This window comes from Sphaeramia orbicularis, chromosome 21 (assembly GCF_902148855.1).
Source record: "Sphaeramia orbicularis chromosome 21, fSphaOr1.1, whole genome shotgun sequence".
Lineage (NCBI taxonomy): Eukaryota > Metazoa > Chordata > Actinopteri > Kurtiformes > Apogonidae > Sphaeramia > Sphaeramia orbicularis.
In genome coordinates this window covers 7,644,417-7,788,595 of record NC_043977.1, presented here as the reverse complement: position 1 = coordinate 7,788,595, position 144,179 = coordinate 7,644,417, and the positions used below count along the sequence as shown (strand labels likewise).

General features: G+C 36.4%; 4 protein-coding genes and 2 long non-coding RNA genes across 7 annotated transcripts; 4 read left to right on the top strand and 2 right to left on the bottom strand.

The window, feature by feature from the left end:
* Window positions 1-316: 316 nt before the first annotated feature.
* Window positions 317-35,388, bottom strand: nek5 (NIMA related kinase 5). The gene is made up of 23 exons (XM_030124088.1): window positions 35,293-35,388; window positions 33,618-33,745; window positions 32,013-32,109; window positions 31,833-31,930; window positions 31,666-31,749; window positions 27,043-27,113; window positions 24,271-24,357; window positions 20,403-20,457; window positions 19,307-19,420; window positions 16,931-17,017; window positions 15,576-15,666; window positions 13,774-13,880; window positions 11,147-11,217; window positions 9,735-9,905; window positions 9,106-9,184; window positions 7,760-7,873; window positions 7,201-7,281; window positions 6,922-7,023; window positions 5,645-5,713; window positions 3,377-3,707; window positions 2,048-2,167; window positions 1,820-1,964; window positions 317-736 (listed from the first exon to the last, which is right to left on the bottom strand). Exons 2-23 carry the CDS (start codon window positions 33,738-33,740, stop codon window positions 439-441), a joined length of 2,595 nt encoding a protein of 864 aa, XP_029979948.1. The 5' UTR covers window positions 33,741-33,745; window positions 35,293-35,388; the 3' UTR covers window positions 317-438.
* Window positions 35,389-38,520: 3,132 nt separating this feature from the next.
* Window positions 38,521-77,751, top strand: LOC115412458 (integral membrane protein 2B). 2 transcript variants are annotated; one of them, XM_030124986.1, is made up of 7 exons: window positions 38,521-38,742; window positions 68,912-69,070; window positions 69,682-69,759; window positions 71,048-71,197; window positions 72,388-72,498; window positions 75,257-75,407; window positions 76,934-77,751. In XM_030124986.1, the coding sequence occupies exons 1-7, from the start codon at window positions 38,659-38,661 to the stop codon at window positions 77,020-77,022; spliced, it is 822 nt and encodes a 273-aa protein (XP_029980846.1). In that variant the 5' UTR covers window positions 38,521-38,658; the 3' UTR covers window positions 77,023-77,751. The 2 variants fall into 2 exon arrangements, with proteins under 2 accessions (XP_029980846.1, XP_029980847.1); XM_030124987.1 differs by having other exon boundaries at window positions 38,522-38,742; window positions 68,912-69,046.
* Window positions 48,741-66,207, bottom strand: LOC115412459 (uncharacterized). The gene is made up of 4 exons (XR_003934343.1): window positions 66,195-66,207; window positions 57,309-57,413; window positions 55,139-55,148; window positions 48,741-48,754 (listed from the first exon to the last, which is right to left on the bottom strand). It is a non-coding gene; the product is annotated as an uncharacterized LOC115412459 (long non-coding RNA).
* Window positions 77,752-81,552: 3,801 nt separating the features above from the next.
* Window positions 81,553-87,763, top strand: med4 (mediator complex subunit 4). Its single transcript, XM_030125844.1, has 7 exons — window positions 81,553-81,635; window positions 81,841-81,907; window positions 83,328-83,498; window positions 84,678-84,735; window positions 85,673-85,759; window positions 85,844-85,975; window positions 87,250-87,763. Exons 1-7 carry the CDS (start codon window positions 81,562-81,564, stop codon window positions 87,420-87,422), a joined length of 762 nt encoding a protein of 253 aa, XP_029981704.1. The 5' UTR covers window positions 81,553-81,561; the 3' UTR covers window positions 87,423-87,763.
* A 689-nt stretch (window positions 87,764-88,452) lies between these two features.
* Window positions 88,453-89,648, top strand: LOC115411795 (uncharacterized). The gene is made up of 2 exons (XR_003934266.1): window positions 88,453-89,266; window positions 89,489-89,648. It is a non-coding gene; the product is annotated as an uncharacterized LOC115411795 (long non-coding RNA).
* Window positions 89,649-90,405: 757 nt separating this feature from the next.
* Window positions 90,406-125,066, top strand: sucla2 (succinate-CoA ligase ADP-forming subunit beta). Its single transcript, XM_030125599.1, has 11 exons — window positions 90,406-90,522; window positions 94,112-94,307; window positions 96,524-96,623; window positions 98,099-98,261; window positions 104,989-105,117; window positions 110,506-110,644; window positions 118,064-118,225; window positions 119,316-119,458; window positions 119,570-119,690; window positions 122,794-122,882; window positions 124,418-125,066. Exons 1-11 carry the CDS (start codon window positions 90,406-90,408, stop codon window positions 124,490-124,492), a joined length of 1,434 nt encoding a protein of 477 aa, XP_029981459.1. The 3' UTR covers window positions 124,493-125,066.
* Window positions 125,067-144,179: the final 19,113 nt, after the last annotated feature.

Genomic DNA, 144,179 nt, shown 5'->3' with positions numbered 1-144,179 from the left:
TGTGTAAAAACAATTACAATCGTAGTGAACGGAAGTTACGTAGTCAAACATGATCAGAAGATGATAATAGGAAGTTTGGTTCTACATCCCTAAGTTTGCACGAACTCAGAGAAATCCGATAATGGACTGGAGCGTCTAAACCAGGGTGTGTCTGAAGTGTTTCTGACTACGATTGTTCTGATTCTTGATATTTGTATTATGTATGTTTTGCAAGTGCATATATGTTAAATTTCATTGCATGTTTGGAATAAATCACTAAAACATCAAAAAAAAAAGTGCATGTAAAGCATCAGATCTGAACATTCCAATGATCTGATTACTGTCTAATGGTCATGTAAACAGGCTCAGTGTTGGTTTTCTGCTCCTGGACCTGGTCTAATGTTCCTATGTTCCTCAGATCTCCTCCCTGCTGGTGTCTCACCCTTGTCCTTGGTCTTATTAATTATCTAAAGCTGTGTTTTGGTCGTCGGAGGACTTGCCTTCACAGTCTGTTGGACCGCCATGTTCTTCCGTCTCAGAGGAAACAGCTGGTTGTTCGCTGGCGTCTGTAGGCGACGCCTCCTCAGGTTGGGTTTGCTGAACATCTGTAGGATTGACCGCACCTCCCTCCACTTTCTCCTCCTCCTTCCCATCATGCACCTCTGCCTCGTCCGAGCTCCCGTCCTCCATGACAAACAGGTTCTTCATAGAATCCGTCACGGCTTCTCTCAGCTCGTCCTCCGACTCCTCGAAGTTCCTGATGATCAAAACCAAAGCGCAGTGAGTGTTTGTGCGTTCATTTAAAGAACAGGTGAAGGATCTGAAAAGGAAGTTTAGTGACGAAAAGACCCTGGAACCAGATGTATAGTCAGAACTGAAACATCTGACCTGATACTAAATGTGTTTCCAGGGTGTTCACAAAATTAAGAGTCACTTCATCCTCAGTTTTCTTAAATTTACTCTGAGCTTTTATGAGAAAAATGCAGAGAATAATATTATAATAAACGGTGATAAATCACTAGGATAAGTTAAATGTAGAGGAAAAGTCATTTGGAAGTCACTACAGAAATAGTTTGGGGTCTTTTAAGTGTTAAGGAAGAGATTTATTCAGTTAATGAGAAGATCATTAATTCAGACAAACTATTATGTTTTATTTCCACTGGATTATTTAAGGAAGAGGAACAGAGGTTACGGTTCACAGTGATTTTTATCACAGGTTCAAACACTGCTCAGCCAATCACAATCAAGAATCAACGCTTTTATACGTTCCATTATAAGTTTAACCCTCTGAAGTCCCGCCCACAGACGTCCCATCACCCACAGCACATAATCTGCACAGCCCCATAGTCATGTCAAAATGTTTTTCATACAGTTTGTTTTTAATTTTTTTAACATTTTTTTGTATATCATCAACTTGAGCTGTAAATGAAAATATCAATCAATAACTGTCATATTTTTAACCCTTTAATGCCATGTTTGTAGTTTGTGGAAACAAACTATTTTTGATGCAAAAAAAACAAAACTTTTTTTTTTGCAGTATTCTACATAAAAATTGGATTGGATTTTTCTTTCATCCTGGCATATGTCAGTGATTAACAATAAATGTGGTAAATGTGCATTATTATTTTTTGGTCAAATGTTCTAAAATGTGTCAGGGTGCATTTTGTACTCACTTGGTAGAAGAGTGTTAGTGTAAGAATTTAACGTGTTGATTTTAGTGGCTGGGTCAGAATTTAAAAAATCATGCAAACTTTTGACCTAAAACAAATTGTAAAAATAATACGACCTTTTTATAACATGAAGCGTAAGACCAACTCCTACAACAGAAACGTTGACTTACGTGTCGTCGTCGTCTGATCTCGGCTCCAGACGCTCTTCATCACTCTCCACGTCTGAATCCTCCTCTTCCTCTTTTACCTGTTGCTCTTTTACCTCCTCCTCCTCCTCTTCATTCTTCTCTTCTGTTTTGTCTTTCTCCTCTAAATCTGAGAGAAAACACAGCAGCTCAGTCTGATGAAACCCTGACGTTGTATTTTGTCTTCATCAGTGTTTCCTGTTGTCGTCAGACCTGCCGTCGCCATCATCGACCCCAGAGTGGACGCCGTCAGCTCAGCCTGGGCCAGGCCGTCCAGCAGCGTCCTGGGCGGTCCGTCAGCCCAGTGCTTACGACCCACTGCCCCCTCCTCACCTGAGTGGGAGTGGGATGGAAGATGTTAACAGAACAGGGGCTCTACAGGACCAACGCTGACCTCTGGAACAGTTCACTTTAAGATCAGAACAAGAGCAAGAAAACCGTCTGAATCACACAGGTAACACGGTTTTAACCACTGTTTAGTCTGGGTGGGTGGGTCTTGTCCAAAGCTCAATGCGACTGATTCACCAGTAAAACCAATGGAGTTTGACAAATGACAGTGGATGGAGACACTTGATATTATGTATATGTATAATAAATGTAGAAAATGAACAAAAATTAGTAAAACACTTACACAATAATCAGTGTGGGAAAAAATAAGCAAAAAACTTGACAAAAATGAAGTAAAATACAATAAAATAAGCAGCAAAATGAACAAAAAACAGCCAATGTGATCAATAAAATGACCAAAAATGAATAATAAATCAAGTTACATGGACAAAATAAGCCACAAACTGAACAAAATGGAAAAAAAATACAAATAAAATAGGCAACAAAATGTAGAAAAATTAACAAAATAACTAATAAAATGAACAAAATGAATTAAAAAAATTACAAAATAAGGGACCCATTTGGATGTTCAGAGGCTCTGTAGTTACCACGGAAACACAGTCACCAGTAAAACCCATGGATGTTTTATGTTCACTTAAGGACATATTTTACTGAAAAAGTCACTTTTTCTTTAGTTTCCTGTTTTAATATAATGACATTTGAATTCACCCTGAGCTTTAATGAACATCTACATGATAATTTAATATTCAGGATATTATTAGAATGAATGAGAAGTCACTTAGGAACGGTGGAGAAAAAGTGGAGAAAAAGGTGAGGCGCCACAAAAATAGTTGTTGGTTTTTAAGGGTTAAACAGTGAAATTATCTGCACTGTGGTTTATTTTCACAATAAATAAGAGCAAAGCATTAGGGGTTTTTTTTGTTTTGTTTTTTTTAGTTCTCCTTTTCATCAGCGTTGATTCATGAAGTCAAACATGTGTTAATACTGTTAAAACATTTTCTGATGAAGTGATGTACCGTGGTAAATATTTGGACAAACATCAAGAAGCAAAACCCGATGAATAATGTCTGATCTGAACGTATCGGCTGCAGATTCGTTTGGATTCTCCAGCTGATTTAAGAACTAAATATATGGAAGGAAAAAGCTGAGACTCTAAACCATCTTCAACCCTCCTGTTGCTGCTCAGATCTGTACCTGTCTCCGTCTGGACCACAGTGTTGGACGCAGACATGACGTCCATGTTGGCGAGGGCGTCCAGCAGAGTCTGAGGCGTCCTGTGGCTCCACCCCTTCCTCGCCTCCGTCCAATCCCTTAGCTTCAGCTCCGCTCCGTCCTGGAAGGTCAGTGTCCGGTTCAGAAGGTCCGTCTCCTGTTGAGTTTGAGAACCAGGGACATAATGAGAGACAGAAAGAAAAACATGTCTACAGTGAAAACAGAGGAGGATCAATACTTTCCTGCTCCTCCTCTTCCTCTTTTCTTCTTTTGTGTCTTCATCATCCAACCTGATCTCAAACATGATCCCCTTCTGTAGAAAAGAAAAAACAAAATGACAGGATTCAGGACAGGGCACATTTTTCACTAGTTCAACACAGGGTTGTACAAAATTCAGAACTGAATTGAGAATGACCCCTAAATTCCACTTCAATTCTGGAATTTGAATTGAGATTACAAACAGGACATGGAATTGCAAATCCAATTCAAATGGCAGGAAGTAGAATTGGAATTCCATGAAATTCAAAGAAATTCATGATACATAATTAAAGTGTATTTAACAATGAAGCTTTTCAGCATATATTACAAATGATTACAACATGAATTTCATACACATATTCAGACCAGAACGATGCCGCCTCAATGACAAAACATTTGAGGAACTGTTGACCATTAGATGCAACAACGTTACCCTGTAAAGGACATGGTAATTGCATTTAATACATTGTTTCAATTGATTACTTTGAAATGAAGATATTGCTAATTATTGATCATTAAGGGCATGTATGCTTAATGTTAGAGTCTGTACTTCCATTTTGGAAGAACAATGTATGTGCAAAGTGTCATATTCTCACTGATATGTGATGAGAATGAATTTCTCTGAATTCAACTCCACTTTCCGTAATTCCAGTTCTAATTTAATTCAACATCCTGTAGGGTGGAGGCAATTCAAATTCATTCATTGAATTGAATTAAATTCTGAAGTTTGTTCAACCCTGGTTCAACAACAACAGTGAAATGTGCAGATGAAAAGATTCCACCTCATAACAGACTGAATTTTACATCTTTGAAGTTATTATTTATACACACCCCCTGTGTAAGAAAGAGCGACTGGGCAGGTCATTCCTCCCACAGCCATCACACTTTAAAACAGTTCCCAGGAAGTCCCCCCCCCCCCCCTCACCCCCCCCCCCCCATATCACATCATGTACATGTGCAGCCATGATGATGTAAATATGTAAGTAATATTTAATTTTTAATCCTATGTATGTATATAAATATTTATATACATAAATATAAACATAAATATTTATATACATACCAAATTTCTTATTTTTCTCTTTATATTTTCATTTTTTCACTCGTTTGTGTTTTGTTTTCTACCTGTCTTTTTATCTGCACTTACTTGTGGTATTTTTGCTGCTGTAACTGAAATTTCACTGGTCTACAAATTTTTTGAAATGATTTGCTTCAGAGATAAAATGTGCTAAATGTTTCGTATTTTAATAAGAATTGGAAAACATGTGACAAAAGTGCCGGTTTGCTGATGTTTTCAAGGTATATGATAAAGTGTTATTACACACATATATTGGTTTATGTACATTTATATAATAGTTTTATAAATCTTCCACTAAATAGAACCTGTAAAGTGAATGTATTCTAATGTGCAGACAGTGTTTTGAAGTAGATCTTGTAGCTCTGAGACAAATATTCCTTTTGAGTCGAACCCATTCTCTCGTTAGTTCTTGAATTTCACATTTTGACCTAAGGCTGTATCTCGGAAAGTTCAGCCAACCAGCATTTTTGACTTGATTTTTCTTTATCAGTGACTCTCATGTGGTAAAATTTCATTACTTTTATTCTGGAAGCATTTTCCTTGTAGACCAGTGTTTCCCCACGGTGGGATAAATAGTCTTATCTTATTTAGATTTTTGTCATTAAATGTTTCTGTATTTAGAGTACATAAATTTAAAAATAATCTGTAAACTGTGGGTTAAATGTGGTCTGAAGTAGGTCAAATACTAACGCTACAGTTATGGATGAATGATGAGTTACAGTAAATGAAACAGTTCAGTGGGTTTGAATGAGGAGGTTTTTGTGCTTGTTGGTGAATTCTGACTTGTTCACTGCAGCAGAAAGGTTCAATAATTCAGATTTAATCCGAAAAGTGGGACTAGTGGCAGATGTTGGACTGGTCTCCATAGCTCTTTATGTTCAGTGTGATGTGTGCAGTCGGTGTGGCGTTGTCACCTTGTCGTGGTGTTTCCTCCTCTGTTCTCTGGTTTCATGTCTGATCTGCCTCAGAGCTGATTCAACGTCCTGCATCAGGAAGAACACAGACCTCATCTCAGGCTGCAGCCGACAGAAGTCTGAACAGACTCAGCTTTGAGAACAACACTTTATCTGTCACTTTTTAATAATTCTGTTTAAGGTTAGGTTTTTTCATAAAGCATATAGATCAAGGACAAAGTATTCGGTATGTATACAACAACAAACACAAACAGTACAGGGAACATTAAGGGGATCTCACATTAGTTTGATTGATTGATTTAAATTTTCCAAAGATAGAAATAATTGGATCTGGTTTCCGCTGTTTTTTCATGGTTTTGGACATTGTTTGAAATTGATTATTCCAATAAGCTTTCATACCAGGACAATTCCAAAACACATGGGCTAGTGAAGCAGAAGAGCACTTTATTTTTTTACTATTTAACAGTATAGTTTCAGATGTAACAGGTTTCAGTCTCTGAAGTCAAATGGAATCAGTGCAAATTGTCCTTTTGTTGCAGTCGATGAACTAAATAGGTCCATCTGTCCCTCACATGTACCTCGTTTGTACTTTTTAATGTTGTGTTTAATCAAGATGAGTTAGAACAAGGGTCTGCAGCCTGTGGCTCTGGGGCCACGTATGGCTCTTTAGCATCTCTCTATGGCTCCTCTGGTCAAAAAACATAAGGAACATTTCGAAATGAACTGAATGAGTCATTACTTGTTAACATTGTTATAGGCTTAAGTCTATTCTAACTTTGTCCATCTGCAAAAATGTGCAGGGCTTACACAGAATAAAATAATTTTTTGACAGCATAAAAACCAAAATGAATTATTTTCTTGCTAAATTCAATACAAGATGCTCAATTTGCATTTGTTCGTAGTTTGTAAGTAAGCCACTATACATGAAAGCTGCACTTTTTCTCCATTACACAACATAATTATGTTTTGGAAATAGTATCCCTCATTAAAAAAAATTGTACAAATCTTGAATTTTCTTTACTGTAGTTGTATAATTTCATAAATGCACCAGACATTGCATTATTGTAATGGAAATACAAAGTTAAGTAACAAACTAATCACAAATAGGCTACAGCAGAGCAGCCACCTCATGGTAAAACGTAGATGGATTTAAATATTTTTCTCATGGCTCCAGTCAGATTTCTTGACTGTTTAGGTTGTAAAGCTTGCCGACCCCTGAGCTAGAAGCTAAACTAAGCTAGAACCCAGCTGTTGTGGGGACTCTAGTCATGTGTTACCTGTTCAGGTGGGGCTTTGCGCTGGTCTTTATGGGCTGTAGAAGGTTCTGGGTCTCTGGGTTTGTCCACCACAAAGGTCACATGTTTGTGCTGTGGCTGAGCCTGAAACAGTAGAAATATCAGAATATTCTGCACAAAAGCTCATGTAAACGCAGCTGTGGATTCATGAAACAGAGCAAATAATGGCAATATTGTTTGAACCTCTTGACCTCCATAAATACAGTAAAAAAAAAAAAAAAAAAAAAAAGGGCAACCTCCACCATCTTTATGTCGCTCTACCTCTGCTTCGACTCGCTGCTTCAGCTCTCTTTTATCCTGATGATACTGTTGTCTGATGAGCTCCAGTTGACGCAGGTACTCCTACAGAAAAACACAAACATTAACATCTGGAAACAGGAAATGATCTGGTCACATGTGGATGGTTCTAATCAGAATACTTTATTAATCCCAGGGGAAATTTGTTTGTTACAGTCACTCCATTCAAGTAAAATAAAAAGTAACAGGAAAGAAATTATCAATAGTACAAAAAAAAAAAAATTATACACACATACATACTAAAACACAATTAAAACAGCAAATTTATGCAATATGTATTAGACAATATATTATCAATATGACCACATCATTTTAATAACATAATTTTTGCACACTTATTATGTTTATATCTTTAATTACACCAGACTATACTATCTAATCTAATTAAATATACGTAAGTGTGCAAAAACTGTGTTGTTCTAAAACTTAATGCCAGATGTGGACAGTCAGGATGCATTTCATTCCGTCTTTGCTGAATGTGTTCATCAGTTGTTGAACCTTGAGCATCCTGTGTGTCTTCTACCTGCTGTCCTTCCTGTCTCTTGTCCTGCGGTGTGTGCTGGTTGGCGTGATGTCCGATTTCGTTCCCATGACAACCGGGCTTCCTGTTACGCTCGGCTGTACAAGGACGCAGACCCTAAGACGCAGAACAGAAATATGAGAACTTAAAGGATAATGTGCAGATGCAAACATTTTTGATAAGGTAATTTTACTTGTTTCCACTCAAAAACTGGGGCCACATACAGTCCAACATGATCTGAAGTGGACCAGATGAGTTATGTTACTATTTTAATAATATAATAACCTATAAATAATGTCAACTCCAAACTTTTCTCTCACAAAAGTAAAATTACATTATGAAAATGTTTACATCTACAAATTATCCTTTAAAAAATGTGAAAATGAACAACCTGAAATTTCTTCAGAAAAATAAGTGCAATTTTACCACTACTATTATTTGTCATTTCCATATGTCCATTACAACATCCAGATCCCAGTGGATCTACAAATACACAAAACATTTAGTAACAGGCAGAATATTGATAAAATTACACTTACTTCTCTTAAGACATCTCAGGTTGATCATATTTGTTCAGGTTTTTCACATTTCTTGTGAAAGGATAGTTTGTAAATGTAAAAATATCCAAATAATGGTATATTTTTTACACTAAAACAAAGAGAAAAATTAGAAGGTGTCATTTCTAGGTTATTATGATAGTGTTTTACTGGTCTGATCCACTTGAGATTGAATTGCCCTGAATATGGAATCTGAACTAAAATGACTGTGTAATTTTTGCATTTCACAAATTCATCCCATTGGCCAGACTGGACCCTTTGGCAGGCAGGTTTTATTATCTTTTTAATCTATTCTTGTATCTTATTCTATTATTTTGCTTTTTTATTCTTCTGTACGGCACTGTTTTTAATTGTACAGCTGTTTTATGTCTTTAATCTATTTTTATATTTTATTCTTTTATTTTGGTTTTTATTTATTCTTCTGTAGAGCACTTTGGTCCACTGAGGTTGGTTTAAAGTGCTTTACAAATAAAGTAGAGAGAGAGACCTTAATTGTTAATCTTCCCCTGTAAGTGGCTTTGGAAAAAAGTGTCTGCCAAATGCGTAAATGTAAATGTGCTTGAGATCATATTGGTTTCTATGTGGAACCTGAACTAAAATGAGTTTGACATCCTTGCCATAGATACTGTATATTCTGTGTATTTTGCTGTGGTTCAATGCTAACTGTATTTTATTGCCTTGTACTTATACATCTGTAACAAAAGTAGAGTCTAATCTGATCTCAGTCTGGTGACCTACTCCATATTAATTAGTTGGTCAGTACATCCTTCATAGTCGGTGCATGAGTCTCACCAGCTGTTTCTCCGCCCTCAGCTTGTACTGGTTGGCTTCCTGTCGTCTCTGCAGGTATTCGTTACGAGCTGCAGCCACACTGACACAAAGAGGAAGACAAATGTTGTTTATATTTGTTCAGTTTATTCACATTTTATTACAGGACAATTTGTAAATGTAAATATTTTCATAAATTAATGTTGTTGTTTTTTTGCACTAAAATAAAGGAAAATAATTGGAGTTGTCATTATTTATAGGCATAAGGTCATATTTATTTCACATTAAACCAAGAAGAAAATTTGGAGTCATTATTAATAGATTATTATGATATTATTTTACTTGAGATCACATAGGTCTGTGTGTGGAACCTGAACTAAAACCAGTTCAACATGCTTGACTCTTAATATCTTCAGTGTAATTTTTGTACTTTACAAATTCATCCTGTGATGAATTTGAATTTTCTATTGAAAAAAAAAACAAAAAACATCTGAATTCAATGTTCCCCAATACTTTTGTCCATATGGTGGACCTGGTGAAGTGGAGAACTTCTACCTTGACCAGAATCTTCTCTGAACTTAAAGGGAACATTCTCAGACCCTGTCCAGAATTCTCAGACTTGGAGTCCCTCTGGTGTTTTTTTTTTTTCTTACAGTTGATATGGTTCCACTGGAGGAGCGTTGGGGTTTTCCACCTGATCCTTGTCTCGGTCCTGAACCAGTGGAGGAGGAGGGATGAGGACGTCCTGTTTGTTCCTGCACTGGAAGGCGTCCAGCTGGGCGTGGTAGTGCTGGTAGTGCCCGACAGGCTGCTGCTCACCCAACCTGCAGAGGTGGGACAGAAGGTTTAGGCTGAAGTAGGAACGAATGGAGAGGATTTTCAGTCATAGGGTGAGAAATGTCCAACACTCAAGTGATGCATGTCAGCAAAAGACAACTTTAAGTCTGAGTTTACAGTAAAACACCATGTGGAAAAGGTCAAGAATAGTCTGTTTATCAAAATACATGATTGATGAATGCACTGAATGAATGGAACTTTGGGGGTTTAACCCTTAAAGCCCCAAAGTTGCAATATTGCAACAGTCAACATAACTGAATGAAACAGACCATAACTCCAGTTACCAAATCTTGTTACCACCTCCCACCAAAAGATGGCGGACGTGTGCCCTTTCAGTACTAACACCATTTAAGAGCATGTTTCTATTCAAAGTGAAGAAGAAAATCCAGTTTAAAGGCGTGGTCCTGAACTGGTTAAGTAAGTAAGTAAAGTTAGTTTGAGTTTGGATAGATAAGGACAGATTTGTCTACTCTGCTGTTTGGATAAAAAGATACTAAAACTTATAATATTTTACTTTCTACTACTGTTTAAGTTCATGTATTTTTAGGACAAGATGGAAAAAAAAAAAAAAAACACAAAGAAAACTTCCACGTAAATATGTTCAAAGTTCAATTTTACTAAAAGTTACACAGTCCAATATGGCCGCCGCCCTGTGACATCACAATATGCAAATTAGCTGAGTAAATTTACTCCCATCATAAACCTTGGGTCATACCCAGTATTGCTGTCATTTAAAGTATGACTTTATATCTAAACACTTCCAAGGTACAGCTTTTTAAAATCTTGATATCAAAATTTAATATTTTTTGAAAAAACTCCTAAAGGGTTAATTAGTGGCTCAAAACTGGCTCTAAACCTGTTTTTAAAGGCTTCGGTTTCATGTTGGACGAGGACACAGGATTTCAGTACCAGCTCTAGGGATACGTCTACATTTCTGGTCCTATGTCCTGGTTTTTTTCTTTAGGTCTTTTAGGTGTAAAACTTTTTGCCAGTCCCTGATTCTTTCCATATCCTGCCTCATTCTGTTCCTCACTATAAACAGGAATGATCTCAGCCCTTAAACCACATCAGTGTCTCATATTTGTAGAACTTGGCCGGCTCAATGCCCTTGTTGTGTATCCAGTCTGATCTTGGTCTTGACTTGGTCTCAATTCCTGAGAGCCTTGGTCTCGGTGCATTCTGGTGTCGGTTTAAGTCAGTCTCCTCTACAAAACTAGATGAAACTCACCGCTGTTCCTGCAGCCATGCAGCCTCTACGTTTGTTGGATCAGCTGCTTGTCCTGCTCTTTGATGAAGAAGCTGAAAATGACAGCAAATAATGAACAAACAAACAAACAAGCAAAAACAAGTGGAAGAACACAGGTTGTATAAATAAACACATACTTTTATGCATAACCTGTTCTCCATAATCATGTCTGCAACAAACTACAAACCAGATTACCTTGAATTCATCCTTTAAGTATCAGTGAAATTTAAAACATTTTTATGTAAAAAAAAAAAAAAAACTACCTGAAATGTTCTATATTTTCAAAATGTTACTGGTAAAATTTCTATCTAAAATTGACATTGCCAAAAAATTCCCAATGTATTAAATGTGATACAAAAATATATCATGAACAAAATTCTATTATTTGGATTATGTTAAAAAGGCTAATAAACATTTCAGTTCCAAAAAGATTAAATTTTGTCTAGTTTTTAATGGATCAGGTTTTACAGGGTTAAAGGAACTTTTCAACTTCATGTTAATGAAAAAATATAAAGACTCAATCAAATCAAATCAAATTTAATCTAATCTACCTCCATCATATGAAAATGTGAAACAATAATACTGTAACATTATCTAAAGCAGCGTATGACTTTCACCACAAACTTTTGTTCAAATGTGTCCAACCCCAGTCAGGTCCTAATATCACTAATCCATTAGTCTGTCTGTGCTTCTGCACCTGAACCACTTCCCTCACAGTGAACACCTTCATAGATGACTCCATCATAAACACAGTCCACTTGTTTACATAACAAACCCAAACGTCACTGGGGCCTTTTTGGAATTTTGTGGGGAAGTGCATTGTGGGAATGGGAATTCCACGCTAGGGGTGGGAATCACCGGAGACCCAACGATAAGATATTATCACGATACATGGGCAGCAATTCAATTTTATTCCGATTTTTGACATATTATGATATGAATATTGCCAAAAATAGGTATTGCGATATATTGCGATTTTTATATCTACAAATGATAGCCACAAAAGAAACTCTTCTTCTGTCTGAAGGTTAATGCCACCCTTTCTACTGTTCTCAAACTTTCTTCCACTGTCTTTCCACTGTGTCACATCCCTGGGATCCAGTGTCTTGAACATGAACTAAAGCCTTTGTTTTCCACTGTGTGGGCACAGGTTTTTACATATGTGGTGTGTGATGGATTGTGTTCTTTTCCTAGCCTGTTCTGAATTGGGAGGTAGCTTTGTCAAGCTAACTGTGTGTAGCCTTGGTTGGTTTTTGGGTTTAGCTGAGTTAGCATTAGCTTTGTCCTCTGCTCACACTGCCTGTGGATAGTGGAGTGTGAGGTGAACCCTCATGTTCATAATATTCCCACTGTATTTTCCTTTCATACCACAGTCATTGCAAACTGGGTCATATCCATTTCCTTTGTCCCTTTCTTGTTGAAAAATCTGAAATAAGACCATACGTTTGATTAGAATGCGGACGGTACATTCCTGACTCATTCTCTGGTGACTCCATCTTTGTTTTACCCACTTTCTCTCATACATTGACAGTGAACTCCGCTGACCTCACTAGGAACAAATCAACAGCACCATCTAGTAGATTTAAAAGGTATCATATTTTAGTTGTCTAGTACACAAAAAGCTCAATAAATATTTGCAATTTCAGAGCCTAATAAAAGATCGATACTTGGGGTCTGCGTATCGATACAATATCGCCAAGTAAAATATTGTGATACTGTGCTGTATCGATGTTTTCCCCCTCCTCTATTCCATGCAGCAGCAGTTTGTTTGTATCTTGGTGAGTGCTGAGCCCAAATATTGTCCTTTACCTCCATCCACCAACTAGACTCATTCTTTAAAACATCCCTGGTGGACTGGAGAAGTTTACAACGTAGCGATCTGGTTCGTTTTCTTGCTGAATCTGTGAGATACTGCTTTCACTTGGTCGCCATCTTTGTTGCTGGTTTACGTACACTGTTGCTCATGAAGATGGAATAAAATATGTTTACCTCTTCTCATAAAATGATCAAGACAATGTGATTTATTCATGATAGATAATATTCTGCCTGTACATTTATGTGAAACTTTTTATTAGTGTTCATTTGTAGTTGTTTGGCGCCCTCTTGTGGTGAAACATAAGCAGTGTTTTAGACTTTTCGCCCATGTGGGTGTGCAGAGCATGTGCTGTGAATACTGTGTGACAGGAATGTGATGGAGAAGTCGGTTGGTGCAGAAGTTATGAATTTTGTCACTTCAGACATTATTTGTCTTTTTACATGTTTTGTATGCGGGGCTGCAATTCAATAAACAAAGTAAATTCATTGGAGCCTACATCACATGTGTTTGTTAGCCGTCTAGCATGTGAAAGAAGAAACCTGATGCAAGGGCAGTAAAAATAAAATGTAACTGGGACTCAGTATGTAATTATAACATCTGGTCAAAGGGGATACTGATGTGCATAAATAGAAATAAAAAAGGAAATGTGACTTAAAACTAAATTATTCCACTTTTATGAGCGACACTGTATGTGTACATTTATGACGATTCCTCTTTTAACACTGTAAGCTTTTAGGAATAGTATAAAGTCCTATTTTGATATTATTGTTATTATTATAATAAGCAGAGGTACTTTATGGTAGGCTGGAGTGTAGACTCTGAGTGGGACCTTCCAGTCTGGTTTTACTGGTAGTTTCTTGATCCAAGGTCTTTCTGCAGCTCTGGATTTCAGTATTTTCTCTGAAGAAAAAAAAAGAGCGGAATCTCAAGTTAAAGTATCATGAGCAGAACTTGCGTCAGTTGCAAGTGAATAATGATGATACTGTGAATTCTGTTTAAGATGTGAAGATGCAGTGTGTTGTCTGTCCACTAGGGGGTGTGTGTTCCACTCTGAATATTCCACCAGGGCTCAAATTTGAAACGAGTAAATTAAAGTCAATAAAATTTCATGTGTACCGTGTTAAAGAGACATTATGAATAATGGATGAGGAGATCAGAAATATGGGGCATAATGAGTAGACGCAGACGTTCCCTTAGTAATGGAGTGTTTTGTTGTTGCCAAAACACTGGTGATGCCAAGGAATACTGCAAAATAGAATGGACCAATGAGGAGCCAGTTTAGCACATATGTTGAAAGAAACATCTGGAGGAGATCCACAAGAAAGAGGACCAGTTCCAAAGGAATGAGATGAGAGAAAAGGACCACTAGGGGGCTCTAGAACCCACCTTTAACACCACCTCACCCTCTGTGATACTTCTGTTACATGTATGTACAGAGGTGGCCACAATTATTACAACACTAAAGTAAAATGAAAAGCCCCAGCCCCTCCTTCCTCCTCCTCCTCCTTAAAATACCCATAAAACAAATGAAATATCTATGAAGTCATCACTATACGGAGCCATCATGAGGAGCTTTAAGTCATTTTCCTACAAACAAACCAAGCGCGGCCTATTTCACTGTCAATGTCACACAGTCATGTATCACCACTTAATACAATCTTCACTATAAATATAAAAATAGTTCATATTTTAAAGTCTTTCACTCCTCCATCACATAATCTTTGAAAGAACAGAATAAAATGATAAATTTATGAGAAAAAAAACGTATAACATGACAGATACATATCTGACACCACCATTGGTGAAAAGGTAAAACTGATGAAAATATTGTCCAACACATGAGTGCACCCTTTAAAATAACAGCATTAAAGTGGGAGACAGTTCAGGCCTAAGTTACTATCAGTGTCAAAATGATTATTTTAAATTATCTGATCAGCTGATTAATCAACTACGCCTTTTCTCATCCATTTAAAATATATTATTTCTTATCATATAATGGACAGAATTGTGTAAAATTATTACCTCAAATAGTTGTTTCATGATGATTAACAGTTCTGCCTGACCTACAGTGGTGGCCAAAATTATTAAAATTATTTTAGTTTTTTAATTGTCAATTTAAATACCCAAAAAATTAATGAAATATCAACAGCAGGGCTGTCAACCCCATTTTAGTTCTGGTTCTACATTCAGCCCAATATGATCTCAGATGGGTCAGACCAGTAAAATAACAACCTATAAATAATAACCCAAATGTTTGTCTTTGTTTAAGTGTGGAGAAAGTACAATTACATTATATAAATGTGAATAACCTGACATTTCTTAAGAAAAATAAGTGCAATTTCAATAATATGTCTTAGGACACAGCTGTGCGATTCTGTTGAATGTACAAGATCAATCCTGCTCATGAAGGAAATGTTAAAGTAAAAGTGGATAAAAACAGTAGGACTCACTTCATCTGATACTTGATGTTGCATATTTCATGAACGTGATGAAATGAAATCATGTTTTGGAGGCAAAACTAGGTGAATATGTTCAGATCTGTGGGTGTTCTGATCATTTTGGCCACTGCTGTACATGTTGTGTGTTCAGTTTTACCTGGTGTGTTCGCTGCACCTGCTTTTGTTTGACAGGCATGTGATGCTGCCGGTCTGTTCTGATGCGTCGTCACCTTGTGGGTTAAATCCTCCTGAATATACAGGAAACCAAACACACATTTAATCATCACATTTCAAGAAAAGTTTTGTTCTTAACTTTGTTGGAAAAAAAACATCATATTGTAACAATACTTTTTGCTTTTCCTTGAATAATTTGTTGTGCAAATTAAAAATCTCTTAGATTTTTGCTTGAATAATACAAATAAACTCAACCAAACTGCTCCCTGAGACAATATTTTCCCAAATAAAAATAGGAAATGTGCAATTATCTTACAACTATGACATTAAAGTTACTTTTTTAGAACAAAAAAATTTGGTACCAAAGATGAACATTTCAACAGTATCAGTGGCTGCAAAGAGCTCGTTTCCATTACACATCTCAGAACATTAAAGTCCAAACTGTCCAAAAACAGAAACATGTCCCATGTATCTTTTCCAGTCCTTGTCCATTGTCCAAACCTAAACTCTGTCTAGTCCAGTGACAGATCACCATGGCAGTAGATTGGTTTGGTGTACGTCCCTAAAATGAGTCCAGGGTGCTCCAACGCTAAAACATTATTTCCACTGGCTACATGTTCTAACCTGAAGAACAAAAAACCAAAAAAAACACCCAGGAGTGATTCCATGACCCCCCCACCGGTAAGCCTTCACGCACACATCCCCTCAGGGGCCCACCCCATAGTTTGAGAAACACTGCCTTAAGACAACTCTTTAAAATGTCATGCATCTAATCTTGGACTGTTCAAATTGACTAGTAATGATTTATTGAACTTCGTCTTTTACTGGACCACTTGTTTTCACATTAAATCAGTGTTACAGCCCATTTTCAAAGCCAGAATATCTCAAAAACTAACGAAGACAGAAGGATGGAATTTAGTATGCTGTTTATTAGGACTAAAGGTTATTTTTTGAATGTATGAAGTGAATTGAGAATGGTCAGTCAGAGGTTTCTGGTCACTTCACATGGACTGACCCCAGATCCAGGGCTCAGATATTTAGTGATCAGATGTTTGTTTGTTTTAACCATGTTTACACAGTTCAGAAGAATTTTAAGACCCACTCTGATATTCTAACACTCATTCTCTATTAGTAATTACCAGATTTATTCCGTTATTTATGTAGGTTTGACTAGATGTTCATTTCAACCAGTATCTGTTTCTAATCAAGTGAAACATTATTAATTTCCAACAGTGTTGAGGTTTTTTTTTAGTTGAGTGTGTCTTTCCAATTCTACATTAAATGCAGTGCGTATTACAGTCTGACAGACACTTAGTGTGTTACAAAATGAAGATTTACCTGCTGGTCCAGATGTTTACTGATGTGCTTTTCTACGAAGGGACGTCTGAGGACTGAGCTCACAGATGGACGGTCTCGGGGGTTGACCTGAGACAGTAACAAATACCAATGAACATGTTTTGAAACGACTGATAAGACACTGAGATTGATTAAAATGCATCATTTGTATGGTCTAAACCGGGGCTGTCAAACTCATTTTAGTTCAGGTTCCACATACAGCCCAACATGGTCACAAACTGGCCGGACCAATAAAATAATAACATAATAACCTATAAATAATGACAACTCCAAACTTTTCTCTGTTTTAGAGAGGAAAAAAGTACAATTACATTATGAAATTGTTTACATCTACAAACTAGTCTTTAAAAATGTGAACATGAACAACCTGAAATTTCTTCAGTAATTTTACCAACATTATGCCTCATATTGTCATTTACACATGTGCATTACAACTAACAGATAACAGTGGGTCTACAAATATACAAAACATTTAGTAACAGGCAGAATATTGGTAAAATTACACTTTTTTTCTCTACAGACATTTCAAGTTGTTCATGTTATTCCCTTTTCTGTGAATTGATAGTTTGTAAATGTAAACATCTCCATGTAATTCTACTTTTTTACCCTAAAACAATGTGAAAAATTTGTAGTTGTCATTATTTGCAGGTTATTATGATTGTATTTTACTGGTCTGATCCACTTAAGATCATATTGGTCTGAATGTAGAATCTGATCTAAAATGATTTTGACGTCATTGATTATTAAAATCTTCAGTGTAATTTTTGCATTTCACAAATTCATCCCATGGACCAGATTGGACACTTTGACAGACCAGTTTTGGCCCATGGGCCGTATGTTTGACATCCCTGTTGTAAACAGTTTGCATGAAAACACAGGGGTCCGTTAGCCTTCATCTACGTTTTTGATTTTGCCGTGGAATAATCAACACTAAACCACAGTATGTGTTTTTTCCAGCGTTGGACAAAGGACGCTTCCTTAGGTGCAGCAGAGGCTGACATCCTGAACAGCTGCAAAAAGAGTTTCCTGACCTTTAAACACTTTTCAAGAACACTACAAATCTAGAATTTGATCAGTGGGAACTTTTCGGCACTAGTTGGGAAACTGCCCAAAAACCTGTCAAAGAACAGAACATGTGAACCTAGTTTTCTGCTTGTACAATAGATTAACCCTTAAAGACCCAAACATCCACCATCGACCAAAACCATCTACTGATCTAAACTGTTTAATACCTGTTGATCCACGAATTCTATCAATACATGTAAATAATTGGTGTAAAATACAGTTTGTCATTTTTTCATGGTCTTCAGATATGACCCATTTGGACGTTCAGAGGCTCTGTAGTTACCGTGGAAACAACGTCATCTTCTACAAAATTGATTCACCAGTGAAACCCATGGAGTTGCATCAATGACAGAGGATGGACATGCTTGGTTTATGTTAAACAATAAATAAAATGAACAAAACCGAATATAAAAATTTACAAAATAATGAATAACACAAAAAACAATGGCAAACTAAACTGACTAAAATAGAAATTATAGACCAAAATGAACAAAAACAGCCAACATGATCAATAAAATTAATAAAAAGTAATAAAAGAGGAAACAAAATGTAGAAAAATAAACAAAAGTAACAAAATCAACAAAAACAAATGGCATGATAAATAAAAATAAACAAATGGAATAAAAAATTTGCAAAATAAGTGACCCATTTGGATGTTCAGAGGCTCTGTAGTTACCATGGAAACACCATCATCTTCTACAACATTGATTCACCAGTAAAACCCATGGAGTTGGATCAATGACAGTGGATGGACACACTGGGTTTGTGTTTAGTTAATCATATATTTTACTGAAAAAGTCACATTTTCTTCAGTTTTCACTGTTTTTGATATAATAACCTTCAACTTTAATCGGAGCTTCTATGAACATCATGTTCATAGAAGATTAAAAACGCAAAATACAGAGGAAAATATGACAATAAATGGTAATAAATCACTTAAGAAAGGTTAAACGGAGAAAAAAATTCATTTGGGAATTGACGCAAAAGCAGCTCTGGGTCTTTATGGGTTAATTTAGCAGCCAGGAAATGAACATCAAGCAAGCATCAAACAGAAAATGATGACATACTTCAGTGACTGTTGTAACACAATAATGAGGGTAATTGCTCCTTAACTCTTGGTATCTGAGTTCCTGGCGTCCAATCAGAATGAGGCTCAAGTTCAAAGTTCATCGCGAGTCATGAGAGTCTGAACAAACCACATATGTAAACGTCTGAATTAGTGCACTTGCTGAATACTTGAAACACAAGCCTAAATACACTTAAAGTAGAAAAATGCTGTGAAGACGGAGTGACCTTGAAGAGCTGTGTGATCAGCTGGCGGAGGTCATAGGAGCAGCGGCTGGGGACCGGGCTGTAGCGCCCCCTGCAGATCTTACTGACCAGCTGCCTCAGGCTACTACCCTCGAACTGGACATGAAGACATGGGTTAGAGTTAGAGTTTGATATTGTTAGCCTCAGAGCATAACACTATATGGACAAAAGTATGTGGACACATTGAATTCAGGTGTTTCTTTTCTAACAGGGGTCTAGGATACAAAACAATAATGACTGATGTCAGAATATAGTTTTATATTGAGATAAATATCATTGTATTGGTTCGTTTGGTTTGACTTATCTTTGCTTCCAAAATGACTCAGAGATGGTTTGGACTTAATTTCTCTCAATATTAATTTTTTTTTTTTTTTTTATCCATGACTATGATTTTAAATGTTCTACCTCTAAATTTCGAAAATATTTTTCATGCTCTGACTGTAAATAATAATGTTCTACCACAACTAACCATCTACTTTCTTCACATCTCACTGAGGAAGAAAAATCTCCCATTTAACTTAAAAAGGAAATACTGATGTTTATAAACTATATGGACACAAATACTGGGACACATCATGTCTACAGCTGTAAGATGTCCTGTTCATGAGGATTTGAGATAAAAACACCAATATTAATAATCGATATATTTATCCCAATATAAAAGTATATTGTGTCTTTCGTCATTATTGTTTTGTATCCCAGACCCCTGTTAGAATAGAAACACCTGAATTCAACATGTCCACATACTTTTGTCTATATAGTGTATGACTGAGGCTAACGATGCATATTAACACTCACAGGGTTCGATTGAGGATTATAGAGGTGGGAGAAAAAAGTCACCACATTTTCACATGAATCAATATTTATAATGATCACAATAAATGTCAAATCATTATTTCTTTCCAGTTTAAAGTCCTTCCAGGTCAGTTTGACATGTGAACAGGATCCTTTCGGTTTCTAGTTGAGTGTTGCTGTAGTGTGTGATGAGCAGCCTGTTCTTTGTACATGAGTGTGAGCGCAGCGTCCATGTGTCCAGCTGTGTGTGAGCTGCAGATGTGCAGGGTGTGGTGAAACTCACTGGATGCCTCAGGGTGCAGAGTTCATACAGGACGCAGCCGAGGGACCAGATATCCCTGCAGAGGACGCACACATGTTTACATTAAACGGACAGTTATTTCAGAATGTGATCAAACACTATCCCCGATTCTGCTGATTTCTATGATCCTGTAAACTCCCACCTCAGATGGTTTGAGACACAGTGAAATCAGGGCGTGTTTCCATGAGGTCACCAGTAAAGACATGTTGTATAACATGACGTGTTTCTGGATTTAACATTATGCCCTGTCCCCCTGAGCTACAGTCATTAACAGCCCAAAAACAGAAATCCAGAGCGGCGAGGCATCCTGTCAGAGTCCAGCTACCGACAGAGACAGCGAGTGAAAAGGAAAAGTTTAACCCATTAAAACCCAGAGCTACTTTTGTGGCAGTTCCCAAATGAAATTTTCTCTTCACCTAACCTTTCTTAAGTTATTCATCACCATTTATTATAAAATGATCCCCTGTATTTTGTATTTTACCAATATAATTCAGGTATTTTCCCATTTAATTTACTCATCATGTCAATGTTCATAAAAACTCAGATTACAGTTGATTTTTATAATTTCAGACAGATAAACTTCAAGAAAGTGACTTTTTCAGCAAAATATATTAACTGAACATAAAAACAAGTGCCTCCGTCCACTGTCATTTATAAAACTCATTTTAATTGTTATTTTATTAATTTTTTGGCCAGGTTGTCATTGTAAATGAGAACAGGTTCTCAACTGGCCTACCTGGTAAAATAAAGGACAAATACATTTAAAAATGTATTTGTGCATTTTGTTACTTTTTAACAATTTTGGTGACTAGTTCATTTTTTCTTTATATTTGTTCAATTTGTGGCTTATTTTGTTAAATTACTTATTATTTTGTTGATTTATTATTTATTTTTGGTCACTTTATTGATCACTTTGACAGTTTTGTTGCTTATTTTATACTTTTTTACTTCACAGTTGTCAATTTTGCTTATTTTTTCCATGTCATTTATTATTTTGCAAATTTTTTTATTAATTTTTGTTCACTTGATTATTATTTAATATAAAACAAGTGTGTCCATCCACTGTCATTGATCCAACTCTATGGGTTTTACTGGTGAATCAATGCTCTAGAAGATGACAGTGTTTCCATGGTAACTATGGAGCCTCTGAACGTCCAAATGGGTCATATCTGATGACCATGAAAAGTTGAAGAACTGTATTTTACACCAATTATTTACATGTATTGATAGGATTAGTGGCTCAACTGGTATTAAACAGTTTAGATCAGTAGATGGTTTTGGTCACCAGTGGCTTTATGGGTCTTTATGGGTTAACGAAAGTTTTGGAATTTGAGTGTGTTTTTTTTTTTTACGTCAGTCTCTGAAACGACTTGGTAATGAGGTCACGTCTGTACATTTTTGTAACTTCCTCGAAAATACTTTGGTTTCAGATTTGTCTGTAACACACAAATCCATGCATGTCTGTTCCCAGAAACAAATCCATTCATGTTCTGCTGTGTTGTAAGTTCCCCAGGAGAACGCTTTGGTGTCTCAGAAGAAAGATGAATGTAATTTACGTTTACAGTGGGGAAAATAAGAAGCAGCTGTTTCCCGAGGTTCAACTCTATCACAGACACAGCTGTTCACCACACAACAGGACACAGAAACAACAAAACACAACAACAACACAACACGCAGGACATTTCATTTAATACTTGTGATGAAAATCAACACAAAAACATGTTTTCTAAATAAATGTCATATATCAGTACTGTGTGCAGATGTGTGTGGAGGCGGCTCTGTTGTTACTGAGTGTGTGATAATGTTGCTGTGTTTCCAAAAGGGTGTCACAACAAAACCCAGATAAATGTGAGGAGCATAAGAATGTTCAACTTGAACTTTTTAAGATGAATGTTTTTAAGAACTGCACATCTTTTTAGCTGTTTCTGGAGTTTTCCCACAATGCAACACATGTAGTTACTATCTCTAGTGTTAAACAGGGCCCAGGATTACAAAGATAAAAACGAGTAAAGTTCCGATCTGTTCTGTCTAAAGTAGGATTCATTTAGTTAGAATTCAGAGTAAAGTAAGAGTTTAACCATTAAAGACCCAGTGCTACTTTTGTGTCAGTTACCAAATGAAATTTTCTCTCTATTTGACCATCCTTAAGTGATTTATTAACATTTATTATAATATCATCCTCTGCATTTTTCAGCATTTTTCAGTGTAAATCATACATTTTCCTATATTTACTTAATTGATCATGTAGACATTCATGCAAATTCAGTGTAAATTCAAAGGTTATTATATCAAAACAGACAAAAGTAAAGAAAAAGTGACTTAAAATGTAAAATATATCATTAACTGAACATAAACCCAGTGTGTCCATCCACTGTCATTGATCCAACTCCATGAGTTTTACTGGTGAATCAATGTCGTAGAAGATGATGGCGTTTCCATGGTAACTACGGAGCCTCTGAACATCCAAATGGGTCATATCTGATGACCATGAAAAGATGAAGAATTGTATTTTATACCAATTGTTTACGTGTATTGTCAGAATTAGCGGATGAACAGGTATTAAACAGTTTAGATCAGTAGATGGTTTTGGTCACTGGTGGCTGTTTGGCTCTTTATGGGTTAAATAAATTTAGTTTAAGTTATGTTTTGTTTTTGTTTTTTTATTTCTTTGAAACTTTATATTTGTATTTCCTCTCATTAACTCTTCTCTTTCTGGTGACTCAGACACTGATACACTGACCCATGGACACTGTTCTTCACTCGGGTGGATGTTATGAAGGGGTTTTTCCTTCACTGAGGAAAGGATCCTCCCATCATCCACCACTGTTGTCTTCTGTGGACTTTCCAGGTCTTTATGAGTTTCATTCTTTCCTCAGAATTTACCAACCTGTAGATTGGGACACTCTTAACCTTTCTCTCCCTTTGATGGATTTTCTTCTTTTTTTCAGCCTCAGGATGATCTGTTTCACTTTCATTGAAAGTTCCACTGACTGAATGTTGTGGTTTCACAGCAACAGTTTCCAAATACAAATGTCAGACCTGGAATCAGCTCCAGACCTTTTAATTCCTTAATTAACAACAGGTTATGGAGGGAAAAGCCTATGCAGCTTCTGAGTCTATTGGACAATTACTATTGGTCCTTTGAAAAAGAGGCGCCTACATGTCTGTATTTTCATGTAATTTTTGCTTTTTTTTTTTTTAACAATAACACTGTCCTCAGGGGGGTTTCTATGTTTTTATGCTTATAGTGTTAGGTAAAATACGCACTTTGTCTTTTAATTCTGCTTTCTTTTTAATCTAACTTATTTTTAGCTATTTACACTCTGTATTTATTTATTTATTGTTGATGTGGTATGACTGTTTCTGTTGAGCAGTGACCATATTTCAAGTTTCCCCTTGGGGATTAATAAAGTAAATCTATCTATCTATCTATCTATCTATCTATAAAACAAAGAGAAACATTTGGCGTTGTCATTATCTATAGATTTTTATGATAGTACTTTACTGGTCTGACCCACTTGAAATCATATTGGTCTGTATGTGGAGCCTGAACTAAAATCATTCTGACACAGTTGATTGTTAATATCTTAGTGTAATTTCTGCATTTCACAAATTTATCCCGTGGGCCAGATTAGAACCCTTGGTAGACCGGTTCTGACCCACAAGCCATTACGTTATCGGCTGTTACAACATAATTGGCTTCTATAATCCCTCACTAGATGTTTCTGTTGGTTCCTTGGTTTTGTTTTTACCACTTGTGATCAGTGAACATAATGGTTTCTACTAAGTCCAGATGTGGTGTTAAAACATATTTGATCGATGTATGTGTGACTTGGTGAGTCATACGTACGTCTTGTTGTTGTACGGTCTGTTTTCACAGATCTCTGGGGAGAGGTAGTATGGCGTCCCCACACAGGTCCGGGCCAGCTCCATGGTGCTGCACAGCGACAACACAAACAACAACACAATCTGTTCACTGTGAACGGAAATAAATATGTAATGCTAGACCTGACACTAGATACCACTTGTGTGTATTTACAGTCTGTGTTTGTGGAGGACTTTCACTGCTGGGATGGCTCTCAACAAAAACTATGCATTTTTGCCTGATTCAACAATGAAGTAAACATACAGTTGTCATTTTTCAAATACTGGAAGAAGTTTAGTCAGGATAGGGTTTATTTTCTCTACTGCAATTTATTTAGCGCAGCTTATGCCTCTTTAATGATATGAAACTGTTCATTTCCTGTCTCTAAGTGGGTGCGGTCTGAACATTATGCAGATGGATGAAAGTATATTAACAAGGTCTAAATAAAATACACTAACATCAACCAGCATCATTTTATCATCATCACATATCACATATCATCCCCCAGATGAGATAAGTGTTTCAAGATCTTGAGAGAATTTGTTGCTGGAACAGAGTCATGCCTCAAAGAAAGTCCATTTTCTTCTCATCTGTGTGTCTTAAAAATGTCATTTAAACGTCATAATGTTCAGAAGATACGTGGCTTGTTGAAAATGGGTCCAATATTTACTTTGGCAACACTGGGACAAAGGAATAGGGACAAATCTGTAAATTATGTTCACTTTTGCTATTGGAATGAATAAGACAGGGCCTGCTGCTTGTCTCTTAAAGGGGCGGGGCTTGGAGACGTGTGTGACACTGAAACAGGAAGTGGCGTTCCAGTAAAGAACAGAATGGAATAGCTTTGATCATGGCGTGGGCTCAGTCGCTTTAGTAATGAATGGGAACTTTTTCACACCTTTTGCAAATTTTGTGACTCTTTTTAAGTTTTTTCTTATTATTAGTTTATTCACAAAACTGTATGAGGGCACGCTTTTTCTACAGATTTCACAGTGATGTTGACATTTATGTATGATTCGTGTGTCTTTTAAAGATGTTGAGTAAATTATGGTATAGTGAAGTACAGGCAATAAGAACTGAGTAAATATTCACAAAATACCCGCACAGAAATGGATCGCTATTTTTACAGTAAAGTGTGCATCTGTACTATCCTAACCAGACTAACACTTTTCACTTTGCAGTTAAGTTTTGTGCATGAGCGTGAAGTGTCGTTATGAAACAGGAAGAGCCTGCTCTCAGCTTGTTGCCACAAAGTCACTGTAGTTTTCAGATTTCCCCTCCGTAAGCAACCTTAACTGAACTATAAAACAGATTTTAAAAAAACAGTAATGTTTGATCTGTTCCTGTCTTCTCACCCAGAAACAGATTACAGGACTCACAGAAATGACACACTGCATCAATGTTTCTTTAAAGTTTAATGAGAGATTTTTCTTCTTCAGTGAGATGTGAACAAATTAGATGGTTAGTTGGGGTAGAAAATTATTATTTACAGACAGAGAACAAAAAATATTTTCGAAATTTAGAGGTAGAACATTAAAAATCATAGTCATGGATAAAAAAAAAAAGCCCAAACAAAAGAAAATCGTTGTTGAGAGAAATTAAGTAAAAAGCATCTCTGAGGCATTTTGGAAGCAAAGAAAATAAGTGGTTCCAGGCACAACAAACCCTGCTCCTCACATGTATTGTAGCTTATTTTGGCATAGATCCAGCTGATATCATCATGTCTATACATGTGCTGATGTCAGCATAGACATAGACAAATTTCGGCCATTATAAGTAAATAGGGAAAAAAAAAAAGACCTTAAAAATTCATAAAAAATTTGAACTTTGACCTACTTTTCCCAAAATGTAATCACATCTATTCTGGGTCACTGGCAATCTATAAACCTAGTTTGGTCTGAATTCAACCAAGAGTTTTGCTGCAAAAGTGTTAACAAACAAAGAAACAAACAGATCCAAAAACAATACCTCTTGCCTCCCCTTTGGGGGACGGGGTAACAATTTAAACTAAACTAACCAATGCAATGATATTTATCCCAATATAAAACTATATTCTGACATTAGTCATTCTTGTTTAGTATCCCAGACCCCTGTTAGAAAAAAAAAACACCTGAATTCAATGTGTCCACATACTTTTGTCCATATAATGAAGCTTCTGCAGTGGTGATTTTGTGTTTATTTTATTGTGATAGTATGGATACGCTTTGCTTTCAACACTTTAGTGTTGTGTATATGTGTGTATTATGTCAGACTAGTGTGTGTTCTTGCGAGTGTGTTAGTGGTGGTGTTGGGGTGGGAGTGAGGGGGTGGGTTGTTCGGCAGGGGCCCCTTCCCTCCTTAAAGATGTTGTGTGACTGGACCGTCCCAATACTTTTGTCCTAATATTGTGTGTATTAGATGCAACAAGGTGAAAACAATGGCAAATACACAATTTATGAAACTGCACTAACCTAAATAAAACTGATTTACAGGCCTTAATAGAAATAACAGAAATAAATGTGTGTTACAGTGTTTTTCTACTGTATATGAAGACAGGTTTGTGCTTATAAGTGTGAAAAATGTTAGCGTTTGCTCTTAACACATCAGAGTAGTACATGTGGACCATCGTCCCCAGTGTGTTTTCGTGTCCTGGTCCTTGGTTTGTGGAATGGTAATGACTTGTTTGGAGCTCGTCCATGTGTTACTGAGTGCTCAGCGTTAAACAGCTGCACGGCGTGTGTGTGTCTGTGTGAGTGTGTGAAGATGACACTGACTTACTTATTCAACATTCTTGCAATTCCGAAGTCCCCCAGCTTCGCTTTCATCCCTCCACTGGTTAGGAAGATATTCTAGAGCGGAGAGGAGAGAGGGAATAAAAGCATGTCTGTGTTCGTCAGTGACCGGACACCGATCATCTGTGGCTGATTTAGATTTTATTACACAAGAATTTAAACATTTAACCACAGAAAATAATCTAACAAATTGTTATATGACTGATGGCTCATAATATAATACATAATATTATAATATAATTGATTAATGGTGTTGCTTTGTTAAATTTGCCGACATCAATTCTCAAAATTTAATTTACTTTTCCTGTGATTTATTCACCTTAGGGTCACAAATAGACGTTTCTCAATATCAGATTTGCAGAGTACAGTCTTGGTAAGAACAGACTCCCTAAAAACACCAGTCTCTGTTATTGAACGGTTGGTACTTCCTACCGTATTTCCGTAATCCACCACAATATGTCACTAATTTGATTTCTATACATTTATACTACCATTTACATGTCATTAATATTTTTTAAACATTTTTATACATTGATTCACCAGTAAAACCCATGGAGTTGGATCAATGACAGTGGATAGAGACACTGGGTTTATGTTCACATAATGATATATTTGCTGAAAAACTCACTTTTTCTGCAGTTTTCTCTGTTTTGATATAATCTTTGAATTTACTCTGTACATCAAAATTAAACATGGGAAATTAAATATAGGAAAGTGCATTTACAGTGAAAAACGCAAACTATAGAGGATAATATTATAGGGTCAAAACACAGTAATGTCCCGTCAGAGAGCAAACTTTAATTGATTGCCATTCCAACATTTATTTGAATGTAAAGTAGCTTCTTGTTTTAGATAATCCCTTATGGTCCCACTAAAGCAAAAATGAATTTAAAAGTAAAAATGTAGGTCATTTAGCAACACTAATCTGTCGAATTGTCTCTAAAATGTCCTGTCAGAGAGATTTCGAATACCATGTTTTGACCCTATAATAAATGGTGATAAATTGCTTAAGAAAGGTTAACTAGAGAAGAAAAATTCATGTGATAACTGACACAAAAGTAGAACTGGGTCTTTATGGGTAAAGTAATATCTTTATAATTCATATTGGGTAAATCCCCTTTGGTTGTAGAGATTGGGACCCTGGAAGAGACGGAGAGCTGAGCCAACATACCCAGGATTTTACAACGCGTGTGCACGGGCGTGTGCGTGCGTGGAAACAGATATGATTGATGACAGATAGTGACGGGCGCGAACAGAGACGCCGTCTGTGGTCAGTTGTGCAGAGTTATTCTGGGAGTTGGCACACAGAGGGGTCTTTGTTGGGGACAAAGCCGGGCTGGGGACAGTTCAGCGCCGCAATCCCTTCAACTCCATTACAATCACAGCGGTTAATTAAAAGTATTAACCCTACAGTCTGTGGATGATGTTGTCGACCATGTCTGCGGGTCAAATCGCTGGTAAAGGACGCACGTGTAGTTTGAAGCTTCCGACATGTTGGAAATAACATCTTTGGGCACCAGGTTTAACCCATAAAGACCCAGTATTACTTTTGTGGCAGTTCCCGAATGAATTTTTCTTTATATTTAACCTTTCTTAAGTGTTTTATCACTGTTTATTGCAATATTATCCTCTTTATTTTGAGTTTTTTCAATGTAAATTATGTATTTTTCTATATTTAATTCACTGATCATGTAGATGTTCATTAAAGCTCTGAGTCAGTTCAAAGGTTATTATATCAGAACAGAGAAAACTGAAGAAAAAGTGACTTTCAGGAAAATATATCATTTTCTGATCATAAAAACAAGTGTCTCCATCCACTGTCATTTATCAAACTCATTTTAATTGTTATTTTAGTCGTTTCTTGGCCACGTCATCATTGTCAATGAGAACTGGTTCTCAACTGACCTACCTGGTAAAATAAAGGTTAAATAAATACATTAAAAAATAATTTGTTCATTTTGCTACTTTTTAAACTTTTGTTGCCTGTTTCATTTTTTCTTCAATTTCATTCAGTTTGTGACTTATTTTGTTCCGTTACTTATTATTTTGTTGATTTATTATTAATTTTTGGTTATTTTATTGATCACTTTGGCAGTTTTAGTTCATTTTGTGCACTGTTCCTTTTAAGCTAAAAGTGCTTATCTGTTTTATCTGCTTGTCTGTTTTTATCTGTTTTATTAATCTGATTTTTTTTGTTGTTTTTTTGTTTGTTTTTCTCATGCCTATACTTTTTATTGCTTCCATGCTGTAATGCTTTTAATGTTTTATGTAAAGCACTTTGAATTGTCTGGTACATGAAATGTGCTATATAAATAAACTTGCCTTGCCTTTTGTTGCTTATTTTATACTTTTTTACTTCATAGTAGTCAATTTTGCTTATTTCTTTCCACAGTATTTATTATTTTTCACTTTTTTTTTTATTCATTTATTGTTCATTTGATTATTTAATATAAAACAAGTGTGTCCATCCACTGTCATTGATGCAACTCCATGGGTTTTACTGGTGAATCACTGTTGTAGAAGATGATGGTGTTTCCATGGTAACTACAGAGCATCTGAACATCCAAATGGGTCATATCTAATGACCCTGAAAAGATGAAAAACTGCATTTTACACCAATTATTTACATGTATTTATAGGATTAGTGGCTCAGCAGGTATTAAACAGTTTACATCAGGAGATGGTCTTGGTTGCCATTGGCTGTTTGGATCTTTATGGGTTCATGTACAATATGTCAAATTAGCATAAAAAACATAAATAAGTAATTAATCCAAGCTGTGGTCGCTAAACCTCCTCTTTACTTGTGTGTAGATTTTCCAGGTATTAGTGCTTTACTTATTAGTATTAGTCTTAACTTTTCGTACAATTTTATACTTTTATGTCCGACATTTTAATCCAAATAGCTGTACTTTCTACCCCGTACACTCTCAAAACACACCTATTACTTTACCTTTAATGCATTTCAGAGGATTTACAGATGATTTATTGTGTTGTTGTGTTCACAGCGTTAAATGTGATCTCATGAATGGTACACAAATGACCGCTGAATGACCCTGTAAGTATGTAACTCATATCCAGCCTCTGAATGACCCTCACTGATCAGACACTGAGAACGCTTTGTTTTTAACTCCAGAATGACTTTGGACATGTCATTCATTCTTCTTTGACTTGAAATACACTCAGGTGTAAACGCTGCATTTGATGACAACAAAAGGAATGAAATAATATCATATAGACTGAATCATCATCATCATCAGTGGTTAATTAAAAGGATTAACAGTTTAATTTGTGGATGATGATGTCAACTGCATCTGCTGATAAAGGACACATGTAGTTTTGAACTTCCAACAGCTGTGAATAACATCCTTTAGCACCAGATTTAATACAAAATGTGTCAAAATGAAGCATCTGTCTGATTGTTTTAGTCCACTGTGACAGTTTAACCACTCCTTTAAATGACTCCTTTCATTTTTTGTTTGGTATTATTATCTTTTAGTTTATTTTATCCACCTTTTAGTTTACTTTTACTGTATTTTATACTGGTTTCACCAACATTTAGTCTGTTTAAACAATCTCTTAATTTTGCTTTATTATACTTTAGTCTAGTTTAACCATCTTTTAGTCTTTTTTAATCATCACATAGTTTGGTTTTACAATCTAATATATTTGTTTTACCAAACTGTAGTCTGTTTTAGCCATCTTTTAGTTTAGTTTTATTGTCTTTAGTTTAGTTTAGATGTGCCTGTCAATCTGGACCTTTTTTCACTGAAACACAGTCCAATCTTTAATTCTCTTTACAGAGTGATGGATGTTTAAGAAATGAGAAGATCCTAGAGAATTAAAGGGTTAAATAACTGAAACATATTAATCACAGCACTAATTATCTAATGGAAGGATTTAAACTTCACTTAATTAAATCCAGGTGTTTTTTTTGCCAGGTTGCGATATGTTTTGTTGCCAGGTTGTGTTTAATTACCGTAATAAATGTTACATCAAGGCTGGCAGTAGGCATGGGCAAGGGTGGGCTCAGCCCACCCAATCAAAAGTTAATGGAAAACATTTATCCAATAGAAAAATAGAACTGACTACACTACTACTGGATCTTATTTGCATTTGGATGGGCAGCCAACAGCCCGCCCTATTCCATCAGTGATTGGTTGTCACTATTATTTTGTATTTTCTGAGCGCTTCATTCACTCATACAGTAGCTCACTGTCTGTCATCCGTTTCCGAGTTGTGGGGAAATAAACGACCCTCCTTGGTCACTGCTGCACCTATCGATTGCCCACCTGTTATTTCAACCGGCCCACCCTAACATGACCAGCTAGAATCGGCCCTGTGTTACATCACATAAACGTCACTGGTAGGATCTCTCTCCTTTCTTACTTTCTTTAATTCGTTTTATTGACACTTATTTTACTATCTTTCTTTACGTATTTAGTGTGTTTTCTATGTGAAACTGTTGCTGCCATTTTAACAATATAAATAATGACGAAACAGCTTAATATTCTTCTTCTTTTTCATCAGGTACGAAAACATTTAAGTCTCTGATCCAACTAATTTCAACCATATTGTCCATGTAAGTGCAGACATGAAGCAGCTCAGGTACCTGAGATTTGATGTCTCGGTGCAGAACCTTCTTGTCGTGAATGTGCTTGAGGCCCAGGCAGATCTGAACGAACCAGTCCATGACCTGGTGAACCCAAAGTCCAGCTTTACTCAGTGTACATGGGTGAGTCAGTTTGGGTTCTCAGAAACATATAGAACAGTGTGTACCTGCTCCTCAGTGAAGGGGACTCCTCTCTGCATGTTGATCTTCTTCAGCAGATCTCCTCCATCACAGTACTCCATCACTATGTACAGGCTGTTTCTCTCTACGGAGAAAAGAATGTGACACATACGACAATGTCTGATCATGTTGACGTTAAACACTTGACTACAGCAGCATAAACGCACCTTGAAACGACCCGATAAAGCCAACGATGTTCTGGTGTTTCATTTTGGACAGCAGTGTCACCTCCTTTTTAGAAGCTTCCTTTTCTTTTGCTGACATCTGAACAAAAAACACACATAAGGACAATCACACAAAATAACCATAGTAGTGATTTAAAGTTCAGTGTAATTCCATGTATTATATTGTTGTCCCCAGTAGTTAAACCGCTTAAATGTATGACTTTTTAAAACTTTCTTTTTTTTAAACCTTCAAAAACACACATAAGATACATCACAAAACAGAAAAAGTAAGAAGAAATCTACCCTCCTCCCCCCAGCTCTAAGCAAATAAAACAAACAGAGGACAACAAAAGCGACAATAACAAAAGAACTATATGCTCTAATGGGATACAAAAGAAAAATATAACAGTACAATCAGCACCGTCTTTGTGTAGATGTATAAAATGATTTTCAGTTCAGTCTAAAAAAAAAATAACAGTAACTATGAGAGTAAATATGCAGTTGCGGAACAAATTATTAGACCATCAAAAGTTATCAAAAACAATGTTTACGGAATCAAGTATTAACTCCTGTGTGTATCATGTGACTAAAACAGACAGAAAAGAAAACATGGAATGTCTAAAGGCACTGTTTTTGTCAGTACAATGTCAGTACAATGCCATAGATATTGATGTAAGAACTTAAGTGATTTTGGTTATTATCATAAAACATAGAAAATGGATAGATATGAGCTCTGAAATTAAACTACTATGAGCTACTTTTGTTGTTATCATTATATTTGTCCAAACAAATGTACCTTTAGTTTTACCAGGCATTAAAATGAACAAAAAAAACTGAAGAAAACAAGGGGTGGTCTAATAATTTTTCACGCGACTGCACAGTACATGGACTTAATACAGTGTGGAAGGCACAAATACGTAGATACATTAGAATGTGTTCAGGGTTGTTTTGACAAATGAGATCGGAATGGTTGCCACATTATTTAACTTTTATTGAAACCAGGGGGAAAAAAAAAAAGAGTCTGAGATTAAAATTATCTTTTGTTGGCCTGGCCAAGACAGCACAGGCAGAAGTTACAGACAATAGAGATTTCATCCATACATCCACACTAAAAACATATTAAACACCAAACCAATAACATATGTATAAAATGTCATCAATGAATCCAAAGGTACTAAAAGTATACAACAATGTTCACAATCTACATCCAGATTGATCATTTTCCCATTCATTTACAATGACTTTAAATGTATTTACAGAGACCAGCTCCTTCAGTTTTATCTCCTTCTGTAGGTTGTTCCATTCAGTCGATCCAGAAAATTTAAAAGCTTTCTGTTCCAGTTCAGTTCTGACTTGTGGAACACGTAGGAATAACAAATCATGGGATCTGAGACTGTAATTACCAACATCATTTCAGCAGATGTAGATCAATGAATGTGATGGAAGCAGACCTATGATACATTTCTAAATAAAAGAATACCAGTTTTTCCAGTGTTACTATAACTTTTTTTTGACCTCTCCACAGATTAACCTAGAGCCCTTCCAGAACTGTTACTGGATCAATAATCAATCACTCAATGAAGACATCCAATCAGTGGACAGATGTACCTTCCTCAGGTTGATCTGTTTGATCACACACTGCTGGTCTGGTCCTCCCCCTCTGTCTCGGACCAGGAAGGCTTTCCCAAACGCCCCTTCTCCAATCTGACGGATCACCTCATAGTTGTTCATAACACCTGAAAGTTCAGACACAAATACACAATCAATACAGCACTGTGGAAAACTCTTTTTACACACCTTTATCTCTATTGTTTTTCAGGGCTGAAATGAGCATACTTATTGATTTCTCATTATCATCTTGAAATGATCTCATCTTGTTCACATTTTATCCCTCTTTATTGATGGTGGTGTCTCATCCCTTATTGATAATATTTTTAATCATTGGCTTTTAATTCTTGTGATGTTGTTACATATTTGATATGGATTTAGGGTTGTGCAATTGTTTTATTTATTTATCTGTTGGTGCTGTATACTGTCCCATGCTTCAGTATGCCATGTCACAGTGTTGTTATTTATTGCTGTTACGTGTCTGCAGTGTTATTTATTGTTATGTGTCTGCATTGAGATGTCTTCTTGTTTGTACTGTGTTTTCTGTATGTTGTTGCAGCCTCCCTGCACTATTGCCCACAACAAGTTTCCCCACAGGGACAATAAAGTATATCTTATCTTAACTTCTTTTCTTCATTAAGTAAATACAGGAAATATGTGCACAACCTTAAAAATGGTCAAAATAGAATAAAGATGGACTGAAACAAAAATGTAATAGACACAATGAGATTAAAATAATGTAAAGGATTCAACAGAATAGAAATGTCATTAATGGAGCCACAGTATAAAAATAGCATAAAGGATATAACTAGAAGAAAACAATGTAAAAGACATGACAGGAAGAAACGTAAAAGTTGCAATGAGAAGAAAGAACAAAAATGCACAACAAAAGATGCAACAAGATGAAACATTAGAAAACATACAAAACAAAAATAATATAAATACAATTTAAAAAAGCAGATTAGATGAAAATGCTATCTGTGATTTACTGCTTTTGTTTTGTTAAAATAAATGGAATTTGATGCCGAATACAAAATAAAACAGAGGGAAACTGCACATAATGATGATTATTGTTTTATTCGCCCAGCTTTAAGTGTTATATTAGGCACACTAAACTTTCAATTATAATAATAAATGTCAAATCACATGGACAACACTGGTAGGATCTATTTACCCCTTTTTTCTTTTGTTTTACTTTCACTCTCTTTTTGACTCTGCTTGTACTGATGTATTGTATTAATTTTAAGTTTTTATTGCATTTAAAGTTTAATAATAAAACAACTTCATATTCTTTTTTCTGTTATATGTCCATTGATAGAGGACAGAGGTTACCATATAAAATAACAATTACTTTGGCTTTAAGTGCCATTTTTAGTGACTACCAGTCCATTCATCATATAAGGACAGTCTGCGGTTAAAGACAGTCCTGAACTTAAAAAAAAATCAGGTTTATTAAGTCTGCCCTGTTGTCACTTTACCTAGAAAAGGTGTTAGTTTTACTTTTGTCTTATGAAGTGACAAGCTAAGTGTTAGCGGAAGGTGCCTGTTGCCATGGAGACGGACACACAGGCTACTAGCTCCAAAGCTAATAGCATGCCAACAAAAGTTTGCACACAGACAGAAATTAGAGGCAGGTTTTCGCTCCTGGTTTTAACGCACTGTGAATTTAACTCACCTTTAAAAAGTTGCTTTGTTGGTGAAGGAGAAGTGAATGAAACAAAGCGGTGTCAAGGACTTAAAATACGTAGCAGGTAAAACTACTGTATACAAGTTACAACGCGAGAGCAGAGCCAGAGGGCATTCTGGGAAATGTAGTTATTAGCAAATACTTTATTGTGGCGTGAAATAGTTGGTATATTTTTACAGTCAGTGGCTGTTTTGTGGCTTAAATTAACATATAAGACGTTCTAAAGCGTTTTGTTAAGTTAAGGATCATTCTATAAAACATAAAACGTTTCTGTTTAAAGCTTTTACACTAAGATAAATCAATAAATTCAAATATATCTGCATAACTAGTGCTTCACATGACTGACTGAATGATCATAAATCAGATTACACCATAATAGAATTAACAAAAAGTTTTTTTTTTTTTTAAATGATATGGTGTAAAAAAGAAAAAAAAAAAATAGCACAGCTTTTACAAAACTAATAAAACATAACACCAGTACAATAAGGTAAAATAAAAAAAATAAATAAATCCAAAATAAATGTAAAAATGATAAAATTATTAGGACTTACTGTGCATGAACTCAATCTAAAAAGAATAGAAAAGTATATATAACACTACACAAACAGTGAATACAGTTGGGAAATAATACCTACAATATATCACAATTGGTCAAAAATACTTCAGATATGCAGTTAATTTCTACTGTAAATGAAGAAACTATGTTATTTGGAACCATTAATTTGGGAATAGTTGTTTATTGATCAACATTTGATGTCCTTTTAGATACATTTATCTAATTATTTCATACAAAAGTTTAAACTTTTGTTAAATTACCACTGGTGTTTTCTTTGTCAAGGTAAAAAAAAAAGGGTAGAAAAACCATTTAAAGTTACTGAAAGGTGTTTTTATGCAGAAACATAATGTGGTGTATCTAAAGCAGACCTGGCATTTATTTTTAAGTGAGCCAAAAATATCGAAAGATAAAAATAAATAAATAAAGTGAAAATGCAGTGTTTTACTGCAGTGATGACAGGACGTGTTCACATATTTGTCACCTGTGTGTAATCAGATCCAGGGTCTGTTTTAAAATCCTCGGCTCTTTATTCAGTCACAGATCACGTTACTGTCGTCAGATTTTAGACATCACACCCTGCGATGATATGCCAGGCAGCCATCATGTCACTGAGGAGGAGGACATAAACGCAACATGAATATGACATATTAATGTCCATCTGTAACAATCTGAAGGAAGAAGGTGTAAAAGGCAGTCATGAAAGAGATTTAATGAACACGACAAACATGATGTGACAGACAGAAACATGAAAAATCCAACAAGACAAAACTGTAGTAAAACAGACAACAGAAACTGAAGATTTTGTTTCATTATATATCATGCCTTCAACTCAGGGGTGTCCAAATCCAGTCCTCGAGGGCTGGCATCCTGTATGTTTTAAATATTTCCCTCTTCCAGCACACCTGGAAGCCATTACATCGTTATCAGGCTTCTGCAGAGTTTGATGATGAGCTGATCATTAATTGAACCATATGCTGGAAGAGGGAAATATCTAAAACATGCAGGATACCGGCCCTTGAGGAGTGGGTTTGGACACCCCTGCTTTAACTGAAAGGGGGAAAAAATCTCCAGAAAAATGTATTTTCCCTGAATAGGTCCTTTGCAAATATAAAAAAAAAGGAGGAATCATTTAACTAGTCTAAATTTAGTGAGGGGAAATCTCTATTTTTGCGTTAATGACTGCAACAAGGTACACATTTTGTTAATACACACAAAGGGCATAATTAGTTGATTTTATTGTACATTTTTATGCACTAAACATTATTATAACAACGAGAACAAAGACATAGGGCTATATAGAGCCTATTGTTCTAGAAATATCCAATCCAATTTGTTTATAACGATTGAGATGAGTCTCCCAGCAGTCTAAGCCTACAGCAGCAGAACTAAGAGCAGCCTGAGCCGCTCAAACTATAGGATTCATCAAAAACGAAAGTTTTTGACCTACTCTTAAACACAGAGAGGGTGTCTGCCTTCTGGACTGAGGCAGGGATGTGGCTCCACGATAGTTAGTAAAGATCAACAATTAATTTACAAGATACATTTTGTAATAGGACACCCCAGAAGTAGTCCTCAGCTTGTAAATGGGGGCCCTTAAACATGTGTAAAGAGACACGATTCACATTATAATCTTTAATAAATTCAAATGTTCTAAATAACAACAAACGTATTTTAAAATATTTGCTTATCTACTTAAGATGATTAATTCCCTTATCCTGAGTCGTATTGTAGTCAGCATATGCCAATATTCTCAGATAATTTAATAGTCAGACATGGGGCTTTATCCATATAAATAAAGAGTTTACATGATTTGTATATCAGAGCATGTGGGGTTTAGGGTTGAAGTAGCTCTGTTTATTTATGTTTACATGTTTTGTTTTGGTTCATTAGGCTTATATTATACTCAGCATAAAGCAGCAACGGTTTTTGTTTAAGAGCTTGACAGCTGAAGGCTCTCTCCTGTCCTACTTTTGGAGATTCTAGGGACCACCAGTAGGCCTGCATGTTGAGAGTGTAGTGTTCTAAATGGATTGTATGAAACTAAATGCTTTTTCAGATAAGTAATGTAACATAATGACACACATAATATTACTGCAAAACTGTATAAACAAACAAACTAACAAATACATACATACATACATACATACATACATACATACATACAAGACATACATACATACAAGACATACACACACACATACGTACATACGTACATACGTACATACACACATACATACACATAATACATATATACATATACATACATACATACACACACACATACACACATACGTACATACATACATACATACATACATACATACATACACACATACACACATACATACAAACATACATACATACATACTTAAATTTTTAAAAACTGTTTTAATCTGTCTTACTTACTTTCTATTTTTATTTTCTGACTTCCCTCTTAATTGTATTTTTTGTACCCTGTCTGTAGCAGTTTGAAGTTTTTAGATAAAAATGTAAAGTGCATTAGAAATAAAATGTATTATTATTACATACATACATACATACATACATACATACATACATACATACATACATACATACATACATACATACATACATAACATTCTAAAACGGAAACGCTTTATTGTGAAATCAGCCGGAAGTGCTTGAGTCTCGTGCCTGTGTGTGACTTGATCCACTCAGACTTCGTCGGGGAGAAGTACCTGACTGCAACCGTGTAAATTCTCTCCGTTTCTTTTTTTTTTTTGCGGCTTTTAAGTAATTTTTTTTTTCATTTGGAGTCTTTCAGCCTTTGTTCCAGGATGGTCAAACTATCTTTCAACTCCGCTTTGGCCCAGAAAGATGTGAAAAAAGACGCCGAAACTCTTATTCCCGAGGAGGACACAGTAAGTAGAAAATGGCTAACGAACAAACTCACTGAGCTTCGGTTCAGATGGAAGACACACAATGTTTTTACGAGTTTCACTCTGTAAAACCACCCACTGTTTATGCTACAAGTGTTTTCCAACCACAAGCCTCTTCTATGGAGACTTTTGCTTGTGTTTTGTTTACGAACTCATTGTATATGTTTACATTTTTCGGTGTTTAATCCCATAGGACACAGTGTATTTGTTTGTATTTGTGCTGCTTTTCTCTATTCTTGTGCTAATTGTGTTTTTGTAAGAGATAACGTATCACATTTAGCATCAGTTCAATTATTGTATATTTATACGATAGGTTTAACGAGGATTCACAAAAAGAAGCGACGTTTACTGTGTTTTTGGCTGAAAAAGCATTAAAAATCAATCAACATGTGAAGAGACGATGCATATAGAAGCTAATGCACCAGTTAGCATAAAGTTAACATTTAGCTGAACACTGAGATAAAAACAATTTTATTTCTTGAGTATCCACTTTTTCTTGGCTCCTAGCCATTGTTAACATTGACTAAAATACAAACATGACAAGAAGCCTATATTTATTATTAGCTTGCTGTTTTATTGGTTGTCCCACTTGCTGTATTTTACTACATTAACTTGAATTGTGGCTTTAACTTATCAAAAACCGGTTAATTGTCAAAAGTGCGTCACTGTTACGGAGGACAGAGTGGGTAAACATGGAGAGCACGTCCCTGGTTCATTTTATCAGCTGTAGCAGCTTATATCTCCACTTCCGGGTGGAGAGGTGAGTTATGAAATTATTTAGCTTTTAGCCACTAGGTTTAATAATGTAGATTGGTCACTATTACTGCTTTTGTCGAGAGGTTGTGACATTGTTTGTTCCATAAATGAAATCATATAAAAGCCATCAGTGGGCTGGTGATAACTGTGATGGTTGCACTAAAATTAGACACGTTAGTTCGTGTTGAGATGAAGTTTTGAAGGCATAGAATAAATGATAAAGGAAAGATGACATTCATTAGAGACAGGATAAGAGTTGAAGTTGAAGTGAACATCTACGTCAAAGTAATGGATGTATAAATGAGCAACAAGTATATAAAGCATATACATATAGCTAGAAGTAAAAATGTGCCCAATTTTAGGTTTTTGAGTTATTATTCTCCTTCAGAGTCTGCTATTCCAGTTGACAAGCCTGACATTAGCTCCCAGCCACTGTCAGAGCTACGTTGTATTGTATAATAATAGTTTGTAAAATATCTATTGGTGCCAATTACAATGTCTATGGCTGCAGGATTTGGTGAAAGAAGCACATTGCGAGTCTGTATGCGTGGGTACTTACCAAGGAAAATGCACAGATTATTCTCTATGAAATCTGTATTTCTTCAACTCAAACATACAACAACATGAATTCCATTAAAATTATTATTATTATAACTTGTTAAATAATTTTGCATGTTTTACACAGCACCTCTGTTTGCTCAGTGCAAAATATTACAAGACGAGATTGTTTTCTTCCATTTCTGCAAACAGATCACCTTAATTACATTTTGTGATAAAATAATTCCACAGGTTGATATTGTGATTATGAATTAGTTAATTTTGCTGCCCTAAATTGCTTTATCTCCAGTAGTTTGTCTGCAGCATTTGTTTATTCGTCTCTTCCAGATGCAGCTTTTAATTTTGCAGACAAAGCAATTGAATAATTAAGCGGTTAAGAGCAGATCTGGGCTTTAAACTGCACACAGCTTGTAAAGATCCTCCTTTTAAGCCTCCACCCTGTTGTGAAAGGAGCTGCTTTGTGTTTCTTTCAGGCCGACGGAGGAAGCTGAGCTGTGTTAGCAGGGTCATAGACAGGGTGAATTCACAGAGGCATAAACTGGGCTGGAGATACCTCAGAACTAGATTTGATTGTATTTTACTGCTTCGCAAACATGAAAACTCAGGCTGTATAAACTTGTGCAAACAGGTTTTATTAAATGCATGAGGTCTCCAGCTCCCCTTGACTGTTGTTTTGTTTCATGTGATGCATATCTCGGTTTGCAAGTCTTCCACTGTGGTTCCTGTGTGGATAGTAAATACAGTGCTGTCTCTTACTTTAGGTTTCGATTTGACTCTGCTCTTTCCCTGATAATCGCAGCTTAATGTTTTCCTGCTGGGGATTGAAGTGGGCACAGAAACAGCTGATTCTGTTATTTATCTTGTTTGGAGGGATTTTCCTGCACTTGGCAGAGCAGTTCCATCTGTAGCACAAATTCAGCAAATATGAGGGCATGGTGCATCAGTTAGCAGTCACAGAAGTTTAAGTCATGCTTAGTCAGAATATTTCACAAGGTGTGAAAGTTTGCATAACCATCGGACACTGTATATTTTATGCAATTTTAGGAATTTGACACTCCTGTTTTCTACCTTGACTCAGCAACCACCATGAACAAGCTGTTGCATCTGTTATTGTGGTTTGTTGTCATCTGATCTGAGTTTTCCTGTGATGAAATATGATAACAGTTGATGTGTACTCACAGTGTTGATTTGAAAACATCAGAAACATATGATCTTTAAATGGAAATTAGCCATGACAGAAATCTTAATTTTATAACCACAACATCGTCTGACTAAATAGTATATGGAAGGGCTGAGCGATCTGGCCCAAGAGGAGGTAGAATCACAGTTTTCTAATCTCTGTATAAAATGCAGGCAAGTTACAACCAAACCATAGCATGTTTCCCTCTTGTTTCTGGAGGTTTATGTTCTGTGACGTGGCTTTTTGTTGTTGCTGCTGTTGTTATCTGGAAACATCATTTTGGACAGACTTTATCGCAATAATTTGGCAATAGCTGCTGACGTAGGCTAAAGACTAGCCCACATTTTCCCAACTTACATTCACACATGGTGCTGCTGTCTTTCACTTTCAATTTGCCCTGCCAGACATTTATGATAAACCAAAAATGTTCTTACACTCAGACATGACCCTAAAGAATCTGTAGCTAAATCCGATTCACCCCACATCAGAGATCAGAACCTGGCCCAGATTTGTCGTAACTTGTCGCTTTATGTCTTTTTTTTTTTCCACAGGGTTCATACGGGTGCTTGAAATCCTTGAAAATGTTTGAATTTCAATGTTGTGTTTTCAAGGTCTGAAAAGTGCTTGAATTTAAGTGTAAGTGCTTGAAAGTGCCTGCAATTCTAACTCTGTGATGTGAGTTATTTATTCATTTTTAATATTAACTCTGCCAGGTTAGATCCCAAGCCAAAGCTACTTACGGAGAGGTGATACATTTTGGAAAAATAAAACTTTATGTCAAAAAAGAAAATTAGCAGGTCTCCAGGTACATTTTTATCTTAATCTTTGTCTTGGTGTGAGTGTGTTTGAAGAACACCAAGTGGCTTCCCTTTTTTTTTTTTTGGATAAAAGTTTGTGTTGTCCGTTAATAATTTCCAAACTTTTTGCTATTAGGAAACATAATTTTAGCTGTTTATAGCATAGTACAATATACATCGTTGTGATAAACAGTGAAAAAAATATTATTTATTTATTTATTCATTCATTCATTCCTGTAGATATGTATTTTACCCCAGTCATAAGATGCTTTGCTGGAAAAATTAGAAAATGACCCTTAAAAGTGCTTGAAAAGTGCTTGTATTTGAAATTGAAAAATGTATATGAACCCTGTTTTTACAGCAGCAAAACAACATGACACAAATTGAGTTAAAATACTCAGTGCAGAAAAATGAAAGAATTGTGTTGTTTAACATGAATGAAAACTGAATTGGAAAGGTTGACCCATCTTAATGATACCCTAAGAAGTAGATCACATGCTACATTAAGGTCGATCACAGTCTAAGATTATAGGATCACCCAGCCCTAATCACTACTCAGATCATCACTGGCTTTTCATTTGGAGATTAATGACTATTTAGTGATTCTTGAACAGTATTTTTTATTTAAACTGTCCATCTCTAGTTGCATTCACATTGTTAAGATTGCAGTTTATTTTCATAATCAAATGACTTTTTTTTTTTTTTTTTTTTACATGGTATTTGATTAGTATTTTAGGGGAGAAGGACATTTTTACCTCCGCCAAGGAGGTTATGCTTTTGCCAGGGTTTGTTTGTTTGTCTGTCCGTTAGTGTGCAACATAACTCAAAAAGTTATGGACAGATTTTGATTAAATTTTCAGGGTTTGTTGGAAATGGGATAAGGAAGAAATGATTAAATTTTGGTGGTGATCGGGGGTGGGGGGGGCCCACGGGGGGGGCCACTGATCAGCCTTGGTGGAGGTCTGCGCTCTCCGAGTGCTTCTAGTGTCTCTTAGTTCCTCATTTATGGTTTTCCATTAAACTTCCTCTTTTTGAAACCGTCTGTAAATGAATGTGAGAAACACTACAAACAGCACTTGAGCAGCCGTTGGTTGTATTTTTACTCCTCCTCAGACAGTTTGTCAGACTTTACCAGGTTAAACCAATGAGCTAAATCCTAAGCCTGTCTGTGAGCCAACACAGCTGCTAAGACATTTATGAAGAGTCAAAATAGACAGTGAAATATTTAGAATAAGCTTCTCTACCTGCTCAGTTTAGCTTTTCCACCAGTAAAGGTTTGGTGAAGCTCATGTATTTTTGTGAATGAAGCACATAGTCCTGTGTAAAAGTTTTAGTCCACCTTTATCTCTGTTGTTTATTCAGGGTTAAAATAATTAGACACATTTACTTCTCATTCTCTTTTTTTCAAGTACAACAAAAAAATACAGGAAATATGTGTACAGCCCTAAAAGACACACAAAAAACTCAACTAAATGTGTTGTAAAGGATAGAGTCACTATTTGTTGTGACCCTTGATCCCATGACAAGAGGCAGCACAAACAAGTAGAAACACCTGACGTGTTGAATGAAACTTGGAATGAAACATCAAAGAATTAATGCAATAAATCTGATATTGTCTGAACAAAAGGGTTAAAGACATGTTAAGTGTAAAGGGAGGTCACACTAAATACAACCACTTTGGTTTATAGAAGCTGTTTACTGAAACCTGAGTAGTTTCTTCATTTTTGTCCAATTCATTGATTATGTTCTTTGTTTTTGTTTATTTTATTGATTAATTTTTTTGATGTGTTGATCATGTTGTTCATTTTAGGGATCCACAGTTTTTCACTTCCGATCCGATCCCAATACCTGAATTTGGATATCTCCCAATACTATTCTGACACCAGAGCTCTGTTTGCTTTTATATTATTGTTATTATCATTATTGTTGATTTTATAGGAGGCTGTATTAAATTCCTCTCTACAGGCAAGTATGATATGTACGAATGTATGCTTGTATGTCCCAAAAGGCAACTTGAGGTAAGTACAAGGCCAGAAAAACGGGAAATCCTGTTAACAGGAAAAATCCCATTCTGAAAACAAATATGCTACTGTAAGGGTTTCAAATTGACTGTCAATATTTATTAAGTTTAAGACAGATACACATAAAGGGTAAACTTGTCTTACACTACCCCCCTCCAAATAAAATACAAAGGGCTAACCCCTAACCATAACCCTAGGTCGCGGCGGAGTTTCCGCTTCTTGGTACAACAGCTTTGCAAACATTGCACATTGCTGTCTTGCTTTGCGGTGTTTCTAGTGTAAAATATTTCCACACAGCAGACATGTGATCAAAAGTTGGTTAGCCACTGTGCTGCTCAATGCTCGTCAGCTAGCTGGCTGCAAAATGTGGAATGGATTTCCTGAACCGAGGCGTGTCTCATTACTCCGTGTTTCATTGAGACACGCCTCCACTCAGGAAATCCTTTCCACATTTTACAGCCAGCAGGGAATCACTTGTGGACTCATTTCAGCAGACAACATTAAAGCACAGACATGGCTCATAGATCGGAAATCTCCACAGACTGGATCGGAAATTTCCGATCCGTGAATTACGTAGGTATCGGGACCCAAAACCGATACTGGATCAGATCGGCCCCATCCCGTGTTCATTTTGTTGACTATTTTGTACATTTTTACTCAGTTTATCTATTTTGTTAATTTTGTTGTTTTGTTTTCTCCATTTTTGCTCCATGTTTTTTCAATTTGTGGCTCATTTTGCTTAGTTTTGTTAAGATTGTTACTGGTATAAAGCATCAGAAAATTAATGCAGTAAATCTCATTGTCTGGGCAAAAGGGTTAAAGACAAAGGGAGGTCACACTAAATACGACCTCTTTGGTTTATAGAAGATGTTTTTTTTCCCCTGAAAATTTTGTTTTTCCTGCCGCACATACTTCACATATATCAGATTTGATTATCTAAGACAAATGCATATGTTTGGACATTAGAACTTTACTAAACCAGCAAACAGAATGTTGGACCAAGACTTTTACACAGGACTGAATATGTACATTTATATATGTTATGTAAAGCTCTTTGTAAAACCATTTGATACTTTAACTAGAAGCACTCGGAGAGCGCAGACCTCCGCCAAGGCTGATTAGTGGCCCCCCCCCCATGGGCCCCCCCACGCCAAGGAGGTTATGTTTTAGCCAGGGTTTGTTTGTCTGTCTGTCTGTTTGTCTGTCCGTTAGTGTGCAACATAACTCAAAAGTTATGGACAGATTCTGATGAAATTTTCTGGTCTGCGCCCCCCCCGTGGGCCCCCCCACCCCCAATCACCACCAAAATGTAATCATTTCTTCCTTATCCCATTTCCAACAAACCCTGAAAATTTCATCAAAATCTGTCCATAACTTTTTGAGTTATGTTGCACACTAACGGACAGACAAACAAACAAACAAACAAACAAACAAACCCTGGCAAAAACATAACCTCCTTGGCGGAGGTAATAAACTACATCTCCTTGCTGCTAGTGGCCAAGTAAAATAAGTTAATATCACTAACAAGAACCACTTTTCCATTGTGTGGGGTCCATGTAGTTTAAAGTCTGATTACTTCAATAGTATATACAGCAGAAATGTGTTTTGACTGAAGCCACAGCCTCGTTTTGTTTTTGTGGCTCCTATAAACAGTCAGAATAACCTCTGTTTAACATGGGCGAACATGAAGGAGCACCTCAGCTTATTCTCCATCTCAGCGTCATTCTGTACAGATCACATCAGTGGCTGCACCGAGGCCTTATGGGAGAACGGCGTGTGAATTCCGCTCAGGCTGCAGGCTAATGTTCAGACTGTGTTGCTACATGACGGGGAGGTAAGGGTGGTGCACGTTAAAGATCGCCCTTCAGTTTTCACAACTTTGTTCTCACATGCACTTCAGCTGTGTTTGGGTGTGGAATATCAGCGATATAGAATGAGCTCTCAAACTAATACTGAGAACCTTAATGTGTAAGAAGATATTTCACAATTTCAACATGGTATTTATTGATTGAGGGACAGAGGAAGGACAGAACAAATGGTGACGAATGTAAATCTAGTTTATTGGACAAAAAGTACAAATAGTCAGTTACTAAATGTTCTCTATGTCGTGTACTGATGAAGTTTCTGTTTCCTAAAAAACTAAATACTGTTGCCGTAAACTTGCAGGTAGCATTTAAATGAACTTTTCCTAATATTTTACTCACACAAAAAGCAGCTGTGTTTGGGGTAATTGTTTATTCTTTACGATAGGGCTAATTGTAAGAGGATCTGTTGAAGTACAATCACAATCCTCAACCTGAATTACAGTTTTTGTCACTTTTTCTAAAATATAGTTGAATTACAACCAAATTGTAACAGGTTTTCCACTAGTTTCACTGATGTGTGTTGTGTTATGGTCGTTATTTGACTAGAATAGAATAGAATAGAATAGAATAGAATAGAATAGAATAGAATAGTCTTTATTGTCGTTGTGTGTTCGGTGAAATTACGTGTTACTCCAGTCAGTGCAACAATATTAATAAAACTGCAGTACTACAGAAAATAAGAATAGAGCAAATATAGAATTACAAAAACTAAAAATAAAATAATAAAATAGAATAGAACATTTTACACAAGTAAGAATAGAGCTAAGTAGAATAAACATAAAAAAAAGACACAAATCTATGGTAATAACAGAATGTGACGGTATGTATATCTATGAACAGTATTAACAATATTAACAATATGTATTATCTATGAAAACAGTATGTATATGAGCACACATCTATATAAAAATAGTGCATTTATATTTTGATAAATATCGCATTGTTATTACAGAACAGAATATTATTGCACGACTTATTACACAAAATTGCACTAAAAAAATCTGCCATTATACATTTTGGGCCAGTTTTATTCAGTGCTTTGGCACTGAAAAAAAAAAAAACCATCAAGAAAGTAAACATGAGTCTATATATCGTGACATCTACAGTGTTTCCATTAGTTGCATAGACTGTTGCTTAATTTGTCTCGCCATTGTTTATAAGGAACCAGTAAATGTTGCATTTTGCACCATCATGTCACTATATTATTGGTGTAAGACAGGCTCAGTCCTTGTCGGAGTTCAAAAACCAGACCAGTTACTGTAATTCAGTTACATTACATCACATCGGTCATTGTTTCTTCAGCAGCAAAACATGTTACACAAACTACAGGTTAACATGGATCAACTGACCCTGAAGAATCCCTTTAAGTGGTTGTGTATAAAGTCACCAATGCTGCAAACAACCCATAACGCAACTTTCTGCAAAATACAGCGCTTATACTGGTACTGTTTTACTATTTCAATAATGTTTAGGCCTCAAACCCTCAATTCATCTGACCTATAATGCTCTGAAGACCCGAAAAGACTAAAACCTCGATGTTTTAAAATGCCACACAAATACATTCTATAGTATTTTAAGTATTAGGTCCATTAAGAATCAGCCTCTCTCAACAGTTGTGTTTGCTCGTAGTTAAAGTGTCTGCAAATACGACTGAACTATAAATGTCCTTGTAGGCTTTACAGCAGCTAAAATACTCGAGCAGAGAGACGGATATAGTTCGAGACAGTGTGCTGAGAATGCAGATACAGGAAGGAAGCTTTAGTAAGATATGCTGCTTGTTGCTGTGCTGATAAGGTCAATGTTGGAGTTGATACAAAGCGTTCAGTGTACAGTAAAAAGCATAGAGTCCCAGCCATCAACAGTGATTTCCTTGGGGCTCTGGAGGGCTTAGGCACTGGGTCATGGGAAGAAAAGTTTATGTTATTAAACTACAAGCTGTGCATTCATGGGTCACTTATTTTAGACTACAGCATTTTCCATAAGTTTATGGAAGACCTAAGCACATGGTTATCCAATTAGGGGGTCTGTAACCAAAAAAAGGACATATTTTAATAAAAATGTATAATTCCACATAATTATAGCTCATTATTATGTACAGAGATGCCATATAAATGTGCAAAGAGATAATAGGTAAGATAATAAACAACAAAGAGCTGAGAAATAAAACAAAGCAAAGAAGTGAAAAAAGCTAGACTTAAAGGAGTGATATTTGGCTTTTTTAAAATGGAATTACGTATTTTCGAACATTTCCCTGTGGTCTACATAAACTGTAAATGCTCTTGCTTGGGTCTGAATTCTTCATTAATTCAACTCCACAGGTCCATCTTCAACCCTATTTCTGAGTAATGACACCAGAAAGGTGGTTTGGAGCGCTGGCCCTTTAAATGCACATGAGCCACTTCACACCCCTCCCCCACCAGGTTGTTGACTGCTTTCTGTCCCGTTCAGCCACTTGTGTTCGTTAATACAACCAACAACTGAACATTTTACATAATCGACTTGAAGTTTGGACATATTTTCAGTATGGACAACAACCGCTGCTGCTGAGAAACACTTATGTCGTACTCTGAGAAATGTTCATCGGAAATCTTGACCTTATATGTGCAAATGTCATGACATGACTAGTTATAGACGTAACAAATTAAGAGGGAATTGAAACGAGTTGTAGAAATCCATCGATTTTTGCCAAAATGACTAAAAGATAGCTTTGCAGCACCTGGAGGGTTCAAATTCAAACTTTCTGAACTATTAGGGTCCAAACAGATGAACCAAAGACAAATAAAAGTGGGTTTAGCAAAATAAGACCCTTTTAATGCCCTCCCTGCTGATTTTGGATTAATTTGTTTAGGTGGTCCCCAGAAAGAACTGGATGCTGCACCTAAACCATATAATGACCAGGGAAAACCTTGATCACAGAGGGGGAGCTGGAACCAAAGAGCTTACAGCATTTTATCCAGGGAATTGGTTTAGTTGTTTAATCACTTTGTTTGGCTGACTTCATTTTCTCTCAGAAGCACAACCTGATGGTGACTTAAGTCTAGACCACAGACATGTTCATGTTAAAGTGGCTGCAATCCAAATAGTACAAATTGAAGTTAAATATAATCTGGACAAATATGTTTAAGGACATGTAGATTCTGAATACATGTCACATGACTTAAGCCATAAAGACCCAGTGTTACTTTTGTGGCAGTTCCCAAGTGAATGTTTCTCTCTATTTTACCTTTCTTAAGTGATTTATGACAATTTATTCAAATATGGTCCTCTGTATTATGCATTTTTTGGTGAAAATCAGGTGTTTTCCTATGTTTATTTTACTGATCGTGTAGATGTTCATTAAAACTCAGATTAAAGTTGACTGTTGTTAAAGTTAATATCAAAAATAGAGAAAAACTGAAGAAAGAGTGACTTTTTCTGCATAGATAGCTGTATAAACAAGTGTGTCCATCCACTGTCATTGATCCAACTCCATGGGTTTTACCGGTGAATCAATGTTGTAGAAGATGATGGTGTTTCCATGTTCACGATGGAGCCTCTGAACGTCCAAATGGGTCATATCTGATGACCATGAAAAGATGACAAGCTATTTTACACCAATTATTTACACGTATTGATAGGATTAGTGGATCTCCATGTATTAAACAGTTTAGATCAGTAGATGCTTTTGGTTGCCAGTGGCTGTTTGGGACCTCATAGAATCATATGATTGGAGTTAAGGCACAGCTTTTCCAGGCCCTGAAGCACAAACATTTCCCATGTTTCAATCACCTTCCAGTCCTGCTGTGGTGACTTTGATCACCCAGTCGGCTGTCGTTACAGATGATAGTAATTGTTACAGAAAGTTAGACATAAAACTTTCTCATATGTATTTCACCTCTGGCTCTACACCACATTACAGCGCTACAGTTGGTGTCATTTTCTCCCTTAATGCTTTCATAGGTGGGTTGGGGCATGTTCCTGCAGCAGTTAGCAGATGATTCATACCAAGGTGAAAATAAATTATCCCCTTTTGATCACATTTGCTTTACTTGAATTACACAGCCTGGTCTAGGTTTACTTATTTCTTTAATTGACACCAAAATGCGTCATTGTAGACAATAGAAAAAGCTTTTTTACTCATTAAGGGCAGTGATCAGTCACTGATAATGAGAGTTTTGTTCTTGTTTGCTGACATATACTCATGTATCCACCCAGTCTGTTTCCTCAGTTCTCTGTCTGTGTGTTCTTCGATTGTTGGTCGGTCTATGCCGACTGTTTGAGAATGGATTACAGGCTAATCAGTCAGAAATTCAGCCATAGAGCTTTAGCTGCTTCCCGCTGAGTCACAGCAACTCAAGAAGAGCAGAGATTAAGCAGATAGGGAGCAGAGGAAACAGTCTGGAAGAACCCCACCACCTTCACACCCTTGTCAGACACCTATCATCCAGTCCACACCTGCAAATCTGCTGCTGCTCATAACCTGGCAGCCTATGTGATTAGTTCACAGTATGATGCTGTCAGTGACATTCAGACAAAATTATTATTTGCAGCTGTTTTGCCTCCGTCTGCAGACTTCCTGTAGTTTTACTTTAAATCAGGGGTGTCACTCATTTTGGTTCAGGTTCCACATTCAGCCTAGTATGATCTCAAGTGGGCTGGACCAGTAAAATAATAACAGTGAAGAAAGTAAAATTACATGATGAAAATGTTTATATTTACAAACTATCCTTTAAAACAGGGGTGTCCAATCCTGGTCCTTGAGGACCGGTATCATGCATATTTTAGATGTATCCCTCTTCCGACACACCTGATTCAAATGATTAGCCTATCATCTAGCTCAGCAGAAGCCTGAAAATGACCGTCAGGTGTGCTGGAAGAGGGAAATATCTACAACATGGAGGATTCCAGCCCTCGAGAATCAGGATTGGACACCCCTGTTTTAATACAATCTGAATAACATGAACAACCTGAAATTTCTGAAGAAAAATAAGTACAATTTTAACAACATTATGCCTTAGTTTACCATTTACACATGTTCATTACAACTTACAGATCACAATGGATCTACAAATACACAAAACATTTAGTAACAGGCAGAATATTGGTACAATTGCACTTCTTTTAAGACATTTCAGGTTCATATTTGTTCAGGTTCACATTTTTTTGTGATAGTTTGTAAATGTAAATATTTTCATGTAATTTTTTACACTAAAGCAAATTGAAAAATTTGTAATTGTCATTATTTATAGGTTATGTTATTATTTTACTGGTCTGACCCACTTTATAACTGAAATAATTTTAACAGCCTTTACTGTCGATACCTTCAGTTCAATTTTTGCATTTCATAAATTCATGCCACAGGCTCTTTGGTGAGCGGGTTTTGGCCCACAGTCCATATGTCTGACACCCTAACATGTTTTTATGACTTATTCCACTCTCCAATCGGTCATCGGTTTGGTTTCTACTTGACAGTGTGCTGGTATCTGGCCAGTTTGTTTTTGGACTTTCTGTACTTGACACAAAGATGGAGCACAGGGCTGGACTTCTCTCAGAACATCCACACCACTCCACACTTTTGTCAACACCGTGCCAGTACTGCAGATCCGTCTGGTACCATCCACTATGACTCAGGAGTAAGGGATGAAATCTGTTGGTTTTTTGGCTAATTTGTCTTTAAATCAATCATAGTAATCTGGGGCGCTGAATGTAGGATGCAGTGAAGGTGACTTTGCAAAGTAATGATGGGGAAAAGGTTAGCAAGTGCACCATATATTATCCAAATGACTAATTCTGTGTAAAAGAAAACCCAAAAACTTGACAGTGGACAGAATGCAGACCGGATTGAGAAAAATACAAATATTGTAGAATCCAAATCCAATATATGGTAGGCTTATCATTATCTGAATTTATGTGTCGTTCGTGTGTTGCATGGAAAAGGCAAACAGGTCAGAGTAGATTGTAGAGTTGCTAAGGGGAGGGGTTGCTCAGGGAAGCTGCTACAGGAAACAATCAGGCTAATTCTGCGTTCCATAACTTCAAGCCGATTAGTGGGAAAACCCCTGTGCCATATGAAGTTGGTGTTTCTACCAGGGTAAATGTAGCCATGGGACATTTGTAGCATTGTAGCTGAACGGCTATTGATTGTATTGATGTAATTCTTTAGTCTGTGGGAACTAAAATGGTTTAATCAGTTTGTTTTTGTAACACTTTGTATAATTTTCCCTTGAAACAGAATTCCAGCCGTAGCCTTTTACAGACATTTTAGACCTGTATCTTAAAAAGAAAACAGGAGATCACTATTCTGAAGAGGTGATGCCTCCTCTGATTCTGTCTAATCCTAACAGACAATGCATAGGTGTTACTGATGGCATGTACAGATATTTATTTTCCCAGAAGGCTCCACTCCAGTGACCTGACACACAACTAGAACCTGAAACTATTACACTAAAGCAGGATGCAGCTGTTTTAATGATACCAATTAAATCTGTTCTTTTCTGTCTTAACCCATAAAGACCCAAACATCCACCGGTGACCAAAACCATCTACTGATCTAAACTGTTTAATACCTGTTGATCCACTAATCCTGTCAATACTTGAAAATAATTGGTGTGAAATACAGATTTTCATCTTTCATGGTCATCAGGTATGACCCATTTGGACATTCAGAGGCTTTGTAGTTACCATGGAAACACCGTCATCTTCTGCAACATTGATTCACCAGTAAAACCCATGGAGTTGGATCAATGACAGTTAATGGATGTTCAGTTAATGATATCTTTATTAAAAAAGTCACTTTTTCTTCAGTTGTCTCTTTTTTTCTTATAATAACCTTTAACTTTAATCTGAGCTTTTATGAATATCTACATGATCAGTCAATTAAATATTTAAAATTACCTGATTTTCAATGAAAAAATACAAAATTCAGAGGATAATATTGTAATAAATGGTGATAAATCACTAAAAAAATAGAAGTAACACCAGGTCTTTATGGGTTAAGGAGTCAAACTGTCCACTTTGACAGAGGTTTGACTTGTGAGGTTTGGGTCTAGCGATGGCTGAATCAGGTTCCTCACCATCTTTCTGCTTGTTTAACAAAACCAAAACCAAGCACCATCACAGGGGCCGAGTGCAGCTCAGACAAGGGGATGAGGTTTCAAGTTCTGTCGCTGCCAGGCTGAAACTAAAGCTTCGTCTGACACTGATACTCACCTGTTTCCACAGAGACAGAAACACAACCTGCGCTCAGGTAGACTGCTGCTCATGACACTGCAGGATTATGTGTTTACTGAAGACTTTACATTGTTTGATGAGCTAAACTAAATGCTATCGGGTGCCATTCAGAAATGCAGAGAGGATTATTTCTTCAAGCTGAATTCAGAGCAGGTTGAACGGATTGTCTCTGCATTAGATACAAGGTTATTCAAAAAGAATGAACCGATTCCCTTGCGCAATATTTTAATAAGGAAAAGCAATAGAAAACTCCAGCCAAGTCACAAGTATTCTACTCACAATCAACTTTTATTTCCTGTTTTACAAGTGTACAATGTGTCTACCACCTGCAGCACGGACAACATCACTGCAGTAAGAGAATTCCTCCCAGACACGTATCAGCATATGACGATCCACCGAGTTGATCGCTGTTGTTATTCGATATTTAAGGTCATCAAGGTTAGTGGGTAGCAGTGGAACATAAACGCGGTCTTTTACATATCCCCACAAGAAAAAAGCACACATGGTGAGGTCTGGGGATCTCTCAGGCCAAGCACAAAGAGCAAGGTCTTGGGCCCCCTTCCAACCAATCCATCACTGGGGCATTTTTTTCATTAAAAAAAAAAGCTCAAACTTAGAAAACTCCTCTCTCAAATGGTCACTGACTCATTCCATGATGATGCTTGACAACTGAAGCAGTGTGTCATGAAATCAGTTCATTCATTTTGAATAACCCTGTATAGTTTCTGTAGAAATGCTGTTCCTCTCATTATGTTACCTTTGTGCATAGCTGTTTCCCTTGGTCCACAGTACTAAATGAACTGTCAACAGGGTGTGGCTTCATTTTTACTGCACTGATATGAGTGGCTGATATCTGTGCTTTCTCCATAACATGTAGGCATACTTTCGATCAGGGATGTCGCACTCATTTTAGTTCAGGGGCCACACACAGCCAAATAAGGTCTCAAACAGGATTGACCTGTAAAATAATAGCCTATAAATGTCAACTCCAAAGTTTTGTCTATTGTTTAGTGTGAAAAAAGTCAAATTACATCATGAAATTGTTTACATCGACAAACTGCCCTTTAAAAACGTGAATCACATGAACAACTGGAAATTTCTTAAGAAAAATAATATTGACAATAATATTCCACAGTTTATCAATTTCATGAGTGCATTACAACTTACAGATCACAGTGGATCTACAAACACACATTTAGTAACAGGCAGAATATTGGTAAAACTACACTTCATACATTGAAGGTTTTTCTGATTTTTTGTGAAAGCATAGTTTGTAAATGTAAACATTTTCATGTAATTTTACTTTTTTACACTAAAGCAAAGGGAATGTACATGATTTGTGTATATCTCTACCACTGCCCCTCTAACTTTAGTGAGATTGATAAGTGTTTAAATGAAAAAAAAAAACTTTTTAGATGTCATTATACTCAACAACTTTTTCGATAAAACAGTCATTTTGAGAATTTATGTTTTATTTTCATAATAATATTAAACATTCTACATGTGTCCTTGAAATCACTCCTTCTTGAGCATCGAAAATTTTGTTTGTCTGTGTCGTGAAAGGCACTGTGTCATGATATTAACCCACCTACGGATATAATAAAATTGTCTTCATACCCTGATAGCTAAACCAGGCTCCACCCAAAACTAATCATAGGATCACAGCTCTCCATAAAACACAAAACTGGGGAAAACCCTGTAATATGTTCAGAGATTACAGGATAGAAGAGTTTTCCCTATGTTTTGAAGTTGTTGTTGAAAGAGAAAACCTCCAGAATCCCCCTTTTTGTTTGGATGCGGCGTCCCATTTTACAAAACAGACACAGAAACACAAATACAACCCACAGGAGAATCCACAACCACTTTATTAAATGGATAATATTTGTTTGTTCGCGGCTGACTTGTGTGGCTGGTCGGTTCATCTCTTGGAGACATGTGCTGGTGTCGACACAAAGACGCCCTTTGATCGGCTCTGAAACGAGTCTGTGTGACATGAATGTAGCTCAGAGGAGTGTAAACCAACAGCCTCCATCCTCACCACAACACTCCACACACAGGGGATTTCTGTGACCAGAGGCTGCAAGAAAAGCTTAATAAACGAGACCGAAAGAGGCGACAGATCACATCAAAGTGAGGCGAGTCTGCTGTGGAATCAGGACGAAGAGAAACTGAAGTGAAATGAGTAGAAGGAGGTTGAACGGAGTTAAAACTGGTTGAAAAAAACACAAGAATTTGATAATATACACCTTTATTGTGCAGCTTTCTCCTCTCAGTCCAAATCAGAAGACTAAATATAAAGATAGATACATTGAGCCTGGAAACATGCACACTAATATTCTGATCATTATTTGATTTCAGGAGTTATCAGATTATTCAAGTGATCATTCAAACATCAGATAACGGCAGTAATCTGATTATGAGAAATCAAATTAACACACCTGAATTTCTCCCCGGTATTCCAATGTCTCCATACATTTATACAGGTTAATCGGATTTATTTTTTCTTTTACATCTCTGCATTTGTAAAAAGAAAAAAAAAAAAGAAATCGTACACACGTACTCAAAAAGAAATTTGATAATGGACTGAAACGTCTAAAATAGGGTTTTTACCAATAGGCCTTGAGTGATTGTGAAGGCATTGTTGTTGTCTTCATTAGCAATTTCTTCAAACATCTTCCCAGATGAAACTAGTGGTCAAATTCATTCCAAATTTCCTACGTAGCTTCCTTGGGAAAATGTCGACAAAGGTTTTTCACAGTTTTGAGAAATGTTGATTTTTGAATTTTTAAAATATTAAACGTGCCTTTACTTCTAATGGTCCATATTTTGATGGTTTATAACATATAAATGGTTACGGATATCAGTGTAGTTTCTATTGAGCACTGATAAGAAGTCATATAAGGACTTTCATTTTGGTCCATGACCTTTGACCTTGAATGGTCAAACTCAAGGTCACCAATGTCTAGATTTCAACAATCTTCTTCTCCGAAACTACTGGTTGGATTCATTTCAAATTTATATGTATTGTCTTTGGGACAATGTCTACAAAGTTGGTTCACAGTGTTGAGAAATTTAGATTTTTGAATTTTTTTGACAAATTTTTGAAATATTAAAAATTTGCCTTTACTTCTAATGGTCCATATTTTGATGGTTTATAACATGTAACTAGTTACAGATATCAATATAGTTCCTATTGAACACTGATAGAAGTCATATAGGGACTTTGATTGAATTAGTTGAGTACCACCCACTTCTATTGGGAGATTGATCTCCTACATCCAGACCACAGGACTGTCACAGAGACAGAACCTGACAACCTTATAAATTCAACTGGGGATTGATTCAGATAGAACACAATGCTGATATACAGGGACACTGGAACTATTTTTATGGCCATGTAAACGGACTCAATGTTGTAAAAAGAGGTGACACATGACAAGATTTAATGTCGGTACACATTTATTTGATCTTCCACATCTGTTCTCAAACGGACTCTGATTCCAGACATTTCTTCACCATTGTTCGTACCTGTATATTTGCATATCTGTCGTGTCTGCAGATAGTTCCCGAGGCTTGTGACGTCAACATACTTTAGACTGTTACCTGTTTCAACATGAGGGTGTGTGTGTGTGTTGTACTGGATATGAAACACTCGTCTGAAGACCTGTCGGGTCTTGTAGGTGACACTTTCAGATCGTTGTGAAAGACTGAGAAAACATACACTTGAAAACCACAGATAAATCTTGACGGCTGTTGACAGGTGTATTTATTAGAGTATTGTGTCCCAAGCACCAAGAGTTGTATTGGAAAAGATGCACAGAGTTGATCAATTAACTGCGGTTACATGACTGCTTTTTGACATCTTTACTTCTTGATTATGCCATAGTTTTTCAGTAAAGAATGGCAAATGGATTGATTCATGTGCTTTATTTAACCCTTTTGGATCCTTCTAGTCTACTACCTTCTGGGATCTTTGAGTCAAAAATGCACATGCACAAAACACTGCTGTAAAATCATCATCATATCAGTATTTTTTCTGCATAAATCTCGTAAACTATTTCAGTTCTACTCAAAACTACCAAATATTCAATACTTTTCAGCATTTCAATTCTTTAAATGTCAGTTTGAATATGTGATGACAGTTGGTTTATTAAAAAAACACAATATGAGATATTTTCCATATAATACATGGTGGAGAGATGTGACATAAATTTATATCAGAGTCGTGGACATGTTAGAGATGATCAATAACAGTGAATTCATTGCACTAGTAGTTTTTGTTCAGTGCAGGACCCTCATTTGTTTATGTTATTTAACCTTTATTTAATCCACTGAGATGGGGGATCTCTTTTTCAAGGGAAACCTGGACAAGACAGCAGTGATAAGGTCACATGAGAGATTTACAATTGGGGTCAAAACACAGTATTCAAAATCTCTCTGACGGGACATTTTAGAGACAATTTCACAGATTAGTGTTGGTAAATGACCCACATTTTTACTTTTAAATTCATTTTTGCTTTAGTTGGACCGTAAGGGATTATCCAAAACAAGGAGCTACTTCATATTGAAATAAATGATGGAATGGCAAAGTTCATTCTCTGACAGAACATTACTGTGTTTTGACTCAGATGGAGCTCAGACTGAAGCTTGTTCCAGGCATCAGGAGCTGAAAACCGAAAAGATTTTTTTCCTAATTCAGTCCTCATGGCAAAAAATACCTCATTGACTTACACTGGAACCACATCTTTTATATATGTCAGCATCTTCTTCAAGCTTCAAGCGATCCAATTCTGCACATCTCAAGGTTCTTACTATTATTTTTGACTTTACCCGAATAGTTTTGCATGAGACAAAAAATGGTAGTAGATTATTTATAGTTCCTTTTCTTATTTGGTTAAAATGGAAGCTTTTCAAGTCCAGGTAAACCACAGTTGTAACATGCAATTCCACTCTGGATCTGGACCAAATGGTTACACTAGCGTACAGTGCAAACCCTAAATTAAACAAAGATGCTGAAGGTTGTGTTGTAACTCTGTGCAGAAACAACCAGACAGTGTGAAAGACACTGGGTACTTCAATGAAACTGGTCCGTAAAAGCAGGACAGAGGGGCTAAAAATTCAAACAAGATGTAGACTAATGCTATGAAGCAAGTTTAGAAGCACTTTGGGTTTGTTTATGCATAAATATTTACTGAGATAAAAGAGAAACAATTTTCCAGATATAACACACTTGTATTTGATGCGCGCATACAAAAATCGTAACGTGGACACCGGGTTTCTATAATGAACTTTCTTGTCTTTTCTTTCATGTTTTTTTTCAATACCCACACTATTACATAAGACAAATCCACAGACAACTCAGTGATATCAGAGTTTTCCCCCGAAATTAGTACTAGTCACTATTCCAGCAATGCGCGGATGATTCTGCATGCAATGATTACCCCGACGTAACCAAGGAAAAAGGACAGAAAAATTATGCCCTACTATTTTTTGAAATATTTTTTTATTCTCTCACAGGTACATTTTGGGAATCAAAGTAAATATGCAAGGCGAAGTGTTTCACTAAAATGACCGCTGTTGCAAAATCACTCGCGATTTATTTATTTATTTATTTTTGATCAATGTATTTTTGTTAAGTCTTTCAAACATACAAAATAGTAAGACCAACACTGAGACATATAGCAGAGATATAAGATGCCACAAATAAAAAAAAAAATAAAAAAAATAAAAAAATGAAAGGGCTCCACAGTGTAGTTACCCAATCACTTTGTGCATGTCACACATTATCCAGAGTCAATGCACATTGTCAGATGTTCTACATAAGAAATAAAAAGATGCCATACTACATTAAACTTCCCTATTGATCCATTCAGTGTGTATCTAATCTTTTCAGTCTTAAGGAAAAACATGACATCACATATCCATCTGCCAAAGGAGGGGGGTTTGTCATTCTTCCAGTTTAAAAGAATGAGTTGTCGTGCTAAAAAGGAGGAGTAGGTTGTACTATTTAATTGCGGCCTTTGTAGAGGGAGATCTTCTAATGGTACTCCAAAAAGTCCGATAAAAGGGCGGGGGTCAATGGTCAGAACTCGTGATTTATTTGTGTTTAAATGGGCAGGCTCCGCATGTAACGCGAGTGGACACGATGGGTTACGCACAAAACCTGGAATGAGACTGAGATTCATGAAAAACCTGCATGTCTGGTTTAGAAAACGACTGGGATCGACACATTTAACACAGTGTCTTTATTTATAGTATATAAGACTATTTCAAGTTATATTTTCCAGATCAAATGCACTCACACCTAGGTAGCTTTTCATGTCCCAATTTTGGTCGTATTTCTGGCCCCAATATTTTATTAAAAATGCTTTTATTTTGGAATGGCTTATAGCAAGAGTATAACTTTTTTTTTGCATATATCTGAGGTCATCATTAGGTACATCATGGAGGGAAATATGTCTAAATTTCTCTTTTATTATTGGGTCTAAAAAGCTCCAAAAGTACCAGGTACCAAAATATACCCAGTTTCATGGAAAGACCCCACTATAAAGCTGTTCAGTGACCTTGATACAAAACAGCACAGTGGAATATAATATTGGAATATATAAATGCTGCAGGAAAAAATTGCATTTAATGGTGGAGAGATGGAAATGATGTGGTAGAACACATGGAAGAAGGTGTGATATTTTGTTCATGTTACCAGGTAATCTTTTGTTATGAGTACAGTTTATCTGGAAATAAAACCTACAATGTTGATGTATTTGCAAAGTAGCATCTGTCAGAGTCTGTACATGTAAGCCTAGTTCTCTTAATTATCACTAAATATGCTGTATTAAAAACAGAACTGGGCTGATCATTTGTTTATGGACCAGACATGCACAGTCAGTCTATGAAATGGAAAACTGTTTATGGACTGAAGACCCGTTTGTTTGTAGCTGAACTTTGTTGTTGTGTTTAAGATTGAAAGAAGTAAAATTACATTATGAAAATGTTTACATCTATAAACTCTTCTTTAAAAAAAATATGAAAAACATGAACAGTCTGAAATTTCTCAAGAAAAGTAAGTGTAATTTTAACAATGTTATGCCTCAGTTTATTATTTACACATGTGCATTTCAACTTACAGATCACTGCTGATCTACAAATACACAAAACATTTAGTAATTTTGAGAAATTTTAGAAACAGGAACACAATTAACTGATTTAAAAAAAAAAAAAAAAAAAGATAAGCAATGGCAAGAACAAAACATGCACATGAGAAACATGAATAAAATGATGTTAAAATTCTACTTGTTACTCTTTAGACTTTTCATGTTCATATTTGTTCAGGTTATTCATATTTTCTGTGATAGGATAGTTTGTAAATGTAAATATTTTCATGTAATTTTACTTCTTTTTTACGCCAAAACAAAGAGAAAAGGCATGCACAGTCAGTCTATGAAATGGAAAACTGTTTATGGTCTGGGGGCCTGTGTTGTATTTGTAGTCCTTTGTTGTTTGTTACAGATGCATACGCCAAACCTAGTCCTCTGATCCCTTTCAGATGCCTTTTTCTTCTTCATGAATTGTACTTGAGTTCATTCTGTCTCTGGTTTCTTACAGAAGCTTAAACCAGTTTGATTTATATGATTTAGCAGAACCAACATTTGTCATGACAAGTTCTGGCAGATTAGAAAGTGTCCTACATCAGCACCCTGTGCCAATAGCGTCATGGTGCTAAACCCGTTTTTGCATTAGTAATAAGATAAGTAAGGCGACAAACTATGGGTGATTTACTGCTGAGCCCAGGCCGGTTACATGAAGGAGATCATGTTTCAGTACAGGGTGGAAGAAGATGAACACGGTGCATGTTGTATGTACTAGAAACTTCATGTGTGTTTTTTTTTTTCTTCAGTTGAAACATGTTGAATTTAGCCTCAAAGAAAACTAAAAACTGCACCAGTACAACAATATTATCAGCTTTGGAACTGAGGATACTTCGATGCTTTGCTCCTGCTTCTTCTTCTCACTATTTAGTGTTTAATAGTGGTTGGAAAACCAGCAGAGAGGTTTATTATCTCATTCATGGGTTCTATCTCATCAGTGGAAGTGTGGTAAAATGCACGACACTTGTGAAAACCACTATAAGATAAGATAAGACTTTATTTTTCCGATTGTGCGGAAATTTCACAGTTAACAGCAGCAACATACAACAAGCAGGTGCAGAGAAAACAAGAAAAGCACTCTAAGAGCGCAGACCTCCGCCAAGGCAGATGAATGCCCCCCCGCTAACAAACAAACAAACACGCACACAAAGCAAAGCGATCACAATACCTCCTAGTGGAGGTAAAGATGGGTAGAAAAAAACACAAATGAAAAATGAAATATATAGAGAAGAAAATTGATAATTATATAATAATTCTATAGATAGATAGATAGATCTTTATTGTCATTGCACAATCATACACGGTATAATAATGCAGCGAAATTAGGGCTCAATACTTCGGTGCAGAGGAGAATAAAAAGACAATAAACAGAATTGAAAATAAAATCAGAATTAAACCATGAAGACCCAGTGCTACTTTTGTGCCAGTTCCCAAACAAATTTTTCTCTAGATTTAACCTTTCGTAAGTGATTTATCTCCATTTATTATAATATTATCCTCTGTATTTTGCATTTTTTAAGTGAAAGTCATGTATTTTTCTATATTTAATTTACTGATCATTTTGATGTTTATAAAAAAATCTGATTAAAGTTGAGGGTTATTATTATCAGAAACAGACAAAACTGAAGAAAAACTGACTTTTTCAGCAAGGATATCAAAAACTGAACACAAAAACAAGTGTGTCCATCCACTGTCATTGATCCAACTCCATGGGTTTTCTGTTGAATCAATGTTGTAGAAGATGACGGTGTTTCCACGGTAACTATGGAGCCTGTGAACGATCCTGTGAATGGATCATATCTGATGACCATGAAAAGATGAATAACTGTATTTTACACCAATTATTTGCACAGATTGATAGAATTAATGGATCAACAGGTATTAACATTTTAGATCAGTAGATGGTTTTAGTTGGCGGTGGATGTTTGGATTTTTATGGGTTAAAGTAAAATGTTATTTACATATTTACATTGTGGTTGTCCGTGGTGTAAAGAGGGGTTTTACTGAGAACAGTTGGATAGTCTAATGCCTGTACTCAAACCAGTTTGGAAAACGTGACACTAGTTCAACCCTAGATTGTGTTTTGATAGATTTCACGTTGAGACTGAAACTATTGTTGCGTGGGTGCGTTGGCTGTTCTGTATAATTCTTAAATTTAGCCTGTTTAACTAGAAATAAATGAAACTGAAATTACCTTTTCGAATTCCTGTCAGAAAGAAAAGGGGTTTTTGTTATTCTCGTCAGTTAGTAGAAACATCCTCTTCTGCTTTGCATTCCTTTTTGCATCATTTCCTCTTTAGTTCTTTCAACTTTAAAGGATATTGAATAAACCCCCACTCAACATAGACGAGTAGAACTGATGGAAAAAGCCTCAGGAAATATTCCCTCTCTATGTCCAATAGCAGTGAATGTTGGCAGCTTTCAGCCTCCCTCCACTTTGTTCTTATATTTTACTCTGGTTTAGTCACAGGCCCGGTTCCTCTTAACCCATGGGTCAGGGGCTAAATACAGCCCAATGTGATGTCAAGTGGGTCAGACCAGTGAAATAAAATAGAATAAAAATAGAATAACCTATTAATAATGTCAACTCCTAATTTTTCGCAATGTTTAAGAGTGAAAGAAGTAAAATTAGGCTACATTAGGGCTGCTCGATTATAGGAAAAAAAAATAATCACGATTATTTTAGCAATAATTGAAATCACGATTATTAAAAACGATTATTTGTTAACCTTAAAGTTGTTTATTTTTTTCTTGCAAAACAATGTAAAATATACTCTTTAAACATAAATAAAGCTTTTAACCACTAAAACAAAGTATGTTCACTTTTGTACGAAACAAAAAAATCTTTGAATGCAAATAAGTGTACTGTGAATTCAAGTATGTTTCCTTTTGTAAATAAATAGTGCACTGGAATTAAACTGCTGTAGACTTGCCTTAGAACTGTAGCAATAAAAAAAAAAAAACCTCACGTAAAGTGCAAATTATAAATTTAAGTATGTTCAATGTAGTATGAAACATAGTAAATTCAGTGGCGTGCCGTGAGGTTTCAGTTAAGGCCTTCTGTATACATCAGCCATCTAGAATACGCACGTTAGGGTTATACAGGTTAGGTTAGGTTAGGTTAATACGGGAGTTGCAGCGTAAAGAGATTCGGAGACTGAAGATTGCATTGCGGGCGAAGTTGTAAACGGAGTTGTTTTTATGTGTTTTAGTTTTTCATAAGATTATGATAAAGGTGGCGGTGGTTAAACTTTAGATGGTTAAAAAGGTTTGTTGTGTTAGCGGTCGGTGCGGACACAACTACGAAACACTTTTTGCACGTGATGTGTTTTTGCTCTTCGTCTTCTTCATCAAACCCAAAGTGATTCCATACAATTGAATTTGACTTGCCTTTTTTGTTCACCAAGCACTTCTGCTGTGATTCTCTTGCCGTTTTTCCAGACCACTAGGTACAACTTTCCTCTTGGGGTGGACCTGCCGGCTAGCTGGCAGCTGTAGCTTAGAGGGGGGCGGGGCAGAGCAGCTCATGGTAGCTTGCGTGCGCGTGAATTAAAACAACTCAAAATTAATAATCGTTTTTTCTCGATTACATAATTTTTGTAATCGTTGTGTGTAATAATCGAAATCGTAATTGAATTTCGATTAATTGCACAGCCGTAGGCTACATTATGAAAATATTTACATCTATAAACTCTCCTTTAAAAAATGCGAAAAACATGAACAACCTGAAATTTTGTAAGAAAAATGTGTAATTTTAAAAATATGCCTCAGTTTGTTATTTACACATGTGCATTACAACTTACAGATCACAGTGGATCTACAAATACACACAACATTTAATTTTGAAAAAATTTATAAAACAAAAAAAACTAGAAGCACTCGGAGAGCGCAGACCTCCGCCAAGGCTGATCAGTGGCCCCCCCCCGTGGGCCCCCCCACCCCCGATCACCACCAAAATGTAATCATTTCTTCCTTATCCCATTTCCAACAAACCCTGAAAATTTCATCCAAATCTGTCCATAACTTTTTGAGTTATGTTGCACACTAACGATCAGTGGCCCCCCCCCGTGGGCCCCCCCACCCCCGATCACCACCAAAATTTAATCATTTCTTCCTCATCCCATTTCCAACAAACCCTGAAAATTTCATCCAAATCTGTCCATAACTTTTTGAGTTATGTTGCACACTAATGATCAGTGGCCCCCCCCCCGTTGGCCCCCCCACCCCCGATCACCACCAAAATTTAATAATTTCTTCCTTATCCCATTTCCAACAAACCCTGAAAATTTCATCCAAATCTGTCCATAACTTTTTGAGTTATGTTGCACACTAACGGACAGACAAACAGACAGACAAACAAACAAACAAACAAACCCTGGCAAAAACATAACCTCCTTGGTGGAGGTAATAAACAAAAAACCCAGTAGGCCGTACGTTTGACACCTTTGCTCTAACCTGTTTCTATTTGTGTAGTTGTGTTATGTTGCGTGTCGGCTGAGGTGAAGGTCAGGAAAGCCTTACTCAGTTTTGTTTCTGTAAAAACTGCTGCAGTGTTTTCCTGTACCCAAGGTGTTTGGTGTTCTTTTTTTTTATTTCTTATGGGGGAAATACTGTCTTGCAATGGGAAGTGAAAGCAGAATTCAAGCTGAATTGCATGTTGTTTTTTGTTTTTTGTTTTTTTTTTTGGGGGGGGGGGGTTTATAAATTCATCATTAATATTAAATTTAATGTTTTATATTCGATATTTTTCAAGTATTTGTCTATCTTATTGTGATGTTATTTAGATGTAAGTGCACTGTCACTGGTAGAGACCACCTGTAATTTTGTTGCACAACCTTTTCTTTTCTTTTCTTTTCTTTTCTTTTCTTAATAAATTAATATGTTAAACCGGAGGCCAGACGAGGTCCTGGTATGTTTTGTCACTTTCACAGGATATTCAGAAGCAAATTCACCCAGTTTTATTCAGTCTCATTAATCCTCAGTGTTTGTTCTGAACATAGAATCTATATCACAATACTAGAAGGTCTCAGAACGTCTTTGTGTCTGTGTGTGTATCTGCACAGTTCTGGAAAATTGAGACATTTTTAACTGGCCAATTTGGTACCTACAGTTGAAGAATAGTCCCATCTCCACATTAAATACCTCGGCAAGTTGATAGTACCAATATTTTGGGAGATTTTAGTCATTTTGGAATACAATAGCCTTACAGTCATGTTGCTATATATAAATGAACCAAAGACTAATAAAAGTGGGTTTAGATAAATATGACCCTTTTAATATCTTCAGTGTAATTTTTGCATTTCACAAATTCATCCCATGTGCCGGATTGGACCCTTTGGTGGGCCAGTTTTGGCCCATGGGCCGTATGTTTGACACCCATGACTTGCAGGTTGTGAACTGTCATGAAAATTCTACTGTTGGTCCTTGAAAAGTCACAGAGAAGTGTTTTTTTTTTTTGTCTGTGAAGTCTGTGTAAACTCTGCTGACGGACTGATAAGGCTTTGTACTGAGCAGGTCATTTATATCCTCTACTCTGACCTCCAGTCAGAATACAATAGGTCTGTTTGGAGCCTTTTACCTTCCACTACCAGTTATTCAAAGGTGTTTAATACAAACACAGCACCCAAGAAAGTCAAACCAACACTAGTTTTGACATGAATCAGGTTCAAGTTCGTCCTTTTTAGACATAACCTCCCATTAGTTTGAGCGATTCTTCACTGTTTACTTCGTCTCTGCCAGGATGAGATGAAAGCAGGAAGCAGGTCAGGACTTGTTCTGAAGGAAGCTGAGCCTTTATCCGCCTGGCCAGGGTCCACCGACTCATGTTTGTCTGCTGATAAGCCTCGGTCAGTTCAACACCATTGAATATTTACCCACAATCCTCCTTTCCACTTGGTCTGCACAGATTAAAAAAGCCTCGAGCTGCTCTCAGTGCTTGTGGAGGCAGCAGAGGGTCCTATCGAAATACAGAATCATACACAAGCAGGTGAAATTCATTTTAGTGTATTTTAGCTTATGATTTTTTGTATATTAGTTTATTTTAGTGTATGTTACCATATTGTAGTGTATTTTAGCATATGACTTTGTGTATTTTAGTATATGATGTTGTGTATATTAGTATATTTTAGTGTATTTTACCATATGATTTTATGTATATTTGTGTACTTTAGCATATTTTAGTGTATTTTAGCATATGGTTTTGTGTGTATTAGTATATTTTAGTGTATTTTATCATATTTTAGTGTATTTTACCATATGATTTTGTGTATATTTGTGTACTTCAGTATATTTTAGTTTATTTTAGCATATGATTTGGTGTATATTAGTATAATTTAGTGTATTTTACCATATGATTTTATGTAGTGTACTTTAGCATATTTTAGTGTATTTTACCATATGTTAGTATATTTTAGCATATGATTTTGTGTATATTAGTGTACTCTAGCATATTTTAGAGTGTTTTAACATACGATTTTGAATTATTAATAAACAGGTGAAATTCAGCTCTAAGGCAAAGTAAATATTAAAAATGTTTCATGAATTTTTATTGAGTTTTATTTATACTAGCACATTTTAGAGCATTTTAGCATATGGCTTTGTGTACATGTGCTTATTATACTATATTTTACTGTATTTTAGCATATGGCTTTGTGTACATTGGTTTGTTTTACCATTTTTTAGTGTATTTTAGCATATGGCTTTGTGTACATTTGTTTATTTTACCATATTTTACTGTATTTTAGTATATGATTTTGTGTATATTAGTGTATTTTAGCATATGATTTTGAATCATTAACAATCAGGTGAAATTCGGCTCTAAGGTAAAGTAAATATTAAAACTGTTTCGTTCCATTATGCCCATTCTATAATGTAAAACAATAAAAGCAGGAATGATCAGCTGAATCCAGTCGCTCCAGTCCAGTATTCACTTTCACTTTGCCTATGACTGTTTTTCTGGTGTGTGTTGGTTTCCTCTGCCTGATGAGTCACCCTGCTCTACATGGGAAAAGAAGCCATGCTGACAGCGCCGTTCATCCGATCTAAACAAAGCTTTTGTTCTTCAGTCTCTCCACTCCTTCCTCCCATCACACCCCGGCCTCGGCCTGTTGTCACTCTGGAGAGACGGTCCAGCTCCCAGAGGACCTGGTTCTGCTGACAGACCCATATTTACACCTGGTGTTAGCAGCAGATTTGTATCTCATTTTCCTATCTGAAAAAGCACATGTAAATACACAGAGTATGCGCTGTATTCAGACAGAACCCAACTCCAAAAGAACTATAATGCAGCTCCACTGGTACGGGTTTCAATAATAGGTCAGTGTTTCATCCTGCTTTGGTTAAATATTGCAGATTTAGGAACATGAAACTACATTATCCTTCTATAAAAACAGAACGTTAAAGGTTTAATTGCTATCTTAGTGTGCGGGATATTAAATTTTAATTCATCTTACCAGATTTATGAAAGAAAACTGCCAATACTTGCTGTCCTACTGGTCAAAAGTTGGCCACCGGCGTGAAAAGGGAATTTCTTTTGTTAGTTTTGATGCTCTTCACATTGATTTTACAGTTCTTTGGCTATGGTGGAGTCAAAATGGCCAGTGTTCTGCACATAAACCTGCAGAATGTTTAACTCTCCATAAACTTACCATCAGAGCTGTCATGGCAGTAGCAACAAACCTGGAGATTTTAATGGTTATTTATCAATTCCTAGTGTAAATGCTGAAGGCCTGGGTTTGGGTGACATGTACATAATTACATTCAAATGTCAAAATCACTAAGATAAAATACTGCAGCTTCTACAAAATCTGTGCTACCTTCAACTCTTCAGGCGTCCTCATGAATATCACAGTTCCTGCACTTTTTAGCAATAGGTTAATTGCAATCTTCGTTGTTAATTTCTTCAGTTGTCTTCTCTGAGGAAACTACTGGCCAGATTAATTTTAAGTTTTTTGTGTAGCATTCGTGGGACAATGTTTACAAAGTATGTTCACAGATTTAGAGAAATTTAGATTTTTTAAATTTTTTTTACATTTTTTTAAATATTAATATATAAATGTGCCTTTATTTACAATGGTCCATATTTTGATGGTTTATAACATATAAATGGTTACAGATATCAATATAGTTCCTATTGATCACGGGTAGAAGTCATATATGGACTTTGAATTAGTTGAGTTCTCCTCCAGTGAAAGTGCCACCCACTTCTGTTGGCAGATTGATCTCCTGTATCAGGACCACAGGCCTCTAACATAGAGACAGAACTTGACAACCTCTCATATTCAACTGGGTACTGATTCTTGGTAAAACATGATGCTGAGATAACTGGACATTGGAACTATACTTTGTATGTGTGGTGGTGCTGTAATTTTATATTACATGGAAATATTATATTACAGGTATAAGAAAGCTGTTAAACATTCTTACAGGGTACTAAAGATAATTGAGAAAACACTGCAACTACACAGGGTAAAGTACATCAGTGAGTGTCACATGACTCCCAATAAAACCAGGTTTCCTTTTCCCCTAAGAGGACGTTGTCCCTGATTCCTGACTGAACACATTCAGTGGAAACATGTGACCTTTGTCCATTCTAATCAGCTGTCCTCTGTGTCTTCATCAGGATGCTGAGGCAGCAGTGCCGGTGGTGCATCACCAGTCCCGGGCCTGGTGTTGGTGCATGTGCCTGGGATTGGCCCTCATGTTGTCTGGAGTGGTGGTGGGAGGAGCCTATCTGTACCGCTACTACAGCGACAGGGCAAGTACTTCTGAACTAAACTCGGTATGACATGTCTGACCTAATATATCCACTGAAGACACTGTTCTACAGTTTTTTAGAAATTATCTGCCTCAGAGATTAAATGTACTTAATGTTATGTATTTTAATAAGATTAATAGAAAAACAAATGACAAACGTGCTGGTTTGCTGATGGTTTCAACGTATATGATAAAGTGTTATTACACATATATGTTGGTTTATGTACATTTATACAATAGATTTATAAATCTTCCACTAGATAGAACCTGTACAGTGAATGTATTGTCATGTGCAGACAGTGTTTTGAAGTAGATCTGGTAGCTCTGACACTAATATTCCTTTGGAGTTAAACCCATTCTCTCATTCATTTTCAAAAGACTGCATCTTGGAAACTTCAGCCAACCAACATTTTTGACTTGATTTTTCTCTATCAGTGACTCACACGTGGTAAAATTCTACTACTTGTATTCTGGAAGTATTTGAATTGTAGACCACTGTCATCTGTCCGTGGTTCAGACCATGTAGACATGCAAAAAAATAACCAGTTTTACAAAGTTTTACCACCGTTCTTTGGTTCATTTCTTATGTTATTTATTCTCTGTTTGATTTTTTTCGTGTGTGTTTCCTCTTTGTAGTACCTGGACCAGGACCAGGTCTTCTTCTGTGGGGTGAATTACCGCGAGGAGGACTTCATGATTTCAGAGGAGCCGGAGGTATGAACACATCTAACCATCAGCAGAACCTCACCTCATTAGGTTCTGTTCCTGCTCCTGAATAGTTTGACAGCTCTGATGTTTGTCTCCGTACAGTAAAAACCAGAAGTTTACTCTGTTTATCAGATCATGAAATTCCAGGTTACTGATTGGTCAGACAGCTGCAGCCTCTGGTGATTGGTTCATTCTAATCAGCTGTTCTCAGATCCTGTCTAGTTTTGTGTTTTTCATGGAGAAAAGACTCCAGACACCAGCAGAATGTCATAATTTTTAACGGACTGACAGCGTATTTAACATTGAACTCAGCTGTCGACAACTGCATGCTGACATATTTCTACACTAAATAAAAAATCTAATTTAAGTGGTTTGGTCGATTCCATAGAATGCACAAAATCAACTGAAAAATCAGTTGAACTCATGGTTCTCAGTCTTATATTTTAGTTAGTTTTTGTATTTTAGCGCATTTTACTGTATTTTAGCATATGATTTTGTGTATATTAGTGTATTTTAGCATAGTTTAGTGTATTAGTGTGTGATTTTGTGTATTTTAGCACCTTTTAGTATATTTCACCATATGATTTTGTGTATATTAGTGTATGTTAACATATTTTAAGCATGTGATTTTCTGTACATTTGTATATTTTAGCATATTTTAGTGTATTTCAGAATATGATTTTATGTATATTAGTGTATTTAGCATATTTTACTGTATTTTAGTATGTGATTTTGGGTATTTTAGCATATTTTAGTGGATTTTAGCTTGTGATTTTGTATATTTTAGCATGTTTTGGGGTATATTTTAGTCATTTTTTAGTGTTTTAGTGTATTTTTTGTGCATGTTGGTGTATAATAACTTTATTATTTGTGTTTGATTCTCCTGTTGGAATGAATCTCAGTCCTTTTTCTTCTTAACTTAATTTTCTGCTTCATTTTGATCACACGCTCTGTGGTACATCTCTGTTATTGAATTTATCACGTTCTACAAATTTCGTGCCCAATGGAAAATGTAAAGTGATACAAAGACGACCCTCATGTAGAACCAACTAAAGATGATGATACACTGCAGAGTGTCATTGTGTACATGTCCAACAGAGTTAAACACACAGTTGTAGAGGATTAATGATAAACTGTGGAGTAGACAAAGGGAAAAAAAAGAACATTTAATTTGTAGATGATCATCAGTACATTCGCCCGCAGACCTACTTGTAAATGATGGGTGTAACTGTCCAAAAACATGCTTACCCCAGTACAGGCGTCTGTTTAATGAACTGGTCCAACTGGTTTGTAGGTTGAGCTGGACCTGCCAAACCAGTTCCAGCTCCGGCAGCTGGAGGAGAGAATCCGAGTGCTGGAGAGGGAGCAGGTGGAGCTGATCAACGTCCCAGTGCCCGAGTTCGATGACGGAGACCCCGCAGACATCGTCCACGACTTCCAGAGGGTGAGACGCCTCAGTTCCACGCTCTAATAACAAATCAGAGTGGAAAGTCATCAAGAAAAAATGTGGAAAGTTAGGGAAAAGTCATGCAATTTAATGTTAAAGGGATGCAAACTGATATTTTCGATAAAGAATGTTTAATAAAATGTACTGAAATTCAGACCACATACACTAAAACAGCTGAAATAAATGACATTATATGAATTGTGGAGCAGCAAAAGTGATTAATAATAGGATGTATGTCACTATCTGCATTCATGTTATTTCAATAATGGCAGCGGCCATCCATAACTAAAAACTGAATTACTGAACTGAATGAGTTTTAATCCTTCGTTCTTACAGTAACAATGCAATATTTATTCAATATTTATTCAAACACACATGTAATAATAATAATAATAAATTTTATTTGTAACGCACTTTATATTTGACACCAAATCTCAAAGTGCACAATACAACCACAAAAACAGCAACAATATACAATTTAAAAAAGTACTATTTTCATAGACTTCCATAGATATACGTACTGTTAATGTTGCTAATATTCATAGATATACATACTATTAACACTGTTAATATTATGTCTATTCATATTTTGTCTATTTGAATGTTATTCTACTTTTAGTGCTATTCTTATTTTACTTTTGTCTAATTTTATATTACATTTTATTATTTTACTTTTTAGTTATTTTTATAATTTTATATTCGCTCTATTCTTATTTTTTGACGTATTGCTTTTTCAAATTAATATTGTTGCACTGTCTGTTTTATTCTTATTTTATTTCTTATTCTATTTTCTTATCTTATTTTTAGTTTTTGTAATATTATATTTGTTCTATTCTTATTTTCTGAAGTTTTTTTCTAATATTGTTCTGTAGCACTCCTGATTTCATTGCACACAGAATAACAATAAAGTCTATTCTATTCTATTCTATTCTATTCTATTCTATTCTATGAGAATGAAAAAGACCACTGTTTAATTTTTCATATAATAATATAATATATACAATTCATACAATAAATAAATCCTTTTCTGTTCATGTACTGAACAGTTGTGGAGATGGAAGTTACTGTATTACTGTGTGAAAACCTGTGGGACAGATTACATTGAGTTTCTACCGTCATCTTTACATTCACGAACCGGAAGCAGGTCTTTTTAACGATGACGTGTGGACATCCTTCTCTTGTTTCAGAGTCTGACCGCCTACCTGGATCTGAGTCTGAATAAGTGCTACGTCATCCCACTCAACACCTCCATCGTCATGCCTCCCAAAGACCTCCTGGAGCTGGTGATCAATGTCAAGGTAAAGCATCAGCCTGAACATTTCACCCACGGAGCGTCTGGAACGTGGACGTCTTCATCTGTTTGTGAAATTAACCCTTTAACCCCTCAGATATTATTTCAATGAAAACGAGCTGCTATGAGTATGCGCTTGTGTTCCTTTTCCTCAGTGGTTTTGTTTTACTGTGGGTTTTAGGGTCAAAACAGGTGGAATAACAGAAAAAGACAAAGAGACGAACTGAAGTTTGAAAGGTTTTTACTAAATAAGGCACTCAGAATGTATATCAGTAAGAGATTTAGGATGTTGAACATGAACTGTGAACTGGAATAGACTGAACAACAACAAAGATTTGAATTTGGGCCCAGTAGTTTTTATTTTTGGAGTCTTTTTTTCTAAATTAATCCAGTTTTTTAACACCTGGTTGAACCCCACAGTTAAAACTTGATAAAAAACAAAAAAAAAAAAGAAAAGAAAATCACCACAACACTGCAAACAGCAGTAAAAACAAAAAACGACAAGGAAAATGGTGTAAAAAAAAAAAAAAAAAAAAGCCCAAGCTGTCTGTTTTTATAGTGAGTCTGTCACTGTTCTGTGTTTTACCACCCATTCCATAGGTGGCGGGGATGCACTGAGCATGCTCAGATGTCTATGGAAAGAACAAGGTCTATTCTATCAGCACATTTTGAAATTTTTCCTATTGAGCAAATGGTTGAATTTTTATGAATATATACAGGGTGGGGAAGCAAAATTTACAATATTTTGAGGCAGGGATTGAAAGACAGTGTATGACCAATTAGTTTATTGAAAGTCATGAGAATTTATTTGCCACAAGAAAATTGACATAATAGAAAATGTTTTTATTCTATGTGTCCTCCTTCTTTCTCAATAACTGCCTTCACACGCTTCCTGAAACTTGCGCAAGTGTTCCTCAAATATTGGGGTGACAACTTCTCCCATTCTTCTTTAATAGTATCTTCCAGACTTTCTGGTAATAGTTTTGCTCATAGTCATTCTCTTCTTTCCATTATAAACAGTCTTTATGGACACTCCAACTATTTTTGAAATCTCCTTTGGTGTGACGAGTGCATTCAGCAAATCACACACTCTTTGACGTTTGCTTTCCTGATTACTCATATGGGCAAAAGTTTCTGAAAAGATATGGATAATAGTGTTAGGTATGATTATGACATCAATATATGTTTGGTTTCAAAACAACTGATGTAGTGCCTGCTGAGAAAAAACAAGTAAATGTTCATTGTAAATTTTGCTTCCCCACCCTGTATTTTTTTTTTTTGATCAATTTTTTTTTTAAATTTATTTTCATTGTGCATCTCCAGAAGTACAATACAATATTTATGAATATTTAAAGTAAATCATACATTCAGAACGCTCACCACAGACACATCAGGGATTAAAGGGTTAAAAGAGAAAAACAAACAGCCAACTGAAAAGAAACAGCTAATCTGAGTTCAGAAAGGGCACGGATTAGTCCAGTTTACTGTAAACAAACCTCTGTACCGGTAAAAAACACACCAACAAAATGATATGAACCATGATTTAAAGCTGTACACGCCCTGTCTCTGAAGGGGGTGAATTAGACAGACACAGACGTTATTTGTCATTCAGGTTTACACCGTACACTCTTCATTAGAACCACATTTATTTGCCTTGGCTTCGAGTCGTACAAAGATGGTGTAGAACAGGGGTGTCAAACATACGGCCCGCAGGCCAAACCCCCCCCCCCCCCCCCCCCCCCCCCGCCCACATGGTCCAATCCAACCCGCAAGATGAATTTGACACTGACAACATTAAACATCAAGGGTATCGAACCCGTTTCATAGCAGCCCCGAGGCCGTTGAACGTTCTTCTTTTATACAGTTGATTGTTTGTGTTTGATTCTCCTGTTGGAATCAGTAGGAAATTATCTGATCTCACACACCCTTTTTGTGTATTTTAGTGAATATTATTTGCATTCTAGCACGTTGTAGTATATTTTAGGACATGATTTTGTATATTTTAGTGTATTTTAGTATAGTGTAGCATAGTTTTTTGTATATTTTTATATTTTAGTGTATTTTGGCTTATGATTTTCTGTATTTTAGTATATTTTAGTGTGTTTTAGCATATGATTTTGTATATTTTAGTGTATCATAGCTTATGATTTTCTGTATTTTAGCACATATTAGTGTATTTTAGCTTATGATTTTCTGTATTTTAGCACATTTTAGAGTATTTTAGCATATGATTTTGTATATTTTAGTGTATTATAGCTTAGGATTTTCTGTATTTTAGCACATTTTAGTATATTTTAGCATATGATTTTGTACATTTTAGTGTATTATAGCTAATGGTATTCTGTATTTTAGCACATAGTGTATTTTAGCATGTGATTTTGTACATTTTAGTGTATTATAGCTTATGATTTTCTGTATTTTAGCACGTTAGTGTATTTTAGCATATGATTTTGTATACTTTAGAGTATTTTAGCTCATGATTTTCTGAATTTTAGCACATTTTACTGTATTTTAACATATGATTCTGTGTATTTTAGCATATTTTAGTGTAGTTTAGCATTTTCTTTGTATATTTTAGGGCTTTTTTGTGTTTTTAGTTTAATTTTTTTGCTTGTTGATGTATAATATGTTAATTGTTTATGTTTGATTCTCCTCTTGGAATGGATCTGCTGCTCGTCTCTTAGTCTGAAGGACTGTGGACAAACAGGAACTGGCTCTGTTGTACAGTCTTGTCTCTAATCCGTCTGTGTTTATCCTGTGTCCAGGCTGGAACCTACCTGCCCCAGTCCTACCTGGTCCATGAGGAGATGGTGGTGACCGAGCGCCTGGAACACGTCGACCAGCTCGGATACTTCATCTACAACCTGTGCCGCGGCAAAGAGACCTTCAAGCTGCAGCGCAGAGACAGGATTCTGGGTACGGAATCAACAAATCCACTCTGTAACATATTAAAAGGTCCTCTTCAGGCAGGCGTCGTGCCCGTGCAGCTGATTGTGTTACTTTGGGTTAAAACAATAGAAGAATGAAAGCTTATTCAGAGCAGGAACATGTTAGAACAGGAAGGTGTGCTACAACACAGAGTGGAGCAGTCGACGCAAACGCACAAAACTTCAGGATAAAGATGTTAGATGTGGAACAGAAATGGTCTCTGCAGGTAGAAACATGAGACAAATGTCTAATCTGATTTTGGTTCTTGTAAACAATAATGAAACTTCAGTTCAGTGATTAATACTAGATATGAAATTCATTATATTCTGTCCTTCAGTTTATGACACATTTCATCCGTTACCAAAGTCTGGGTCAGGAGGTTTCATTGAAGTCTGAATATGTTTTTTTTAATTTCAACATTTCAGAAAGTGTATTACATGAAACTAGTGAATAGTGTTGTTAAAGTGTTTATTTTGTTGTAGGAATAACTGTTTTTATTATCTGTGGTTTAATCTAGTGTAATAGGCTCACTGTTAGTTTTATTTTACTGGTCCCACCCACCATGCATTTTTAATCTTGCCTTGTTTATGTCCTTTATATGTTGTATATATTTCTTACCGTGGTACGGAGTTGGCCTTTTGTATATTCTAGTATTTTCTTAGTAGTTTTCTATATTGTTAATATTTTTCCGTATATATTTTCAGTATAATTTCTGTGTGAAATTGTTTGCACTTCAATCTGCTGCTAAACAGAAACAGCTGATACTGAGCACATTCACTGAGCAGAAACTGATTTTCATTGTTCCTTATTCTATTCTATTCTATTCTATTCTATTTTGTTCTATTCTGTTTTATTTTATGCTATTCTATTGAATTATATTCTGTTTTGTTCTTGTCGGTTCTATTCTGTTCTGTTCTATTCTATTCTATGCTGTTTTATTCTATTCTATTATGTTCTGTTTCGTTCTATTGTATTCTGTTCTAGTCTGTTTTGTTCTAGTCAGTACTATTCTATCTATTCTGTTCTCGTCACGTCTATTCTGTCTATTCTATTCAATTTTATTCTTTTCTATTCTATGTTCTGTTCCATTCTGTTATGTTCAATTCTATTTTTTTAAATTCTGTTTTATTCTGTTCTATTCTATGCTATGCTATTCTATTCTATTCTGTTCTATTCTATATTCTGTTCTATTCTGTTCTATTCTATTTTGTTTCTATTCTGTTCTATGCTATGCTATTCCGTTCTGGTCTAGTCTGTTCTGTTCTATTCTATTCTGTTCTAGTCTCTTCTACTCTACTCTGTTCTATTCTATTCTATTCTATTCTAGATCATGTTGGTCTGAATGTGACCCATTGAACTAAACTAACTTTGACACCGTTGGCTTAAAGGGTTAACACTCCGTCGTGGACTCTCTTTCAAATGTTGATCTCAGACGTGTGTCGTATCTTCGTCCTCGTTTCTCCGTTAAATCCTCGCCTCCTGAACTCTTCCTTTTCTTCTGTTTTTTTTTGCAGGGATGCAGAAGCGCGAGGCCATGAACTGCCGCAAGATCCGTCACTTCAGCAGCGCCCAGGTGGTGGAGACGCTCATCTGCGAGCCCTAGGACACCGCGCCACACCGCGCCCCCAACGCCGCGGCTGCAGCGACACCGCGTTTTCATTTTTAATCATCACCTCTTTTTTCTGTCCTTCACTTCAGGTAGTTTTGAGTGAGTGGGGGGAGGATTTCATGATTTGAAACAGACGAGAAGAGTTGTGTATTTTTCCACTTTCTGTACGGGAATATTTGTTATTCTGGGAACTGTTATCTTTTCAGACAATAACTAGCGATAAATTCAGCACTGCTGAGTATGAAATAGTAAATTATTTTAATCAAGTAATTGCAACTATAGCATGAACATGTATTATATTAGATATGGGCAAATTTACAGTTTTTTCAGTTCAATTATCGAAAAAGTGAAAGAAAAAAGGAACTTTTCTACCACCTATCTATCAGTTCAAGGAGAATTGTTTGTTTTTTGTTTTTTTTTTGTATTGTCTGCTGTAGCTTTTAATACACTGCACCTGTTCTTTCTTAACTGGAAAACGACCTTAACATAAGAGTGTGATCCTTAAAAATAAAGAGAGGAAGTGAAAATACAGGAATTCCACTTTTTTTGAGTTGACGGGAAAACCCACTTGTGTTAAGGTCTTTTTCATGAGGGTTGTCTGTGAAATGTTGTTGTCTTTTTTTGAATGTGTAATTTTTTTGGATAACTCTGCCTGTTGTACTAATTTGTGTATATAATCTCTTAAAAGATATGAACAGACCAACACAATAAAGAGACAAAAAGGAAAACCTCAGTGTCCGATCGTATTAGTGCATTTCTGACTTTTGTCCTGTTCCATCTTTTTTATTTTTTGGGGCTTTTTTTTTTTTGGTCGTTTCCACATTTTCATCTTTAATGCATCTCTTATGTCTGTGTTGGGTGTTTTACGTTCTTTTGCCCTTTTTGCATCATTTTTATTTTAATTTCTGTTTCATCTTTGTCCTTGTGATTTGTCATCATTTATCTTGTGCTTTTACTTTGATTGTTGTCTTGTGTCAGTTGCATCTTGTAGCATTTTTTACTTCATTTTTATTTTTTGCTTCATTAGACGCTGTATAGCAATTTCTTCAAACGTCTCTGATAAAACTACCGGTCTAATTCATCTCAAAAATTTGTTATGCATGTTCCTTGGGATACTGGCTACAGTTTCTTTTAAGAAATTTAGATTTTTTTTTTATTTTTATTTTTTCCACAAATTTATGAAGTATTACAATTTTCCTTAGTGTAATAATAATGATAATACATCTACAGCTGGGGTGTCAAACTCATTTTATTTCAGGTTCCACATTCAGCCCAACATGATATAAATCAAGCCAGACCAGTAAAATAATAGCACAAAAACCTAAATAATAAATCAGTTTTTTCTGTTAGTGTGATAAAAGTAAAATTACATTATGAAAGTGTGAATAAGATGAACAACCATATACAACCTGCACAAACATTTCTTGAAAACAGTAAGTGCAATTTACTAATGTAACAATATTATTGTTTTTCTCCCTTGTTTTTGTGCAAAAAAGTAAAAGTGCAATTTCAACATTATTACGCCTCATTTACACGTGCAGTACAACTTACAGATCACAGTGGATCTACAAATACACCAGATATTTGATAACAGACAGAATATTGGTACAGCTTCACTTATTTTTCTTAAGAAATTTCAGGTTATTCGTGGTTTTAGATTATACACTGTTTTTGTGAAAGCATAGTTTGGTTGGAATATTTAAACTTGTTTTGCATCTTATAGTTCTATTTCAGCACATTACAGTTATTATTCAGATCTTTTTATATTTTTAAATGATAGTGTACAGTGTATAGTGTTTGCTCTTATTTATATTAGTCTTTACTCGTGTTTGCTGTGGTTTTTATGTTGTTATTGAATGTCATGCTGCTGCTACACTGGAATTTCCCAGTTTAGGATAAATAAAGTATCTATCTATCTATCTATCTATCTATCTATCTATCTATCTATCTATCTATCTATCTATCTATCTATCTATCTATCTATCTATCTATCTATCTATCTATCTATCTATCTATCTATCTATCTATCTATCTATCTATCTATCTATCTATCTATCTATACAATTTCATCATGTAATAGCACTTTTTTGACACTACAACAGAGAAAACTTTGTTGTCATCATTTATCGGTTATTATGTTATTATTTTACTGGTCTCATCCACTTTTCCATCATATTCGGCTGTAGGTGACATCCTTGATTGTTAATATCTCAGTCTAATTTTTGCATTTCACAAATGTATCCCATGGACCGGATTGGACCCTATGGCGGGCCAGTTTTGGTCCCCGGGCCATATGTTTGACACCCAGGTCTGATCTACAGGTAGTAGAACCAGTACCAACATCCAGACATGAATAGAACAGGACAGTAGATGTCAGACTCTTACACAACCCACTGGTGAGGAATGATGTGGCAGCTGTTTGTTCTGGTGTTTATGTGTCTGTAATACACGATGAGGCGGCGTGGTCACATGGCGTCTGAGCCGACGCCTCGGTGGACTGACACCAGATCGACTGTCACACCGGGCCTCGGACGCCGTGTCATCCGATCACAGTGGAAATGTGTCCTTGATTAAAGCACTAATCAGAGGGACCTGGCACAGGGGAATCATGGGAAATGGGCCAGGTGGGTGGGGCTAAGGTGTCACCTTGACAGATCAGAGTAGAGCCAAAGGGTCCACTCCTGTCCATGGGGTGAATTAGTTTAAATGCAAAAATTACACTGAAAATATTAATCAATGACATTAAAGTCATTTTAGTTCAGGTTCTACCTACAGACCAATATGATCTAAAGTGGGTCAGACCAGTAAAATACTATCATAATAACCTATAAATAATGACAACTCCAATTTTTTTTCTCTTTGTTTTAATGTAAAAAAAGCAAAATAACATGAAATTGTTTACATTTACAAACTATATTTTCACAAAAAATGTAAATAACATGAAAAAATATGAACAACTTGAAATGTCTTAAGAGACGTAAGTGGAATTTTAACCTTCTAAGACCCAGCTATGGGTTTTCTGTCCATGTTGTCATGATGTTTCCAATATAGGCACTTATTTAATGAAAAAAAAAAAAAAAAAGCTTCTACTTTGCTGACATTTCCTGGGTCTTAGGAGGTTAACAACATTCTGCCTGTTACTAAATGTTTTGTGTATTTGTAGATCCACTGTGATCTATAAGTTGTAATGAACATGTAGAAATTCTTTTAAAGGATTGTCGATATAAACATTTCCATAATGCCATTTTACTTTTCTGACTCTAAAACATAGATACATTTTTGGTGTATACATTATTTATAGGTTATTGTGTTATTATTTTACTGGTCCGGCCCCTTCAGATCTAAATGGGCTGAATGTGGAACCTGAGTTAAAATGTGTTTGACATCCTGCGGAAGTGGATGGAAACTCAAATTTCATTTTCTAGACGTGGAAATGACATGGAATGAAGTGAAATCTGTTATGGATTTGGAAAAGTCATGGAAGTAATTTAAGGAACAAACTCTTCCCTTTTGGTGGAATATTCAGTAGAGTTTTATTTTTATCCTGATGTAGAAATCATCTGTAAATCCACTTCTATAAAGCTTGTGTTTTAGATATTTCCCTCATCACCCCAGGTCCCTCTGAAGAGTTCTTATGTCACCTTTTTCACCATGGCTGAGTTTACTTTTTTGTTTAGAATAGACTAAATTTTTATTATCACTGTTACAGAAACAATGAAAATCCATTTAGCAGAAGGTTTAAAGAACAAACTTTATATACTATTCAAGAACTAACACAAAAACTATACTGAAAAATACTGACAATATACAAAACTACAAAGAAACACTGAAATATACCAAAGGCAAACTCTACATCACAGAGAAAAGAAATATATCCAACAAATAAAGGATATATACAAGGTAAAATGAACCCTTTAAGCATCAAAGTTGCAATATTGTGACAAGCAACATAAATGAATGAAACAGAAAGCTTCTGTTGATATCAATCTTGATATCAAAATGTCATATTTAATAAATAAATAAATGAATAAATAAATACTCAGGTGCCAAAAACGTTAGCGTGATGTCTTTCTGCACTGGTACACACTGTTGCTCGAGAAAAACAGCAAAAGTCAACAAACTAGAAATACTTATCAACAATGCATAGAAACACAGGGGAGTCATGGTAATAGGCTTAACCATATAGATTTTCGTCCAACAATGTTTGATTAGATATAAATACAAAACATGAATCCATAAATTACTAAACCAATGACTTTATAAACCTTACATAAACAGACTAAATCCTAAACCTTTGTCATTAACTTTATTTGAATGGGTAGCAAATGAACTAAACTTACTTAAAATATGCAATTCATTATATTATCAAATTAAATTAAATTAAATGTTATAGCTGTTTTGTACGTTCTCCTCCAGGACAGCATTATTCCATCCTGTCCACTAGAGGACGCGCTGTGACTCTATTCCAGTTTGTAAACAATCGTCTGTGTTTGGAACTTCACTTCCTGTCATGCGCAGTAGCTTGATCCAAACATGGCGGCCGTAGCAGAAAAATCAACGAAAGAGCGCCTACTTTCTGTTTTGGATGATTTGGAGGTCTTATCTCGGTAAATAAAACACCAGGATATTTGTTTTCCGGTTGCAAACGTTCACTGTTTGCCGTTCTCGTGTTAAATGTTGACTTTTTGATGCTGTTTTTAGCTGTAACTTCCGACGCAGATGTTCAGATCCAGTGGATGAACGGTGTTCTGTGTTTTCTTTCATACATTCTTCATCTTAATATTATTTCTGTGCGTCGTGTCTGTATTTTAGGGAGCTGATAGAGATGCTGGCTTTGTCCAGGAGTCAGAAACTGCCCCAGCCTGGAGAGGACACTCAGGTAAAGAACCCAGAAAAACAACTATTAGCATTAGAGGGAGCTTTTAAAGCCCTTTTACTTCATTTAGATGCAACAGTTCGTCATTAGTTTAATAAAACAGAAGAAAAGGTGAATTAAAATACATGACTTCATACATGAGCAAAAGGCCACATGCAGTCATTGTTTTTAGAAGTTGAAAAGCTCCTTAATTTAGAAGAAATAATGAAAAGCAATGGTAAAACCGCACCATGACATCTGTTTAATAAAATACTGTAATGATGTGCAGTTTCTGTCTTTGGTCCAGCAGTGACACAGATTCATATTTTTAACTTTTTTTTTTTTTTTTTTTTTTTTACTCATCCAGGTGCTTCACTGTGCAGGGTTATCCTCAGTTTTCAGAAGATTTAATTTAAAATGCTAGAACTGATCGAGTTCTTGCATTTTCAATAAGTTTATTGGAGCCACAGGTGCATGGGTTTGAGTCCAGCAGCAGCAGTGTTTCAATATCAGATAAGCAAGGTAGATTTATTTGTATAGCACCAGTCTTACACAAGGCAATTCCCGATGCTTTACAAAACTAGAAAAGAGACAAGTTAAAACATAAATAATAATAAATTTAAATAAAGTAAAAGAGAAGAGTGCGGATAGAACCCTTTCAGTTGTTCTATGCACAGCTGAACAGAGCCGTTTTCAGCCTGGACTTAAACACTGTCAGAGTAGAGACCTGTCTCACTGTTCCAGAGTTTAGCTCATGGATCTGAAACGCAGCTTCACCCTGTTCAGTCCTGACTCTGGGCAGCAGCAGAAAGCCTGTCCCTGAGGTTCTCAGGGTCCCAGATGGTTCATATGGGGCCAACATGAGATGTACTTTGGCACTGGGTTACCTTGATCTGCCTTGACGGAGGTCTGCGCTCCCCGAGTGCTTTTCTAGTTTTACATGAATTTTGTTCAGGAATGCCCAAAATGGCTTGGATGTGGCGTCTAAGAATTATAATGGAAAAGGAAAACCCTGCTGTGTTTCAGCATAATAAGATTGTAACCACGTCAAGAAAAAGCTTTAAAGTTTTGGGAGAAAAGGATAATAATACACTTTAAAGTTTGTGACCTCTGCATAGATTGAACATTCTGCATAGATGTGACCCAGAATGAGACAGAGGCGGTGGCATCGCATCTACTTGACCTTCAGCTGGCTCAAGATATTTATAAGCAGCTATGTTTGGCACTTTAAATAATTTTACACCTGAGTAAAGTAACAAGTACCAAGTTAAAACAGCATGGCAATTATATTTACTGGTAGTGCATCAAACTAATGAGGAAAATGGAATTCTATGTAAAAGTTCCTGTGACCGTGTTACTGTATTTCACTGTAGATGGACAAAATGAGAATCTTTACATCTGTCATTTATGATATTCATTCACCTCCTTCATACCTGGTTTGTAGATCCTGGAACTGCTGGTGCAGAGGGACAGGGAGTTCCAGGAGCTGATGGAGGTGGCCCAGCAGCAGGGGAAAGTCCACCAGGAAATGCAGCTGCTGGAGAAGGAGGTGGAGAAGAGAGACAGTGACATCCAGCAGCTCCAGAAACAGCTGAAGGAGGCTGAACACATCCTGGTGGGTTCTGCTGTCCGAGCGTTCAGTAACACCAAAAAAAAAAAAAAAAAAAGCTGATATTCAGAATGTAAGGTTTGGGTTTTACTCAAAAGAAAAGGTCTGGTTCAAAGGAGAAACACTCGACATCAGGGCTGTCAAACTCAGTTTAGTTCAGGTTCCACATTCAGCCCAATGTGATCTCAAGTGGGTCAGAGAAGTAAAATAATAGAATAATAACCTCTAAATGATCTTAAACCTTTCTCTGTGTTTTAAAGTGAAAGAAGTAAAATTACATGAAAATGTTTACATCTACAAACTATCCTTTTAAAAAAAATGCGAATGATCTGAACCTGAAGTCTCTTAAGAAAAACAAGGGCAATTTTAATAATATTACAGCTCAGGTTATCATTTACACATGTACATTACAAGTTACAGATCATAGTGGATCTACAAATACACAAAACATTTAGTTGTTTTGAGAGATTTGAGAAACATGAACACAATTGCAACAGAAAAAAATACTAAAAAAAACCCATAAATATGTACAAAGTAAAGAAGAACAAGAACGAAAGTTGTATAAAAATTAATAGAAATTTTAGAAACATGAACAAAATGAACAAAAATAAACTAAAAAAAAAATAACAAAAAGCTAACAAAAAATATGATCAGATTAAACATTAACAAGAACAAAACATGCTCAAAAATGAACAAAAACTTGAGAAACTAAATTATGTTAAAATTGCACTTAACTTCTCTAAAGACATTTCAGCTTCTTCATATTTATGGTGAAAGGATAATTTATAAATGTAAACACTGTCATGTAACTTCCCTTATTTACGTCAGTGCATCACCCACCGGCACAATAGTTTGTACTTTTATCTTTTGACCACTAGGTGTCAGTAGTGTTGTGATTAGTAATCTAAAAGGCTTCACTTCAGTGCCCATGATCAAATCCAGTCACTAAAATCTAGGAGAACAGAAAGAAAAATGGTGACTTTTAAGACTGTTGATGATGCAGAAAGGATTTTTAATTGGCTGATTTTTTTCAAAAGTCAGAAGTGGAAGGAATCTCAATGCCTCATCTATTAAAACAGATTGAAGACTGTATGTGGATCAGATGTGTTGTGTTATTAACATGTAGTAAACGGTGATGGTGAATCCAGTTGTGACTACTTAAGGTTTTCCTCTTTGTGTTTTCAGGCCACTGCTGTTTATCAGGCAAAAGAGAAACTCAAATCTATTGACAAAGCCAGAAAAGGTGAGTCACCGTGTGTCGGATCAAATGGTTCCATGTGTTGGTGTTGCACTATATGGACAAAAGTATGTGGACTCGTTGAATTCAGATGTTTCTTTTCTAACAGGGGTCTGGGATACAAAACAGTAATGACTGATGTCAGAATATAGTTTTATATTGGGATAAATATCATTGCATTGGTTAGTTTGGTTTAAGTTGTTATCTTTGTTTCCAAAATGCTTCAGAGATGATTTTGACTTAATTTCTCTCAACATTGATTTTGTTTTTTTATATTTAAATTCAAAAAAAAAAAAAGTTCTACCTTTAAATTTCTAAAATATTTGTCATGCTTTGACTGTAAATAATAATTTTCTCTCATAACTAACCATCTACTTTCTTCACATCTCACTGAAGAAGAAAAATCTCCCACGAAATATTAATGTTTGTAAACTTTATGGACAAAAATATTGGGACACATCATGTCTACAGCTGTAAGATGTCCTGTTCATAATAATTTGAGATAAAAACGTCAATATTTCCTTAAAGTTTAATGGGAGATTTTTCTTCCTCAGTGAGATGTGAAGAAAGTAGACGGTTAGTTGTGGTAGAAAATTATTACTTACAGTCAGAGAATGACAAATATTTTAGAAATTTAGAGGTAGAACATTAAAAATCATAGTCATGGATTAGATATATAAAACAAAATCAGTGTTGAGAGAAATTCAGTCAAAACCATCTCTGAGGCATTTTAGAAACAAAGATAAGAAGTTAAACCAAACTAACCAATGCAATGATATTTATCCCAATATAAAACTGTATTCTGACATTAGTCATTATTGTTTTGTATCCCAGACCCCTGTTAGAAAAGAAACACCTGAACTCAACGTGTCCACATACTTTTGTCCACATAGTGTACCTTTGTCTGTCTGATGATGAAACATTCTTTCCATGTTTTTTGCAGGAAGTATCTCCTCAGAGGAAATCATCAAATACGCCCACAGGATCAGTGCCAGTAATGCCGTGTGCGCTCCACTCAACTGGGTTCCAGGTAAGTTCCAGACGGTCACTGCCCATCCTGCTAAACCCCAGAAGAGTCTGGTTTCATCTTAACTAATTCAAATGTTGGTCTCAGGTGATCCACGCAGACCCTACCCCACCGACCTGGAAATGCGCAGTGGGATGCTGGGTCACATGGCTAATCTACCAACCAATGGAGTCAACGGACACCTGCCAGGGGACGCACTGGCTGCTGGGAGGCTGCCAGGTGAGTCTGTCCAAAGCTCAGTTAAAAGAGGAAAAAATAACAAGTTAAATAGGTTTAAAGTTCAGTCTTCTCTAAGTTTAGGAAGGAAACAGTAGTGAAATCATCTGATCAGTTTGCAGTCGTCAGTGTTGGCTGACACAAACAGAAGAGAATCGATTAAATAAATATATGTCATAGTTTCATTCAGTCTTTCCAGGTTTCCATCCAGCTGTTTTTATTTGTGTTTTCATGTTGTGCATAAAAAATGCATCACAAACCTGGGGTGGAAATGATAAAAATATAAAAACCTTTCGAAAGTCTTACATTTTGTTTGTAAACATGTGTGGTAGTAAAGAAACCAGAGAATATGTATATTTAACTGTAAGAAAAGAAAACAAAAGAAATTAGGTATGCTACTCCAGTCAGTGCAACAATATTAACAAAAAAAAAAGTCAGAAAATAAGAATAGAACGAATATAAAATTACACAAACTAAAAAGTTAAATAAGAAAGTAGACTATAAATTAAAAAAAAAACAAGTAAAATAAGAATAGAACTAAAGCAGAATAAAATAAAAAATAGACATAAAACATGAGTAGACACAATATTAACTGTGTGTGTATACATATATATATATATATATATATATATATATATATATATATATATATATATATATATATATATATATATATATATACACACACACACACAAAAGCAGAGAGTTTTGAGTTTTTTCACAAAAGCCGGATTACTTAAGTGTTTGAGCATCACTGTGTAAAAGACTATAAAAATCACACAAAATACTGAAAAATATTGGCAATATACAAAAACTACAAAGATAATGTATATATTAAATATAGAATATATTACAGATAAAACAAATATGTGGAACATATAAGGGTATATACAGGTAATAAAGGACATATACATGGTTAAACTAAAAACAAGGTGCATAAAAAAAAAAAAAAAACACTCAAAAAATATTTTCAATTTTTCCGAATATTCATCCATTCAAGAAAAAGTTGAAACAGGAGTATTTTAGGACTAATAATTTAAATTAAATAATACATAGCAATAAATAAAGTAACAAAAACAAAATAAAGAAGCAGAAAGTAACATCGGTATCAGCCCAGACTTTGCAGTCAGTGCATGTGTACAAATCTAGTATGTGTTTGTGGTCTGACGTTACGTCTGAATGAAAGCTCAGATGGAGAAGGTAACTGCTCATATTCACAGCCTCAGATGAACCAGGTCTTGTTCAGTATGTGGTTCTTCTTTTTCTGTCCACCTCAGACGTCCTGACCCCAAACTACCACTGGCACTCGTCGGACGTCCCGGTGGGGATGCTGCCTCCTCACCACGGCAACGACTTCGGCCTGGAGCCTCCGGGTCACAACAAAGAGAACGAGGACGATGTGGAGGCCATGTCGACCGATTCATCCAGCAGCAGCAGCGACTCCGACTGAAGACACGGCATGATGGGAAACGTGTCTGCACCGCTGAACTCTATATGACGGATGTGTGGATTAGTGACATGAACGACACATGGACGGATGTGTTTAGGCTCTGGTTTGCGTCTCCAGGTCCAACGCTGCTCAGATACATTAACATAGACCACGGGTGTCAAACATACGGCCCGTGGGGCAAAACCAGACCGCCAAAGGATCCAAACTGGCCCATGGGAGGACTTTGTGAAATGCAAAAATAACACTGAATATATTACCAATTAGTGGTGTTACAATCATATTAGTTCAGGTTCCACATACAGTCCTGGAAAAAATTATTAGACCACCCCTTGTTTTCTTCAATTTCTTGTTCATTTTAATGCCTGGTCCAACTAAAGGTACATTTGTTTGGACAAATATAATGATAACTACAAAAATAGCTCATAAGAGTTTAATTTCAGAGCTGATATCTATCCATTTAACATGTTTTCTTGATAATAACCAAAATCACTTCAGTTCTTCCATCAATATCTACGTCATTGTACTGACAAAAACAGTGCTTTTAGACATTCCATGTTTTCTTTTCTGTCTGTTGTAGTCACATGATACACACAGGTGTTAGGACTGGATTGCATAACCATTGTTTTTGATGACTGTTGATGGTCTAATAATATTTTACGCGACTGTACAGAACAATGTCTATCTAAAGTGGATCAGACCAATAAAATAATAACAATAACCTATAAATAATGACAACTCCAAAATTTTCTCAGTTTTAGTGTAAAAAAAGGAAAATTCCATGAAAATGTTTACTTTCAGTCTATCCTTTGAAAAAAAATGTGATCAACTTAAACGAATATGAACAACATGAAATGAAAAGTGCAATTTTACTAAATGTTTAGTGTATTTGTAGATCCACTGTGATTAGTAAGATGTTATGCACATGTGTAAATAATAAACTGAGGCAGAATATTGTTAAAATTGCACTGATTTTTTCTTAAGGCATTTCAGGTTGTTCATGTTATTCACATTTTTAAGGAAACTTTATAGATGTAAACATTTTCACTATGTAACTGTACTTTTTTCACTTATTATTTTAGTGGTCTGACCCACTTCAGATCATTTTGAGCTGAATGTGGCCCCTGAACTAAAATAAGTCTGACACCCCTGACATGGACATTTATTTTGTGACAACACTTCTCTTACATAACTCATCATACAGGGTTTTATCTGTCAGTGATGGAAGATCTCATTTCCAAAATGCACTGCATCAATTTCAGAAGAGGCTCTTGATGTTCATACATATTGATTAAAGAGTAATTTCGAGAGCCAGTTGATCATTATCATTTATTATCATTAAATGAGCCGAGGATTTAAGATCCCCTCAGTATTTTTAGCGTAAAGTGAACTCAGGCTAAAGTGCTAATACAGCGTTTTCCTTATGAGTCATTTTTTGTCCACATTATTAGGTTGATCAAAGTTCATTCGCAGCACATTTCAGACAGATTAGTGTCTGATGACGAAGACAGTACATATGTAAGAATAAAGCAAGGATAAGAAAAGATGAAAATGTTGTAAAATGGATTAAAAACATTAAAAATGAGCATTTGAATAGCCAGTATAAAGAGGTCCGTTTTACATTTTAGCACTGTTATGATCTGTGAATCATGCAAACATTAATACAGCAGTCTGAAATGTCCACTTTCATCTTCTGTTTTACTGCAAAACAGGCGGAGTTTGTAGAGGAAAGTGCCCTCAGGGTTGTTCAGCAGACAAATGAACCTGTCCTCGATTACAGATTTGTTATGTTTCTACAAACCAGCCCATGTTAAAGAGTTTCAAAGTGAATGATCCAGATGCTGTAGGTCAGGGGTGTCAAACTCAGATCCTCGAGGGCCGGTATCCTGCATGTTTTAGATGTTTCCCTCTTCCATCACACCTGGAAGCCATTACATCGTTATCAGGCTTCTGCAGAGCATGATGATGAGCTGATCATTAATTTAACCAGGTGTGGAAGGAAGAGGGAAATATCTAAAACATGCAGGATACCGGCCCTTGAGGACCGGAGTTTGACACCTGTGCTGTAGGTGTAGATGGGAATCAGGAGACATGGTCTGAGCGGTAGTCGACTGGATGTGTTTGTAAAGTGCTCTTTTTGTCTTGTCTCATTATCTAAACTGTTAATTTACCTCTGTGTAAATAAAACTGTACATACTCGACTTGTAAATAAATACCTTTTGAATAGAACTTGTGTTTGTGCCTGCTTTAATTTACTTTATTAAGCTTGTCTGTGAATTGAACCTCCTGTTTCTATTTAGCATCATGTAGTAAGTTTGACACTGTAGGATTAAATACATCTGATAGGAGACATGTCTTGCTTTACATACCTGTAATGAAATTTATAAGTAAGATGCAGTGTTTTTGTAAAATTATTAATCTCACTAAAATTATTTTAAACAGGAGCAATACTACTGAAAAATGAGAATTATAAAAAACTGAACCACTGCTAACCCAAAGGCCTACAATTACATATAAAAAATGGTAAACACTACAAAATGTTTGACAAACTAAGATGATTTATGACTATGTAGGGGGTTGAGTGTTTTAATGTTGAATAAAATAGTATTTTATAAGGCTGGATGATGCCTGAAATACTGTTAAGATCCTGATTTAGACTAATGCAGTATTTTATTTAGGTTATAGGTCAGAATGACAGTATTCACAGGTTCAATACAAAGTGTTGCCTTCAGTGATCTCTGTATTTTTTTCATTTCCAGCATAAAGTAGCAGTTCTTTGACAAACTGATATATTTATCTAACAGATATTTGTCATTTTTGTAATAAATGGCTGATAACTGTCTTTTTCACATTCAATAATTACACTGTAAGCTGAAAACTTCCTATAACTTTCCCTTGATTACTCCGTGTTTCAGTGTAAGTGAACATTTCCGACAGTCCGTGAAGTAGGTAGCGCCCTACAAGCCGACTTCGCCTTTGACAGCGCATGCGCAGTATCTATTCCACTGAAGAAGCAGACATGGCGACGTCCCTGATCTGCGGCCGTTTGACGGCTAGCCTCAGAAACTCTGGGGCTAGAAACACTATCACCTCCGCTTCCAAGGTGAGTTTGTGTCTAGATTAAAGAGAAGCTCCCCGGCTTTAAGAGCAGGGGTCTGGAAGTATTCTGAGCCTTCCATAGTGCCTCCAGTGTGCCAAAAACTAACGGGGTCAAATTTGACATTAGCTCTTCTCCATTGAGTTTTGGATGTTTTGGCTAACATGCCAGGAAGCTCAGAGCTACCGTTAGCATGGTCAGCTGTCACTGCTCCGAAATGACCCAGCCAAAAACACTGCCATATGTACACATAATATTTGTTCATTTGAGATATTTCTGTGCTATAAGGAAATGCCTTCCACTGTGAATGTTGGCGCCAGTAAACACAGTGACCTCCAGGCTTCCCCCTGACGGCAGCTGCTAGCCGCCGCTGAGCCTCACGCTGTCGCATCTGTCCCACTGTGTCTTCATGGAAAGTTGTGAGCACAAATCCGCTCAGCAGCAGTGAGTCCAAACCGGCTCAGAGGCTCTGTCACACAGCAGGGCCGCAGCACGAATACCAGACAAAACAACAAACCCGTCCCTGCCCTGGTATTCTGCAGAGGCGAATTATTCTGCAAGTGCTAACAAGTCATGGTGTAATGACAACCGCAACATGTTGATCTTAGCCTCAAGCATTCTAGATCAAATTATAATTGCATGGAAAGATGCCAGTTTATTGACTGAATGTACGGCAACTTATATTAGACTGGGCTTATTGAGTTTGTTTTTGTCATGTTTTTTAACGCTGCATTACCCAGACACACATCCTCTACAGGCAGAGTATAAAGAAGAGTAGAAGGACTGCCAATAGAGGAGTGCAGCTGCAGAATATGTGGTCTTACTATAGGTCAGGGTAGGATTCAGAGGTAGTTCAGGCAGGGTTAGCAGCTGGTGTCACATGTCAGAGGTGAGACTCTTTATGACAGAGCTGTTAACCACTGTATACAGGTCTGATGCACAGATGATAAATAAAAACAACCCCCATTGATGTTGTATCTGGTAAAAATCTTAGGTCCTTGTCTAATTTATGTTGCAGGTTATTTCCAGTATTGCTTGATCCTGACTTTTTGCGATGCATATAGATAAATCGCCTATGTATAGCTTTGAAAGATTGTATGTAGTTAATAATACTTGAAGATTTAATAAAATTAAGTAGGGATGCATTATTGAAGCTACAGCTGCTTTAAATTCTGATTGTAATGACAACAATACAGTGCACTCATCTGTCCTCCATACTGTCTGCACACTGCTGGATTAGCATTTATGTTAAATTCATTAGACATGGTAAATACCATGACTGGTTAATAAGCATAAGGATAATTTACACAGGCCATAGGCATCAGATTAAGAAAAAATAGGTCATTGTTAAGATTCTTTGTCAATTCTTGGACCGACTCACGGGACATCTTTCTACAAGACTAGACTGAGACATTGAAAGGGTGCATTGTTATATGTCCCACAGGAAGTGCTTGGTCATCTTTTTTATAGTGCATATTCATCAGGAATACACCAGAATTCACCAGAATCTTCACAGACAGATTTCTGGGAGCTAAAAATGGACATTTCTTTGAATTTCACACATGTTGACCTGCTGAACTCTGCTTTAAGGAATCTATTTTTGAACTGTTAGCCTATATTGCAGATCAGCAGTCTCCTCTGTAAATGATGCTGCCGTCATTATTGGGTCAATGGTGTGTCGCTGATAGTAAACGCATTTAAATTGGGGTAAAACTGGAAAATAAACAGACTTTTTCCCCTAAATTTTCTGGAGAATACTTGGGGAAAGATGGCAAATAAGTTACTTGCTTAAAAATGCCAAATTCTCCTTGTTTTTAATGCAGTGCTCTTGGTGTGAGAGTTATAATTAATTTGAGGTGGCCAAATGAACTTCCAGAGATGGCAAGGTGGTTTAATACTTATCTTTCTTTGGTAGTTTCATCATTTGACATTACCCAGTCATAATTTTTGATATCAAAATGGTAGAAATCCACACCAAAAGCTCAGGTTAAATCTAGAGACTGATTCTCCACAGCTGGAACTCTGCTGCGCCCTGTTGTTCACTAATGCGATCAAAGATCAAACTATCCTTAATCCTACTCCCTCTAGACATAATAAATGCAACTCCCGTCATACTTTTAATGGTACATGGTCTCCTGGTAGATGTCACTTTCACACTCTAGTTTCCTCAGATCAGATCATCCGTGTGTTTTTTTCTAAGTATCAGAACGAGGTGTGGTTGAAGGTTGAATGACTCAGATTTACCTGCAACAAGTGCATCATTCATATATCGATGTCAATGCTGAAGAGCCTGGTTTTGTTCACAGAATATCACAATCGATATTATCAACCATCTGTCCAGTGTACTGTCTAACAGGATTTTCTTATTTCTTTTAATTTGTCTGTTTTTGTCTTTGTTTTTCCATTTTTCTCTCATCTCAAGGCAATTAAATGCTAAAATTTTTATTCATTTACTATTCAATCATACTACATTATGAATATTGTTTTTAAAAATGGTACCAATGTCATCTGTATTTATATGGGACCAACATAAATACAAATGTATATTCTACCAAACCTGATGTTGAACTCTTGTCCAGTTATCTGTAATTATCCAACACTGTGATATTTGTTATAAAGATGTTTGTGTATGTGACTCAGTTGGAGATCAGATGTGTTGAGAAACACATGTACTTCTTGGATTCCTCATTTATTTCCCATGTGCACATCTTGGTTTCATATCCTTAATCAGGTTTCATTGTCCTGCTGAGTTCGACCTGAGGAACTTTGTTATAAAAAGGAAAACTGGATGGTTTGGTTTTGCCATTGGGTCGTTTTGGACTTAAGGTTCTATTGTCAAGAGTTTACAACTGTTGTTCTCAAAAATGCAGCTAAAAGATCCCACTTGTCCCTTATCCTTTTACTGTACTTCTTAACAAACAAGTCCTGGTTTTGTTTGTTCAAAAGCCTCTTCTGTTTGGAAAAAATAACCAACACTGAGACACTGTTTTACATCTAAATAGATAAGGGCTGCAACGACTAGTCGACCAGGTGACAAATATTCAATGGTAAAATTAGTTGATGACTAATTTAATCGTCGATAGGTCATTAGTGACATCATGCACTTTTCTTTAGTTTATTGATGATTTCAACTCTTAAGTATTTAGTTGTTTGTTTAACATACTTTGTTCGACACTGTAACTGTTCTGCACAAAATGCACTTTTATTAAAGGGGAAAAAAGTATTTTATTGCTGCTGCAATTATTTCTTGAATATTGAATTGATTATTAAATTGAATGAGATTAGATGGAATTTTATTGCTCAGTTGGGCAGAGCCCTTAGGAAATTGAAGTTACAGTAGCAGCACAAACACCAAACGTGTGTGTGTGTGTGTGTGTATATAAGAAAATGGTTATAACCATAACTATAACAACAGTAGTGAAAAAACAGGCGGATGCACATTGGAAAGTACTAGTGTAAACAATATCACAAGTCGACTGTTGAAATAGTCATTAGTTGCAGCCCTAACGTACAGTGGTTAGAAATCACTTCAACTATGAAAAAAGCCTCAGGTAGACTGGTTTGGTTTAAAGCTCTGCTGTTGTTGTGCCTCCAGGTTCTGGGTGGTTCCTCAGGTCTGTTTGGAGGCCATGTGCCCCAGCCTCAGCCCCCCCACCTGCAGCAGCAGCAGAGGAACCTGTCCCTGCATGAGTACATGAGCATCGGCCTGCTCAAAGAGGCCGGTATCTCAGTGCCAGCCGGCATGGTGGCCAGCTCATCAGAGGAGGCCTACGCCGTGGCCAAGGAGATTGGTGAGAAACTCACAGTCACAAAACAATATCACAGAGAAGGAACGGGTTCCATCCTGATCAGGAAGCTCAGGCTTTCCACAAACACGATATGTTATGAGTTTTACAAATGAAATGATTGAGCCTGTTTACATTCACACTAATACTCTGATCATTATCTGATTTCTGGAGTTATCACATTATTCAAGTTACCTTGTAAACAGGATAATCTGATCTGTTTTATCAGATAACAGCTGTAATCTGATTATGAGAAATCAGATTAACACACCTGGGTTTGTCCCAAATACTCAGATGTCTTCCTGCATGTATACAGGTTAATCTGGTTATATCTGCACATGTGTAAACACAATTAAATCACAGAAAATGGAAGTTATGTAGTCAAATGTGAGCTGAAGGGGGCTGAATTTCCATATTCAGAATCAGAATACTTGATTAATCCCAGGGGGAAATTATTGAAAATTGTGCCAACTTTTATTTACTTGCATTTACTATGTATTTATTTGCTTTACTTCGGGACAACAAACTGAGCCATTATATAACACACAGATCTAAAGCTCTGAAGTCGACCTAGTGCTAAGATTGATGATGTTAGCAGATCCACACATTCAGAGGTACTGAGCTCCAGTACCCGGTCCAGTCCAGTCCAGTCCTCATTTACAGAGCCTGTGTTTGAATCCCACTCGGAGTGTCCGTATCTCCTGACCTTTTGTGAGGGTTTAAAATGGCTGAAGCCAAGACTGTTGAGTATGTGGACGTGGTCTAAACATAGACTCGTGTCCTTGTGCTACAGGATGACACTTGACTTCAGTTCAGTCGAGTATATCTGTTCATATTTAACTCAGCGTCTGAATGGTAGCTTTTATAGTTACATGTTTTGTCTATGTTCCAGCTCACCACTATGATTAACTTTACTTTTATATTCACCAAAACTCCTGATGGTTTAATGCAAAAATGAGCAGTTTCAAGAGTTAAAAATGTCTGACTTTATTAGTGTATTTTTGCAGAGTTAAGTCATGTGTTTCTTTTCCATCAATTTTTAATGTCAGCTGGTTTTCAGGATCATCCTCTTGCCCCTGTCCTCAATTGTTGCATCTTGACTATTTCTCAGGAAGCTTTTATTTAGTAAACTGTCTTTGAGTAAGGACGCAACAATATAAGAGCCGGACAATGGTATCGGCATATTAGACATGTTTTCACCGATAGGTAGATATTAACTGTCATGTTATGTTTACACTTTGTCATGACTTTATATATGTTGAGTCTGTGCTCACTGAAAAATAATGTGAAGTGAAAGACTTAAAAATGGTGCCTATTTTTATATTAACAGGGTGACTGCAGATCTATATAAAATTAATCCTTAAATTTGACACTCTGATCCCACAGACACAATAAATGGTTCAACACAATAACTGTGAGGCCTGTTGGACTGATATTTATGTGAATGGAAGGAATGAAATTTGAATATGTCTTTAAAAGTCAAAAGTTCAGCTTCATCTGACCTGCAAATAACCTGTTTGTGTACTTTGTGTATTTTTTTGTGTATTTTAAGGTGTTTTTAAGGTGTTTTATACAAAAAAAATACACAAAAAATACATTTTAGTAAAATATATTTTGTGAATTTTGTTACAATACACAAAAAACACCTTAAACTACACAAAAAATACACTAAAATACAAAAAAAACCACACCTTAAAATACACTAAAATATTTTTGTGCATTTTAATGTATTTTAAGGTGGGTTTTTTTGTGTATTTTAGTGCATTTCAGTGTATTTTATGTTTTAGCATGTATTTTTTGTATATTTTAGTGCATTTTATTGTGTTCCTTAGTGCATTTTAATGTATTTTTTGTGCGTGTTGGTGTATAATAACTTCAACAAACATGGTTCAGGCTGGTTCAACACAATAACTATGGGACCTGTTGAACTGTTATTAATGTGAATGGAAGGAATGAAATGTGTAATTTTTTTTTTTAATCAATACTAAAACTGTTCTGTTTAATTCTGTTAATGCTTCATTGTGGAAACGTTCAGTCATATTATCTAATGTTACTGAATAGTGCAATTTAGCTCCACGACTGACTCAAATGTGCATCATAAAAGTTGTCACTTGTTGATTTTTGTCTGAATTTGTGTGTTTTGAGTGAATACATACAGCAGATGTTACAGATGGATGGACTGATGTGTGCTGGTGTGTTTTTGTTTTGTTTTGTTTTGTCAGGATCTAAGGACCTGGTGGTGAAGGCCCAGGTGTTGGCTGGAGGCAGAGGGAAGGGGACGTTTGAGGGTGGACTGAAAGGAGGCGTGAGGATCGTCTATTCGTAAGTCTATGATCCATGACAAATACACATTAAAAGACTAAATAATACAAGAATTCATTCACTGTGTGGCGTTTATGATTCATACCAACATTTTTTCTGGACTCGGGCATTGATGTTTTCCATCAGTTTGTGATTCTTATCCATTTATACACCATCAAATCCACTAAGTCTAGCATAAACAAATACCTACTCTATGTACAACCACATACATGTTATTTTTGACACCAGTGTACAGTGCAGCATGTCACATGTGAACGTTAATGAAGTGTACCGCACAGTCACATGACCAAGAAGCTTATTACTATGGATACAACAACCTGTCACATGTTTACTGAAGGTAATAATGTGAAATATTTTGCTGAAAAGAGGTTGTGCATATTGGTTGCGATCCTGCCGTTAGACACAAGGACACCATGTTGCCCATAATGCATTGTGGGATGCAGTATTTTACACAAGTAGCTCAAGTATCATAGTGAGATGGGGTTTTTTTTTCTTTTTTTTTCAGGGCAGTTTGCTTTCAGGTATTTGCAGTTTGGTCACATAATACTTTCTACTTTGACTCAGAATCAGTATGAAAGTAGTGCATATGGACAGAAGTATTGGGACACGTTGATTTCAGGTATAATCATAATATAAAGTTATATTATGATTATAAATGTCCTAGCTCTAAATTTGTAAAATATTTTTCCTGCTCTGACTGTAAATAATAATTTTCTACCACAACTAGCCATCTCCTTTCTTCACATCTCACTGAGGAAGAAAAATCCGCCATAAAACTTTAAGGAAATATTGATGTTTATAAACTATATGGACATAAATATTGGGACACATCATGTCTCCAGCTGTAAAATGTCCTGTTCATAATGATTTGAGATAAAAACATCAATATTTCCTGTGAATTATTATTTACAGTCAGAGCATTAAAAATGTTTTAGAAATTTAGAGGTAGAACATTTAAAATTGTAGTCATGGATAAAAAACAAAATCAGTGTTGAGAGAAAAACCATCTCTGAGGCATTTTGGAAGCAAAGATAACAATTCAAACCAAACTAACCAATGCAATGATATTTATCCCAATATAAAAGTATATTCTGACATTAGTCATTATTGTTTTGTATCCCAAACCCCTATTAGAAAAGAAACACCTGAATTCAACTTGTCCGCATACTTTTGTTCATATAGTGGACGTAGTTTTGACCACAAGTCTTCTTTCTTGACGATAAGCACTACAGAATTAACATTTTCCCTTGACTTTTTCAGGTTTCTTTCTGAAATGTTAATATGTTTCTTACTTGGCCACTGTTTCCAGAGTCACATGATGAAACGGTAGACCTATAGAACAGATGAACAGGTCTTTACATTGCATTAGAGGAGGGAAAAGCATGTTGCAGATACCCATAGTTTTATGTATGAGAAGTAAGCAGCATCACTTCTACGTCTCATTTCTCACTTCACTGTTGTCTCGTTCTCTCCAGACCGGAGGAGGCCCGTGACATTTCATCTCAGATGATCGGTCGTAAATTATACACCAAGCAGACCGGGGAGGCGGGTCGCATCTGCAACCAGGTGTTCATCTGTGAGCGCAGATACCCACGCAGAGAGTACTACTTCGCCATCACCATGGAGCGCTCCTATCAGGTCAGCGTCCCAGCATGTTTAGTTTTATATCTGTTTTTGATACTTATTTAGTTTGGTAGTTTGTATTAATTGTTTTAGCTGTGTCACTGCATCACATACACTATATAAAACTATATTCTGACATTAGTCATTATTGTTTTGTATCCCAGACCCCTGTTAGAAAAGAAACACCTGAATTCAACGTGTCCACATACTTTTGTCCATACAGTATATGTTGTATTTGTTTCATGTTTCTGTGTTTTTGCTGAATCCTCCATATACACCACTACTACTACTACTACTAGTCAAATTTCCATGAGAGGACAGTGAAGGATATCTGACATCATATCGCACAATGAGGGAAGCTGGGATTCCTTTAGTTCTTTTAACTGTGGACAAAGAAGCTGTGACTCAGAGACAGTCTAATGTTTATTAATCTGTTAATCTACTTATAATGAAATTGAATTGAGCTAATACTTTGACTGACAGAAAATTAGTCACCGTCAAGTGTCTCAATCTATTAAAATGAGTCATTTCTCAAGTAAAAATAGCACTAAGAGTTCTCCACTTCCTGGTTGTCAGTTTTGAGGATTTGCTGCGCTGCTTTGCTTTCATTAAAAAGCATCTATTTGTAGGTTTCGGCCTCTTTAGTCGAACATAATAATCTGAAATCTGAAAACCCGTGACGATATTTATTACCACTTGGTGACATTTCTTAGATTAAAGGATCAATCAGAAAAAATACCCAACAGATGAAGTGATTCACTCAGCTGTTTGTAGACAGAAAACTGTCCAGAAGGGAAAATAAAATGAAAAGCAGGAGGATAATCTGTACATAAGTCATTTTGAGTGACTTTAAGAAAGTTTTCAGGGCATATGCTGAAACAGGCCACTAGATGGCAGCACAGGACTGAAGGTCCCAGAACAGTACAGTGTCCTTGAGCAAAATATTCTGACAGGTGAAAAACAACAGCTGCAGACAATAGCAATAAAAAAAAAAGATTAGATGAGATTTAATTTTATTGTCATTACACAAGTACAAGTACAAGGTAACAAAATGCAGTTTAGCATCTAACCAGAAGTGCAGTCAGTAGATTTACAGCATGTGCATAAATAACAGGATACCTATGTGGTGCTATAAATATACTATATAGGTTATTATAAACAGATTAATTAACATGACAATGTGATGTTAATAGACATAATTATGGGCAAATTTGAGTGGTACAGACATAATATACTGATTATGAACACATGCAACTGAATAGTGGCATAATATACAGATTGAGGTGATATTAACATACTGTACAATTTAAATACTATGAAGAGATCCTTTTGGAAAGACCTGTATTTATTTGATATGATGCAGTAACATACAAATACATTTTATTGTACGTAGGGATGCATAAATCACTGCCTTGTTCCTGTGAATAGTGAATATGTTATTGAGTTTTGCTGCTGATGCCCTTTATCATTGATGGGAAAATTCTCAGTTGACTGTAGAACCTAAGGCTGAATAGTTTGGGGATAAAAAAACAGCTCTATGTAACCCCCGAGACATGATTACAGGTAACGGTGCTGCTGTGAACTGTCGTCTGTTTCAGTGTCATAAAAGCTGCAGTGAGTATGCGCTTGTGTTCCTTTTCTTTAGTGGTTTTGCTTTACTGTGTATTTTTAGAGTTAAAACGGGTAGAATAACAGAACAAGACAAAGAGAGGAATTGAAGTTTAACAGGTTTTTACTAAATAAGGCACTCAGAATGTACATCAATAAGAGATTTAGGATGTTGAACATGAACTGTGAACTGGAACACACTGAACAACAACAAGGATTTGAATTTGGGCCCAGTAGTTTTAGTTTTGGGCTCTTTTTTTTCTAAATCAGTATTTCTGCTTTTTGACACCTTTTTGAACTCCGAAAAACAGTTCCACAGTCAAAACTCGGTGAAAAAATAGTAATAAAAAAAAAAAAAAAAAAGGAAAATCACCACAACACTGCAAAGAACAGTAAAAATTAAAAAAGACAAGAAAAACGGAGTAAAAAAAAAAGCCCAAACTGTCTAATTTTATAGTGAGTCGATCTCACTCAGTGCTCTGTGTTTTGCCCCCCATTCCACAGGCAGCAGGGGGTACACTGAGCATGCCCAGAAGTCTATGGAAAGAACAAGGTCTATTCTATCAGTACAATTTGAAATTTTACCTATTGAGCAAACAGTTGAATTTTTATGAATATTTAAAATAAATCATACATACAGAACAATCACTACAGACACGTCAAGGGTGAAAGTGCTAAATCATCCAACAATAAGGTTCAGTGAATGCAGCATCATCATTCTGGGCCACACTCTATCACGACATGAAAGATCATAAATTCTAAAGTTTATCCAGCGTCTTTGAGGATTATGTCAGGGCATCCGTCTACCCGCTGAGGTTCAGCTGAGGCCGTCGGTTCCAGCAGGACGCCGAGACTAATCCAGTGTTTGCCGTTAATTACCCAGACTGTGGCAGCCTGCCAGAGTCTTAATTTGTCCCATCAGTGGCTCGTAATGAATTGAAAATATTTTACATTTCTCATAAGAACATAAAACGCCGCTGATGTTAAGTTTTGCATCAGTTTGAGATGAGACGACACAGAGATGACCAGACGACTGCGACCTTTATGACACGAAACGCAAAACCCTGCCTTTGGATTAACTGGACACACATCTGCTATCTGCTGTGAGGCTTCTGTCAAAACAGCAGCAGATGATAATGATGATGTCTGCACATTACAGATCGATTACTTCAGTAACCTTTAACAATAAAAGTCATCAGCGTCTTATCCAGTTGTCTGATACAGTAGAACCTCACAGTACACGTGCACCATTGTTGTTGCAATTTGCATATTATTATTTTTGTCTTGAAATACGAGTAAATCTGCAGTACGAGTGAGCTTCATACCATCCGCTGATAGTCAACACTGAGCTCACACATGCTCCCTCCAATAGGAACAGCCTCCTTCGCTCAAATGAAGAGAGAGAAAACAACAGAAATTGTTCTAGTTGGTGTTTTAATTGAAGGAGATTCTCTTTCCTCCTCCTCCTCCTCCTCACGCACAGATAGGCTCATTTTCACAGTAAATAACTTAATAAAACCAGATTATTTGTGATATGTAAATAGTAATTTCTACCACAACTAAAAATCTACTTTCTTCACATCTCACTGAGGAAGAAAAATCTCCCATTAAACTTTAAGGAAATATTGATGTTTTTATCTTAAATCATCATGAACAGGACATCTTACAGCTGTAGACATGATGTGTCCCAACATTTATGTCCATATAATTTATAAACATCAATATTTTCTTAAAATTTAATGGGAGATTTTTCTTAGTTGTGGTAGAAAATTATTATTTACAGTCAGAGCACGAAAAATATTTTCAATATACTGTATAGAGGTAGAACATTTAAAATCATGTCGTGGATAAAAAACAAAGAAAAAAAAACTAAATCAATGGTGAGAGAAAATAAGTAAAAACCATCTGAAGCATTTTGGAAGCAAAGATAACAATTGAAACCAAATTAACCAATGCAATGATATTTATCCCAATATCTACTCACAATAACTATCCTTAGAACATGTACCTCTTGTCTGACAAATGTATGTTTATATTGATATATTTGTACATTTTTTTATACTACTTTTATATTTTAAATTTTCTTACCTTGTCAAACAATATATCTCTAATTTACGCATATCTCTATTGCACACAATTTATATATATATATATATATATATATATATATATATATATATATATATATATATATATATATATATATATATATCTTTTAATATGTCTATTTTATTGTGTTGTGAATAGCCACATTAAGTCTATTCTATTCTGTTCTGTTCTGTTCTAATATAAAACTATAGTCTGACATTAGTCATTATTGTTTTGTATCCCTGTTGGACCCCTGTTAGAAAAGAAACACCTGAATTCAATGTGTCCACATACTTTTGTCCATATCGTGGATGATGGAATTCCTTCTCTGAATTTCCCATGTCATTACTGTGGAGAGGAGATGATAATGAGGCGAGCGTTCACAGATGTCTGTGTTTTCACTGCTCTATGTGGGAGGGTTTATAGAAAGTACAAAGACGTTCTCCTCAAGTGGGAGTCGAAGGAACAAGGGTGATGATTTAAAGAGGTTCCTGATCCAAAGAACCGCTAATGTGAAGTTACAGCAGCATCGAACACGCTTTACAATACCAACCGTTTCTCATCTATAGTTCAGGGAGTCTTTAAAAACTTAGTAATGGACTGTTTGTCTTCACTCTGCACTGACAGGAAATCAACCAGCCTTTATTGAAGTTTCACCGGTGGCAGTTTGAGAAGCAGAAACTGCTGGTGATTAAATAATTATTGTCGAAGAGAATGAGACCTCAAACAAACCAGGTTCTCCAGGCTGACAGCCAGAGTTATTTGTCAGTGATCATGTTTACAGGGTGTTTCAGCTCTTTCATGGCTTAGGTTGAGGATTTTAGCCATTTCAGCATCACCTCAGTCATATTAATGAACGTAGAGAGCATCAGCAAGAAAGACTGGAAGGGTCTGAGATGTTTATACACTATATGGACAAAAGTATGTGGACACGTTGAATTCAGGCATTTCTTCTCCAACAGGGGTCTGGGATACAAAACAGTAATGACTAATGTCAGAATATAGTTTTATATTGGGATAAATATCATTGCATTGGTTAGTTTGGTTTAAATTGTTACTTTTGCTTCCAGAATGTCTCAGAGATGGTTTTTACTTAATTTCTCTCAACATTGATTTTGTTTTTATTTTTTAATCCATGACTATGCTTTTAAATGTTGTACCTCTAAATTTCTAAAATATTTTTCATGCTCTGACTGTAAATAATAATCTTTAGATATGAAGTCGTCATGAACGGGACATCTTACAGCTGTAGACATGTGTCCCAATATTTTTGTCCATAGAGTTTATAAACATCAATATTTCCTTAAAGTTTAATGGGAGATTTTTCTTCCTCAGTGAAAAAGTACATGGTTAGTTGTGGTAGACTATTATTATTTACAGTCAGACCATGAAAAATATTTTAGAAATTTAGAGGAAGAACATTTAAAATCATAGGCATGGATTAAAAAAAACAACCCAAAAAACCAAAATCAGTGTTGAGAAAAATTAAGTAAAAACCATCTCAGAGGCATTTTGGAAGCAAAGATAACAATTTAAACCAAACTAACCAATGCAATGATATTTATCCTAATATAAAACTATATTATAACTCCATGAAAAATGGGTTCATAAAAAAAATTCAATTCTGTTTTTTTTTAAGGCTTAAATAGGAATACAAACACTCAGGAAAAAAATCAATTAATGCATGAAAGGGTTAAGATATGCAAAGCACAGTTTTAATCAAAATAATGTAATATGAACATGGAGATCATCCAAATTAAACCAGCTACGTTTTCCAAATTGTGTAGTTGCAGTTGGCCCATATTGAAGCATTTTAGAAAGTGTTGTTTTTAAACTTTTGTAATTAATATCTGCTCCTCAAATATGATATTTATGGTAGTAACAATCAAAAATTTTGTATTAAACGTTTTCAGTCTTGTCTTGTAAGAGGACCCCCAAAACCTCTGGCCATGTGTCCAGGTCTTCCACAAATATTAAACAAAAACTGTTAAAGCCTGAAAAATATGTGAAATGGGAAAGTTAAATAACATCAAAAATGACCCTGAAACTGCAACCACAGCACCTCCATAAACCTAGAGGAAACTATATGTACAAAACTTATGAGAACCATATAAAGGAATGTATTCATTGATTTTTTTTTTTTTTTTTTTTTTTTTTTCTGTGCTAAATTGGTCATTTAACTCATAAAGATCCAGTGCTACTTTTGTGGCAGTTCCAAAATACTTTTTCTCTATTTAGTTTTTCTTCAGTGATTTATCAGCATTTATTATGACATTACCCTCTGTATTTTATGTTTTTTTTCAGTGAACATCAGGTATTTTACTATATTTAATGTACTGATCATGTAGATGTTCATAAAAGATCAGATTATTGTTGAGGGTTATTATATCAAAAACTGAGAAAACTGAAGAAAAAGTGACTTTTTCAGCAAAATACATCATTACCTAAACATAAACCCAGTGTGTCCGTCCATTGCCATTGATCAAACTCCATGGGTTTTACTGGTGAATCCATGTTGTAGAAGATGACAGTGGTAATTACGGAGTCTCTGAACGTCCAAATGGGTCATATCTGATGACCATTAAAAGATGACAAACTGTATGTTACACCAATTATTTACATGTATTGATAGGATTAGTGGATTAACAGGTATTAAACAGTTCAGATCAGTAGATGGTTTTGATCGTCGGTGACCATTTGGGTCTTTATGAGTTAAAGTGATTTTACTGTCACAAAATTTCATCTGTGTTGCGCGAGAAGTTTCTGCAAATATCTCAAATTCCCTATCTTTAACAAAAAACTTTAAAAAATATATATATATTTTAGCAGATTGGAGTGTGTGTTTCCTCTACCAACCACACCTCTGTGTTGTAAAATGAAAAGTTTCTTCACAGATGTGGGATGGAACTTTTCTCTGGCTTTGGGCTCACTTGGACACATTTTAACCAGAATCTGATAAAGCAGGAATAGAAGGTCTAAGCTGTCTTTTCTAATGGATATGGTGCACTAACTCAAAGTATTAAACTTCTTCTTTTTTGTCTCCCAGGGGCCCGTGCTGATTGGCAGCTCACAGGGGGGCGTGAACATTGAAGATGTTGCGGCGGAAAACCCAGACGCCATCGTGAAGGAGCCCATTGACATTGTGGAGGGCATTAAGATGGAGCAGGCTGTCAAGGTACAATCAATAGTAGATGAAATGAGTGGCTAAACAAAGCCCAGATGTTCCAGCTCTGGGGTTTTTGGACCGGGAACAAATCGAAAAAGAGGAGGAAGAGGAGAGTGGGTGCTGTGGAGTGAAAAAAATACCGGGGGACTTTTATCCCACAATGACAGCTCATTTTAAACCAGGCTTAGTTTCACTCTCCGTTACTTTTATCTCTCTAATTTAGTCAAATAATCGCTAGACTAAGCTTATTTGTTATGTATTTACCAAGTCAGTAAGCTTGTGTTTAGCATTAGCTTACCGTTAACCCCTCACAGATAGCTCTAACAACTCCTTTTGCTCCGCCCCTCTTGTCCAGACATGGTCACTTCTGGTTCCCAAACCCAACATAGTGGTGGCAGTGGCTTCAGAATGACCATTCAGACACCAAAGGGAAATATCATGCTAGCATCCATAGCATTAAAATGCTATGTTAGCTCAGGCTTGTATTATTTCTTATGCTTGTGGCTAACCAGTTTGGAACCTAGTGAATGCCCATGCTGTGCATCAGATGTGAACATATGACCTAAACTCACCAAGGTGTCTGACTCACCTATCTACAGGATGTCTGCAGATCCTTAAAAAGTCTTGATTGTCCTAAATCAAGGTCTTAATTCCCCTTAAAATTGATAATGACACAATAAAATAGTTGTCTATACTTTATTTGTAAATCTTTGTACAGAATTAGGCAGATGTGTAATTAGTGTTGATCATTTTATCCAAACGGAGATGGGGAATGAGTGCAGCCCCCAGCAGTCATTCATGGGTGGTGGGTGGGGTGGGGGGGTCAGGTATGAGCTTTAGCAGCTTCAGCATCAGTTGCACAAACATTATTCATGGACAAATGGAAACAAGGTTCAGACTGGTTCAACACAAAAACTATGAGGCCTGTTGGACTGGTATTAATGTGAATGGAAGGAATGAAATTAGACTAAAGACGGCAAGAAAAATGTCTAAAAAAGTCAGAAGTTCAGCTTTATCAAACCTGCATTTTAGTGTATTTTTAATGTATTATTTTGTATTTTTAGCACATTTTAGTGTATTTTTTCCCTGTATTTTAGTGTATTTTTAGTGCATTTTAATGTATTTTTGGTGAAATTTAGTGTATTTTGTGTGCATTTTGGTGAAAAATAAGTGAGGCCCATTGGACTGTAATTTATGTAAATAGAAGGTCTGAAATTTGACCGAAGATGATGAGAAAAATGCCTAAAAAAAAAAAGTCCTAAATTTGGCTAAATCAAACCTCCAGACTCTGTAATAATGAAGATTTCTACGTTTCGGAGGATAAATAACAAAACAATATAACAGGATCTGGAGGTTTTAAAGACAGTAAATACACTAAGCTTAATTTTAATGTAACATGGCACTGACTTTATGAATATACACATTAAAGTACCATAAAACTCATCCTTTTGCATGTTTTACACAGAACCTTCTCACTCGACAGTGTTTATCTTCTTCCATTCAATCATTGTAAATCCTTCCTAATCTGCAGCCTTTTCCAGTTATATAATAATTAATCAAACCGATATTGTCATTATTATTGGATTAATTATGCAGCTGTAGAATGGAATACCCTCTGCTCAATGATGACTTTTTGGAAATAATTTCTCTGAAAGAAAAAGTCACTACCGCATAAAAACAAAAGCATGGTAATGTGTTAGAAGTATAACTTTTTACACTTTTTTTTAGTTTCTTGTTTTGAAGTTGCCTTTTATTTTTATTTGTACTTGTTTTTGCTTTCTCGTCTTTGCGAAGCCGGTTGTAAATGACGGTTTTCCTCCTCCTCCGTCTTCACTCCGTCTCCTTATCTTTCTCCTTTTCTCTCTGAGCGTCACTATATTTTTCTTGCCGATGTCTCTGACAGACTGGACTGTGGATATTGAATATGTTGGTTGTCACAGTGAAAGCAAAGACTCGATATATTTGACAGAGAGAAGAGGTGCTGATTGCTCGGCTCTCGGAGGAGATGATGCTCTATTGATGTTCTTCTTCTTTACTTTTGTCCACGGAGGCTTTAAAACTTGTGACATTTTAAATATCAAAAGTCAGAAAGAGAAGCGTTTCTAGTGCAGAAGAATTACGATGCAGTGTCTGTGCTTTTTCCACTGTTTAATAAATGGGAAGATGGAAAAAGATAAAACAAGGTCAAGTGTGTTTTTATAGCACATTTAAAACAATGCAAAGTGCTGTACAAAGATATAGGTAAAAATACAAGATATGATCAAACTAGTAAACTAGAACTGATAAAAATGGACACACAATAGAAGGATAAATAGCATCTAAAACACAACCAGAAGATAAAACAAGTCAGACACTTGTATTAAAAGCCAGGGCAAATGGGTGTCTTTAAAACAGATGTGAAGTGTTCAATGAATACGTGTATCATTCGTTCTTTTCATATTCAGTTGAGAATCCACAATCCGAAAACTAAAAAATGACTCGTTATTTCATTATTCATGTACAAATCAAAACTAAAAAAGTTAGTTGTTTTTCATTCTCTCGATTGTCTGCACAAATAAAACAGCCAAAATGCCTGAGAGGCCTAATCTCTCAGGCATTTTGGAAGCAAAGATAACAATTTAAACTAAACTAGCCAATGCAATGATATTTATCCCAATATAAAACTATATTCTGACATTAGTCATTATTGTTTTGTATCCCAGACCCCTGTTAGAAAAGAAACACCTGAATTCAACGTGTCCACATACTTTTGTCCATTTGTGTATGAGTTAGGCAGTTACCCTATGAGGCTAACGATATGTGACATAAAATGACATCATTTCGTTATGGTTTTACCGTCCAGCCGTTGCGGACTGAGCTCATCTGTGCTTAACACTGACTGTTTGCACGCATAAAATATTCTGTTTCTTGCCCTCATTTTGGAAATTCCTAATGAGCTGTTTATATGACTAATGAAAATGAAAAATAATGAATATTCCTGGTCACATACAGCTGCTCAAACCCTGAAAAATGTTTTTTTTCCACTGTGAACTCCGCCTCCTCCCTTTTCCTTTCCTTAAAAAACCTTTTGTAAAGGTCAGGTTTTCGGATTTGGCCAAATCCAAAAATATGCAGATATCTTCTTTCATAATGTTTAAAAAGTAGGTTTGTTTTTCTTTTTGGCTGTAAATATGGATTTTTCTTCAGAACATCATCTATGTGAGAGAGGAACTTTGTTTTTAACTGAGATTAATTTTCCAAATGTAATGTTAACAACGTCCAAAAAATCTTCATCAGACCAGAATAATATCACCCCCCATCCCACGTCTTAGTCACAGAAAACTCTGTTTGGAAAAATGCCTAGTTTTGAATATCTTCATGATTACCACTTTGCAACTTGTTGTCTCTAATAGTACTTTATGTTGTGCAATTTCCTGTTCTTTCCAATATTGTTTTTTGTTTTTAATAGTTATGGTTTTGCCATTTTCCTGTGGTATTTCTTTTGTGTACATTCGGTGTTTGTGCTGCTGTTGGAACCACAGTTTCCTCAGGGTTCTGCCCAAAGGATCAATAAAGTTCTATCTAATCTCATGTAATCTAATAGAACATGCAGTTTATGGCACCTTACAAACTGAGAATGTTGTCATATTATGTCTACATGCATTTTATTTTATTTTATTTTATTTTACCTTTATTTAATCAGGAAGTCTCCTTTTTAAGCGAGGCCTGGCCAACAGGCACTTTGGTACAGCACAAAAGAACAGACAGAATATAAAACTTACATACAATTAAGACAGCATAAGATCGTTTAAATACGGTTTAAGAATAGCAACTACACTCTTCTCTTTGAAAGTGATTTTAATTCACCCAGGGTAATGAGATGCTGAAGCTGTAGTGAATTTATAGATTGTTCCATGACCAAGGTGCAGTGTTGGAAAAAGCTGTTTTACCAAGTTCGTGGAATCTGTGAACTCTGAACAGGAGCTGATGTGATGAGTGGGAGTTGTGTAGAGCAGGTGGAGGTGGCACAGATATAGGGGATTTACCCAATATAGCCTTGTAAATAAATATAAGCCAATGCCGTTGTCTTCTGAACTTTTGTGGAGGCCATGAGACCAGAGCATCCAGTTCACAGATGGGGTCCTGAAGGCATCATCTGGAATGAACGGTAGACACTGTGTCCAAACAGTGGATTCATAAATGATGTCCCCATAATCCACCACACTCAGGAATGTGGTTTGTACAAGCTTTTTCCAACGTCTGTCTTCAAACAGAATTTATGTCGATTTAAAAAAAAAGCCAAGTAGGGCTTAAAGCTTTTTATCTCACTGGATGATTGGCCATGAGCTACTGTGAAGGCGCTGTGTCCGGCCTTGTCTTTGTAGTCGTCTTCGTTAGCAAGTTCTTCAAACATGTTCTCTTACAAAACTACTGGTTGGATTCATTTCTTTGTATCTTCCGTGGGACAATGTCTGCAAAGCTTTTACACAGTTTTGGGAGATTTAGATTTTTTCATTTTTGATGAATTTTTTAAATATTAAAAATGTACCTTTACTTATAATGGTCCATATTTTGATGTTTTTTAACATGTAAATGGTTAGAGATATCAATATTGTCACCACTGAGCACTGATAGGAAGTTGTAAATGGACTTTCACTTTAGTCCATGACCTTTGACCTTGATTGGTCAAAGTCAAGGTCACCAATTTCTAGATTTCAACAATCTTCTCCAAAATTACTGAATGGATTCATTTGAAATTTTCTTTTTTTTCGTATCATTGATGAATTTTTATATATTAAAAATTTGCCTTTACTTTTAATGGTCCATATTTTGGTGATTTATAACATGTAAATGGTTCCAGATACCAATATAGTTCCTATTGATCACTGATAGAAGTCATATATGGACTTTGAATTAGTTGAGTTCTCCTCCAGTGAAAGTCCCGCCCACTTCTATTGTTAGATCGATCTCCTTCATCCAGACCACAGGACTGGAACACAGAGACAGAACCTGACAACCTCACACATTCAACTGGGGATAGATTCTTGATGGAACATGACGCTGACGTACAGGGACATCGGCCCTATTTTTAACAGATGTTCCACATGGGGTGTAAAAGGCAGTTTGTCATCATTCCAGATACACAAATATTTGTAGCATGACACTTTTTTAAATATTTTCTTCCGTCTGAGGTCTGAATGCTGTTATGCTCTAAGTTTTGAGAACAGGCTTTTGCAACAGTCATAAACTTTGTCTTCTTGGCATTTAGGACCAATTTCAAGCAACAGAGGGAAACCTGAAGCTGACACAAAAAAATAATGCCTAATAATAAAACATAATAATATCAGAACATTGCCGTGCTTGTAAATTTACTGTCATGGTTTTGTTTATGTGGTAAAATGTGCTGTGTTCTTGCAGGTCGCTCAGAAGATGGGCTTCCCACCAGCGCTGATAAACGAGGCCGCGGAGAACATGATCAAACTGTACAATCTATTCATCAAATATGACGCCTCCATGGTGGAAATCAACCCTATGGTGGAGGACTCCTCTGGCATCGGTACGTAGCCATCCGTTATCAGTAACTGATGAGATGTCGAATGCTAATGAAACAGCAGGGAGGCAGATACCATCACTCGCTCCATGTTACTGATTCTATCCTGAACTTTGATTAAGTGGAAAACGTCAACGCATATTGTATATTTAGCAGCTTAATTATGGCCCAGTCAAGTCATTATCCCTTTAGATGGATACTTTATTAGACCTGTCAGGCTGCTGCGCTTTATTTATGTCCCTTTTCAACATTTTTCTGTGTAACTGAAGCTGTAATGAGCGATGACTTAAAGTTCATGATGAAAACTTGTTCCTGTTTTACAAAAAATGTTGAACTGACAAATCAAGTCATTAAAGATCCCTAATTATATAAACTTAAACATCAGTGTAACATTGAATAACTATATAAAACATGAAAACACCATAAAACTCATCCTTTTGCATGTTTTACACAGAACCTTCTCACTCCACAGTGTTTATCTTCTTCCATTCAGTCATTGTAAATCCTTCGTAATCTGCAGCCTTTTCCAATTATATAATTAAACAGACTGATATTGCCATTATTATTGGATTAATTATGCAGCTGTAGAATGGATTACCCTCTATTCAGTGATGACTTTTCGGAAATAATTTATCAAAGACAAAAAGTCATTACAGCATGAAAACAAAACCATAATCATGTGTTAGAAGTGTAGCTTTTTACATGTTTTGGTTTCCCCTTTTCAAGTTGCCCTTTATTTGTACTTCACAAAATGTTGAACTAACAAACCAAAAAAGACAAATGAAATGCAGTAAAAATGAGGCTGCAGAGTTTGGTGAAAAAGTGATATTTTGATTAAAACATCCTTTTTTCAGTATTTTCAGACGACCTCTCTCTGCTCATTGTGGATGAAACCAAATTATCACCTTACACACACTAATCCAGGGGTGTCAAACATACACCCAAAACTGGCCTACCAAAAGGACCAATCTGCCCAGTGGGTTGAATTTATGAAATGCAAAAATTACATTGAAGACATTAAGAGGTGATGGTGTCAAAATAATTTTAATTCAGTTTGCACATACAGACCAATATGAATCATAACCCATAGATAATAACAAAATGTTTACATTTACACACTATCCTTTCACAAAAAATGGGAATAACCTGAAATATCTTGAGAAAAATAAGTACAATTGTACAAGTATTCTGCCTGTTACTGAATGTTTTGTGTATTTGTAGGTCCTCTGTGACGTGTAAGTTGTAATGTACATGTGTAAATAGTAAAAGATGAGGCAGAATATTGTTCTAAAGAAATTTCAGGTTGTAAATGATATCCTGAGGTATAATATTGCTAAAACTGCCCTTATTTTTCAAAATGTTTAAGATTGTTGGTGTTATTCACAGTTTTTTTTAAAGGATAGTAAACATTTTCATGGTGTAATTTCACTTTTTTCACTATTATTGTTTCACTGGTTCGGCCCAGTTGAGATCATATTGATGTGTATTTGGTCCCTGAACTAAAATGAGTTTAACAGCCCTGCACTAGGCCTTTGCATTAACATCTCTTGTGATGATTTAACTGCACAGACTGACCAAAGAATTAATTGTGCAGCTCTAAATATGAGGCTGTGTACATGTCCTGTATTAGAAAAGATAATGCATTTAGAATGGCTGATGTTGATTATAAGGCAGACAAGACACAAGAAGAATGAAAGAGAAAATATTGCCATTATGTGACTGGCACGGCAACCATTTGGCCATTTATTTTTCCACTGAAAAGAAAATCACCTGCTGTGCCTGAAACTGTGCTAGGAGAGCCATGAGACTGAGTTAAAACAACTGTTGAAGCCAGAAAACCAAAACAGTCGGATGAAATTTGCCAGAACGCTGCAGTATAGTTTGGAAGAATCAGTTCATCCTTTCCACATTGAAAACTGTTGAGATGCAGACGGAGGCTGTAGTCTGGTTTATAGTCAGCGTTCAGACAAACGTGAAGACACTACATGTCAAATAACACATTGGAAGAAGCAGGAATGGTATGGAAGCTGCACATAAAAACAGATCGTAGTGTTGTTTTTTGACTGTAGAAAACACATCAGACTATAATTCTGTTCTGCGCTGTAGAGAAGACCAACAGCGAAATGTCAAAACCCTTTTATTCCTTTAACCCTTAGATGCATAAGTAGGTCAAAACTGACCCACTTGTGCTGACAAACTGACTTTTCTCTTTCAGAGTAAAAAAAGTAACATTACAGGAAGAAAATGCTAACATCTGCAAACTATCCTTTAAAAAATGTGAATAACATGAATAATCATGAGTGCAATTTTAACAATATTCTGCCTCAGTTTATTTACACATGTGCATTAGGACTGCATGATATTGGAAAAAACTGACATTGCGAGTTTTTTTAACCCTGCGATATATATTGTGATATGAAAAAATACTCAGGAGGATATAATAGCTGTGTGGTGCCAACGTAAATGGTCAAACAAATTAGTTGTGTTGTGTGTCAGGTACCCAGGTTGAAATTAGATGTGAACACGTGGAGTTCATTTGCCTCCTACATTGCAGGACCTGTGATGTGACTATTGCACACACGCACATTGTGATGACGATGCTCAAATGATATATTGTGCAGCTCTAATGTGCATTTGAACTTACAGATCACAGTGAACCTACAAAGGCACAAAACATTTTGTAACATGTAGAATATTCTTCAACTTGCATTTATTTTTCAACAAATTTTTCAACTTATTTCAGGTTGTACACAGTTGTTCATGTTCCCTTTTTTGTGAAATGGTAGTTTATAAATTTAAATATTTTCACATACAGTGGTACCTTGACTTACGAGTGCACCAGCATACGAGTTTTCCAAGTTACGAGGTGTTGCTTGGTCAATTTTATCTATTTTTTGTTTTGAGTTGCGAGCCAAAATCCGAGTTAAGAGTGAGCTTCAGATACACCGCCGCTACTTGCCGCTGCAAACATCTGCCCAACATCCCGCGTCTCACTCATTCACTTCACATAGTTACCTCACTGTAGAAGCATCTCTGTTGTGTTGTGCTCGCGTTTTGTGCTTTTTGTGAGCTTTTGTTGGTATAAATTATCTATAAGTTATTGAAAGCTACGTATATGCCCAAAATTAAAAAAAAAAACATTGATAGTTCAGTTCGTGCCAGCGTTTTAGAGAAATCTCAATTGGTTGGCATACGCTGGCTAAATCATTAAATTGTGAAATTAGGGTGGTTTTTTGGGGGCTGGAATGGATTCATTTCAATGGGGAAGATCAATTTGATGTACAAGCAATCTGAGTTACAATCTTGGTCATGGAACGAATTATACTCGTAAATCAAGGTACCACTGTAATTTTTCTTTTGATAGAACAAAGAAAAATATTTAGTTTAACTGGGCTGTAACTAAAATGATATTGATACCCTCTTTTTTGCATTTCACAAGTTCAATACCACGGGCCAGAGTGGACCCTTTGGGGGGCCGGTTTTGGCCCACGGACCATATGTTGGACCCGCCCCACAAAACTCGCCATTGTTTTCCAGGCTGACGTGTGTTTGTTTTTCTGGTTGAGCTGTAGACAACTAATGAGGCAGCATCATCGTTAATAGGTTGTAATCTGGACTCGACCCGCTCTGTGAGTTCTCTGACCTTTGCCTTTTTTGGTTTTCTTAGCCCTGAGGAGCCTGGAAGTATTATGCCTGTATTTCATCACCAGTAAATGGATAATTAGAGAAAAATGTCATCTCCGTGGCTCAGTTCACCTTCAGTAGTCGCCCCTGTTTGTCAGTCAGGTGTTTATGATGATCACAACAGTAGAGGGGAGAGCTCTGAGTCCGCTCTAGTCCCTGTGTAAAATATTATTAAACCACAAATTATCAGCCGTGTTTTCCTCCTGCTCGTTAGTTTGTATGATTGGCAGTGTGACTGACTGTTGCCATGGTAACAAAGGTCTTTAGTTTGGCTCGGACTAGACAAAGCTGCCTTTTGCGTCTACTTCTAGATTCCCAGTTTGCCTGGTTGTGAAACCTGCCGATACAACTCCATAGGTCTGTTGTATCCGCCGGCGTTTCTCACAGTTTTCCTTCTGGATATCAGTTTATTTCTATCATCTGAGGACAGTGATTCTGAGTTATTTAAACAGCTGCACCTCTGCTATTTACTGACATTTCAAAACCATTTAAAAGAAGAAAAGAAGGTTGGGGATTTCTGTCCAATCACTGAGCAGTTCTGTTCTTTAGAGAAGCTGGTGTCACCTCTAATGAACAGAGAAACCAAGGATTTTAAAGAAAAGTTTTATTGAGGAAAACTGTTGAAAATTGGCCTGTACTTCATGGTAACAAGTGAACTACAGTTTATAAATTCTGTGGAACAACACACATTATATAGGATAAAGTTTCTGTAATGTGGCAGTTTGATGAATCAGAATAGTTTATTAATCTCAGGGGAAATTAATGTGTGTTACATTTACTCTGTGCAAGTTATAATTATAGAAGCAGGGGAAAAAAATCAAATATACAGTTTAAACACTATTAATTAACCTTAACCCACAGTTAGAACAGCAAGTTGTACAATATGTTCTCAACAAATATTATCAATATGATAATTAAAAGAAATGTAGATAAATAAGTGTGTAAAACTATTGTGTGTAATTATAATTATGAGGTTATAAGGTGGAATTAAAGGGGCTGTGACCGTCAGACTGTTTAATTCCAACAGTCTCTGCCAGTCTCTGCCATCAGCTGACTAGTGAGTTGACTTCCATGCAGCTGATACTTGTGACATTAAATGATTTTTGTCTCACTGCAAATTGTCGAATTAAATGGAATAGAAGTCTGTGTCACTCAGAGGTAACTCAATAAAGCCACTTACAGCCTCAGCCATGTTATGTTTAGTGTATTTATGCAGGTGTAGATGAATTTTATTGATCACTAGGGGGATATTCACTTTTTAAATCAGCTCAGTAGAGAGAGAGAGAGAGAGAAAGAAAGAAAGAAAGAAAGAAAGAAAGAAAGAATCACTCTATAGAACTTACGGCATTCCAGTTTTGGCCCATGGGCCGTATGTTTGTCACCCCTGTTTTACAGTGACTATGTTAAAGGAGTGATATTTAGCTACTTTAAATGGAATCATGCATTCTCAAACATTTCCCTGTGGTCCCCATGAAGTGTAAATACTCTGCTTGGGTCTGAATTCTTCATTAATTCAACTCCACAGGTCCATCTTCAACCCTATTTCTGAGTAATGACACCAGAAAATCCGTTTTAAACGCTGGCCCTTTAAATGCACATGAGCCACTTGATGCCCCACCCCCTACAGGTTGTTGACTGTGCTGTTCTGTCCTCTTCAGCCTCTTGTGTTCATTAATACAACCAACAACTGAACATTTTAGGTAATCGGCTCAAAGTTTGGACATATTTTAAGTTTTTACTACAACCACTGCTGCTGATAAACAATTACGGAGAAATGTTTGTTGGAAGTCTTGATCTTATATGTGCAAATGTCGTGATGTAACTAATTATAGACATAACAAATTAAGCAGGAATTAACAGGTTGTAGAAATCCACTCGAGTTTTGCCAAAATGGATATAAAGATAGTTTTGCAGCAGCTGGAGGGTTCAAATTCAAACTGTATTAACTATTAGGGTCCAAACACACAAATAAATGAACCGAAGTCTAATAAAAGTGGGTTTAGATAAATATGACCCCTTTAAATATAATATAGCGTTACATACTGTGGGTTTAAAACTGCGGGATGTGGAAACTGGAACAAAATGCCAAAATCTGAAAATCTGTAGCTTTCATTCCCATGTTCACTGAAAATCCATCCCATCATTTTGCTTCATGATGTATGTTTTCTTTCTCCAGCCTGTAAACAGAGTCAAGGAGGTGAATTCCTTTCCATGGAATGACACTGCATTAAGCTTTTAGGGGCTTTGCATGAGTTTTAAGTGGTTTTTAACAGTTTATAACAGGACGACAGCCTAGAGGTCAGTGGAGGAGGATTCTGCAGGGTGGATGAGTATGGATGTGTTAAATAAATCAAAGTAAAACTAGAACAGTTTTTTGCATAGTTGATGTGTAGCTAAGCGAAGCTAAGTAGCCCTCAGGTTACCGCAGAAGCAAAGCAAGGCTGAAAACCTAGTGCACAAATTAGATCACATTTTTCTGCACGAGTTTCAGAATCCGAATTCGAACAGTCTGTACTGTCATTGTGTGTGCTGTGAAATTAGGAGTGAACAACAGTATTGATTTAAAAAAAAAAAAAGTAAGAAAATAAGAATAGAGTGAATATAAAATTACAAAAACTAAAATAAGAAAATAGGATAGAAAATTTTACAAAAATTAAATAAGAATAGAACTAAAAGAATAAGATAAAAATAGACGTAAAATATGAACAGACACAAAATTAACAGTACGTAAATCTATGAACAAGTATGTTTGAATAAGTATTACATTGTTATTGTGAGAACTTAGGATTTTGCCCAAAGTTATTGCACATACTTCACATTATACAAGGTTATTGTACATTACTGGTAGTGATTGCACGAGGAATACATCATTCTTCAGTGTATTAGAGGTAGAACAGTCGTCAGATAAAAGATGAAAATGAATCTACAGCAGCTTTCCTTGATGATCTGAGTATCATCCTGTTTTTGATCTGTAGCAAAGCAAGGCTGAAAACCTAGTGCACAAGTTAGATCACGTTTTCCTGCATGGAGTTCAGAATCAGAATCAGAATAGTCTTTACTGTCATTGTGTGTGCAATGAAATTAGGAGTGAACAATATTAATTTTAAAACAAAAAGATGGAAAAAAAAAACTTCAGAAAATAAGAATAGAGTGAATTACAAAAACTAAAAAGTAAAATAAGAAAATGGAATATAACACTTTACAAAAATTAAATTAGAATAGAACTAAAAATAGACATAAATATGAATAAACACAAAATTAACAATATGTAAATCTATGAACAAGTCTATAAAAATTGTGTATTTATGTTTGAATAAATATTGAATGAATATTGCATTGTTATTGCAAGAACTGAGGATTTTGCCCAAAGTTATTGCACATACTTCACATTATAAAGGGTTATTGTACATTATTGGGTGATTGCACAATAAATACGTAAATCTTCAGTGCATTAGAGGTCAAACAGTTGACAGATAAAGGCTGAAAATGAAACTAAAGCAGCTTTCCTTGATGATCAAAGTATCATCCTGTTCTTGACCTGAAGAGGGCTTCACACCATGTCATGAGAGTATTTAAGAGCGGATAACCGGCTCCATGTTGGCGTCATGACAGAGGAGTGAAACCAACATGACTGGTGCACAAAAGGCCACCACAGATGGCAGCTGTGGAATCAGCAGAAGGATGCTGGAAGTGAAGCCTCCGTCTGATGCCAGGCTCTCCTTGTTTCTGCTTACTCAACAGTCATGTGCATGGACGCCAAGATCAACTTCGACTCCAACGCAGCGTACCGCCAGAAGATGGTGTTCGACATGCAAGACTGGACCCAGGAGGACCCCAGAGACCGGCAGGCGGCCAAAGCGGACCTCAACTACATCGGCCTGGACGGAACCATCGGCTGCCTGGGTGGGTGCAGGAAGGAGGGGGAGCTAGATGGGTTTTGTTTACATGTTTTTAATCACAATTTGGTTTTTATCTATTTGTTATTAACATTTGCAGGTTCAATATGCGAGATTTTTGCAGCTTGTGTGATTATGTGAAGTAAGAGTGCATCATTAGCTTCATAGGATAATTACCTAAGGCCAGAGCTGACAAAGTAATTTTAGTTTAGGTTCCACATTCAGTCCAATTTGATCTTGAGTGGATCAGACCATTAAAATAATAACATAACCTATAAATAATGTCAACTCTAAATGTTTCTCTTTGTTTTAGTACAAAAAAGAACATTTTAATTATGAAGATATTTACATTTACAAATTATCCTTTACAAAAAAGATATAAACAACCCAAAAAAAAAACCACTTAAATTTCTCATGAACAATAAGTGTAATTTTAACAATATTATGCTTATAGACGGGGACATTACAGATCACGTTTTAGATGAAATTACATACGCTCAGATAGACTTCATTTGTCACATGTACAGAAATTGAGGTTCTGGAAGCAGCACAAACACCGAATGTATATAACAGTATATATAACAAATATAACAAGTTAAAAGTAAAGAAAATAGTGATAACAATAACTATAGAAACATTAGTAAAAAAAAACCAAAAAAAAACAGGCAAATGCACATTATAAAGTACTTGTAGAAATAAATAATAAAGTAGTAATACTAAAGCAAAGCTGTAAAAATAATGGGTAATTATGTTATATATAACAATATATAAGTAATACAGGTGAAAGAGAGGAAGACACACTGGATACAATAAACAACATTGCACAGTGTAAACTGTCCAGTCCCACTGGTGGATCATTAGACATCTGAAACATCTCAGTTTTATATAATACAATGCACAATGAAACGTATTTTTAGACTTGCAGCCAATAGAAATGTCACATGCAGCACACAAGATAAAAAAAACAATATAAACGTATATCTAAAAGAATCCAAACTAAGGGGGGGTGGGGGGGGGGTGTAGTAGCTTTAGTTCATACAAACAGTGCAGATGTACAGTATTTCAGATTTTCAGTTTAAAACTGTTTCTTCCTTCAGTCAATGGAGCCGGTCTGGCCATGGCCACCATGGATATCATCAAACTCCATGGTGGCACGCCAGCCAACTTCCTGGATGTGGGGGGTGGAGCCACAGCTCATCAGGTGACTGAGGCCTTCAAACTCATCACCTCTGACAGGAAGGTAAGGACAGGGTGGGGGGGTTGAGGCTGCTCCTCCTCTACGCACTCTGATTTTAGATTCTGTGTGTAGGTGTTTGGTTTTAATGGTGTGTGTGTTGACGCTGCTCTTCAGGTTCAGGCCATCCTGGTCAACATCTTTGGAGGAATCATGAGATGTGATGTCATCGCCCAGGGCATCATCATGGCTGTGAGAGACCTGGACCTCAAGATCCCCATCGTAGTGCGGTTACAAGGTAACACGCAGACTGTATTTTAGAACTGTGAAATATCAGTATCAGAATACTTTATTAATTCCAGGGAAACTGTTGTGTGTTACAGTTACTCTGCAAATATACCGTAATTTCCGGTCTATAAGCCGCTACTTTTTTCCACACACTGTGAACCCACAGCTCAAAAATGATGCAGCTAATGTATGTTTTTCTGGGCTAACGATTGATCCAGCTGTCGAAGAAGGAAATAGAGCCACTGCACGTAAGCTTGACACCAATGAATCGATGGTGAGACATTGGAGACGGGGTGGGTGCGGCTTATAGTCTGGAAAGTACAGTAATAAAAAGTAGCAGGAAAGAAATTATAAATACTACAAATATATTACCTAATAAAACACTCTTTAAACACAAAACCTGCCCTGTGATATCACAATATGCAAATTAGATGAATATATTTACTCCCTTTATAAACTTTGGGTCATACCCAGTATTTGTCTGATTTACTGTATGACTTTATCTCTAAACACATCCAAGATGCCGCTTTTTGAAATGTTGATATCAAAATTGAATGTTTTTTGGGAAAAAACCTAGTGTCTAAAGGGTTAACTTCTGTCTCTATATGAACCCTTCATTAGGCAAGTGACTGTTTTTGGTAATTTCAGCACACATTACAAGACAGTGACAGCAACAGTTATAGTGAGGACATATGTGTTCTCCAGGGTCTGTAAGGTCCACCTCTGCATAAACAGTGAGTGGACCTGCTTTGTTCGGTTCCATGAAGTAATGGAACTAATGTCAGGAATGATGTTCAAAGGGATCATGTGGATGTGGACAGGGGTCTGAATCAGCACGTACGTGGGTCTAATGTTCTAAAAAATATTGTTCTAATGTTGTAAAATACATGTTCCTTTCACCTTACTTGTGTTTTTTCTTATAATTTTTATATATACATTTTATTTATTTATTTTTGCCACACATGGGCAAGGAACCAAATATGGTATCTTCATTGACCTTGATTTTTTTACATGACAATACAGTTTTAGAAAAATTTCACAGAAGTAATCAAGTCTTGTTATGTCCTCCAGTAACACAGTAAGGTTTAAATTTTGATTTTCAGAGTATTTCTATGAGTGAACTATAAAGGGTTAAGTTCTGTATATTAACATCCACTGAACTTCAATAATTTTCCATCCTGTCTTAATTAAAAATGACTGATTCTCCAGACGGTTGAACCTCGACAGGAGGCGCAGGAGGATCTGTGTTTGATTCCCATCTTTATATAAATATTGGCCGTTAGATGACGATGCGTGGAAGCGTTGGATGTTTGTGTTTGGATCCTAAACAGACCTGGCGTCTCTCAGTTTTCCTCGGGGCCGCTGTTTCTGCTCCTCTGTTCTATTTTGGAGGCGACACACTCGTCACCTTAAACGACTCCCGCTGCCATTCCGCCTTTTACACCAGAATAGAAAACGCTGCACACGTTCCAAAGTCAAGTTCACACCAAAGATTCGCAACAAGATGAGGCTGTTTTATCACAACGCAGGTGAGGGTTAGAGTGATTTGGACGCATCGGTAGGATTTCAGTTTGTGGAGTCGCTAGAGGCAGCTTTTAGAACGTTGTGTTTCTCAGTGTTTATTGGCTGTTTTTCAGCCATTACCATGAAATTCACTGTTACTATCTACTTTTTTACTCAGTAAATCCTGTAATTACGGTCTGTTTTCTCTTGTTACTTGAGGTGACACTATCTGTTAACACCTTACTGTTAAGAACTAAATTAATCTGGACATAGAACGAGAAATTCTCCATCCATTTATTTAAATTTTTTGTAAAAATTCACTAGAATGCTATTGTGAAGGTCTTCGTGAGCAATTCAAACATCTCCTCAGAAGAAACTACAGGTTGGATTCATTTCAGATGTTATATGTAGTTTCCTTGGGACAATATCTATAAAGTTTTTTCTCAGTTTTGAGAAATTAAGATTTTTGAATTTTTGAAATACGAAAAATTTGCCTCTCCTTATAATGGTCATATTTTGATGGTTTATAATATGTAAATGGTTACGGATATCAGTATAGTTACTATTGAACACTGATAGAAAGTCACATATGGACTTTATTTGGGTCCATGATCTTTGACCTTGAGTGACCTTGAAGGGTCAAACTCAAGTTCACCAAAGTCTAAATTTGAACAATATTTGTTTCTGAAACTTATGGTCGAATTATTTTAAAATTTTATATGTAGCTTCTTTGGGACAACGTCTACAAAATGTGTTCACAATTTTTGAGAAATCTTGATTATTTTGTTATGAATTTTTTGACGATTTTTTTAAGTATTACAATTTTGCCTTATAATGGTCTGTATTTTGATGGTTTATTACATGGGAATGGTTAGAAATATCAGTAGTCACGGAAAAAAATTATTAGACCATCAAAAGTCATCAAAAACAATGGTTTTGCAATCCAGTACTAACTCCTGTGTGTTTCATGTGACTAAAACTGACAGAAAAGAAAACATGGAATGTCCAAAAGCACTGTTTTTATCAGTACAATGTCATAGATATTGATGGAAGAACTGACGTGATTTTGGTTATTATCAAGAAAACACGTTAAATGGATAGATATCAGCTCTGAAAATACTATGAGCTATTTTTGTTGTTATCATTATATTTGTCCAAACAAATGTACCTTTAGTTGGACCAGGCATTAAAATGAACAAGAAACTGAAGAAAACAATGGTGGCTTAATCATTTCTTCCGTGACTGTAGTTCCTATTGATCACTGATTGAAGTCATATATGGACTTTTACTGAATTAGTTGAGTTCTCCTCCAGTGAAAGTCCAGCCCACTTCTATTGTTAGATTGATCTGCATCCAGACCACAGGACTGGAACATAGAGACAGAACCTGACAACCTCACACATTCAACTGGGGATTGATTCAGATAGAACAGGACGCAGACATACAGGGACACTGGAACTATATTTGTTCTAGAAAATAACCGCAATCCTCTTCCACTTAAACTGTCATTTCCCGAGAAATCCAGCTACAAAATAGAAAAGACCAGTCGACAGACTCTATACGTTAATGCTTTTACACATGATGATGATGATGCCTGTTTGTCTTTTTAGGGACAAGAGTGGACGATGCCAAAGCCCTGATCGCTGCCAGTCCGCTGAAAATCCTGGCTTGCGACGACCTGGATGAAGCCGCCAAAATGGTACGACTCAAACTGCAGCCAAGTCTGGTTGCAGGTGTTGGGCAGAACATCTGGACCCAGGTGTTGATTTACACAGAGGAGATGGAGGGAACTAGTCGAACTCCACACACTGCATGATTCTGAAAATTATAACGTCAAATGAGAGGAGATTAAGGTCTGATTAAGGTTCATGAATGTCTGTTACAGAGAATCTGGAGACATTACGCAGTAGAACTATATAAGGACGGGAAAGCGTGAGAGTTTTTCATTTTACGTCTGATTTATCTGCTTAAGTGTGTGATCTAGTTAGAATATACACTATATCAGGGCTGTCAAATTCATTTTAGTTCAGGGGCCACATTCAGCCCAATATGATCTCAGATGGGCCGGAGCAGTAAAAGGATAAGACAAGGAAAAGATAAGATAAAGAGAAGATAAAATAAAGAAAAGTTAAGATAAGGAAAAAATTAGATAAAGAAAAGAAAAGATAAAGAAAAGATAATATGAAGAAAAGATAAGATAAGGAAAAGAGAAGATAGGGAAGATAAGATAAGGAAAAGATTAGAAAAAGAAAAGATAAAGGAAAGATAATATAGAGAAAAGATAAGATAAGGATAAGATAAAGATAAAATAAAAAAAGATAAAGATAAGACTATTGATCCCAGCATGAGGAAATTACACAGTTGACAGCAGAAAACAAAAATAAAGTGTAGGGAAAACAGAAAATATACACTTGTAAAACAACAAATATTAAGAGAAGAAAAGAAAACCTGATAATTCTATAAATATTATGTAAATATAAGTAATTGCCTTCCAGAAAATACATGAGCTGAACCTCTAAATAGAATTTTTATTTTGTAGAGTCATCTGAAACACCCAAGTAGGTTCCAAGTTACACCTGCAACAAAGTTTAGTTGAGTGTTGCACCTGTTGAGTGTTTGTCTCCCTGTTTTTGTAGTAATGTACTTATTTAGTAATTGTTTGTTTGTTTGTGTATATTGTATAACCTTGTTTTTACTTTTAGCCCCCCCCCCCAGAGCTTAGGATTGACTAAAGAAAACACTTGTTTAAAAGACTAGGATCAGCATTGGTAGTTGAGATAAGGACATGATTTGCCTGAATTAAATTAAATATGTATTCTCTCGTTTTGGATATTTAGCAGTGATTACAATGCAGTTTTGTTTGTTTGTTTTCATGTGGAGACATTGTGTTAACTGTAAATAAGGTTAGGGTTAGGCTAAATAAGTCTGTACTTCAGCCTAAACCCTTTCAGTCACATTGTGTATGGAACAACAGATATGTTGTTTAAAGTAATTAACGACCCAATCAACTACTACTACTACTACTACTAAATAGTTACAGATATCAATATATTTCCTATTCATCACTGATAGAAGTCATATATGGACTTTGATTGAATTAGTTGAGTTCATTCATTTGATTCCTTTTTCTTCAGGTCTTCGGTGTTGTTCGTGATCATTACTCGTACATAAGGAGCTGATGTTTGGTCAGACGCTACCAGTCCGTCTTGTTGATTATATTTTGTCTCTTTTCAGGTTGTGAAGCTTTCTGAAATCGTCTCTCTGGCTAAGGAAGCTCAAGTAGACATCACCTTCCAGCTGCCCATCTAAGAAACCTCGACCTTTGACCTCTGCGACTCCCACCACCCTTTCTTTTACATCTGCCCGGACACATCCACGGCAACTCTCCACTTTATTCCACTCCAGACTCAGACACCTAGACGAGACCCTCCCTCTGAGACCAAATGAGCTGATTTTCGGGGTCCTTAGGTCTTCCCGTTTGATCTTTCTTTCTCTGCGGCGCAGTGACACGACTCAATACAGGCTTCCAACATGACGCTAGCACCCCCAATCGCCGCCTCATCGTCGGAACCCCCCCCCCCACACACGTCTCCTCAAAACCAACAAAGGTTTATTGCACTCGAGTCGATACGCACAAACCCTCCTTTCACCTCCACGCTCTGCCTGCCTCTTTGGGAAATAAAACTTTGGTAGACCTTGAGAGACGTCGCTGTAAAACAGTGCTGTTACATCAAATTTTATCGCAAAACTGTAAAAGCATCAGAATAAAACGATTGTAATGCAGCTAGTTTTCATAAACACACACACACATAGTTCTGCATGAGCCCCTGTTGAGTGTGCTGTCTCTAAATAGGAATGTACAAAAATAAAGAATGGACTCGTTCTCTCTTTGTTCAAGTATTTCATCAAACAAACAAATCAGCTAAAGCGCTGAAAACAACCGCACTAAGCTCCGTGCTTCGACTTTCTCCTTAATAACTGCTCGGCTCCACTGATTTAATAATAAGGTTCTGACAAAGAAATGGCTTCAGCATGTGGTTTTCCTCTCTACAGGCGTTTTGCGTTTTTACCTCCTGCCAGCACAAGCTTTCACCAGCTCTTTATTCCTGCTAATATGACAGATGCAGAGCGGTTTACTGTTGACAAGAACGGTGATTTGCATCAGATTTCAGCTTAAAATGAGGCTTGAGATCGTCGTTGCCCCTGGAGACAGTTTAACCGCCCTCAAATTATCAACTATAAAATTAACTATATGGACAAAAATATTGGGACACATAGCTCATAAGATGTCCTGTTCATGCTGATTTGAGATAAAAACATCAATATTTCCTTGAAGTTTAATGGGAGATTTTTCTTCCTCAGTGAGATGTGAAGAAAGTAGATGGTTAGTTGTGGTAGAAAATTCTTTAGTCAGAGCATGAAAAATATTTTAGAACATTTAAAATTACAGTCATGGATTTAAAAAAAAAAAAAAAAGTCAATGTTGAGAGAAATTCAGTCCAAACCATCTCTGAGTTATTTTGGAAACAAAGATAACAATTTAAATCAAACTAACCAATGCAATGATATATTATTCTGACATTAGTCCTTATTGTTTTGTATCCCAGACCCCTGTTGGAAAAGAAACACCTGAATTAAATTGGTCCATACAGTGTACCTCTAGTGCAGGGGTGTCAAACATACGGCCTGTGGGCCAAAACCGGCCAACCAATGTGTCCAGTTTGGCCTGTGGGTGGAAACTGGGTGGTAAAATGCAAAAATTACACTGAAGATATTTACCATCAAGGATGTCAAATTAATTATACTTTAGGTTCCACATACAGACCAATATGAACGAACTAGTAAAATAATAACATAACCTATAAATAATGGCAATTCCAAACTTTTGTATTTGTTTCAGTGTGTATAAAAAAAAAAGAAAGTAAACTTACATTAAATAGTTTGCATTCACAAAGTATCCTTTCACAAAAAATGTGAATAACTTGAACAAAATGAGATGTCTTTACAGAAATAAGTGGAATTTTATCAATAGTATGTCTGTTATTAAATGATAAGCTGAGGCATAATATTGTTAAAATTGCAATTATTTTTTTAAAGAAATTTCAGGTTCATGGATCACGTCCACATTTTTTAAAGGATAGGCTGTAGATGTAAACATTTTAAAAATCTAATTATACTTTTTTTCAGTATTGTTTTTCTAGTCCAGCCCATTTCAGATCATATTAGTCTGTATGTGGCCCCTGAATTAAACCCCTCCTCTAGTTTTATCTTTCCACACCCAGACTTTCAGTTTAGTTTGTCCAGGTTTGTACACGTCTGTCGACACTGTAACACAACACTGAATCCATTTAGTTTGTGCTGCACTGCATGAGAAAAATACGAAAAGAAAGACTCGACTTGGGAGTATTCCCTACTGACACTGCGACGAAACTGTCAGACAGAAAAGAATGGAGACAGTTATGTTTAAAACACATCCGATTTTGGTAAAGTTCAATCCCGTACATCAGCACAGACTAACTTTTATTCCCCTCCATCAGTGTGGAAGATGAGAGCTGCTCATCAGAGACGGATATCCAAAAACCTGCACTCATAAATCTGAAGCCATCTGACAAAAGCATGAGGGAAGAGGAAAATATTATCTGCAGACACACAAACAGTGGATTTCCCACAAGTGGAAGAGTATGAAAAATGGATGACTGTTCCCCTGAAACGCAACTGCATGTAATGTATGAGGAAAAACAGGGAAGAAGAAGAATAACATGGATGTAAACTCTTATACAAATGATGAAATTGTGGCTAAAAATACTCATATTAGTCGATTAGTTATTATCCTGATACACTGAGATATTCATTTGTGGTTTTAAACTCGTCAGAAAAGACATAGTGGGATGAAAAAAAACAAAAAGATGCAAAAAATGATGTAACAAACCAAAAGTGACATACAAGACAACACAACAATAACATAAAATAACACACGAAGGCTAAAATGATGCATGACAAATGAATGAAAACAACATAAAGATGCAAAAAAAATGACAAATGACGTAACAAACCGAAAGTGACAAGATAAAAACAACAAAAGGCATAAAAATGAAAAGAACATAAAATGACAACTGATAAAAACAACACAAGGTGAAAGCGATATAAATAAAAATACAAGATGAAATGCATGTAAGACACAACATGACAAAAAGGACATAAAAGATGCATAGAAACAAATATGAATATGTAGAAAGACAATGTAAAATACACAAAAAAGGCCACATTAAAGATCAACAAAGATGAAAATGACAAAAGGCGAAAACAACAGAGGACACAAAACTATAAAACTAACGAAATGGCACAAAAAACATGACAAAAGCATTAAACAATTGCAAAGTACACAAAAGAAAAAAAATTACAATGAAACAGCACCAAAGACACAAGACAAAAACAATAACAATGACACAAGATGAATACGGTGCAAATGATGCAACAAGATAAAACTGACAACAAAAGAAATTAAAAAGGAGACAAAACGGCAAATGATGGAAAAATACAATAAATTAGAAAAACTAATAAAATGACAAATACAATGATAAAAAGACACAAATACTGTTGAAAAGACACAATAGGACAAAAACGACAACAGATGAAAATGGAATAAAATGACATTAGATGTGTATTAACCTTTATCCAGGTGAGCATATTATGCACACATTATAAAAGGTCACATTATTTACAGTTCGTCTTAGGTAAGAATTCAAAAGTTATTCATTTTTACATGTTTTTTTAAAATTCTGACCCATCCAAAAAAATTATAAAATCAGTACATTATAAACAACGGAAAATTACTACACTAACATCCTACACTGATTGATTGGTTTGATGTACTTATTTATTTTATTAATGTCAAAACAGAAGAAAATAAATAAAACATTTAAACATAAGACATATAACATATTAGAAAGGAGCGAGAAGAAGTATAACTTATAAACTCCCACCTCTTCTCCTTAAATAATTACTTTAATGTGCATTGTTTACTCACTTGGGTGACCGATTGAGTTTTAACATATTTTAGCATTTAATATTCGACCTAGCGCAAAAAATAATAATGCATATTAACTGACGTTGGTGTTAATCGTTGATATATGCCAGGATGGAAAAAAAAGTAATCAAATTTTTAGGTAGAAAATTTAAGAAAAAAGTGTTTTGCATCAAAATAGATGGTTTGTTTTTACATTACAAACATAGGATTTAAAGGGTTAAAAATGTTACCGTTATTGTATTTGGTATTTTTGTTGATGAAATACAAAAAAAATGTAAACAAGTTAAAACAAACTGTATGAAAAACATTTCAACTTTACTTCAGCTCTGCGTATATGACACACTTCGGGTGTTTCGAAGGACTTTAATGGGCGGGAAAATGGAGGGTTAAGATGGGATGTAAACGCACTGTGGGATTTTGGGGATTTATCTTAATTTATTGTTGTTCGTTGGCTTAGTTTTGATCAACTCTAGCTACTGAAATGTCCAGATGCTTCCGAACTTCATCTGTAGTGTGTTTTATCCATAAACGGTACACACCTCGTACCGTTTACCTCCGTTTCTGCTCGGGTTCCACATGTTCCACATATTCCTCTCCACCTCCGTCACGTGGATCAGACTCACTGGTTGACGCTGGGCTCCGTGTGAACGTCGCTGAATGGCTTCTTTATTTGTGTGCGGTCGTGCTATAACAGAGGTGATACATCTCCCTTAGTGGATGTTTTTGTATTTATTCGGTCGAGGCTGATGAATTATTCAGCGTTTGCGTCTCCTCCGGGGAGGAGCTGAGGCTGAGGCTGCAGTCGACTGAAGTTAAGTCGGTTAGCGTCGTCTGATTCTCTGCTTTCACTTTGGTCCTTTTCCTTGTCTCTTCGCTCTGTTGGATTAAATAAGAATGAGTTTCTGCTGCTGCTGCTGCGTGGGTGTGTCCGACTTCCTCTTGTATAGTTCTATTACCTGTGAATAGAGTTAGAGTTTTATATATTTTAGTAGTATTTAATAGTATTTGTATATTTTAATATTTTATCTTTGTAGTTTTTGGAAATTGTCAATATTTTTCAGTATATATTTTCAGTATAATTTTGTTTTTTTGTTCTGTAAGTGTTTTTGCTGCTAAACTGATTTTCATTGTTCCTCTAACGATGACAATATTCTATTCTATTCTATTCTATTCTATTCTATTCTATTCTAAATAGAATGAGATCCATCCAACTTCCTCATTTCATCACAAAGTTTTGATCCATTTGGTCTAATTCTATTTTTAAGGAGTTAAACTGAATAGAATAGAATAGAATAGAATAGTTCTTTATTGTCACTAGTGGCTTTTCCATTGGACATCTGCGCAAAACTTTACCGATATTTACTAAATGTCAAAAAAAACAGAAGTGCGTAATGTTGGTTTTTCCGTTAAATCACAAATGTGATGATTTGATTATTAATTATTGTGAGATGACACGAGAAGTCATTCCATAAACATAAATATGGTGTTGATTTACAGATATATTCATTATTATTATATATTACCCCTCTGTCTCATACTAAATAAAAGAATTATTCCGTTTCCTGGTGTGTCCACACATATCGCACCATGTTTCTTATAAAACTCTTCTCTTGTTGTAACATTCGTCAACATCCTTTTTTTTTTTTTTTTGTTCATGTGACTCTAGTTGCAGAAAAAGGTCTTTCCGTTGCAGTTTTGCGCGATATACCAATTTCGCTAAGCCCAAAAAACCACCTTTTGCCAGCGCAAAAACATTTTATCAAAAACAAGAGTTTTTGGGAAATTGTCGTTTTTTTCCATTAGGCAATTTTTTTATGCACAAGTTATATTTGCACAATCTGAGGGTCAATGGAAAAGTGACTACTGTTAGAGGAACAATGAAAATCAGTTTAGCAGCAAAAAACACTTATAAACACTATAAAAAAATCACACAAAATTATACATAAAATATATACTGGAAAAACATACCAAAACTTTTTTATTTTTATGTTCATTTAACTTTTATTTAACCAGGTTAGTCCCACTGAGGTGGGGGGGTCTGTCTTTGAAGTCAGACCAGTCACATAATTCCAGTTTTACAACAATAACAGCATTTACACACACAGAAAACACATATAATCACTGGAAACATTTACAGACTACAAAGATAAAATGTTAAAATATACAAATACCTATAAAGTGTACAAAAAGGCTAACTCTATCCTACAGATAAAAGAAATAGACGCAATATGTAACGACATATCCAGGTGATAAAGGCTAAATACCAGGTCAAATTCAAACCTGGTGCATGTGTTGGATTATTTCTGAACACTGAACTGGAAACTGACGCGTCTTTAAGCATTAACTAAAGCCTCATGTTGGATGCAGCCGCTGTAGAAGCCCCGACTGCACTGCACTTCAGCCTTTGACAGGAGGACGGGCTGGTCCACTGCTGCAGACGGTGGTTCTGTTTGTTTCTTCAGTCTTTGACAGGAGGACAGGCTGGTCCACTGCTGCAGACGGTGGTTCTGTTTGTTTCTTCAGTCTTTGACAGGAGGACAGGCTGGTCCACTGCTGCAGACGGTGGTTCTGTGTGTTTCTTCAGTCTTTGACAGGAGGACAGGCTGGTCCACCGCTGCAGACGGTGGTTCTGTTTGTTTCTTCAGTCTTTGACAGGAGGACAGGCTGGTCCACTGCTGCAGACGGTGGTTCTGTTTGTTTCTTCAGTCTTTGACAGGAGGACAGGCTGGTCCACCGCTGCAGACGGTGGTTCTGTTTGTTTCTTCAGTCTTTGACAGGAGGACAGGCTGGTCCACTGCTGCAGACGGTGGTTCTGTTTGTTTCTTCAGTCTTTGACAGGAGGACAGGCTGGTCCACCGCTGCAGACGGTGGTTCTGTTTGTTTCTTCAGTCTTTGACAGGAGGACAGGCTGGTCCACCGCTGCAGACGGTGGTTCTGTTTGTTTCTTCAGTCTTTGACAGGAGGACAGGCTGGTCCACCGCTGCAGACGGTGGTTCTGTTTGTTTCTTCAGTCTTTGACAGGAGGACGGGCTGGTCCACTGCTGCAGACGGTGGTTCTGTTTGTTTCTTCAGTCTTTGACAGGAGGACGGGCTGGTCCACTGCTGCAGACGGTGGTTCTGTTTGTTTCTTCAGTCTTTGACAGGAGGACGGGCTGGTCCACTGCTGCAGACGGTGGTTCTGTTTGTTTCTTCAGTCTTTGACAGGAGGACAGGCTGGTCCACCGCTGCAGACGGTGGTTCTGTTTGTTTCTTCAGTCTTTGACAGGAGGACGGGCTGGTCCACTGCTGCAGACGGTGGTTCTGTTTGTTTCTTCAGTCTTTGACAGGAGGACAGGCTGGTCCACTGCTGCAGACGGTGGTTCTGTTTGTTTCTTCAGCCTTTGACAGGAGGACGGGCTGGTCCACTGCTGCAGACGGTGGTTCTGTTTGTTTCTTCAGTCTTTGACAGGAGGACGGGCTGGTCCACTGCTGCAGACGGTGGTTCTGTTTGTTTCTTCAGTCTTTGACAGGAGGACAGGCTGGTCCACTGCTGCAGACGGTGGTTCTGTGTGTTTCTTCAGTCTTTGACAGGAGGACGGGCTGGTCCACTGCTGCAGACGGTGGTTCTGTTTGTTTCTTCAGTCTTTGACAGGAGGACGGGCTGGTCCACTGCTGCAGACGGTGGTTCTGTGTGTTTCTTCAGTCTTTGACAGGAGGACGGGCTGGTCCACTGCTGCAGACGGTGGTTCTGTTTGTTTCTTCAGTCTTTGACAGGAGGACGGGCTGGTCCACTGCTGCAGACGGTGGTTCTGTGTGTTTCTTCAGTCTTTGACAGGAGGACAGGCTGGTCCACCACTGCAGACGGTGGTTTTCTGCGTTTCTTCGGTCCGACTGTTTCACCTCCGTGGACAAACGGGCTTTTCCGTGGCTTCTACAGCGGCTGCACATGTCGTTGAATCGGCCGTTATGTCACGGCGGTCCTGAGGGACGGGGGTCCTCTGCGTCTTTTTAACACAACCGTATCAAGTTACTGTAGTTGTTCATTTATTTCAACCCCCATCCCCTCCCCATCTCCACCTTCCTCCTCCAAACACAAGCAGACATTGTGAGTTGTACGTCATTTATTATATCTTGTAAATAATCAAACTGATGTTCTCGCTCTGTAAAATATTTAAGCTCCTCTCGTGGAGTAAATAAAGTAAGAGGGTAAAAAATACGCAGAACAGGAATGGTTGTGTTTGTTCTTTTTATCTTTGTCTCAGCGATTCGCTCTTATGTCCACTGAAATAATGGCGTCCTAGTGTTGAGCTGTAACAATGAACCATGTGAGATGGTTTCAGTGGAAGTCAATGAAGCCTTTTTGACCCAAAGCTCCTGCACTCACTGCAAAAATCTAAATCTTGCCTAGTGTATTTTTGTCATTTCTAGACCAAATATCTCATCACACTTTAAATTAGACAGAATCACCTAAAGAGGAACTTTTCAGTGAGATATAAGAACTTATTTTTAGACAGTCTGGAAAATCTGATTTGAAGAACTCTTACCAAGATAGTTTTCACTTGTTGCATAGGCAGATTTTTTATGCTTGAATTAAGCAAAAAAATCTTGAATTAGGCAAAAAATTGGCCAATGGAACAAGTGAAAATTAAAAAAAAAAAAAAAAAAGCTTTCACAGGCTCTGTATTCCTGCTAATATGACAGATGCAGAGCTGTTTCCTGTTGACAAGAACCCCATTCTGATTCAAATTCCACCATAAAACGAGGCTTGAGATCCTTGTAATCCCTGGAGACAGTTTAACTGACCTCAAATTATCAACTACATGGACAAAAATATTGGGACACATGTCTACAGCTGTAAGATGTCCTCTTTGAGATGTAAACATCAATATTTCCTTAAAGTTTAATGGGAGATTTTTCTCTCATTAAACCCATTTATTATTTACAGTCAGAACATGAAAAATACTTTAAAAAATTTACAGGTAGAACATCAGTCATGGATTCACTGGAAAAAATCAAAATCTTACCAAGTGTATTTTTGTCATTTCTAGACCAAATATCTCATCACACTTAAAATAATACAAACACCTAAAGAGGAACTTTTCAGTGAGATACAAGAATTTTTTTTTAAGACAGTAGATCTGGAAAATCTGATTTCAAGAAATCTTACCAAGATAATTTTCACTTCTTCCACTGGCAGATTTTTTTTTTTTTTTTGCTTGAATTAAGCAAAAAAAAAATCTGGAATTAAGTAAAAAAAAAAATCTGCCAATGGAACAAGTGAAAAAAAAAAAAAAAAGCTTTCACAGGCTCTGTATTCCTGCTAATATGACAGATGCAGAGCTGTTTCCTGTTGACAAGAACCACATTCTGAATCAAATTCCATCTTAAAACGAGGCTTGAGATCCCCTGGAGATGGTTTAACTGACCTCAAATTATCAACTTTATGGACAAAAATATTGGGACACATCATGTCTAAGTATAATAAATATCATTGCATTGATTAAACTTTATAGGTAAATATTGTTTATAAACTATATGGACATAAATAGTTTAATGGGAGATTTTTCTTCCTCGGTGAGATGGGAAGAAAGTAGATGGTTAGTTTTACAGTCAGCATGAAAAATGTTTGAGAAATTTAGAGGTAGAACATTTAAAATCAGTCATGGATAAAAACAAACAAAACAAGATGACAAACAGGAAGGAAACTCCAAGGCACTATGTTTAAGCATTCTATGAATTATTCTGAATAAAGGCATTTTAATGCTTAAACAGAGTGCCTTGGAGTTTTCTCCCTGTTTGTCGTCTACTTTATGAATCCATTTTTCCAAAGAGCACCTCGAACAAACTCTTTTTTGGGTTCTAGAAGTATTCCATCCCATGATTTTATAAATAAAAAAACACTCCTGTGGATTCAAGCTTTCACAGCTTTCAAAAGCTTTTTGTCAAGCTTTTTTTGGTTTCTTTTATATTTGAAATCAACATTGTATTAAACTGCTATGTGCTAAAAAAAAAAAAAAAAAAAAGCTTTCACAGGCTCTGTATTCCTGCTAATACGACAGATGCAGAGCTGTTTCCTGTTGACAAGAACCACATTCTGAATCAAACTCCACCATAAAACGAGGCTTGAGATCCTCGTTACCCCTGGAGACGGTTTAACTGACCTCAAATTATCAACTACATGGACAACAATATTGGGACACATCATGTCTAAATATAATAAATATTGCATTGATTAAACTTTATAGGTAAATATTATTGTTTATAAACTATATGGACAAAAATATTGGGACACATCATGTCTATAGCTGTAAGATGTCCTCTTTGAGATATAAACATCAATATTTCCTTAAAGTTTAGTGGGAGATTTTTCTCTCATTAAACCCATTTATTATTTACAGTCAGAACATGAAAAATACTTTAAAAAATTTACAGGTAGAACATCAGTCATGGATTCACAGGAAAAAATCAAAATCTTACCAAGTGTATTTTTGTCATTTCTAGTCCAAATATCTCATCACACTTAAAATAATACAAACACCTAAAGAAGAACTTTTCAGTGAGATATACGAACTGATTTTTAGACAATAGATCTGGAAAATCTGATTTCAAGAAATCTTACCAAAATAATTTTCACTTGTTCCATTGGCAGATTTTTTGCTTGAATTAAGCAAAAAAAAATCTTGAATGAAGCAAAATTCAGACAAAAAAAAATTGCCGTCGACTCATTTTCATGGTCGATTACGTCGACTGAACGCGGCAGCACTAGTCATTTTGGAAGCAAAGATAAATAGATTTTTTTTTTTAAATTTATTTTACCAGGTAAAATCATTTGAGAACAGCTCCTCATTCACAATGATGACCTGGCAAGAGGCCCCAACAGACAAAAACAGAGACAAAACAAAACAGAACAAAAGAAAAATGGATAAAAGGAAACATTACAGATGAACCCAAGACCCATGATGAAGAGACTATGTAGTTAAAAGCAACATAAATAACTGCTAGAGTTTATGAGAATTTAAACCAAACTAACCAATGCAATGATATTTATCCCAATATAAAACTATATTCTGACATTAGTCATTATTGTTTTATATCCCAGACCCCTGTTAGAAAAGAAACACCTGAATTCAGTGTGTCCACATACTTTTGTCCATATACTGTATTGGGTTAAAACAGTCTATTTTTCCTTGTATGTTATTTTTTCCTGTCTACACACCAGCTTTTATCAGATTTTTTATCAGACTTGGTTGTGCTTTTACACACTTTTATCCATTTCTTTGAAAACACCAGGAGCAGGTCCAAGGTTTAACCCCAGTAAGACGAGGATCACCTCATAATTCCATAAATCCAGAGGTGAGTCCATTAACCCTTTAATCCCACCTCATCATCCAGGCCCCGGTGGATCCCATGGACCCGGCATCGAAGTGGAAAACCAGAATTTACTTCAATCCATGATGTAGACCGGTCCAGAATCCTGATGCTGCGTTCTCTGCTGGATGGTGTCGGTCTTCTGTCTGTCCAGGGTCCATGTCTGCAGAGGTGGACTGTCCACAGGCTCTTCTCCAAACTCCAGGTGTTAATGAGGACCAGTGGTTTCCTCTAAGACCATGAAGACCAGTCTGAACCCAGGTCCAGGTGAATAAGTAGGGTGGGTTCATTTAATTTTTCTGTGCATTTGTGCTTCATAAAACTATCCTGTTTTATCAAAAAGAGACAGAACATCACATTTTATGACATAGAGGAGAAGGTCTGGATCTCAGAGGTGTAAAATATTCACAAGTATGTTTTTGCTCATGTATGATCATATGAAAATAAGAATAATGTTTTGGTTTATATCTCCAGACTTGGCCAATAGTCGCTTTTCCATTGACCCTTAAATTGTGCAAATGTAACTTGCACATACAAATGTACCTAATGGAAAAACGACAATTTCACCAAACCTCTCATTTTTCGATTGAAAGTCTTTGCCCTGGCAAGAGGTGGTTTTTTTTAGGTGTAGCGCAAATGGTATATCACACAAAACTGCAATGGAAAGACCTTTTTCTGCAACTAGAGTCACATGAATAAAAAAACTGATGTTGACGGACGTTACAACAAGTGAAGAAGAAACGTGTTCTCATGTATGGACACACCAGCAAACCCAATCATTTTGTAATTTAGTACGAGATAAAGGAGTAATATATAATAATAATGAATATATCTGTAAATCAACACCATATTTACGTTCGTCGCCATGTTTATGGAATGACTTCTTGTGTCATCTCGTGATGCTAAATAAACAAATCATTGCATTTGTGATTTATTGGAAAAACCGACATTACACACTTCTGTTTTTTCGACATATAGTAAATATCGGTAAAGTTTTGCGCAGATGTCCGATGGAAAAGCAACTACTGTTTTTCCTACTTGGGTTTAGGCCTCACTTCCTCATTTTCTGATTTTTAGCACATTCACATTCATGTCAGTGTTAGGATGTATTACCATCATCTAACTCCAAAACGCCTTCAGCTTCAAACTCAAAAGATAAATGTGTCTCCTCTGGACCGAAATTTACAAAACTACGTCTTTTACATTGTTTTCATCTCACTTTTACATGATCATTAGTAACTGGCTGATAGACCATGAGAAATTGTAAAGACACTGTGTCCGATGTCGTCTTCGGCTTTGATGTTCCTTTACTTATAATTAAGGTGTAATTTGTCAAAAAAATAGAGGGGGGGTTAATCATGAAAAAGCAAACAATCAACAGGCCTAATTCTTTTTGAAGTTAATGGTAGGCCCTGTTACATGTCCAACAGTTGGACATACATCTTTAATGCAAACTAAAACTACATGAAACATTTAATTTTCAGCCATACCTGCAATGTGGGAGATGGTCTAATTAAGTTTCAGGACCATGGATAGGGGCCAATCACACAAACATGGGAGAGGATTTATGGCAAATGGGAAACTCCATCAGACTGTAGAATGAAACAAACCTAATCGATTAAGAGGCAGTTGAACATGTACGTTGGCACCTGCAGTTGTTGTGCGGCTTGTGCGTACCAGAGAGAGAGAGAGGTACGTCACAGTACTTAGAACTTCCTTCCCTGCTCTTACGAATTATCCCCCATTCTATTCATCTCCCCCAGCCCTTGTCTTACGATTTATTGATCCCCCGTCTTATGAGTGTCTTAAGTTTCACTTTGAGTATGGCATGGACCCCCCCCCCCATCTGTGGATCTGTGCATACCTCTGAATTCACATCTGCAGGTTTGCATGGGGACATTCGTGAATTCCGAGACTGTCGACAATTTGGTTCAGATGAAAGTTAGTGCCAGCGATGTAAGCAAAGGATAGAGGTGTTAGAAAAGTCAGTCCCAACCTGCCTGTTATTTACATTGGTTTTTAATCATTGACAGGGTTAAGTTTAAACATAAAAATGGGAGAAATACGACAAAGACTAGAAAAAATAGTGCACAGCACCTATTGGGCCTTCCTTCTGACACTCCTACTTTACACCTTCAGCTGTTGTTCCACTTTTTTTTTTTTTTTTTTTTTTTTAGTCCTTTGTGATGAATCATCGTAACCGGACGCCCACTCCTTCACCACAGGACTAAATCGTCTCCGTTCATAGACACTTTGTCTCACCCAGGGCCTGAGGACGTCCAAACGCCCAGATGGTTTCCTCTGTGCAGCAGTAATCATTCAGCTGCGGCAGCTCTTCGTCTCCTGTCGGTCTGTAAATCACACCTTAATCTGATCCCAGTGAAGCTTCAGCATCCACGTGTGAGCAGGACAGTGAATGTGGGAGACACGTCAGTCCTGGAGAGTCTGATCACAGCTTCTGCCGTCCAACGCCACGCCGGCCGCTGATGACCTGAGTGTGTCTGGAGTGTTTTTGTGACGGTGAACTGAAGCACAGTAAGAACTGTGCGTCTGTTTATGGGATTCTTCTGACTCTGCTGGAGCGTTAAACTGCCGCCGCTCATCTGTACTTCAACGGTCTGATGATGACAGGGGCTGTCAGGCCACACCCACTCTGTTCATTTATGTTCTCTGTGTCATGTGACCTAATGCAGAGGTGTCAAACATACGGCCCGCAGACCAAAACCAGAACGCCAAAGGTTCCAAGACTTTTAAAAGCAAATAAAGGAGTCAATTTGTGTCAAAAATCTTTCCTCCTTGTCTTTTGAAACCATGTGACACGTTTGAATGTATTTTTTTTATTCTATTTTTTTTAAAATCATTTTTTATTCTTTTTTTTTTTTCAGTTGTACAACTTTTTATGTTTTTTAATCTATTCTTGTATTTTATTCTTTTATTTTGGTTTTATTTCTTCTTCTGTACAGCACTGCTTTCTTTTTTTAGACATTTTAATGTTTTTTAATCTATTCTTGAATTTTATTCTTTTATTTTGGTCTTATTTCTTCTTCTGTACAGGACTGTTTTCTTTTTTTGTACATTTCAGTGTCTTTTAATCTATTCTTGTATTTTATTCTTTTACTTTTGGTTGTATTTATTCTTCTGTACAGTACTGTTTTCTTTTTTTTTTTGTAGTTTTATGTCTTTTAATCTATTGTATTTTATTCTTTTATTTTTGGTTTTATTTCTTCTTCTGTGCAGTAGTTTGGTCCACTGCGGTTGTTTTAAAGTTGGATGGGATTGGAAAACCAGAACTTTTAGCTGGAACTATAGTTGAAGATGGAAAGAATAAAATACTCAAATGATAACAGTGGGACTTTAAAGTGGATCTTAATTATTTCTGAGACGTCCGAGTTTCACAAGGAATCACTGAGAACATCTTTTCCTCTTGTTTCTCCACAGGACGTCGCATGTAGATGTGCACCAGCAGACGCTTCCCTGACTGGTTTTATCGCAGCAGATCAGAGGTCGGATAAATCCAGACCTCCTGCTGTGCGAGTCTTAATCAGAATAAGACATGACACTACAGAACACACCCAGAGCTTTGAAGCCTACGCCTTCGTGGCCTTTTGTTCCATGAGTTCTACGGCTGTGATTCAACCGCCAGCTCCGGTCCTCTGGCTAAAAACAGATAACTCTGATCGTATCCCAGACATTTTATCACATTCTGCCGTGTTACTCAAGAGAAGAAAATGTCACTTGAGCTAAAATTGAGTCAAATATGTTGCACCTAAAGCCAATTTAGCAGGAAGCCAGTGGGTGCAGATTTTCATGCATCTACTGTTACAGGTAAGGAACAGAAAATGTACCTGAAATACACTATGTGGACAAAAGTATGTGGACATGTTAAATTCAGGGGTTTCTTTTCTAACATGGCACTTAGAACATGTCTGAAAAAGGCCGAAGAAAGACTGGAATCCACAGGAGAAGGTATTTATATGACGCTAATGCAAAAGTTAGTGAGATAACATATTTATAACCCAGGAGAGAATATCACACATCACTCAACCCTTGAACTCAATTTAATATATTGACAAAAGTATGTGGACACGTTGAATTCAGGTGTTTCTTTTCTAACAGGGGTCTGGGATACAAAACAATAATGACTAATGTCAGAATATAGTTTTATATTGGGATAAATAGCATCACATTGGTTAGTTTGGGTTAAATTATCTTTGCTTCCAAAATGCCTCAGAAATGGTTTTGACTGAATTTGTCTCAACATTGATTTTTTTTTTTTTCATTTTTTAACTCATGACTATGATTTTAAATGTTCTTCCTCTAAATTTCTAAAATATTTTTCATGCTCTGACTGTAAATAATAATTTTCTACCACATCTTACCATCTACTTTCTTCACATCTCAGAAGAAGAAAAATCTCCCAATAAAGTTCGAAGAAATGTTGCTGGTTTTTTTTTTTTTTTTTTTTTTTTAATCTCAAATCCTCATGAACAGGACATCTTACAGCTGTAGACATGGTGTCCCAATATACATGTCCATATAGTTTAAGAAAATATTGTTGTTTCTAAAGTTTAATCAATGCAATAATATTTATCCCAATATTAAACTATATTATGAGAGGTACAACATCTTAAATCATAGTCATGGATGACCTGCCCCCCCCCCCCCAAAAAAAACAAAAAAAACAAAACGCATTTAGTGAAAACCAGATATTTTGGAAGCAACAATTTAATATATATTTATATTATAATAATAATGGATTAGATTTATATAGCGCTTTTCTATGAACGCATACTGCGTACAGTGGATCCATTATTCATTCGCTCTCACATTCTCCCTCTGGTGGTGGTAAACTGCATCTGTACCCACAACTGTCCTGGGGCAGACGGACAGAAGCATGGCTGCCAATTCACACCTTCGGCCCCTCCGACCAGCACCAAACATTCACGTGCATTCATACACCAGTGTGAGTGGCACTGGGGGCAAGGAGGGTGAAGTGTCTTGCCCAAGGACACAACAGCACATGGACAGAGCGGGATTCAAACTGCCAACCTTTCCGTTATTGGATGACCCGCTCTACCATCTGAGCCATGGGCGCCCCCAATTATATATAGTATAGTAAAATTGTAACAATTTAACCCAAACTAACCAATGCAATGATATTTATCCCATAATATAAAACTATATTCTGACATTAGTCATTATTGTTTTGTATCCCAGACCCCTGTTAGAAAAGAAACACCTGAATTCAACGTGTCCACATACTTTTGTCCAGGGGTTGAACATGTGTGAGATTCTCTCCTGGGTTATAAATACAAATGTTATCTCACTAATTTTTGCATTGTGTTGTATAAATACCACCTTCTCCTGTGGATTCCAGTCTGACTGGGGCCTTTTTCAGACACTGTTCGACTCATGTTCTCAGTGTGTGTTGGATAATGAAGTTGTTGTGGACTTCACTAAAGAACTCCAGTCCTTCCTCCAGCACTGATGGTTTATGTTTCTTTTGAAGTGTCAACATCTATCACATCTGGACTCCCACTTCTTCTCTCCGTGCAGCAGCTGACGGCGACTCTGCACACGCTCACATGTGAATCCTAATCTGACGCCGCCGGCTGGTTGGCGCTCACTCCGTCACAAGCATGTGGGAGGAACGCTGAGTGGGCGATGAGATTAACAACAACATGAGAGTCCACAGAGAAGAAGCACAGATGAAGCATCCAGAGGAAACCTGGGCAGATGAAGCATCCAGAGGAAACCTGCACAGATGAAGCTTCAGAGGAAACCTGCACAGATGAAGCATCCAGAGGAAACCTGCACAGATGAAGCTTCAGAGGAAACCTGGTCCTGTACAGTGACTTTAAAGGAGCTAGACTGACCTGTATGTATGTGTAAACTGGGTTCATTAAAGACCATCAAGTTCATCCTCTGGGACCAAGAATCCAACAGTTCATTAAACAGTCGTCCTCACTCTGGACAAACATGGTCTTTGACGTCATCTTCATTAATAATGTCTTCACACATCTTCTCTGATGAAACTACTGGGAGGATTCATTTGAACTTTCATACATAGTTTCATTGGGACAATGTTGACAAAGTTGGTTCACAGTTCTGAGAAATTGAGAAATTTAAATTTTTGAATTTTTGATAAATTCTTGAGGAAGACAAAGAGGAAGGGGAGGGGGGTGAGGAAGAAGGGGGGGAGGAGGAGGAGGAGGAGGAGGAGGAGGAGGAGGAGGAGGAGGAGGAGGAGGAGGGAGGAGGAGGAGGAGGAGGAGGAGGAGGGTTCTCTGATGGAGAATCTCCTTCCAGTAAAACATCAGTTCGTTCAGTTTCTGGTGTTTTCTCTCTTCAGTTAATTTGTTCTTTCTTTCCTCACTTTCATCACATCTCCTCCTCCTCTTCTTCCTCTCTCTCCCCCCCTCCTCCTCGCTCCCTTCCTCCTCTCTCTCCTCTCTCCCCCTCCTCTCTCCTCCTCTCTCCTCCTCTCTCCTCCTCTTCTTCCTCTCTCCTCTTCTTCCTCTCTCTCCCCCCTCCTCCTCGCTCCCTTCCTCCTCTCTCTCCTCTCTCCCCCTCCTCTCTCCTCCCCTCTCCTCCTCTCTCCTCTCTCTCCTCCCCTCTCCTCTCCTCCTCTCTCCCCTCTCCTCCTCTCTCCTCTCTCTCCTCCTCCTCTCTCCTCTCTCCTCTCTCCTCTCTCCTCTCTCCTCTGTGGTGGAGGTTTTCTGCTGTGCCTACACTCAGGTAGTTCTTGGGTGGCTGTGTGCTCTCAGCTGCCTCACACCTCTCTCCTCTCTCTCCCCTTCCTCCCCTCTCCTCCTCTCTCCCCTCTCCTCCTCTCTCCTCCCCTCTCCTCCTCTCTCCTCTCTCTCCTCCTCTCTCCTCTCTCTCCTCCCCTCTCCTCTCCTCCTCTCTCCCCTCTCCTCCTCTCTCCTCCCCTCTCCTCCTCTCTCCTCTCTCTCCTCCTCTCTCCTCCTCCTCTCTCCTCTCTCCTTTCTCCTCCTCCTCTGTGGTGGAGGTTTTCTGCTGTGCCTACTCTCAGGTAGTTCTTGGGTGGCTGTGTGCTCTCAGCTGCCTCACACCGATAAGCTCCTCAGTTTGGGGGGAATCGTGCCGCTGCTGCTGCCAGTTCATTTACTGAAGCGCTGATAAGACCGGTCGACTTCTGTGAGCCGAGATGGAGGAGGAGGAGGAGGAGGAGGAGGAGGGGGGGGGGGGGGGGGGACTCCTGGTTGGTCAATACAGTCCATTCAGAAGAAGTAAACTGTCATTCTATGATGGAAATAACAATTATATTTTCATTGGCTTCCAGGGGGAGTTTGTCTGAAAAAGTTAGTTTTAATTTTATGCTGTGGAGCGGTAATAGATTAACAGTAGGTAACTTTAAAAACAGGCTCTGGACAGTACTGTAAAAAGGAAAAATGTATAGTTTTTATGTGGAATTGGTTAAAGAAATGCAAGAAATGGAAGTGTTTTTTATATTTATTACAGTATAAATGATAACAATGATAGTAATAATATATTTACAATTTATATTTATTTATTTAATTTGAATTTAATGGTTCACAACCCACATCTGCAGCTTTGGGTCAGCTGTGGAGAAGGCTGGAGGGTCAGCTTTGACAAATCCCCCGGACTGGCAGAAAGTTGTTGGCTGATGTGCCCTTGAGCAAGGCAGTTAACCCCCCCATTTCCTCCCTGGGTGCTTGTTATGACAGCCCACTGCTCCTCCTCTGCAGTGTGTGGTGTTTGTGCATGTTCTAGTCCTGGGTTAAATGCAGAAGGTCAGTTTCAGTGTGTGGTGCATGTCTACGTGTGTGATCCATTTACTGACAAAAATGAAAGAATCTTAATCTACTCTAGTAAACGTACAGATACTTGGGACAAACTCTAATGGGCTTTGACATGCATAAAGATTAACAAGATCCATCTTAATACAAATGTTTACCAGTTTATATCAAAATAAATTAAACCAGTATCATTTTATGTAAAGAATGTTGATTCATTTTAAGTAAAAAAGTAAAAAAAAAAAAAAAAAAGCTTTGACAGTGACACAAATTATGTTTCTCTGAACTTGGCTGTGGCATTTTTTCACATTTTTGAGGTGGATTAAAACATTTTATTGATATGTTGATAGAAAATAAGTAAAATATTGCTGTAAATCTTCCATTAATTTAAGGAAATATTCATTTTTATAAACATAAACCTCATGTCTACAGCTGTAAGATGTCCTGTTCATGATGTTTGGAGATAAAAAAAAAAAAAAAAAAATTATAGATATACTGTTTGACCAGGTAAGAAAATTTAAAATATGAAAGTAGTATTAAAAAAAAGCGTGCAAATATATCAGTGCAAACATACATATGTGAGACATGAGGTACGTGTTCTGAGAGTAGTTATTGTGAGTAGATACTGGGATAAATATCATTGCATTGGTTAGTTTGGTTTAAATTGTTATCTTTGCTTCCAAAATGCTTCAGAGATGGTTTGAACTTAATTACTCTTAACATTGATTTTTTTTTTTTCTTTGTTTGTTTTTTATCCATGACTATGATTTTAAATGTTCTACCTCAAAATTTCAAAAAAAAAAAAAAAATGTTTTGTGCTCTGACTGTGAATAATAATTTT

What these genes read in the sequence shown, in the direction of transcription:
- nek5 (XM_030124088.1), bottom strand. Translation starts at nt 33,740, where the DNA reads ATGAACAACTATGAGGTGATCCGTCAGATTGGAGAAGGGGCGTTTGGG. An exon ending in ACCGAGACATCAAATCTCAG is followed by an intron (nt 27,114 to 31,665) that starts GTACCTGAGCTG and finishes TCTCCGCTCTAG; the next exon opens with AATATCTTCCTAACCAGTGG. An exon ending in GTCGATGATGGCGACGGCAG is followed by an intron (nt 1,965 to 2,047) that starts GTCTGACGACAA and finishes GTTTTCTCTCAG; the next exon opens with ATTTAGAGGAGAAAGACAAA.
- LOC115412458 (XM_030124986.1), top strand. Translation starts at nt 38,659, where the DNA reads ATGGTCAAACTATCTTTCAACTCCGCTTTGGCCCAGAAAGATGTGAAA. An exon ending in TTATTCCCGAGGAGGACACA is followed by an intron (nt 38,743 to 68,911) that starts GTAAGTAGAAAA and finishes TGTCTTCATCAG; the next exon opens with GATGCTGAGGCAGCAGTGCC. An exon ending in GCGCAGAGACAGGATTCTGG is followed by an intron (nt 75,408 to 76,933) that starts GTACGGAATCAA and finishes TTTTTTTTGCAG; the next exon opens with GGATGCAGAAGCGCGAGGCC.
- med4 (XM_030125844.1), top strand. Translation starts at nt 81,562, where the DNA reads ATGGCGGCCGTAGCAGAAAAATCAACGAAAGAGCGCCTACTTTCTGTT. An exon ending in AGCCTGGAGAGGACACTCAG is followed by an intron (nt 81,908 to 83,327) that starts GTAAAGAACCCA and finishes CCTGGTTTGTAG; the next exon opens with ATCCTGGAACTGCTGGTGCA. An exon ending in GGCTGCTGGGAGGCTGCCAG is followed by an intron (nt 85,976 to 87,249) that starts GTGAGTCTGTCC and finishes TGTCCACCTCAG; the next exon opens with ACGTCCTGACCCCAAACTAC.
- sucla2 (XM_030125599.1), top strand. Translation starts at nt 90,406, where the DNA reads ATGCGCAGTATCTATTCCACTGAAGAAGCAGACATGGCGACGTCCCTG. An exon ending in CGGAACCATCGGCTGCCTGG is followed by an intron (nt 118,226 to 119,315) that starts GTGGGTGCAGGA and finishes TTCTTCCTTCAG; the next exon opens with TCAATGGAGCCGGTCTGGCC. An exon ending in CATCGTAGTGCGGTTACAAG is followed by an intron (nt 119,691 to 122,793) that starts GTAACACGCAGA and finishes TTGTCTTTTTAG; the next exon opens with GGACAAGAGTGGACGATGCC.